We start from the raw sequence: 144,179 nt of genomic DNA, 5'->3' as shown, positions 1-144,179 counted from the left end.
GAGGATGTCATTGGATTTTGTGTTGACTTCATTCCTGACCTTAAGAAGATTAGTCTCCCTCAATAGCGGTATGAGGGGAGATTGACTGGAAAAGGCACACTAGGAGCAGAGTCAATAATGTGTACAGACGGGCATTCTTGATCTCAAGCACACTACACAGTACTATAGAATTCTACCTTGGTGGCCCCGTATGTGGATGAAAACAAGAATATTCTGAGCTCCATACACCCGGAACAGTGTGACGACTGGATTACATTTGAACACATCAGGACTTTCAACAGTTGGTTGCAAAAACATCTCATGTGTGACAACACTGTTTCTGATGAGCTATACTCATTGGCCAGGGGACCATCTTCGACTGTATTGACTTACCAATGGTACGAGATAAATGGGAATACATTTTACACGCTCACCCAAGATCAAAAGAGCACCAACCAAAACAGTGGTGTCTGCTTTGATGCAGCAACCGAGAGGGGAAATGACACATATTATGGTTACATAGTGGACATATGGGAACTTGACTATGGACATGATTTGAAGGTCCCTTTGTTTCATTGTAAATGGGTCAATCTGTCAGGAGGCGGGGTACAGATAGACCCATTGTACGGAATGACAACAGGGATCTGAACAATCTTGCACACGTAGAGGAAACATTCATCCTAGACAATGATGTGGCGCAGGTTTTCTATATGAAGGACATGTCTACCAAACCGAGAAAAAGAATATATAAGGAAGTGAATACATCATACGATGAGCCAAAGCGCCACATAGTTCTTTCAGGAAAAAGAGACATCGTGGGATTGGAGGGCAAGACACACATGTCTGATGATTATGAAAAGTTTCATGAAATTCCTCCCTTTAAAGTCAAGGCTGACCCAAGTACCCTGTTAAACAATGAATATTATCCATGGTTATGGTGCAATAAGCAAGGAACACAAGCGAAGAAAAAGTGAAGAAATAAAATGCCCTTTGTAACAAATGAGTTTTCGTATGAAATCCTCATACTTCGAAAGAGATTGTCCATTTTGTACACGAAGTGCATCCTGTTTGCCGCAACCCTCTCAACTTTTTAGCACATGTTATGTGGGTGAAATGATGATACCATGCCAACTTTGAACCTTTTCATAGTTCATTTGTAGTGTTTTTCAATTTAAGGGTCATTTAGCTCCAAAAATCACTAAATGCATGAAAAATACCAAATGAATTCAGAAATAATAAAAAATGATGATGTGTCTTTGAATGGTGCATTTTGAACACACAAAAAGTCTCGAGTTCAAATAAGTTCAAAAAAATGAAATCCCTTTGTAAGAGATGAGTTTTCGTATGAAACCTTGATACTTCGAAAGAGATTGTCCGTTTTGTACACGAAGTGCATCCAGTTTTTGCCGCAATCCTCTCAACTTTTTAGTACATGCTATGTGTGTGAAATTATGATACCATGCCAACTTTGATCCTTTTCAGAGTTCATTTGTAGTGCTTTTCAATATAAGGGTCATTTAGCTAAAAACAATCAGTAAATGCATGAAAAATACCAAATGAAGTCATAAATAGTTAATTTTTTTATGATCTGTCTTTGAATGGTGCATTTTGAACACACAAAAAGTCTGGAGTTCAAATAATTTCAAAAAACTAAAATCCCTTTGTAACAGATGAATTTTCATATGAAACCCTAATACTTCGAAAGAGATAGTCTGTTTTGTACACGACGTGCATCCAGTTTTTGCCGCAACCCTCTCAACTTTTTAGCACATGCTTTGTGCGTGAAATGATTATAGCATGCCAACTTTCAACATTTTCAGAGTTCATTTGTAGTGCTTTCCAATTTAAGGTTCATTTATCTCAAAACAAAAATTAGTAAATGCATGAAAAATATCAAATTGGCCGACGAACCTTTTGTCCCGGTTTTAGCCACCAACCGGTTGGTGCCAGAAACCGAAACCAAAGGTTTCACATATAGTGCGGGAGTTGTCAAAATTGACCTTTATTCCTGGTTGGTGTAACAACCCGGTACTAAAGGTGTGCTTTGGTCCTGGTTTCAGCCACCAATAGGAACAAAGGTGTTCGTATATTGCAGGAGTTGTCGAAATTTCCACCAACTTCCATTTCCCCCCTGTTCTCTCTTCGTCGCCATAACACCAGAGCCCGTCGCCGCCGGCCCGCGCCTCCTCCACGAGCCCGTCGTCGCCGTCGCCGTCGCTCACGAGCCCGTCGTCGCCCTGAGCCCGTCGCCGTCGCCATCACCCCCGAGCCCATCGTCATCGCCGTCATCCCTGAGACCATCGTTGTCCCCGAGCCCATCGTCGTCGCCGTCGTCCCCAAGCCCATCGTCGTTGCCGTCGCTCCCGAGCCCATCGTCGTCGTCGTCATCGCCCGTCGTCGTCGTCGTCGTTGTCGTAGCCCCTGAGCCCATCGCCGCCGTCGTCGTCGCCCGTCGCCCGTCGTCATTCCGAAGCCCGCTGTCATCGCCCGTCGACGCACCGGTAGAACATCCATCGATCTCTCCGTCTCCCTATTTGCGAATCCATGTGTGTGAGAAGACATAGTCTAACTGCGAATCCATGTGTGTGTATTATAGTCATTCTAGAATATGTTGGGTACATTTTTGAACTCCTCAATGTGACACAAGTTATAAAAAATATAAAAATATTTAGATTAGATTCAGTTTCAATATCAAATAAAGTTATAAAAATTAAAAAAATATATAGATTAGATTAAGTTACAAGTTAAGTTTTTATATTAATATTTGGGATTATGTATAAAGGAAACCCCCCACTTTGTAATATTTGTAGACACAATGGATATTCCAAGAGACATGGAAAAAGAAGAACTTTTGGGGGATATAATCCACGGCGACTGTAGTAGTGTTGAATTTTTGCTCAGCAACATCAATGACTACCGAATCCCGGAGGAAGGACATTATCAAGATGGCTTCGGTGAACGAACAATGGAGGAGGAAGGACATTATCATGATGGCTTCATGACTACGGAATCCCGGAGGAAGGAGACCATGATGACGGCTCCAGTGACCGAACGGAGGAGAGAGCTATTGAAAAGTCCGGATCAAGCCAAACTTCGGTAACGAGACGAGGCCCGATGAGAAGGCTGGGCAAGGATCAAAAGTTCACGATCACAAAACTGTCGAACAATGGCCAACCGATTGAACCCAAGCGGACCAGGGATGAATTTTTTCTCTCAGTGCAGAGCTATTGTCCGGGACAACATCCCGATCAGCATCAAGCAATGGAATAAGACTAAGGGAGACAACATCCCTGAAGGTGATTATGTCACCGATAGGCTGAAAGATGATCTGTGGACCGCGTTGAAGGTAAATTTCACCCTACCGCCAGAGAGGATCCGAATAAGCCAGTTATAGAGCCACTATTCAAGGCATGTGCTCTTAAGAAGATGGCAGAACTATTCAGGAGGTGGAAGAAAGAGTTGAAATCAAAGTATGTCGACCAAGGGAAGACTCCAGAATTCGTCAGCCGATTTGAGAAGATTAGAGATCACTGGCCCGCATTTGTGGCCTACAAGTTATCGGGCAAGAGTAAGGAAATGTCAGAGAGAAACAAGAACAATGCTGCAAAGAAGCAGTATCACCATCACACGGGGTCAGGTGGCTACCTCAAAGGCCGTCCGTTGTGGGACAAAGCTAAGAATGACATGATTGCTAAAGGTGTCCAACCACACACATTGAACTGGCCTGACCGTTCAAGGAATTGGTTCTTCGGAGTTGGGGGAACTTTCGACCCTGAAACAGGGGAGTGTCGTTGGACAGACGAGCAACTTGGAACACCCATCAAAAAGCTTCAGCAGTGTATCACCGCAGCGCAGGAAGGGGCGTTCTTTCCTGAAAGAGAGAAGGACGAGCTCACTGAGGCCCTAGGGAATGCTAAGCACCCTGGAGGAACACGAGGCACACCAGGCTCCATTCCGTGGAAGGTTGGGTTTCCCGACGCAGCCGGTTACAGAAGCCGATCGAGAAAGAGGAAAGCGGAGCTGAGCGACATGCAAAAGATCAATGCAAGACTACAAATTCTAGCAGAACTTCAGAGCCAGCGAGGTGTCTACCAACCATCTCAGCGGCACAAAACAACCCCAGAATTTACCCCGCCATCTCATTGGAGAATTAGCGTGGCTTCCACGAAGCTTGTTTAGCCTGACTTCACGGCTCCTAGCTAGCACATGGAAACTATCACAGAGTCTCAACCTTGCGAGATTTTGATGAAATGCCGGAACCTCACTTTCAAGGCTGCTATCGGCATTGTTGCACCTCGTCAATGGAACAGAACTTTTCACTACCATCCGATTCCACATGGTTATGCTCTTGTGATGGTGGATGAAGTAAAGAAGGGTTTTGAGCAGCTCGAGCTTGACCACCCTATAGGTGAAGATGAGAATAAGTTGGTTTACGCTTTGAGGAGTACATGTCTATGGCCGAAGGAGTACATCAATCTCCCAAACTAGATGCCTCCTCCTCCTCCTCCAACGAGTGATTAGGGCACTCCTCATCCTCCTCCAGTGACTGATCAGGCACTCCTCATCCTCCTCCGGCAAATGATCAGGGCACTCCAGCTCATTCGACACGTGAGGGCACTCCGCCTTCTTCTTCGGCTCCTCCTCCGGCGCGTGAGGGCACTCCGCCTCCTTCTTTGGGTCCTCCTCCGGCGCGTCCAAGCAGTCCGCCTCCTTCTTCGGCTCCTCCTCCGGCGCGTTGGAGCACCGCACCTCCTTCTTCGGCTCCTTCTCTAGTGCGTCGGAGCAGTCCTGCTCCTTCGGCTCCTCCTCCAGCGGGTCGGAGCACTCCGCCTCCTTCTTCGGCTCCTCCTCCAGCTCCTCGGAGCAGTCCGCCTCCTTCTTCGGCTCCTCCTCCGGCGTGTCAGAGCACTCCGCCTCCTTCTTCGGCTCCTCCTCTAGCGCGTCGGAGCAGTCCTCCTCCTTTGGCTCCTCCTCAGGCGCGTCGGAGAAGTCCGCCTCCTCCCCAATAGCGGAAGACAGACGTCGTCGCCGCTCCACCAAAAATTACACAAGTAAGAAAGATGCCGCCTCCTCCTCCTTCTCTCAAGCGGAAGACAGACTCCGCTGCTGCTGTGGCGGCTAGCAGTGATGCAATGTTATCAAAATGAAGAAGTGGGAAAACAATTCCCCAGCTCGGCCAACAGAAGAAGCAATCGTGCCTCCCTCTCAAGGTGTCTAGCAATATCGTCGTCGCTAATGATTCACTGTTGCTGCCCGGTACCAATCTTGGTGATTACGTGAACGATTTAGTAATTTTTGATATGGCGTAGGTAACAAAGGAAGAAAAATATAAATATGTGCTCGGGAAGCCTCTCGTCAAACCTGGTCATGCTCCTTTAACACCGAGGATGCACGAATTGCATGAGTGGTACATCAACATCTTCAGGGAGAAAACGTCTGTGTATATGAGAGTGAAAAAGAATCACGAATTCATTGGAGCTGCAGTGCCGCTTGTTGACAATAAGGAGTTATTTCAGTTATACAATGACCTGGCCCTCGACAAACAACTCCTGACTTCCTACCGTTTGTAAGTATTACTTCTATAGTTAAGTCTCTAGCTCAGCTCGTTCATTGCATGTATCTATAATTATCCTCACTATATATATTATGCAGATTGAAGATCGTTGAATTAAAAAAAGCAGGAATCTTCGACGTTGGGTTCATTAGCCCAGAATTGGGAAATGTATTGTCGGTACGAAATGAAACCAAAGGTACGGAGGTTAAGTTGCTAAATTCGTTGCTTGTATATGAAAACAAAAGGGAAATACTGTTTCCTTACAACTTCAAGTGAGTGTTGATGTCTTCTGTGTATAGTCGGTTTCGCTTACTCGAGGTTAATTAGTAAATGTAAGTGATGAGTTATATATGCGTGCACAGTTACCACTGGATTCTTCTATCCATTAAGCTTGACGGGCAAAAGTAAGTGTCTTAGACTCAAGACATAAAGATCCCGAGGATTATGCGAACATGACTGCAATGCTCAAGAAGTTATTTCACTCAATACCGGGACCATACCGGCATGCAACTTTTGTTAATTTCCTGATATCAAGTAATCATTTTCTTTGCCTGGCAGGATTTGGAAGAAGTTCACGAATAAGGTTCGAGGTATACCCAAAGAGTTGCAATTTACGCACCCCCAGTAAGTAGTACTAGCTAGTTCCGCGCATCTCCAATTGATTCAAATTTTCATCAATATATCATTACCATGCTTGCTTATCAGTTTGATTGAACTCTATATATCCTCGTAAAGTGCTTGTACCAGGTAGCTGGGAGTGAAAAATGTGCATTCTACGCATGCGAGTTCATTCGCCTCTCCTCCTCCGGGAAGGGCATCTCTGACGAAGAATTTGAAGTACATAAATAATATTCACAATTTTATTTTATATATTACCATCAATTGTGTTGAGTTTTATTCATATATATGCATGCATTGACCCCCTTCTTTAAATTAGATCTGGAAGAAGCGGGATGAACCCCTATCAGATGATGGCATATGAGCAATTAAAGAGGAATTGGCGGGATTCTTTCTTGACCACGTCTTACCTAGTGACGGAGAATACCATGTGAACTATTTGTGATTGGATCTTAGGTTGTTGATGTTAGGCATTGTAAAAGATGTTAAGTATTGTAAATGGTTTCCTTCATTTTCTTATTAGCTAGCGTCATGTTCTCTCTATATGTATAGTAGCTAGCATCGACCAAGTACGGAGAACGAGAGGAAACTTCTCTGTATTAGCTAGCAAACACAATATGAAACCAACCAGGACTAAAGATCCTCCTGCTCGGGCTCGCCGCAGCGACCACGTGGAGACCATTCGGTCCCGGTTCGTAAGCGAACCGGGACTAAAGGTTTTGGGCTTTAGTCCTGGTTCAAGAACCAGGGCTAATGTGCCTCTGGAACCCGGACAAATGGGGCATTTTCTACTTGTGACTTAACTACTACAACATGATCATCTCATACATGACATATATCATATCTTGTCCGCAAAAACAAGTTAGACATCCTCTAATTTGTTGTTGCATGTTTTACGTGGATGCTATGGGTATCTAGTATGGTCGCATCTTACTTAGGCAAAACCACAACGCTGATATGCTAGTTGCTATTTAACCATCTCCAAGGACCGCCTCGGTCAAATCCGATTCAACTAAAGTTGGAGAAACAGACACCCTCCAGTCATCTTTATGCAACAAGTTACATGTTAGTTGATGAAATAGGTCTCTCGTAAGCGTACGAGTAATGTTGGTCCGGGTCGCTTTATCCAACAGTACCGCTGAATCAAGAAAATACTAAGGAGGGTAGAAATATGAATATCAACACTCACAAACTACTTTGTGTTCTACTCAAGATGTCATCTACACATAGACCTATCTCATGATGCCACTATTGGGGAACGTCGTATGGGAAAGAAAAATTTCTACGTGCACACAAGATCTATCCATGGTGATGACCATCTATGAGAGGAGAGAGTGTATCTACATACCCTTGTAGATCTCTAAGAGGAAGCCTATATAACATGGTTGATGTAGTGGAACATCTTCATGATCCAAATCGCAGCCCGTCCCGTGATCTCATCATGAACCGTCCCGCGATCCCATCACGATCCGTCCCAATCTAGTGCCGAACAAACGACACCTCTGCGTTCAACACACGTACAACTCGATGAAGATATCCGCCTTCTTGATCCAGCAAGAGGGGCGGAGAGGTAGATGAGTTCTCCCGCATGACAGCGAGGTCGTGGTGGTGAACTAATTTAGTAGGGCTTCGCCAAGTTCTACTGAACTAATCTAGAGGAGAAAACAACCTAGAGAGGGAGAGGGCAACACATGGCTTATTAGGGTTAGGGCTGCCCTCAAAATCCTCTAGTATATATAGGAGGAAGGGAGGGGCAGAGGTAGCCAGAAGACTCCTTTGATTTGGCTGAAGTGGAGAGGAGGTGGAGGAGTCCACCTCCAATCCTACTCCTAGTAGGAATCCACCTTGTCTCCTCCTTCCCTTTTTCCCTTTTCCCTTTTTTTCCTCCTTGGCCGAAATAGGCCCTCTTGGTCTGGCCACACCAGCCCACTAAGGGCTGGTGCACCACCTTTAGGCCTATTAGGTTCTCTTCCGGGTGGGTGGCCCCTCCCGGTAAAACCTCAGAACCCATTCGTCAGTCCCGGTACTTTACTGGTAATGCGCGAAAACTTTCCAAAAGCCAAATGCAACTTTCCTATATATCAATCTTTACCTCCGGACCATTACGGAGCTCCTCTTGATGTCTGAGATCTCATCCGGGACCCAGAACAACTTTCAGTGACCAACATACATAACTCAATAATACTAAAACTTCAGCGAACCTTAAGTGTATAGACCATGCGGTTTCAAGAACTATGTAGACATGACCTGAGACACTCTCTGGACAATAACCATTAGCGGGACCTTGACGCCCATATTGGCTTCTACATATTCTATGAAGATATTTATTGATTGAACCACTATGTAAAGGATTTAGTTAATCCCGTATGATGTTCCCTATCTCCTTCGTTATGTTACTTGCCTGAGATTCGATCGTCGGTATCTCCATACCTAGTTCAATGTCGTTAGCGGCAATTCACTTTACTCGTTCCGTAATACAAGATCCCTTGACTAACTCCTTAGTCACATTGCTTGCAAGGCTTATTGTGATGTTGTATTACCGAGTGGGCCCTGAGATACCTCCCCATCATACGGAGTGACAAATCCCATTCTTGATCAATGCCAACCCAACAGACACCTTCGGAGATACTTGTAGAGCACCTTTATAGTCACCCAGTTACGTTGTGACATTTGATACACACAATACATTCCTCCGGTGTCCAGGAGTTGCATGATCTCTTGGTCATAGGAACAGATACTTTGACATGCAGAAAGTAGTAGCAATAAACTGACACAATCATGTGCTACGTTCATAGTTTGGGTCTTGTCCATGAAATCATTCTCCTAATGATGTGATCCCGTTATCAAACGACATCTCATGTCTATTGCCAGGAAACCTTGACCATCTTTGATCAACAATCTAGTCCTTCAAAGGCTCACTAGGGATAGTATGTTGTCTACGTATCCACACATGTATTTGAGTTTCCAATCAATACAATTTTAGCATGGATAATAAATGATTATCATGAACTAGGAAATGTAATAATAACTAATTTATTATTGCCTCTAGGGCATATTTCCAATAGGTGCCGGGGTAGGACCAAGTCTCTCACCATATGAGGAGGGAACCCACAGTGTGGAGGCCTCGCCCTGTTCGAAGTTGAAGGAGCGCATTCTCATCGATATCCCAGACGATGAGGTATAGCTTGTTTTTCTTTGCTTCATCACTAAGGACCTATGTTCAGCTAGCTATGCCGGTTAAGCATGTTTAGTTTACCTGTTGCATGTGCTGCTCCTCTCTTTCATTTAGAAATTCTAGTGAAATTTCCAATGTAAAGCTACTTGCAATCTGACCTTCTAGTATGTTCTATTGTGCAATGTGGTGCTCAATTAACTATTTGGTTCATTTGTTGTGGTGATCAATTAAATGTTTAGTTCATTTGTTGTGGTGATACTATTTAGTTTAGTTCCGCAATGTGATATTCGATTGTTGTTAGTACAATTTTGATGTACTAAATAAATCAAATCTAGATGTACTAAATACATGTTAACCATATACAATTGCTATATTTCCTTGTTCTCAGCACACTTGGTTTAGACAACTGGCTTTTCCATGTGGGTTGATTTAATATGTTAGATCTGTAGTGTTTTTTTCATTAACATATTTCACTCATAGTATGCCAATTATCAATTATAACCTTACCAAGATCTATCTTTAATATGTTGCAGGGGAAACGATGGGAGATACTGAAGTTTACCATCGAGGTTTTCACATCCATGATCCATTGGATAAAAACACATTATTGTGCAATTACAGGAACCATTATGATATTAAGGTTTTTAATAATTTAGTCTTGCACATGAAGGTCTATTGTCAAAGGTTTAGACCTGCTGTTCGACCCTTTTTTCTTGTGGGGAACTGAGGTGTCCTTGAATACCAGTTAAATCCAGGAACTAAGATAGATTGTTCGTATGAAGAAACTAGCAATGGAAAACAACGAGATGTTTGTTTACACAATGAAGAAGACATCAGTCAACCATAGGACTGTAGTTTCTCTTTCACCTTGTCCTTTTCCTTTTGCGCCATTTCAAATTTTAGAAAAGATATTTTAGAAAACACATCTCTCTATTTACCATCTATGATGCTACTTTCCAAAGGTTTTAGATGTTGCATTTGAAACTTTGTCATATTGTGCAATTGGGTAGCTAGGTACTATATGCCTATATGATGTTGTACTCTCATGTAATTCAATTATGAAATCCTGGTTGCCGTAAAACGGATAAGAAATATTGTCACATCCCTGACCCCTTAAGCAAGTTAGCTTGTGCTCATGTTTTTCTTTGCATTTGCATCTAAGAATTTTTCCAACAAGAACAAGAAAGTGGTAAAGGAAAAACTCAAAACCCTAGCCACTACTTTAAATAAAGGAAATCTCAAACTAGTTAAAATCAATGAACCCAAAATGGCCTCAAGAAAAGTTCAAACTTTCTGATAAATCATGAAAGTAAATGAGCAATGAAGAAAACAATTTTCTTGACACTATAAGCATTTTTAATAAGTGCAAAAAGCTACTGGCTTCAAGTTTTAAATTTGAAATCAGAAACTTTAAACTTTCAGAAATGTTGAAAACTTTATGAATGGTTGGAAATATTCCAACAAATATTCTAGGGTGCTTAACATAGTTTTTACAATTTATTTGGGAACTGAAATAAATAGTAAATCAATGTCAGAAATTAAAACAGAAATAAAACAGAAAGAAAATGGGAAAGAAGTTACGTGTCGCCTAGCCGGCCGGCCCAGCTTCCCTCTCGTCTTCCTCCTCGCCAGTAGGAGCAGGAGGTGGCCGCCGCGTCGCCGCGCGCCTCCACGCAGCTCCCTGGCTGCCTGGCCGCCGTTTCGCGCTGGAAAGCACGGGGATAAGCTCCCCGTGGCCGACCCTATCCATTCCCAGCGCCAGATCCCCCCTCCTCTCGGATCTCTCCTCCCTCCTTCTGCCGCCATTGGAGCCCGAGCAAAGCTCGAGCTGCCCGTGCCCCTAGCCATAGGATCCTCTTGCTGAGCACGCCGTTAGCTCTGCCTCGTCGATCTGGTCCTCCCTGCAGAAGCCGAAGCCACCCCGAGCCCTGCAACACCCACGACACCGTTGTCTTCAACCTTCGGCCGCCGGCGAGCTCTGCTCGATTCGTCGCCCTCAGCCCGTCCCCGAGCAAACTAACGCCACCACTGCACTCCCCGTGAGCATGCGGTCATTTCCCCTTAGCTCTCCCCGTCGATCCCCTCCTCTAGGCTTAGTTCCATCGGAGCCCGACGAGGACCGCCGCTGCAGCTCGTCGCTGGCAGCCCTCCGGTGATGGGTTGGTTAGTCTGAGGCCACCAACAGCCTCAGGACATCATGTAGATGCGTTCAGTGCCCAGCCCCGCGCGTTTTGCCCCTGTATTCGATGGCTTCGACGATGGCCGAATGTGGTCGCCGCCGAGCTCGTCGCCGACGTTGATCTCGGCCACCCCAGCCCCTGGGGCTTGTCCCATCATGCGCGCCATCGAGTGGTCGTTCCTCCCATGGTCTCAGCCGTGCGTTTGGCCCTCTGTGCGTCATTTCCGAGCCCCCCCCCCCCCGACGTTCTGGTGCTCGCCGGAGGCTCCCCGCCGGCGAGGACGACCTCGCCGCCGGTGGATCTCGGCTGGCCTGAGCCACTGACTGGTGGGGCCGGCCTCTGGCAAGATTAGAGATAATAAAAATAAATCAGTTAAATTGATAAGACAATGACATGTGGGTCCAGCGAGTTTAATTAACTAAATAAGATTAATCCTAATCTAAAATTGACCAGAGACACTGACCAGTGGGTCCCACTGGTCAGGTTTGACTTTCAACGACCAGATGGACCTGCTGATGTCATGCTAATGCAGTAAAAGTATTTTCCAGTATAAAAATAATTCCAGAAATGTTTAAAACTTCAAAAATTCATAGAAACTAATCTGTAACTCCAATGAAAATAATTTATATATGAAAAAGTATCAGAAAAATTCAAGGAATCTGAATAAACTATTTTATTTCATGTTTGAAGAATTTACAGAACCCAAACATGTAGATTAATGAATAAGTCAATTCTTATAATTATTTTATAAATGGAATTTGGAAAATATTCAAATTTCATTATGTTTGACATGATCAAACACTGCTCTAACAACAAACCAGCAACTTAACATGACATCCCATGCATGTTAACATCAAGTTGATCTGAGGATCAGGTCGAATCAATTAAATCGGTATCTGAGAATACCTCGTTCGAAGTGATATTTGAATTTGATTCAAATCAACTTCAAACCTAATACATGTTGACTATATTAGTTTATCACCTTGCATTCTCATGCCATGCTCATGCATCATCTTGTTTGCATAATGATTGTTATTGATTGTTGCCATTCATTTCGGTAGGCTCCACTCCCCCGGATTCCATCGAATATCCGTCTGACGGATATTGTCCCTCCTCTGAGCAACAAGGCAAGCAACCATTTTGATCATCCCGATAAATCCTATATTCTTGCTCCTGCACTTATTTATTGCATTAGGATCAATTGCTTGAACTGCTTTTGCCACGTTAGTTGAACCCACTTCCTTTGCATGACCTATTCTTGTCACAGTAAATAGCCGAACCTTGCAACCTAGCATACCTGGTAGTTGCTTGAGCTATGTTGTGCCTTATCCTGCTATGCATGCTATGCTTAGAGTTGTGTATGGTCTGTCATCTGGGATATGAACATAATTGTGAGAATGTGTTCGGTAAGCAAAGGATGTGTGTTGAACCTGATTTGTTAAAGGTACCGGTGAAAGGCTGTGTAGGAGTACATGGCGGGTTGTTTCATTGGAACCGTCCTTATGAACTGAGTTCCATGTATGTAGTCCAAGACTAGATACTACCACACGTTGGGATTCTTAATTGACCCTCTCGACTTATTAATCGCTTAGTACTCGGTCCAGGAGTTGCAAGTAGTTTCTGGTGTTTATAGTAATGCTGGAGGCCGTGCATGGTTCTGACCTGAGAGGTGGGCCGTGATGCGGTAGGCAGTGGCACGGTGTACCAAGTGGCACCCGAATGGTGGGCTTGGGAACCCTGCGCACATCGTTTGGGGCCGTGGCGGAAACCTCGGCCGGACTTCCGTACGGGTTACTCTCAGATAGGCGATAAACCTGGACTAGGTACTAATGTGGTTAACGGTCGTGGCCGACTCCCTCGCTAGGCTTCCGCTTGAAGGTTGCCGAGGTGCATGACGTGCACATGGCGATAAGTGGTCAGAGCGTGTGTGACGAAGTACACCCCTGCAGGGTTATGATCTATTCGAATAGCCGCGTCCGCGGATATGGACTACTTGGAGACATATGTTGTTCATAGATAACTTCAATGGCTACTCATAAAATTGTCAAGATAAGCGTGAGTGTCGTGGACGGCAATTCCGTATGGAGACGGAATGATTCCACGATAGTGTATTGTTGTGGTGTTAGTGGACTCGTGTGCGAGAAATCAAGTTGTCAAAATTATTTAAAAATGCAAGTTGTTTAGCCACGAGTCAGATGACCCCACAATACTCTTTTGATACCTTGCATGAGTAGTTAGATATCCTAAAGTCTTGCTGAGTACCTTTGTACTCATGTTTGCTTAATAAATGTTGCAGAGGTTGCTAATGACCCTAATGGAGGGTTCTTCGTAGACATCGACGACGACGAGTAGTTGGTGTCCCAGCTACGATCTGGCCCTACGTTGGATCTGTAGCATAGTCAGGCCATGTGCCTTCTAGTTGCCCTGTGTGTATTCAGACAGTTTTAAACTCTTTCGCTGGCTTGTAACTGAATGACTGCTATTATGGGTCATGAGACCCTTAATGTGTAATATTACGTGTGTGGCCCTTCCGTGCCTCTTAAATAAAGCTTGTATGTTTATGGTTATGTTGTGATGCCATCAATGTATCTATACATATCGGTATGCCATGCGTACGTGTGTCGTACTTGATATGTATGGGGTTCGATTACCTAGTCGTGAACTTTAGTAGCATTCCTTACAAGGAAATGCCCCTTTGTGATCCAATGAGCCATGGTAGTTCGCTACTGCTCCGGACACATTGGTTGACCGGCATGTGTCCTTCTTAGCTGCTGTGTCTTTCCCCTTTGGGGAAATGTCACGCGATGTAATGGGGTCCTTGTAGCTTCCTATGACTTGTCTACACTCGCTGGTGACCGATACCTGCTTTGTTGGGTCATGTATGCCTGTCCTTGTGCGGCACTGCCACTTTGGTTTATGACTAGACATGTCGATTCGGGTCCTTTGACATTGGAATGCTAGCGACACTATTGCATACGTGAGTCAAAAGACGCAAACGGTCCCGGCTAAGGTAAGGCTGCAGCCGTGGAGTTAACCGTGCGTGAGACCATAAAGGGATGCGATGTGTTACAGGATGGATTCCTATGGCTTAGGATCGGGGTCCCGACAAATATATTGTGTTCTTCATATGAAATGTTAATTTGTTTACTAAATGGATTATAAATAATAGATTAATTAGTCTGATTATTGGGGTTCCTGTTACAGGCAGTTTCTAAGCCAACACTGTGGGTGTTGACCTCGACAAACCCACACGGTTTCTAGAAAGTTGGCAAGTTGGATGTTCGGACAATCACACATGACTTATGGTCAACATCTGTGTGCATTAGGCGACCCTATCACAAACGTTTTCACATAACAAGTGTGTGTGATGGAAAAACCCTATGCCAAATAGTTTTTTCTAGGCACCGTGAGTGATGTATTGAATAACATAATCGACAAAATTATAACAATCGTGTGTGATGGCCACCCCTATCACACATGATGTTATGCAAAAAATTATATGTGATGTACAATGCGAATAGAGACGTATGTTTGGGATTTCCTGTGTGGGGGTGCTAGGCACCTATCACATGTTTCTACAATATGTATGTTTGTGATGGTCCTCCCAATCACACACGCTCTATTTTTGCCTAGCGTGTGTGACCGGACGGAGGCATCACCGACGATTTATGTGTGGCATGTGGGATAGGCCCCCTATCACCCACACGTGCAAGCTGACGGTTATAACTACGTCGTGTAAAGGTTGTTAGGTCGCAGAAAGGTTGTAAAACCGTTTGTATAGGATGCGACACCATTGGTTCCCCCACTAGCCCTAGTACACACATGCCATGGGGGGAGGGGCGCCGAACCCACTAGGGGATCATGCTACAAAGACTAATTTTGCATACTAGATCATACCTCAACCTAGAACTGGACCAACCACTCAACATAAACGGATAACACAAAGAGGAATGATTCATTGATGTCATCAACATGTTCAATCTTACAAATTATAGGTGAGGATTGAGATGGAGATGGAGATGGTGACAGATATGGGCACCAGTGATGGTCACCGTAGCAGACGACCTAGCGAGGACCGATGACGGTGGTGGTGATGAGGGTGGCGCCTTCGCCACCTTGCGAGTGTGGTTTTGGAGGGAGAGGCCTCCCCAATGGGGTGAGACTCCCGACGGTTGCCCGGAGTAGTGGTGGACGATAATTTTTGAAGATGACAACTTGAGTTGGAGGTCTCCTTCATTGATGTGGATCCTCCTCCTCCATCAAAGGGCTCAAAATGAGCCTTATCCTCTCCCAAAGCCTTCATTATGAGCAAATGATGTCATGTGAACAATTGGGGACGAAATCAATGAAGAAACCCATTTGGAGAGGCAACTTTCAAAGATGTCTGCACATCAAACAACGGGTGAAACGACTACATGCACTCGTCTGGAACACCGTCTTTTGCTGTGACCTCCTCCGCTAAGTCAACTGTTGTTTCTTCACACGAACTCGGAAATTCACGTTCCTAAGCTCGTTGGATTCATATGAACGACGCTTATTTGTTCCTTGCATTAGATCTTCATTAGGAGCACTTTGGAATAATCACTTTGTTGAGCTCCAGAATGACTAAGTCTGGCCCCTTGGTGTCTCCTTATTGAACCGATCTTTGGTCCTTTCATCGTGCTTGTTCCTAGGTTGCTCCATTACTTGTAGACACAAAATAAAAGTGAAACAAATAAAAAAATACTAAATATGCAATTCTCAAAATGATAAGTGTAAAACTCGGTAATAATGCATAATGGACACATATTTGGTTCAATGGGACATATTATATAGAAAGAACATGCAACAGATGAGCTCTAAAAATGCATAAATATAGAGCCATGAACCTCCCCATGCTTAAATCTTGCTCCTCCTCGAGTAACAAGGTTGACTACCAAAATCTCATTGCTACCAACGTTATGGATTACAATGAACCAAACCCCAAAAGTGATATCCATGATCATCATGCAAGCCTGCAGAAGTTTACCAACAAGGGAGTAATACAAGCACTAGTACCATTAGGTCATATGAAAACAGTTTTAACCTCTTCCCGTGAAGGAGTTCCAAACTATCGACTTGCCATTGGGGGCGACAGGGGGATCCATCCCACACGACACTGAAACATCGTCTGCGATGGGGTGAGCTCATGCTTATGATTCCCCTAAAGTAAGTGTATGCGAAGACGTAGCCTATCCCACACGTCACACTTTGACGTTATGTTTGTGCTCGACCACACACCCAAGACAATGGCGCAGATATATTTGTGCGCGAAATATGGACAACACAAACATTTAATCCCACGACCTGTTTGCGATAGGTACATTATGACACACAACCCGAAACTTTTAAGTGTGTGCGGCGGCTCTACTATTGCCAATGTGCCAAATTAATAATCGCGTGCAATAGTTATTCCGATCACACACGCGGTTCATATGTCAACCGTCTTCTTATCGTCCAACATTATAGACACACACAAGTTTGCAACCATTTGTGGTATTGCCGGCAACCGCACACGCTTACAGTGTGCTAACACGTGTGTGACATTGCGCACATCCCACACTCACAAAATATGTGACCATGTGCTGTAAAGCTGATAATCACACAAGTTATTCTACAAACAGTCAATTGTAATATATGACACCATCGCACACGGTTTATCCATCCTAACTGTGTGCATTGTAATTTATTACTTAATAGCTTATTTTCATTAATTTATTATTTGAATTGGAAACTTCAAAATTTAAATTATGAAATGTAGATTTCACATCCAACAATACATACCTTAACTACAATGGTTCAACAACCAATGCATAAATCAAAATCTTAGTACATGTTCGATGGTTACATAGTTCGACAGAAGATGAAATATGATGAACCACAATATATAGTACTAGAGGCGGTAAAGGTGAAGACAGAATTATAAATCCTTTTGGGTGCCGATGGTGTTGAAGAAGCGGGATACCCATAATGTGCCATCCTTCCTGTCAAAGGTGCACACAACTTTTGTCCAACCCTTTGTAATGATCGTCCGTCCATCCTTCACCGCCTTCAAGAAGACTTCTAGATCATTATAATGGTAGCATGAATTATATACTGTAACCTTCGTTGCCTCCACTCTAGTAAGGTAGTTTGCAAGGTAATCCTGAGTAAATTCCTGCGAAAACCACTGAAAAGAGACAACTTTCAGGTATTCTTGTCTAATAGAGCAACTTATTCTGGGCAGCAAAAGAGGACAACATGTTACTTACCATCCTTAAGTTCATTGATGTCTTGGATAAAATGTAAAAATATCTTAATTCCAATCATGAGTCTCTTTTGCCTAACAATATTTCTTAGTTTCCTCACCTGTTGCTTCTTCATGTGTATCTCATTGCCCCATATTTAAACGGGGCCTAAGCATGGATCAACACCACTAGCATATGTACCTACAACAAACAAATACATTTGAGAACCTAAGATGCGATTGCGGAAATGATGTAAAATACTATAAGACATTGGGATGTGACTAACCTCAATGGTAAACAACACCATCACACATTGTAGCCCCATATAAGTACATAGAAAGGCATGTTAAATACAACAGGGTTAGCGTCCACAAAAAATAGCAAATGTTAATTAAACGACATTATCTCTAGTGATATTTTCATTGCAAGGAGTAGCACGGTATCAAACGGACAGTGGAAAAGTACTGGATATAGCTGTTTATTACCACATGCTTAACTTCAATCTAGCGTAGGCACTGTCAGATTGTAAATGGTATTTGTGAAATTAAAATGTACAATTCATACTTGAACAACAATGCACATTACTGAAATAAGCAACGGACATGTTAATTACAGAGTATAGATGAAAGTGTGTTATATCGAGTAGAGGGGCGAATAGGTGATTTTTACAAATTCTTCAGTGAGGAATTATTTCTTGAGGAATTTGCTAAGTGATGAAATACTTGCAACGGATAAAATACTCAGGTGAATGCATAACATTCTAGTAGGATAGTCATCATGATGAAATAAAACATACACTGAGCACTAGTAGCATGTAAACATGATAAGAAGGCGGAAGATAAGGTGAGCGATGAATTTGGGTTGAGGAAATTGAGAAAGTCTTCAGTTAAAGTCTTAAAACAATAACGATCAATTTCGTCAACAAGTAATCGGGTAATTGAAAGGGTTGAGGAAATAGAGCCATTTGCTCGGTGAAGACTATCATTTGGTAACCCAGTTCAAACTGTTGTGAGAGTCATCCATCTGGTTTGGAGAGGCTTGGTATTTAAAGCAAAGGACACGCAGTCCTAGGGCACATAGTCCTTACTATATTCTCCTTGAGGTAAGGTCACATAGACCTTCCCCAATCACTCGTGGCAAGTCTTTAAGGTAAACTTCCAAACCGTCACAAACTCTGTCACCCGACAATCCACAATTTCCTCTTGGACGCTCTAGATCATCATGCCTAACCGTCTAGAAGATAAACAGTCTTCAAAGGTACAACCATTGATTCCACACGAGAACTATCTCTTCAGTGATGCTCAATTACTTTGGGTTTTAGGTGTTTGGGTTTTTGGTTTTTCCTCATTGATGATTTATCTCAAAGTCCTCGAAGGATGGGTTGCTCTCAAATGACACTTGTCAATTTCTTTCTTAGCACAACCAACGAGCTAGTGGTTGTGGGGGCGGTAATTTCTAGCCAGGGTGCAACCCAACATCATAATACATAAATGCCCCTCATGATATGACCGTTGTAAGGATAAGATCCGTTGGGACAGCTGGTGCTAAGCACAACAATGAACGAAATTCGAACTTTCAAATTCCTCACGATAGGCAATTTGCACTTGCGAAATAGTAACTCCTCTGCGAGACCAATTTCCTCAGAGACTTGAAGAACTTCATCTCTGTCACCGAAGAATTTGACTAAACTGTATGAGATTTCCAAAGGCTTCACTCGAAGGATTGGGTATATGTAGGTTTTGAGATGAGCATCACTTGGATTTTTTTTCCTTAGTAGTACTTCGAGCCCCTTTAACATTATGGTGTTTCCTATGACTCAAAAAGAGGCAAATAAGGTACAAAAACATAAGTATTCACGCTTCATAGTCATGGTATCAATATCTTCAAGGTCCCGCCAATTTCTACATTTTCAAAGTCTTCAAGATATCATGAAAGTCTTTAATTGATTTCATTCATTTTTAGGTGTCGACATCTGTCAGATATATTAAACTTCTCTGAGACTTATAGAACATGTGTACACTCAAATGCACATTAGTCCCTTAACCTATAAGTTCTCAATACACCAAAATCACTAAGGGGCACTAGGTGCACTTACAACAGATAATCTAACATAGTCATTAAAACTTGTATCGGTGAAACTAAAATTGACATAGTTAAACATCACAACCAGGTGTTGCTAGAGCAGAAAATGGTCATGTTTTCTAGAAAAAGGAAGGTAAAATAACTAAGGCGTGTTTACTAAAATAGGCTTAGCACATCAACCGTACGAAACTTACCCATTGCAATTGGTATTGGTAAAATTGAATTAGATAGTTAATACTTGTTAAATACCGAGGGGTAGTTGCTGGGGCACCTCATCTCATATGGAGCCCGCCGAAAGTGAGCGGCGAGGTGTTCCTGAGGGTCAAAGCATGGATCAGTACCGCTAACATATGTACCTACAAGCAACAAGTAAATGTTAGAAGCTAAACTACGAGGTGATGTATATACTTGTCGCCCCTCATTGGTTACCCCAAGTGGAAGGTGGCGATGTAGTCAGCAGCAAATTTTCCACAAACAGAGACTGTAAGTTTTATCGAACCAGGAGGACTCCTAGGCTCAACAAGTAGGTGTATTCCACCCTGGCGCTAGCAGAAGACGTGGAACTGCACACACACAACAAATAACTATGCTCCCAACGAGTATAGAGAGGTTGTTAATCTCTTCGGCCTTGTAGTTTGCAAAGGTTCAAAACACAAGCAAGAAGGTAATTGTGATTGCAACGGAAAAGTAAATAAAGCGGTAAATGATGGAGGTGTAATCAATGGTGGTGACATGGACCGGAGTCACATGATGTTCACTAGTGATGTCTCTCTCCCAAAAGATGATAAAACAACTATACTAGGGCAAACAAATCAAAGTTGGGCAATTGACAGAATTATGATCGCACCGCAATGCTAATTATGCTCCTTGATAGTTAGAGGTTCAATAGTAATGGGCAATACACCAAGACAAGTAGACCGTTTATTCAGTAGCATGTACTTACTAATCATCCACCCTGAGATATCTATCCAGAACATCTCTCCCGTATTAAGTTGCGAGCCCCACCCAAAGTGTAAACTCAAAGCAATGGACAACTGCATTAACGAACTATGCGTAAGGTAACCAATCCTTGCAACCTTGGTCACAAGCACCGTTTTTTTCTATCTGGTGGCAACAAGCACATCCCCTAGTCTCATGTTTCTGTCACTCAAGCTAGACATCTAGGGGCCCGAACCCACAATCATGCATGATGCTCCCTGTTGGAGCCAATGGTCTACTACTTGGCCGAAGTAATAAAAAGCAACGGAGAAGATGCAGGAATCACTAAGAACCGTAATATAAAAGGATAATCAAATATATAACTCATAACAATCTGAACATAATCTCATAATCCATCGGATCCCAACAAACCGAGCATAGCAATAGCAAGAGAATTACATAGATGCCTTGATCATGTAGGGCAGCTCACAAGGACTAACCATTGACTCGCAAGATTGGAGAGAAGACATCACATAGCTACTGGTCCTGGACTCATGGTCCAAGGGAAACTACTCACGACAAATCCGGGAGGCATTCATGGTGGTGGAGAAGCTCCCAGAGGACAATCCTCCCTCCGGCAGGGTGCTAGGAAGAGGTCTCCTAACGCTCCCGATCTTGGAAGCGTTGTGGCAGTGGAACGATGGAGAAATTCACGATTCCAGAAAATCTGCGAGGGTTTCCTCACGAAACACTAAATATAGGCCAAAGGAGGGCACCGAAGGAGGTGGGGAATACCCAAGCGACCTCCTGGCGTGGCATGGGCCCTGGCCGCGCCAGGCGGCCTTGGAGGCCCCTGGACCCCCTCTGGCCCTCCTTCGGTGATCCCGAAGCTTCTATTTCGCTGATTTTTTAATATATTTTTCTGGATTTTTTCAAGCTTCGGAAAATTGGGTAAGCCACTGCAAAAAAGACAACAGCACAGAGAGACTATGAGTGGGTGCACTCAGTTAGTAGGTTAGTCCAAATATTTGTAAAATGATATAAAAGTGTAGCAAAACATATAACAATGTCACCCAAAATATCATGGAACAAGCATTAATTATAGATACGTTTGGGACGTATCAACATCCCCAAGCTTAATTTTTGCTCGTACTCGAGTAGATAAATGATAACACAATAATTTCTTTGGTGACATGCTAACACACATATAAGAACTTCAAAGTAAAGATAGTGAGATATGCAATTGAAGTCAAGACAATAACAAGTAAGAGTCTATATCTAGTATTGAATTTAGCAAAGTAAGAACATAAGGGTGCAAGAGCTCTCGTTGTGTGTGACTCGAATGTCTGCAAATGGTGTTTGCGCGCAAGAAGTGGGAGATGGCTTCAGAGATAAAACATTTTTTTAATTGAGAACTCAATTTATTAAGCCTCACACTTAGTGTCCTTTGGAATCTTATTTTGACTCATCCCAGATCACTTGTCAGGCACAAGTCAAAATGATCATGTCCCTTTCGACTTTGAGCACTCATGCAACGGATGAGCGGAAGCAAGATATGTTGGCACTTAGGATGGCAAATAGAATAATGATGGGGAAGGAAGACAAAAAGGTGTGAAAGGCTCACATCAATGAGGACAACCGTATGCGAGAGAAAGCCAAATGATAGATATGATGTGAGGAGTAGGGATTGCCATGTAACGGATACACATATGAGCTAAGGTAAGCTCTCCAATGGAACTAGTGGGGGTGCATCCAACTTGTTTGCTCATGAAGACCTAGAGCTCATTTGAGGAGGCTCATCATTGGAATATGCAAACCAAGTTCTATAGTGTAAGGATCCCCACATAGTTATGCATGAATGCTAATCTCTATGTAGTACCAATATAGCAATGGAGTACGAGTGTGGATTTTTCAAAAGGAATAGTAGTGTTGCCCCTTCTCTCTTTTTTATTTCTTTTTCTTTTTCTCTTTTTCTTTTTATTTTTTGTGGCCTCTTTGGCTCTTTCTTTTATCTCTCATTTGTCCTCTTTGGGATCTTTTGTTTGTCCTCTTTGGGATCTTTTCCTCACTTAAGGGCAACACTCTATATTTTACATGAATAGAAAGAAAAATCATCACACTTTACAAGAAGTACTCAACATAAAGACAAGTGAAAAATATCATGATGTATGCAAATGTATGCCTCTGCTAGTGTAGCAGGATGTGCAATGATACTACCGCGTCATGTAGCGGTAATAAGGGGAAGGCCGAACTATCATGCGGCTCTATGATCAAGCAAAAGAATGTATGACATGAAGATCAAGTCATGAGATGATGGATGTTACATGGCAATGTATCTCGGAAAGGCTACGAAAATACCTTAATAGGTAGGTATGGTGGCTGTGTTAAGGAAAGATATAATGAGGCTTATGTATGACAGAGCGTATCATGTCATGGGTTTGGATGCACCGGCGGAGTTTGCACCAACTCTCAATGTGAATAAGGGCCATGCACGGTCCCGAAGAGGCTAGCAAAATATGGATGGTGGAAGTGCCAACAATCTAATACTCACATTAGTCTGAAGAACTCATACACTTATTATCGGTAACTGTCTATCTAGTTAGGAAATTCACAAAGAGACAAGTACCCCGAGGAGGAATGTTTGCGGGTTTGGTTATCCTTGCGCATCCTCGACTCATGGTAACGTGAGGGCACTCTATATATTCCAATCCCTCCAGAGGTTAGCGATCAATTTAGTAGCTAGAGTTCTCAATTAATTTTTAGTTTTTGAAAAACAGACGGATTTCCCAAAATACGACACCTATCACTTATAGGCTCAAGCTCTTGGAACCAATAGTCCAAACATTACTCAAATCAATACCTCAAAACTATTGCAAGTTACTACTATACTTAAATAGCAACCTCAGTTACCTACTTATGCAAGACACACAACTCAGTGCAACAAGCCAACTCTCTAAACAAGATAAACATGATAACTCAAGAGAGTTCCAAAATCAACCTAAATAAAATCTCTTAAGAAGATAAGCATGAAAGCTAAGAGCTAAGCTTGACAATAGCTACGAAAAGATGAAGAACACACAAAGAGAATAAGCAAGAAAATCTATGTTGTGTTGTAGAGTGGAATGGAGCGTGTTTATCTCCCAAAAAAGGTAGGCCAGGTTCCGACTTGTTATGAACATCAAGAAAAACTAAATGTCACACCCCAATTTTTGGCTTTCCTAACTAACTAATTATTTCAAAATTTAGGACCAATTAAAATTTTTGTGCATGCTTGTGATGCTTGGAGTGACTATTGTTTGCCTGTTTTCTTGAATGCATGTGATTGCTCCCCATTAATTCTTGCCATCCTCCTAATCACCTCCTCACTCCATGATTTCCTGCCTAATGATCATACCATGTGTTTAGGACAAATATCTATTTTTACCAAATATTATTTTCACCAAAAAGCTTTACTTTGAATTAAACTTTCAAACCCCTGAGATGAGGTTTGTACTACAAGTCCTCAAATTAGGGAGTTTCTCTTTGCACCAATTGTTTTATTTAAAACCATTATCAAAATGACTTTCAAAAACCACCATCTTATTATTTTAAAAGTTATTTTATTATTTTATTTAAAAGCCTTTCTGTGAGGATAGAATTGGTCTCCTACGAAGGAAAGTTATTTTTATTGCTTTCAAAATATTTAAGAAAATTTAGGGAAACTCAGTGGATATATTTATTCCATATTTATGAGTTTCAACACATGGTCATGTTCAAAATATTGGGCAAACCCCTTCAAAACCATTCCTGCCTATTTCAAGCTTTTGGAATATTTCTATAAGAAATATTCGCAATAAATTCCAGTAAAATTCAAGCATGTCATCTATGATATTCTTGATGATCTTGCCAAGTTTCATTTCAATCCAAGTTGATTTGACTCCCCTAATCACTCTAAAACCCTATATGTCCAGAATCAAATTTGAGCAACTCTACATTGTGAAGTGTCTCCAATTGTGCTCAAAATTGGTGGACACGTTCCAGTACTCCAATGAGGCATCCACACCAAGTGGTACACCAAGGAGAATAGCGGAACTTGTCCTAAAACCCTCAAAACCCACTCTGTTGATTTCTCACTTTGACAAACTTTACATTATAAAGTTTGTCCAATTGACCTCAAACTTTTTGTGAATGCCTTAATACTCAAATAATGCCCCTAACCCAAATATTGGATTTGTGGGAATTTATTTGAATAGGGGTCTATGCAGAAACCCATTTCTGCCCATTTTTGGGGTTTTCCAAGTCTACATTGGAAAACTTATCCAGCAAATCCCACATTTGGTGTGCAAGCCTATTTTCATCTATTATTTGATCGTGTTAAGTTCCATAGACATTGGAATTCATATGATAGCCTAACCACATATCAAACACCTTGTGTGCACTCACTAAATTGGCTTCTATTGCCCCTTCTACTTTTACCCTTGAGCTCAACTTTCTACCACAGCCTCACATAGTTACATTTCACCTCCAGTAACATTCCCATGGCCACTGGTCAATTATTGGAGAAGGTCCCTTTGTAACTCTCTCTCATTTTTACCCTTGGCAGCACTGTTTTACCCTTCTTCCCATTCTTCTGCTCAAGCTATCACCCCAACTCTTTTCAGAGCATCTATTATATGCGAAGGCTTCATTTAGAGCAAAGATATGGCATGCTCATGTGGAGAAAATGAGCAGCACCTCCTCAAGTTCATTTTTGGCTGATGAATAGCTTTGTACACCAAGTGTTAGCTACACATCTTTTCTTAAGCTAAATTTTTGCAGACGTGTAGTCCCTCCATACCAGATGCTCCAGGAGATGGTTTCACCTCCCCTCTCTGCCTATGAAAACCATTTGCATCAGCCCCTAGTTTCCTGTTGAAATGTTCACAGCAGTCAAACCCCATTCAAACCTTCTTCTCTTGGCTCCAAACATCACTAGTGCATCGTGGCAAGCATGCCTTGCACGGTTGACACCTTGGCCTGGCCAAGGGGTGCCCCAGGACACCAGGTGGTGTGGTGACCACCTCCCTGGCATGCTGAAACGGTGCTCTGCACCATTGGACTCTAGCTGCAGCTTGGGTCCAGCAAGGGGAGCGTGTCCCAGAGCGCCGCAGAGCATCCTTGACCCCCTCCACGACGCTTGCAAGCGTCCAAGACCCCTCTGGGACGTGTGGCGCCCATGCCCACGTGAGCTCCAGAGAGCTCTCGAGCCTTCTCGGCTCCCTTCCCCCACTTAGAGCGTTCCTCGAGCTCCCTAAGCCTCCAGAACCTCTCCCCCTATTCCTTGGGCTCCTCCTGAGCTCCCCCTAGAGCCCCTTCTTCTCCTAAGCCCTCCTCTTCCTCCCTCCACGGCCATGGCGCCGCCTCGGCCTCCCTTGCGTCCGAGCCAGCCTCAAGTCTCCCCTTCTGCGAGCCCCCGCAGCTTCTCCATCCTGATGGACATGTTATGGCTCCTCCCGGAGGTCAGCACCGTGCCCCTCCGTGGTGGCCGAAGCCATCAGCCGTCCCTCTCGGCGGGCCTTTCGCCCGGGAACCCTCTCGGCCTCGAGTATGCTTCCCAGGCTTGGTAGGGAGCATGGCACTACCCCCCACCCGCGGCTCGGTTGCTGGGCCAGCAGGTGGCTAGAGCCCCAGCGGCCGACGCCTCCCATCTCCCTCGGTGCAAGGTTGAAGAAGACCAGGGAGAGAGAAGGAGGCAGGTGGACCCCAGGTGTCGGCGACACAAGGTCTGGGCCAGCACGTAAGTGGAGGCGCCCCGGCATTTTGCGCCTTTCCCAAGTGGAAGGCGTATTCCGTGGTATGCGCCTCCTGCATGGCCAATCTGCCGGTGGGCAAGGCATTTGGGCCGGCCCATTGCCTATCTAGCGCCCTGGGCGCTAGTTGGTCCGAGAAGCTGAGCCCTTTTATCCCTTTCCCATATTTCTTAAACTTCAAAAATCTATATTAAATTCATTCTGACTCCTATTTCGTTGATTCAAATTTCTGCAGGTTCCTAAATTCAAACTCTATCCACCCATGTGCTTTGCACATTTTTCCAAGACATGTTTCTGTGGTGTTTTATTTAAAGTCCAACTCTGAATAGTACTAGCCCCATCTTTCAAAAATCCCATAGGCCTCAAATCAACTCCAATTGGAGTGATTCAAACTCCCAGAGCCTTCTAAAATCATCCTCTACTTTTAGAGACTTGGTCAACATTTTTATCAAGCTTCATTCTGTTGCAATTAATAAATAGCTCCTATTGCTATTTAACCCCCATTGTAAAATCTCCAGAATATTCATTACAACTCCAAATCCAGTGAAACCACTTCCTAAATATTTCTAAAATCATCCTCTATTAAATGGGTGCCTCCACTCATTTTTAACACAAATATTTCTGTTGGCTTATTCAATGGCCACCTATTGCTCCTTTCACCTATTCAAAAATCCTTGATGATTCAAATCTCCTGTGAGAAGCTTCACGTATTTTTCTTATGACCAGAGAGGTCCAAGAAAAATATAACTTCTATTTATAAGACACTTTTATTCTGCTGGATATATGGCTTACTATAGTTGTTTTCGACGATAGTTAACGGTACACGGTGTATTCGGGGACAGAGCGGAAGACCTCGAAGACCCCGAGGTATTATGTGAGCAAGGCAAGCAACCCTTTTTGCCATGACTTAAGCATATGAAATGATGCACGCTAGTATAGCAAGTACTTTCGTTGCATGAGATCACAGTGTCGGTTCATCATTGATGTGATGGTACCGAAGGCTTCATCGAAGCACTTGCATGATAGTAATGATATTCACATGGCTCCTCGGAGCACAAACATGATGAGATGACCCTACTGTCTACGAGGATCATGCTACTGTCAGTTGACTAGTAAAGTAAGATCATTGCATTGAGCTTGACCCTACCCCGTGAGGGTCATGTTATACCATGTTGGCAAGTAAAGATAGAGCATATTATAACAAGCATGATGATGAGTTAAATAAATAGTTTACGAAAACCCCGTCGGGTGCCACTAATGCCCGAGGGTGATGATGAGTTGGTGATCACTTTTGGTGAAGTGATGCACTGGTGATTTTGTGTGAGTATGGTTTCCGAAATGGGATTAGATTTATGATGTGTCGACCGTCCCAACCTTACCAGTACGATTACGGTACCCCTTTATGGGACGGGGCTTTGTTGATTACTCTGGTCCGTACTAGCAAAGAGCCACATTACTAGTGGCAGGAGTGATCGGTGTCACTCTCGTGATGGGGTCGTGCCAAGTAGGACGACTATGCCATTATTATGAGTTCCAGGCACACCGTTGGTCCCTGCATGGTTGATACAGTGCAGAGTCGGTGCTCGTAAGATGTACAACATGTGGGCTGGGTACCAATCGAGTGGACCTCTTTGTCTAGTATCGTCAGGGGAAAGATGATGATCGGGTACTTACCTCGGGTATATGTGATATACCGTGAGTCGTGGATGACACGGAAGTTTCCCGTTTCTCGTGGGTCCAGCGTACTACCTCTGCAGAGTGTAAACTATTCGAATAGTCGTGTCCACGGTCAAGGACAGTTGGGTGGTGCTTCTTAAACTACGTCCATCGTTTCCGCATAAACCAAGTGTGTGTGTGGTGTTAAAAAGGTGTTGTTACAATCACAATAATATGACCAAGTTCGGTGACTTGGCATATGGGGTAAACCCGGATGGTTTAGCCCTCATTAATACATTGAGGTGATGACAAGTCTGATGACTTGGCATATGGGGTAAACCCGGATGGTTTAGCCCTCATTAATACATTGAGGTTATGACAAGGCCGATGGCTTGGCATATAGGGTAAACCCGGATGGTTTAGCCCTCATTAATACATTGAGGTTATGACAAGTCCGATGACTTGGCATATAGGGTGAACCCGGTGTGTTCAACCCTTAGCAGATATGTTGATATCTGTAACCTGTTCTTTAACCTGATGCATATATATGATCATTCCACCGAGATGGGTTACACTAAAGATGCATGATATTGTTATCCATCATTTTCAATGTTCATATCATGGGGTGTTTGCGAGTACATTAAAAGTACTCATTGGCTTGCCACTGGTTATTTCATTGACCAGGTATGAAACTCAGGATATGGTGAAGATTAACTCGGTGACGTTCTTGCAAGCTAGGACGCTTCCCAGTCAGAATTCCTGTAGGTTAAGGTTGATGGCATGGGTTCACGCTTTCGACCAATAATTCCGCTATTGGTCTAGTTTGGTGCTTTGGCCTTTAAGGCCCTATGTATGTAAGACTCGACCGAAGTGGTCATTTATTGTATCAAACGGTATGTATGGATGTAAGACTCTATTATTCAATATCTGTGTTCAGTGAGCATTGATCCTTGGGATCACTGGGCACGGCGATCTCGGCTTACCAGTCGGGGTCCCCACAGAACTGGTATCAGAGCCATCGTGACTGTAGGAAGCCATTAGTTAGCATGGACGTTAGTTAGGATAAAACTGCTTTCCGGACCCTTCAAAATACTTACAAAACTTATATATTTTCTCAACTCTCCTAAAACTTCAAAGAAATTGAAGGTTATGCTATAGCCTTCCACTCTTATTTTTGCGACACTCCTCGTCTACTTTTTCAAAACTTGCTAATTTTCGCTAGAACCTTATGCCCTTCTGACCACGGGATAAATTGAAATCCTCGTGGGCAGCCCGGAAGGAAGTAACCTTTCGAGGCCAACACCTGTGCTGAAGGACAGAGAAGACAACTCTACGACCAGACGACACCAACAGAAGTACCTCTAAGAGGAACGAGGACATCGAGGCTTAGAAGATGGTGAAACCCTGGGCACTGTTCTAGAGTGATGCCACTTTCACCTACGATAATATGGACATAATATAAGCAAACCTTGATCTGCATCACTAGTAGAGCGACCTTGTCAATTATAAGTAATTGTGTCGACCACCACCGGTGGATGAGAACCTTGCCATTTGGTCCGCCTCACCTTAGTGAGCAGGAAAGCGGTTTTCTTCATGCCCCGCTCTAGGTGTCGATATCGCAATTAGTATGATTGACAGATCAGAACTCTATCATGTCATGCAAATATCGGTGCATGAAGGTGTCCACCTGAGACTCTCGAAGCCTCTGAAGACAAGAAGACGATGACAAGATCATGAAGAAAAGGAAGACCCTGTCAGTGACAGATATGAAGAACCACCTTCGTCAGCAACTTCCCAGACGAGAAGACAACCAGAGTTCCTTACAACTCAAGCGAATTGCTTCAGCAAGCGACAACAAGAGGCGTGACAACACCCTGAGAAGGTCCAGAAGACTTAGCAGACTCCTCTCCGGAGCAAGAAGCAAGCACGACTGTCGACTTCCTGAACCTAGGATAGGATGAGTCGTGAATCCCCTATGCGAAGTCGAGTCTGTGAAATGGTTCGGATGAACCATGTTGTGTGTTGTTTGTTTTTGTTGTTTGTGCTTTGATGTGAGTCGCGCTTTTGCTTAGGCAACAAGCATGCGGTTATATCACTTGTCTTATTTTGATGTTCAAAATAATTTTAGCACTTGTTTGAGTTGATTTTTCAATGCTTGTTTGATTGCGCTGAGACCCTTAGACACTCCCCTCTGTGCTCTCTCTCTTTCTCTCACCTCTCTCGACAACTGAAGACAGCAAGACAAGACGCACCAAGGATCCACTTCGAAGGACGACTAACGCTGAAGACACTGACTGTGCTACGCTTAACCACACGCAACCCGTAGGAGTGTGTTTTCCCCTCGAGATTGGAAAACCACACTAGACCAGACTAACCTCCACAAACCTTTCCGGCTCAAATTTTTTGGTCACGTGTCTAGTACACGGACTTGCCAGAACTCGTGTAAGTCCCCGATAAACCCCACTTAGCACCGGGTTCCTTATGGAACGAGTGATCACCGTGAACAAGTATCCTCCCATCTCAAGCTAGCACTGTAACCTTGATGCCATAAGAGGACCGATCTCCGATATGAGAGCATTAGAGTAAGATTGTTGTGATGATAATGGATGTTTTGAGGATATAGCTAGACTATTTTGGTGGATCATGAGACCCTTATAAAGGTAAGTAAACTTGGTGGAACGAGTCTATACAGTAGTATAACCTGCATAATCTGGAGTAAGATTGGCTTTAGTAGAATCATTATGATCGCAAGCATTATTCTTGGTGGTATACATGACTTTAGCTAGTAGTTGGCATGATTTGATGCGTTTGCCAAGATAACTTGGAGTATCAAGTAGACTTCTTATTGGATTTGAGTCCTGGATTTAAATAGGTAATCTTAATAGAGTATTGAGGATGACAAGGACCACATGGTTCGGAGTAAATTGAATTTAGCTCGTTAATCTCGATCATGATACCATGTTTTCTCGGTGGATATAGAGTGCGTATACTTGGAGTTGTCAATTGATTTACAACCTATGTGGTTTGGCCTTGGAGATTAGATGGCCATGATTATTGAAGTTGGTGGATATACTATGACGTAATTCTTGCAGTAATATGTGAGTTATGAGGACTCTAAGAGGCTATGTAGAACCTCGTCAATGTTGGATTTGTAGGAGTGGTGAGTCTAGTCATGGTTGGTCGGATTGATGGATTACTTGATCGGATTCATAAGAAGGAAACAAAATATTGGATTGGTCTACTACGTGTTTCCTTAATATAGTAGTGTAGTACGCTGTCCATTGGATGACTTAGGTGGACAATTGGATTTGTTGTGCCTCAGATTCAATCGTGGTAGCTGTATGTCTCCCCAAGGTCCTTGCATAGTAATGCATGTGCATCGTAGCTATGCCATACTTGTAAGTGTTTGGGTTTAGTTCTTCCCTCAACCCGGAGTTGACTAGATTGAGCAATGAGGAGTTGACCGTGTAGGATGGTATCTTTAATGAGATGAGGTGATATCGTCCCGAGATTAGAGGCCGAACTACTGGCATCTAAGGAATGTGCTTAGAGATAAGATGATAACTGTTCGCCACATCCTAAGTTCCTTGAGACCCTGAAGCTTCGTTGAGCCACAAGATGGACGGACTACGACCAGATAAGACGACTCCAAGTCGTTAAAATGTGGCCAGTACCCGCCGATAGCAAGTCCCCATTCTCCTCTCCTAACCCATAAGCATTGTGCTTATGTCGTGTTTGGGGAAGGTATGATGTCATCCTCACTGATGACATACTTACTCACCCAGTAAGAGGAAGAACACCTTAGTCGTGATTGGTCGAACCCAGGAACGCTGATTGTTATACCTCTCGAGGGTACCGTGATATCTCGAGAAGGTGGACTTCTCGAAGCAATCCCAAGACGAGGAAGTCTATCCTACTCAAGTCAAGACGAAGAACCGCCCTGACGAGGAAGCCACGACAACGACGATGAAGCAACTGAAGTGAACCTCCGACCGCGCACCGACTACATCAACGACGTCAAGAAGCCTTGACGATTCAAGATGATGAAGCCCTTCGACAAGCGAAAGGATCAGACGATCTCTCCTTGGTCCATATTAAGGACGCAAGTACTAGTAGGTCGTGGTGGAAACCTGCTAAAGGTGATTCCCGCTTGCCGAGTCGCAGACCTTGGGAATGGATGACTGGTCTATACTTTTGGGTAGCCAGCTTATCCAGAAACCCTCGCAAACTCCCAAGATGGCGGGACCTGTTCGGGACCTGAGCCTCCGAGATTAGACTCATAGGTGAGACCCAGCCCGGACCTTCCACGAGAAGCCTACGAAAACTATTGCGACCATAGCTTGACTACCGAAAGGAAGTCAAGGACCTTCCCCGTAAGCCTACGAAAACTATTGCGACCATAGCTCATGATGCCACTGTTGGGGAACGTCGCATGGGAAACAAAAAATTTCCTACGCGCACGAAGACCTATCATGGTGATGTCCATCTACGAGAGGGCATGAGTGATCTACGTACCCTTGTAGATCGTACAACAGAAGCGTTAGAGAACGCGATTGATGTAGTGGAACATCCTCACGTCCCTCGATCCGCCCCGCGAACAATCCCGCGATCAGTCCCACGATCTAGTACCGAACGGACGGCACCTCCGCGTTCAGCACACGTACAGCTCGACGATGATCTCGGCCTTCTTGATCCAGCAAGAGAGACGGAGAGGTAGAAGCGTTCTCCGGCAGCGTGACGGCGCTCCCGAGGTTGGTGATGATCTTGTCTCAGCAGGGCTCCGCCCGAGCTCCGCAGAAACGCGATCTAGAGGAAAAACCGTGGAGGTATGTCAAGGGGGAGGACTGTCCCCCCCCCCAAACCGAGTTGGACTAGGTTTGGTGGGAGGGAGTCCCCCTCCCTTCCCACCTCCTCCCTTTTTTTTTCCTTTTTCCTTTGATTTCTTATCCTTGGCGCATAGGGCCCTTTAGGGCTGTCCCACCAGCCCACTAAGGGCTGGTGCGCCACCCTTATGGCCTATGGGCTTCCCCGGGGTGGGTTGCCCCCCCGGTGAACTCCCGGAACCCATTCGTCATTCCCGGTACATTCCCGGTAACTCCGAAAACCTTCCGGTAATCAAATGAGGTCATCCTATATATCAATCTTCGTTTCTGGACCATTCCGGAAACCCTCGTGACGTTCGTGATCTCATCCGGGACTCCGAACAACATTCGGTAACCAACCATATAACTCAAATACGCATAAAACAACGTCGAACCTTAAGTGTGCAGACCCTGCGGGTTCGAGAACTATGTAGACATGACCCGAGAGACTCCTCGGTCAATATCCAATAGCGGGACATGGATGCCCATATTGGATCCTACATATTCTACGAAGATCTTTATCGTTTGAACCTCAGTGCCAAGGATTCGTATAATCCCGTATGTCATGCCCTTTGTCCTTCGGTATGTTACTTGCCCGAGATTCGATCGTCAGTATCCGCATACCTATTTCAATCTCGTTTACCGGCAAGTCTCTTTACTCGTTCCGTAATACAAGATCCTGCAACTTACACTAAGTTACATTGCTTGCAAGGCTTGTGTGTGATGTTGTATCATCGAGTGGGCCCCGAGATACCTCTCCGTCACACGGAGTGACAAATCCCAGTCTTGATCCATACTAACTCAACTAACACCTTCGGAGATACCTGTAGAGCATCTTTATAGTCACCCAGTTACGTTGCGACGTTTGATACACACAAAGCATTCCTCCGGTGTCAGTGAGTTATATGATCTCATGGTCATAGGAATAAATACTTGACACGCAGAAAACAGTAGCAACAAAATGACACGATCAACATGCTATGTCTATTAGTTTGGGTCTAGTCCATCACGTGATTCTCCCAATGACGTGATCCAGTTATCAAGTAACAACACCTTGTTCATAATCAGAAGACACTGACTATCATTGACCAACTGGCTAGCCAACTAGAGGCATGCTAGGGACGGTGTTTTGTCTATGTATCCACACATGTAAATGAGTCTTCATTCAATACAATTATAGCATGGATAATAAACTATTATCTTGATACAGGAATTATAATAATAACCATATTTATTATTGCCTCTAGGGCATAATTCCAACAGCAGGAAGCTATACGTAGACTTGACCGTGCGCTCTAACACGAGACATCTCGATGTCACTAACCGGCATGCGAAACCCCAGGACCAGATCCTAGACACACCATCTTGCCACGTATTCTCACTTGGAATACACTCGCAAGCCAGAACCTTGCACGGACTTAGCTTACCAAGCCCTTGACCTCGGTCAAGCCTAACTTATTGCTAGAGCCTGCTCACGATCAGTCAAGGATGTGCGGACAATCGAAGTTGTATCATCAAGCACCTCAAGACCACGACAACAACATGGGGACATGAAGACTACCTCCGACTCAAGATTTTGCATCTCACCAACCCCTAGCCCAGAAATCTCGGGGACGAGATTTTCTTAAGAGGGTAAGGTCTGTCACACCCCAATTTTTGGCTTTCGTGACTAACTAACTTATTTCAAAATTTAGGACCAATTAAAATTTTTGTGAATGCTTGTGATGCTTGGAGTGACTATTGTTTGCATGTTTGCTTTAATGCATGTGATTGCTCCCCATTCATTCTTGCCATCCTCCTAATCACGTCCTCACTCTATGATTTCCTGCCTAATGATCATACCATGTGTTTAGGACAAATATCTATTTTTACCAAATATTATTTTCACCAAAAAGCTTTACTTTGAATTAAACTTTCAAACCCCTGAGATCAGGTTTGTACTACAAGTCCTCAAATTAGGGAGTTTCTTTTTGCACCAATTGTTTTATTTAAAACCATTATCAAAATGACTTTCAAAACCACCATATTATTATTTTAAAAGTTATTTTATTATTTTATTTAAAAGCCTTTCTGTGAGGCCAGAAATGGTCTCCTATGAAGGAAAGTTATTTTTATTGCTTTCAAAATATTTAAGAAAATTTAGGGAAACTCAGTGGATATATTTATTCCATATTTATGAGTTTCAACACATGGTCATGTTCGAAATATTGGGCAAACCCCTTCAAAACCATTCCTGCCTATTTCCAGATTTTGGAACATTTCTATAAGAAATATTCTCAATAAATTCTAGTAAAATTCAACCATGTCGTCTATGATATTCTTGATGATCTTGCCAAGTTTCATTTCAATCCAAGTTGATTTGACTCCCCTAATCACTCTAAAACCCTATTTGTCCAGAATCAAATTTAAGCAACTCTAGATTGTGAAGTGTCTCCAATTGTGCTCAAATTTTCCGGACATGTTCTAGTAATCCAATGAGGCATCCACACCAAGCGGTACACCAAGGAGAGTAGAGGAACTTGTCCTAAAACCCTCAAAACCCTCTGTGTTGATTTCTGACTTTGACAAACTTTACATTATAAAGTTTGTCCAATTGACCTCAAAAATTTTGTGCATGCCTTAATACTCAAATAATGCCCCTACACCAAATATTGGATTTTTGGGAATTTATTTGAATAGGGTTCTATGCAGAAACCCATTTCTGCCCATTTCTGGGGTTTTCCAAGTCTACATTGGAAAACTTATCCAGCAAATCCCAAATTTGGTGTGCAAGCCTATTTTCATCTATTATTTGATCCTGTTAAGTTTCATAGCCATTGGAATTCATATGATAGCCTAACCACAGATCTAACACCTTGTGTGCACTCACTAAATTGGCTTCTATTGCCCCTTCTACTTTTACCCTTGAGCTCAACTTTCTACCACAGCCTCACATAGTTACATTTCACCTCCAGTAACATTCCCATGGCCACTGGTCAATTATTGGAGAAGGTCCCTTTGTAACTCTCTCTCATTTTTACCCTTGGTAGTACTGTTTTAACCTTCTTCCCATTCTTCTGCTTAAGCTATCACCCCCAACTCTTTTCTTAGCATCTATTATATGCCAAGGCTTCATTTAGAGCAAAGATATGGCATGCTCATGTGGAGAAAATGAGCAGCACCTCCTCAAGTTCATTTCTGGCTGATGAATAGCTTTGTACAGCAAGTGTTAGCTACACATCTTTTCTTGAGCTGAATTTTTGCAGACGTGTAGTCCCTCCATACCAGATGCTCCAGGACATGGTTTCACCTCCCCTCTCTGCTTGTGAAAACCATTTGCATCAGCCCCTAGTTTCCTGCTGAAATGTTCACAGCAGTCAAACCCCATTCAAACCTTCTTCTCTTGGCTCCAAACTTCACCAGTGCATCGTGGAAAGCATGCCTTGCACGGTTGACACCTTGGCCTGGCCAAGGTGTGCCCCAGGACACCAGGTGGGGTGGTGACCACCTCCCTGCCATGCTGAAACGGTGCTCTGCACCATTGGACTCTAGCTGCAGCTTGGGTCCAGCAAGGGGAGCGTGTCCCAGAGCGTTGCAGAGCATCCTTGACCCCCTCCACGACGCTAGCAAGCTTCCAAGACCCCTCTGGCACGTGTGGCGCCCATGCCCACGTGAGCAGCAGAGAGCTCTCGAGCCTTCTCGGCTCCCTTCCCCCACTTAGAGCGTTCCTCGAGCTCCCTAAGCCTCCAGAACCTCTCCCCCTATTCCTTGGGCTCCTCCTGAGCTCCCCCTAGAGCCCCTTCTTCTCCTAAGACCTCCTCTTCCTCCCTCCACGTCCATGGCGCCGCCTCGGCCTCCCTTGCGTCCGAGCCAGCTGGCTCCTCTCCGGCCTTAAGTCTCCCCTTCCGCGAGCCCCTGCAACTTCCCCATCTTGATGGACATGTTATGGCTCCTCCCGGAGGTCAGCACCGTGCCCCTCCGCGGTGGCCGGAGCCATCAGCCGTCCCTCTCGGCGGGCCTCTCGCCCGGGTACCCTCTCGGCCTCGAGGTCGCCTCCCAGGCTCGGTAGGGAATAGGGCACCGCCCCCTACCCGCGACTCGGTGGCTGGGCGAGCAGGCGGCTAGATCCCGAGCGGCCGGCTCCTCCCATCTTCCTCGGCACAAGGTTGAAGAAGACCCGGGAGAGAGAAGGAGGCAGGTGGACCCCAGGTGTCGGCGACACAAGGTCTGGGCCAGCGGGTAAGTGGAGGCGCCCCGGCATTTTGCGCCTTTCCCAAGTGGAAGGCGTATTCCGTGATATGCGCCTCCGGCGTGGCCAGTCTGCCGGTGGGCAAGGCATTTGGGCCGGCCCATTGCCTATCCAGCGCCCTGGGCGCTAGTTGGTCCGAGAAGCTGAGCCCTTTTTATCATTTTCCCATATTTCTTAAACTTCAAAAATCTATATTAAATTCATTCTGGCTTCTATTTCATTGATTCAAATTTCTGCAGGTTCCTAAATTCAAACTCTATCCACCCATGTGCTTTGCACATTTTTCTAAGACATGTTTTTGTGGTGTTTTATTTAAAGTCCAACTCTGAATAGTACTAGCCCCATCTTTCAAAAATCCCATAGGCCTCAAATCAACTCCAATTGGAGTGATTCAAACTCCCAGAGCCTTCTAAAATCATCCTCTATTTTTAGAGACTTGGCCAACATTTTTATCAAGCTTCATTCTGTTGCAATAAATAAATAGCTCCTATTGCTATTTAATCCCCATTGTAAAATCTCCATAATATTCATTACAACTCCAAATCCAGTGAAACCACTTCCTAAATATTTCTAAAATCATCCTCTGTTAAATGGGTGCCTCCACTCATTTTTACAAAAATATTTCTATTGGCTTATTCAAGGGCCACCTATTGCTCCTTTCACCTATTCAAAAATCCTTGATGATTCAAATCTCCTGTGAGCAGCTTCAGGTATTTTTCTTATGACCAGAGAGGTGAAAGAAAAATATAACTTCTATTTATAAGACACTTTTATTCTGCTGGATATATGGCTTACTATAGTTGTTTTCGATGATAGTTGACGGTACACGGAGTATTCGGGGACAGAGCAGAAGACCTCAAAGACCCCGAGGACTTACGTGAGCAAGGCAAGCATCCCTTTTTGCCATGACTTAAGCATATGAAATGATGCACGCTAGTATAGCAAGTACTTTCGTTGCATGAGATCACAGTGCCGGTTCATCATTGATGTGATGGTACCGAAGGTTTCATCGAAGCACTTGCGTGATAGTAATGATATTCACATGGCTCCTCGGAGCACAAACATGATGAGCTGACCCTACTATCTACGAGGATCATGCTACTGTCATGTTGACTAGTAAAGCAAGATCATTGCATTGAGCTTGACCCTACCCCGTGAGGGTCATGTTATACCATGTTGACAAGTAAAGATAGAGCATATTATCACAAGCATGATGATGAGTTAAATAAAGAGTTTATGAAAACCCCGTCGGGTGCGACTAATGCCCGAGGGTGATGATGAGTTGGTGATCACTTTGGGTGAAGTGATGCACCGGTGATTTTGTGTGAGTATGGTTTCGGAAATGGGATTAGATTTATGATGTGTCGACCGTCCCAACCTTACCAGTATGACCACGATACCCCTTTATGGGACGGGGCTTTGTTGATTACTCTGGTCGGTACTAGCAAAGATCCACATTACTAGTGGCGGGAGTGATCGGTGTCACTCTCGTGATGGGGTCGTGCCAGGTAGGACGACTATGCCATTATTATGAGTTCCAGGCACACCGTTGGTCCCTGCATGGTTGATACAGTCCAGAGTTGGTGCTCGTAAGACTTACAACATGTGGGATGGGTACCAATCGAGTGGACCTCTTTGTCTAGTATCGTCAGGGGAAAGATGATGATCGGGTACTTACCTCGGGTATATGTGATATACCGCGAGTCGTGGATGACTTCTCGTGGGTCCAGCGTACTACCTCTGCAGAGTGTAAGCTATTCGAATAGTCGTGTCCACGGTCAAGGACAGTTGGGTGCTGCTGCTTAAACTATGTCCAGCGTTTCCGCATAAACCAAGTGTGTGTGTGCTGTTAAAAAGGTGTTGTTACAATCACAATAATATGACCAAGTTCAGTGACTTGGCATATGGGGTAAACCCGGATGGTTTAGCCCTCATTAATACATTGAAGTTATGACAAGTCCGATGACTTGGCATATGGGGTAAACCCGGATGGTTTAGCCCTCATTAATACATTGAGGTTATGACATGTATGATGACTTGTCATATAGGGTAAACCCGGATGGTTTAGCCCTCATTAATACATTGAGGTTATGACAAGTCCGATGACTTGGCATATAGGGTGAACCCGGTGTGTTCAACCCTTAGCAGATATGTTGATATCTGTAACCTGTTCTTCAAAAGTAATTCTTTAACCTGATGCATATACATGATCATTCCACCCAGATGGGTTACACTAAAGATGCATGATATTGTTATCCATCATTTTCAATGTTCATATCATGGGCTGTTTGCGAGTACATTCAAAGTACTCATTGGCTTGCCACTAGTTATTTCATTGACCAGGTATGAAAGTCAGGATATGGTGAACATTAACTCGGTGACGTTCTTGCAAGCTAGGACGCTTCCCAGTCAGAATGCCTATAGGTTAAGGCTGATGGCATGGGTCCACGCTTTCGACCAATAATTCCGCTATTGCTCTAGTTTGGTGCTTTGGCCTTTAAGGCCCTATGTATTTAAGACTCGACCGAAGTGGTCATTTATTGTATCAAACGGTATGTATGGATGTAAGACTCTATTATTCAGTATCTGTGTTCAATGAGCATTGATCCTTGGGATCACTGGGCACGGCGATCTCGGCTTACCAGTCGGGGTCCCCACACTAAAACAAACTAACAAGAAAATAGCGGGACGCTCCAAGCATAGCACATATCATATGAAGTGATAAAAATATAGTATGGGGATGGACGACCTGATGATTGTTGATAGATAAGGGGATGCACGGGGGCATCCCCAAGCTTAGATGCTTGAGTCTCCTTTGAATATTTCTTGGGATGCATGGGGGCATCCCCACGCTTGAGTGTTTGACACTCCTTTATCTTCTTTCATCATCTCTCCCATCACAATACTTGAAAACTCCCTTCATACAAAACTTATCATAAGCTGATTAGAGTAGTTAGTTCCCTTATTAAAATAATTCAATACCTGCTGGAAAATAAAGATTTTAATGAAAAGCTAATGCTTCTCATGAATGCCAAAAGATTTTTGCAAATAAAATGCAAGCTTTGGATTCGCAGGATGTGTGAAAACACAAAACATGGCAGAATCTGTGAAAAACAGAACAACTGGTAGTAAATAATTTATTCGGGGCACTTCTGCAACTCAAATAAAAAAACTCAGAACCGATGCGAGAAATACAATTATATAGATCATGCTGTCAAAAAACTTCAGATAAAAAAAGATGATCTTGTGAGTTTTGGCGATTTTTTCCGTCAAGCAGATAAAATCTGTTTCTGGACAGAATGTCACAATTTTTGAACTTTCTTGCAATCGGAGGCTATAACTTGGCACAAAGCTTAAAAATAAAGATACAATGATGTTGCTATAGTAGTAACACACATCAAGACCACTAAAACAGAAAGTAAAAATATATTGGGTTGCCTCCCAACAATCTCTTTCTTTTATGCCTTTGAGTTAGGCATAATAAAAGAAGACCAAGTTGTATCAATTGAACCATCATCAAGATCATCAAAGAGCTCTTCAATAATACAACTAGTCTTAAGAGGGCTCTCAAGAGAGGCTTAGTGCCAACACTTCTAGGAGCAAAAGCAAAGGTACTAAGACCAATTGGAATTTAATTTCTAATTCTATTTAAGAGAGGTATCTCTTCCAAAGTCTTCACAGTTTCAACACCCTTAGCAATAGGTATACTTGTTTTGGGTACAAGAACCTTGGGTATGTTTATGAACCTAGGTCCCTTCCTTGCGGGGGTTTCTACCTATTCAGTCTTGATGGAGGATAGAATAGTTCCTAAAGTTTCAAAAATATCCTCGATCTTATCAATCCTAGAAGGATCCACATCATGGGATTTAAGGGTCTCCAAAATTTTATAAATTTTGTTCATGGAGCTATCAAGTCTATTTAAGTTCCCTTGAATCCTACGATCTACTTCATTAATCTTACTCATGATTGACATCTCTAGCTCTATTTTCTCAAGTTTACTCATAGCATGAGATAAAGTGATATCATCCTTTATGTCAACAATAGGTGGGATTCCGACAAGATTTTCCACAACGTTAAGATCCTCCCCAACGAAAGCTTCCAAGAAATTCCCTCCTATTGTTGTGTCTAGAACAAACCTATGCCAAGAAGTAATACCAACATAAAAATTTCTAAGCAAAATAGTGGTGGATTGCTTCTTGGTGGCTCTATCTTGAGAATTTTTAATTCTGTACCAAGCATCTTTCAAACTTTCTCCAACCCTTTGTTTGAAGGTGAGAATCTCTCCTTCGGGTGCAACACTAGAGGCAAAGGATTTAGGCATACTGACTAAACAAAGCAAAGTAACTAATTTTTTGTCGTTTTTGGTATAGGACTCTAAAGCAAAAACTAGAAAGCAAACTAACAAGACTAAAAAGCAAAGGTAAAAGATAGTGTGCAACTCCCCTATCTTGAAGAGTGGAGTCCCTGGCAACGGCGCCAAAAATTCGTTTGATGACGAGGTGATGTATATACTTATCACCCCTCGTTGGTTACCCCAAGTAGAAGGTGGAGATGTAGTGATGAGCAAAGTTCCCCCGCACAAAGACTGTAAGGTTTATCGAACCAGGAGGACTCCTAGGCTCAACAAGTAGGTGTCTTCCACCCTGGCGTTAGCAGAAGACGTGGACCTGCACACACAACAAATAAGTTTGCTCCCAACAACTACAAAGAGGTTGTCAATCTCTTCGGCCTTGTAGTTTGCAACGGATCAAAACACAAGCGGCAAGGTAATAGTGATTGCAACGGAAAAGTAAATAAAGCAGTAAATGATGGAGGTGTAAGTAATGGTGGTGATATGGACCGGAGTCACATGATGTTCACTAGTGATGCCTCTCTCCCAAAAGATGATAAACAACTATGCTAGGATAAACAAATCACAGTTGGGAAATTGACATAATTATGATCTCACCGCAATGCTAATTATGCTCCTTGATAGTTAGAGGTTCAATAGTAATGGGTAGTACGCCAAGACAAGTAGACCGTTTATTCATCAGCACCTACTTACTAAGCATCCACCTTGATATATCTATCCAGAACATCTCTCCGGTATTAAATTGCGAGCCCCACCCAAAGTGTAAACTCAAAGCAACGGACAACTACATTAATGAACTATGCGTAAGGTAAACAATCCTTGCAACCTTGGTCACAAGCACCATTGTTTTCTCCCTGGTGGCAACAGGCACATCGCCTAGTCTCATGTTTCCGCCATTCAAGCTAGACATCGATGGGCCCGAACCGACAATCATCCATAATGCTCCCTCTTGGAGCTACGATCTACTACTTGGCCAAAGCAATAAAAAGCAACGAAGAACATGCAAGAATCACTAAGGAACATAATATAAAAGTATAATCAAATATATAACTCATAACAATCTGAACATAATCTCATAATCCATCGGATCCCAACAAACCGAGCATACCAATAGCAAGAGAGTTACATAGATGCCTTGATCATGTAGGGAAGCTCACAAGGACTAACCATTGAATCACAAGATTGGAGAGAAGTCATCAAATAGCTAGTGGTCATGGACTCATGGTCCAAGGGAAACTACTCATGGCACATCCGGGAGGCATCCATGGTGGTGGAGAAGCTCCCGGAGGTCAATCCTCCCTCCGACAGGGTGCCGGGAAGATGCCTCCTGACGCTCCCGATCTCGGAAGTGCTGCCGCGGCGGAACGATGGATAAATTCGCGATTCTAGAAACTCTGTGAGGGTTTCCTGATGGAACACTAAATATAGGCCAAAGGAGGGCACCGGAGGAGGTGGGGCCCACCCAGGTGACCTCCTGGCGCGGCCTAGGCCTTGGCCGTGCCAGCAGGCCCCCCTTTGGCCCTCCTTCGGTGATCCCGAAACTTCTGTTTCGCTGATTTTTTATATATTTTTCTGAATTTTTTCGGGCTTCAGAAAATTGGGTAAAAGCCCCTGCAAAAAAGACGTCAGCAGACGGAAACTGGCACTGGGTGAACTGAGTTAGTAGGTTAGCACAAATATGTGTAAAATGATATAAAAGTGTAGCAAAACATATAACAATGTCACCCAAAAGATCATGAAACAATCAGAAATTATAGATACGTTTGGGACCTATCAAACTTCAATTGCACAAATGAGGTAAAATACTAGAAGATATTGCGATGTGATTAACCTAGAGGGTAAACAACATCATCGTGCATTGTGACCATGCGTAAGTACATGGAAATGCATGTTACTTACAACAAGGTTAACATCCACCAAAAATATCTAATGGTAATTAAAGGACAACATCTCCACTGATATCTTCATTGTGAAGAGTAGCATGTTATCGAATGGACAGTGTAAAAAATGGATATAGCTGTTCACTACAGCACTCTTAAGAGCAACCTAGCATAGGCATTATAAGTTTGTAACTGGTATTGGTGAAATTCAAGACAATTCATACTTGAACAACAGAGTACGCAGAACTTAAATAAATAACAAATGTGTTACTGGGCATTTCATCTCAGCTAGGGCCCGTCCGAAGTCGGTGGCGAGGTGTTCCTGTCGGTTGAAGCATTGCTACTGCAACAAAAGACCTTCCAACGGCGCCAGAAACAAGCGTGCTGACGGGAGACTATTCTTGTCTTGATACTCCTCAGCAACGGCACCAGGAATCTTTCTCCTACGGCTACGCCTTTAGGGACTTCCTTGGCAAATATGTAATGGATTCCCCCGTGGCCTTGGAGCCTTGCGTTGGAGTTCCCTCGAAGCGGAAAGGGTGATGTAGCACTGCGGCGGTAAGTATTTCCTTTAGTTTTGAGAACCAAGGTATCGATCCAATCAAGGAGTGTCACAAGTACCTGCACAAACACAAAGAGCTTGCACCCAACGCTATGAAGGGGTTGTCAATCCCTTATAGATTGTTTGCCAAGTGAGAACTGAAAGCAACAAGAAACAAAGCAAAGTAAAAGCGAAAGTGGAAACAATAGGTGTGAATAGACCCGGGGGCCGTAGTGTTCAGTAGTGGCTTCTCTCATGAAAGCAAGTAGACGGTGGGTGAACGAATTACTGTCGAGCAATTGATAGAACCGCGCAAAGTCGTGACGTTATCTAAGGCAATGATTATATCTATAGGCATCACGTCCAAAACAAGTAGACCGATACATTCTGCATCTACTACTAATACTCCACACGTCGACCGCTATCCAACATGCATCTAGTGTATTAAGTTCATGAAAACAGAGTAACGCCTTAAGCAAGATGACATGATGTAGATGGACAATCACATATCTACGATAAAAGCCCATCTTGTTACCCTTGATGGAAACAACACGATGCGTGCCTTATGCCCCTTCTGTCACTGGGAAAGGTCACCACACGGTATGAACCCAAAACCAAGCACTTCTCCCATTGCAAGAGTCATAGATCTAGTTGGCCAAACAAAACCCAAGACTCGGAGAGACTTACAAGGATATCAAATCATGCATATAAGAAATCAGCAAAGACTCAAATATATAACATAGATAATCTAATCACGAATCCACAAGTCATCGGATCTCAACAAACACACCGCCAAAGAGGATTACATCGGATAGATCTTCATGAAGATCATGGAGAACTTTGTATTGAAGATCCAAGAGAGAGAAGAATCCATCTAGCTACTAACTACGGACCCGTAGGTCTGAAGTGAACTACTCACGAGTCCCCACCGGAGGGGCGATGATATTGATTAGAAGCCCTCCAACTCCAAAGTCCCCACCGGCAGGGCACTGGGAAGGGTCTCCAGATGAGATCTTGCGGAAACGGAAGCTTCCGGCGGCGGAAAAGTGTTTTTGCGGATTCCCCTATTTTTTCTGTATTTTAGGGAATATATAGGCGAAGGAGCTAGGTCAGGGGGGCGCCAGGGAGGCCACAAGCCTGGTAGACGCCGCCCCCTGGTGGCGGCTACCAGGCTTGTGGGCCCCCTGTGGCTCTCCTTCCTTGGCCCACAAGTCCCCTAATCTTCTTCCGTTCGGGAAAACTTTATTTCGGGGATTTTATTCCGTTTGGACTCCGTTCCAAAATCAGATCTGAAAAGAGTCAAAAACACAGAAAAAACAGGAACTGGCACTTGGCACTGAATTAATAAGTTAGTCCCAAAAAAGATATAAAAGGTACATAAAACATCCAAAGATGACAAGATAAGAGCATAAAACCATCAAAAATTATAGATATGTTTTAGACGTATCAAGCATCCCCAAGCTTAACTCCTGCTCGTCCTCGAGTAGGGAAGTGATAAAGAATGAATTTTTGATTCTTTCATGATACCTAGCATACATGTCCTTTGTAACTCCTCTTATGTGACTTGAATGTTGAGATCCATTAGATTCAAAACACTAGTTTGCTATTGACGTGGAAACAATAATACTTCAAGCAAACTAGCAAGGTAATCATGAACTTTCAAAATAACAAGGCCAAAAGGAAGTTATCCCTACAAAAGCATATAGTCTGGCTATGCTCTATCATCCTTGCACAATGAATTTAAATCATGCACAACCCCGGTATCGGCCAAGTAATTGTTTTCACACCTTTACTTTCACAAACCTTTTCAACTCTCACGCAATACATGAGCGTGAGCCATGGTTTTAGCCCTATAAGTGGTGTGGAGTGTAGTGGAGGTTGTAAGACAAACAAGGAGAAGATGGTCACATTAACTAGGCATATCAATTAGCTGTGGAGATGCGCATCAATAGATATCAATGTGAATGAGTAGGGATTGCCATCCAAATGATGCACTAGAGCTAAGAGTATGTGAAAGCTCTTAAAGAAAACTAGTGGGTGTGCATCCAACGTGCTTGCTCACGAAGACCTAAGGCAAATTTGAGGAAGCCTATCATTGGAATATACAGGCCAAGTTATATGATGAAAATTTCCCACTAGCTATATGGTGGTGACAAAACGAGAGACTCTCAATCATGAAGATCATGGTGCTTAATAAGCACAAGTGTGGAAGGATAGTAGCATTGTCCCTTCTCTCTTTTTCTCTCATTTTTTAATGGGCTCTTTGGCCTCTCTTTTTTATTTTTGTGGGCATCTTTGGCCTCTTTTTGTATATGGGCTTAGTTGGCTTGTTTGATTTCCTCACATGGGACAATGCTCCATCAATGATGATCATCACACTTACAACTCAAAACTTAGAACAATGATGACTCTATATGGAATGCCTTCGGTAGCGTACCGTGACAATGATCTAGCATGGCATGGACATTAATGGAAACTTCATGCTAGCTATCTTACGATCATGCAATGGAAATGTAGATGTGGTGGCACATGTCATGGTGGTAGTTGCATGGCAATATATCACGGAATGACTTTGAAAAAGCCATAGTAGGTAGGTATGGTGGCTGTTTTGAGGGAGGCTAATGGTGGGTTTTGTGCACCGGCAAAAGTTGCACGACACTAAGAAGATAGTAATGGTGGAAGGTGAAAGTGCATCTAAACCATGGACACAACATTAGTCATGAAGAACTCATATACTTGTTGCAAAAGTTTTAGTAGTAATCGAAACAAAGCATTCAACGCATACTCCTAGGGGAAGGGTTGGTACGTATAAACCATCGCACGATCCCGACCGCCACACAAAGGATGACAATCAATAGACTAATCATGCTCAGACTTCATCACATAGCGGTTCACCATACGTGCATGCTACGGGAATCACTAACTTCAACACGAGTATTTCTTGATCCACAACACCTTATTAGCATAACTTCAATATTACCACAACCACAACTCAAAACTAATTGAGATGAACCAAACTTCTCTCATTATTCAATGCACATGAAGGTGGAAGTTTTCATATCCCTTTGGATAACTACCCCCTTTTGAGACTACTTTCAAAGCATAGATCAACTACCATGCCACGCGCTTCCGTGCTCTAAAATATATAAGTTAAGCACATAGAGCAAAATCAACTAGCTCCAAAAGATATAAGTGAAGCACAAGTGAGCTGAATTGTCTACCAAAGGATATAAGTGAAGCTCGACAAAATCACGGTGAGTGCATGAAACTCTCTCTAGGTGTGCAGCAAGGATGATTGTGACACAAAAAAAATAAAAGACTCCTACGATACAAGTGTTGGAATTATGCCCTAGAGGCAATAATAAATATGGTTATTATTATAATTCCTGTATCAAGATAATAGTTTATTATCCATGCTATAATTGTATTGAATGAAGACTCATTTACATGTGTGGATACGTAGACAAAACACCGTCCCTAGCATGCCTCTAGTTGGCTAGCCAGTTGGTCAATGATAGTCAGTGTCTTCTGATTATGAACAAGGTGTTGTTGCTTGATAACTGGATCACGTCATTGGGAGAATCACGTGATGGACTAGACCCAAACTAATAGACGTAGCATGTTGATCGTGTCATTTTGTTGCTACTGTTTTCTGCGTGTCAAGTATTTATTCCTATGACCATGAGATCGTATAACTCACTGACACCGGAGGAATGCTTTGTGTGTATCAAACATCGCAACGTAACTGGGTGACTATAAAGATACTCTACAGGTATCTCCGAAGGTGTTAGTTGAGTTAGTATGGATCAAGACTGGGATTTGTCACTCCGTGTGACGGAGAGGTATCTCGGGGCCCACTCGGTAATACAACATCACACACAAGCCTTGCAAGCAATGTAACTTAGTGTAAGTTGCGGGATCTTGTATTACGGAACGAGTAAAGAGACTTGCAGGTAAACGAGATTGAAATAGGTATGCGGATACTGACGATCGAATCTCGGGCAAGTAACATACCGAAGGACAAAGGGAATGACATACGGGATTATACGAATCCTTGGCACTGAGGTTCAAACGATAAGATCTTCGTAGAATATGTAGGATCCAATATGGTCATCCAGGTCCCGCTATTGGATATTGACCGAGGAGTCTCTCGTGTCATGTCTACATAGTTCTCGAACCCGCAGGGTCTGCACACTTAAGGTTCGACGTTGTTTTATACGTATATGAGTTATATGGTTGGTTACCGAATGTTGTTCGGAGTCCCGGATGAGATCACGGACGTCAAGAGGGTTTCCGGAATGGTCCAGAAACGAAGATTGATATATAGGATGACCTCATTTGATTACCGGAAGGTTTTCGGAGTTACCGGGAATGTACCGGGAATGACGAATGGGTTCCGGGAGTTCACCGGGAGGGGGGGGGGCAACCCACCCCGGGGAAGCCCATAGGCCTTGGGGGAGACACACCAGCCATTAGTGGGCTGGTGGGACAGCCCACAAGTGCCCTATGCGCCAAGGAGAAGAAAATCAAGAGAGAAAGAAAAAAAAGGAGGAGGTGGGAAGGAAGGGGGACTCCCTCCCACCAAACCTAGTCCAACTCGGTTTGGGGGGGGGGGAGAGTCCTCCCCCTTGGACTCGGCCGACCCCCTTGGGGCTCCTTGAGCCCCAAGGCAAGGCCCCCTCCCTCCCACCTATATATACGGAGGTTTTAGGGCTGATTTGAGACGACTTTTCCACGGCAGCCCGACCACATACCTCCACGGTTTTTCCTCTAGTTCGCGTTTCTGCGGAGCTCGGGCGGAGCCCTGCTGAGACAAGGTCATCACCAACCTTCGAAGCACCGTCACGCTGCCGGAGAACTCTTCTACCTCTCCGTCTCTCTTGCTGGATCAAGAAGGCCGAGATCATCGTCAAGTTGTACGTGTGCTGAACGCGGAGGTGCCGTCCGTTCGGTACTAGATCGTGGGACTGATCGCGGGATTGTTCGCGGGGTGGATCGAGGGACGTGAGGACGTTCCACTACATCAACCGCGTTCTCTAACGCTTCTGCTGTACGGTCTACAAGGGTACGTAGATAACTCATCCCCTCTCGTAGATGGACATCACCATGATAGGTCTTCGTGCGCGTAGGAAAATTTTTGTTTCCCATGCGACGTTCCCCAACAGTGGCATCATGAGCTAGGTTCATGCGTAGATGTCTTCTCGAGTAGAACACAAAAGTTTTTGTGGGCGGTGATGTGCGTTTTGCTGCCCTCCTTAGTCTTTTCTTGATTCCACGGTATTGTTGGATTGAAGCGGCTTGGACCGGCATTACTCGTATGCTTACGAGAGACTGGTTTCATCGTTACGAGTAACCCCCTTTGCTCAAAGATGACTGGCAAGTGTCGGTTTCTCCAACTTTAGTTGAATCGGATTTGACCGAGGAGGTCCTTGGATGAGGTTAAATAGCAACTCATATATCTCCGTTGTGGTGTTTGCGTAAGTAAGATGCGATCCTACTAGATACCCTTGGTCACCACGTAAAACATGCAACAACAAAATTAGAGGACGTCTAACTTGTTTTTGCAGGGTATGATTGTGATGTGATATGGCCAACGATGTGATGTGATATATTGGATGTATGAGATGATCAAGTTGTAATAGAAATATCGACTTGCACATCGATGGTACGGCAACCGGCAGGAGCCATAGGGTTGTCTTTATACTAACGTTTGTGCTTGCAGATGCGTTTACTATTTTGCTAGGATGTAGCTTTAGTAGTAATAGCATAAGTAGCACGACAACCCCGATGGCAACACGTTGATGGATGATCATGGTGTGGCGCCAGTGACAAGAAGATCGTGCCGGTGCTTTGGTGATGGAGATCAAGAAGCACGTGATGATGGCCATATCATGTCACTTATGAATTGCATGTGATGTTAATCCTTTTATGCACCTTATTTTGCTTAGAACGACGGTAGCATTATGAGGTGATCTCTCACTAAAATTTCAAGACGAAATTGTGTTCTCCCCGACTGTGCACCGTTGCTACAGTTCGTCGTTTCGAGACACCACGTGATGATCGGGTGTGATAGACTCAACGTTCACATACAACGGGTGCAAAACAGTTGCGCACGCGGAACACTCGGGTTAAGCTTGACGAGCCTAGCATGTGCAGACATGGCCTCGGAACACATGAGACCGAAAGGTCGATCATGAATCATATAGATGATATGATTAGCATAGGGATGCTTACCACTAAAACTATACTCAACTCACGTGATGATCGGACTTGGGATAGTGTAAGTGGATCATGAACCACTCAAATGACTAGAGAGATGTACTTTTTGAGTGGGAGTTTAGCACATAATTTGATTAAGTTGAACTCTAATTATCTTGAACATAGTCTAAGTCCACTTTGAATATATTTGTGTTGTAGATCATGGCTCACGCGACAGTCATCCTGAATTTTAATACGTTCCTAGAGAAAGCTAAGTTGAAAGATGATGGAAGCAACTTTGTAGACTGGGCTCGTAATCTTAAGCTAATCTTACAAGCTGGGAAGAAGGATTATGTCCTTAATGCTGCGCTAGGAGATGAACCACCCGCTACGGCTGATCAAGATGTTAAGAACGCTTGGCTAGCACGTAAGGAGGACTACTCAATAGTTCAATGTGCAGTCTTGTATGGCTTAGAATCGGGACTTCAACGTCGCTTTGAGCGTCATGGAGCATTTGAGATGTTCCAGGAGTTGGAGTTTATCTTTCAGAAGAACGCCCGGATTGAGAGGTATGAGACCTCCGATAAATTCTATGCTTGCAAGATGGAGGAAAACTCGTCTGTCAGTGAACATGTGCTCAAAATGTCTGGGTACTCAAACCGTCTAGCTGAACTGGGGATTGAACTCCCGCAAGAAGCTATCACTGACAGAATCCTTCAATCACTGCCGCCAAGCTACAAAGGCTTTGTGTTGAACTACAACATGCAAGGGATGAACAAGTCTCCCGGCGAGTTGTTTGCGATGTTGAAGGTCGCAGAGTCTTAACTCCGTAAAGAGCACCAAGTGTTGATGGTAAATAAGACCACTAGTTTCAAGAGAAACGGCAAAGGCAAGAAGGGCAATTCGAATAAGAGCGGCAAGCCTGTTGCCAATCCGCCGAAGAAACCCAAAGCAGGACCTAAGCCTGAAACGGAGTGTTTCTATTGCAAGGGTATGGGTCACTGGAAGCGCAATTGCCCCAAGTATCTGGCAGATAAGAAGGCGGGAAAAGAAAAATCAGGTATATTTGATATACATGTTATTGATGTGTACTTAACCGGCTCTCGTAGTAGTGCCTGGGTATTCGATACCGGTTCTGTTGCTCATATTTGCAACTCGAAGCAGGAACTGCGGAATAGACGAAGGCTGGCAAAAGACGAAGTGACGATGCGCGTAGGAAATGGTTCCAAGGTTGATGCAATCGCCGTCGGCACAGTGTCACTTCAGCTACCATCGGGATTAGTGATGAACTTAAATCATTGTTATTTGGTGCCTGCGTTGAGCATGAACATTATATCTGGATCTTGTTTATTGCGAGACGGTTACTCTTTTAAGTCTGAGAATAATGATTGTTCTATTTCTATGAGTAACATCTTTTATGGTCATGCACCGAATGTAAGAGGATTGTTCATATTGAATCTTGATAGCGATACGCATATACATAACATTGAGACCAAAAGAGTTAGAGTAAACAATGATAGCGCCATATGTTTGTGGCACTGCCGCTTGGGCCATATTGGTGTAAAGCACATGAAGAAACTCCATGCTGATGGACTTTTGGAGTCACTTGACTTTGATTCACTTGACACGTGCGAACCATGCCTCATGGGCAAGATGACTAAGACTCCGTTCTCCGGAACAATGGAGCATGCAAGTGACTTATTGGAAATCATACATACCGATGTGTGTGGTCCAATGAGCGTGGAGGCACGCGGCGGATATCGTTATTTTCTCACCTTCACTGACGATTTAAGTAGATATGGTTATGTCTACTTGATGAAGCACAAGTCTGAAACATTTGAAAAGTTCAAGCAATTTCAGAGTGAAGTGGAAAATCATCGTAACAAGAAGATCAAGTTCTTACGGTCTGATCGTGGGGGTGAATATCTGAGTTTCGAGTTTGGTGCTCACTTAAGACAATGTGGAATTGTTTCATAGTTAACACCGCCTGGAACACCACAGCGTAATGGTGTGTCCGAACGTCGTAATCGTACTTTGTTAGAGATGGTGCGATCTATGATGTCTCTTACTGATTTGCCGTTATCATTTTGGGGTTATGCATTAGAAACAACTGCATTCACTTTAAATAGGGCACCATCAAAATCCGTTGGACGACACCATACGAACTGTGGTATAGCAAGAGGCCAAAGTTGTCGTTTCTTAAAGTTTGGGGATGTGATGCTTATGTCAAAAAGCTTCAGCCTGAAAAGCTGGAACCCAAAGCGGAAAAGTGCGTCTTCATAGGTTACCCAAAAGAGACAGTTGGGTACACCTTCTATATCACATCCGAGGGCAAAGTGTTTGTTGCTAAGAACGGAGCTTTTTTCGAGAAGGAGTTTCTCTCGAGAGAATTGAGTGGGAGGAAGATAGAACTTGACAAGGTTGTCGAACCTTTCATCCCTCTGGATGGTGGCGCAGGGCAAGGGGAAACCTCTGTCGTTGCGACGCCGGTTGAGGAGGAAGTTAATGATGATGATCATGAAACTCCAGTTCAAGTTTCTGTTGAACCACGCAGGTCGACGAGATCACGCGCTGCTCCAGAGTGGTACGGTAATCCCGTCTTATCAATCATGTTGTTGGACAAAATGAACCTGCAAGTTATGAAGAAGCAATGGTGGGCCCCGATTCCAACAAATGGCTAGAAGCTATGAAATCCGAGATAGGATCCATGTACGAGAACAAAGTGTGGACTTTGGAGATACTACCTGAGGGCCGCAAGGCTATTCAGAATAAATGGATGTTTAAGAAGAAGACGGACGCTGACGGTAATGTGACCGTTTATAAAGCTCGACTTGTGGCAAAGGGTTTTTCACAAGTTCTAGGAGTTGACTACGATGAGACTTTCTCACCCGTAGCGATGCTTAAGTCCGTCAGAATCATGTTAGCAATAGCTGCATTTTTCGATTTTGAAATCTGGCAGATGGATGTCAAAACGGCGTTCCTTAACAGTTTCCTTAAGGAAGAGTTGTATATGATGCGACTCGAAGGTTTTGTCGATCCTAAGAATGCTAACAAGGTCTGCAAGCTCCAGCGATCCATTTATGGACTGGTGCAAGTATCTCGGAGTTGGAACAAACGCTTTGATGAGGTGATCAAAGCATTTGGGTTTATACAAATGGTTGGAGAATCTTGTATTTACAAGAAAGTGAGTGGGAGCTCTGTGGCGTTTCTAATATTATATGTGGATGACATATTACTGATTGGAAACAACGTAGAGTTTTTGGAGAGCATAAAAGGTTACTTGAATAAAAGTTTCTCTATGAAGGACCTAGGAGAAGCTGCTTACATTCTAGGGATTAAGATCTATAGGGATAGATCAAAACGCCTGATAGGACTTTCACAAAGCACATACCTTGATAAAGTTTTGAAGAGGTTCAAAATGGAACAGTCCAAGAAAGGGTTCTTCCCAGTTTTACAAGGTACGAGATTGAGTAAGACTCAGTGCCCAGCAACTGATGAAGATAGAGAGCATATGCGCTCCGTCCCCTATGCTTCAGCCATAGGTTCTATCATGTATGCGATGCTGTGCACTAGACCGGATGTTAGCCTGGCCATAAGTATGGCAGGTAGGTTCCAGAGTAATCCAGGAGTGGATCACTGGACAGCGGTCAAGAATATCCTGAAGTACCTGAAAAGGACTAAGGAGATGTTTCTCGTGTATGGAGGTGACGAAGAGCTCGCCGTAAAAGGTTACGTCGATGCAAGCTTTGACACAGATCTGGACGACTCTAAGTCGCAAAACAGATACGTATTTATTCTTAATGGGGGTGCAGTAAGCTCGTGCAGTTCCAAGCAAAGCGTTGTAGCAGATTCTACATGTGAAGCGGAGTACATGGCTGCCTCGGAGGCGGCTAAGGAGGGTGTCTGGATGAAGCAGTTCATGACGGATCTTGGAGTGGTGCCAAGTGCACTGGATCCAATAACCTTGTTCTGTGACAACACGGGTGCCATTGCCTTAGCAAAGGAACCACGGTTTCACAAGAAGACAAGACACATCAAACGACGCTTCAACCTCATCCGCGACTACGTCGAGGAAGACGACGTAAATATATGCAAAGTGCACACGGATCTGAATGTAGCAGACCCGCTGACTAAACCTCTTCCACGGCCAAAACATGATCGACACCAGAACTGTATGGGTGTTAGATTTATTACAGTGTAATTCACATGGTGATGTGAGGGCTGGATTATTGACTCTAGTGCAAGTGGGAGACTGTTGGAATTATGCCCTAGAGGCAATAATAAATATGGTTATTATCATAATTCCTGTATCAAGATAATAGTTTATTATCCATGCTATAATTGTATTGAATGAAGACTCATTTACATGTGTGGATACATAGACAAAACACCGTCCCTAGCATGCCCTAGTTGGCTAGCCAGTTGGTCAATGATAGTCAGTGTCTTCTGATTATGAACAAGGTGTTGTTGCTTGATAACTGGATCACGTCATTAGGAGAATCACGTGATGGACTAGACCCAAACTAATAGACGTAGCATGTTGATCGTGTCATTTTGTTGCTACTGTTTTCTGCGTGTCAAGTGTTTATTCCTATGACCATGAGATCATATAACTCACTGACACCGGAGGAATGCTTTGTGTGTATCAAACATCGCAACGTAACTGGGTGACTATAAAGATGCTCTACAGGTATCTCCGAAGGTGTTAGTTATGGATCAAGACTGGGATTTGTCACTCCGTGTGACGGAGAGGTATCTCGGGGCCCACTCGGTAATACAACATCACACACAAGCCTTGCAAGCAATGTAACTTAGTGTAAGTTGCGGGATCTTGTATTACGGAACGAGTAAAGAGACTTGCCGGTAAACGAGATTGAAATAGGTATGCGGATACTGACGATCGAATCTCGGGCAAGTAACATACCGAAGGACAAAGGGAATGACATACGGGATTATACGAATCCTTGGCACTGAGGTTCAAACGATAAGATCTTCGTAGAATATGTAGGATCCAATATGGGCATCCAGGTCCCGCTATTGGATATTGACCGAGGAGTCTCTCGGGTCATGTCTACATAGTTCTCGAACCCGCAGGGTCTGCACACTTAAGGTTCGACGTTGTTTTATACGTATTTGAGTTATATGGTTGGTTACCGAATGTTGTTCGGAGTCCCGGATGAGATCACGGACGTCACGAGGGTTTCCGGAATGGTCCGGAAACGATGATTGATATATAGGATGACCTCATTTGATTACCGGAAGGTTTTCGGAGTTACCGGGAATGTACCGTGAATGACGAATGGGTTCCGGGAGTTCACCGGGGGGGGGGGTCAACCCACCCCGGGGAAGCCCATAGGCCTTGGGGGAGACACACCAGCCCTTAGTGGGCTGGTGGGACAGCCCACAAGTGCCCTATGCGCCAAGGAGAAGAAAATCAAGAGAGAAAGAAAAAAAAAAGGAGGAGGTGGGAAGGAAGGGGGACTCCCTCCCACCAAACATAGTCCAACTCGGTTTGGGGGGGGGAGTCCTCCCCCTTGGACTCGGCCGACCCCCTTGGGGCTCCTTGAGCCCCAATGCAAGGCCCCCTCCCTCCCACCTATATATACGGAGGTTTTAGGGCTGATTTGAGACGACTTTTCCACGGCAGCCCGACCACATACCTCCACGGTTTTTCCTCTAGATCGCGTTTCTGCGGAGCTCGGGCGGAGCCCTGCTGAGACAAGGTCATCACCAACCTCCGGAGTGCCGTCACGCTGCCGGAGAACTCTTCTACCTCTCCGTCTCTCTTGCTGGATCAAGAAGGCCGAGATCATCGTCAAGCTGTACGTGTGCTGAACGCGGAGGTGCCGTCCGTTCGGTACTAGATCGTGGGACTGATCGCGGGATTGTTCGCGGGGTGGATCGAGGGACGTGAGGACGTTCCACTACATCAACCGCGTTCTCTAACGCTTCTGCTATACGGTCTACAAGGGTACGTAGATCACTCATCCCCTTTCGTAGATGGACATCACCATGATAGGTCTTCGTGCGCGTCGGAATTTTTTTGTTTGCCATGCGACGTTCCCCAACAACAAGACGCTCCAAGCAAAACACATAACATGTGGTGAATAAAAATATAGCCCAAAGTAACGTTACCGATGGATTGAAGACGAAAGAGGGGATGCCTTCCCAGGGCATCCCCAAGGTTAGGCTTTCACGGCATCCTTGAATCATCTTGGGGTGCCTTGGGCATCCCCAAGCTTGACCTCTTGCCACTCTTTATCTCTTTGTCCATAAGATCTTCACCCAGAACTTGAAAACTTCACAACACGAAACTTAAACAGAAACTCGTGATGTCATTAGTATAAGAAAGCAAACCACCACTTCCTTAGGTACTGTAGCAAACTTAAATTCTACTTATGTTGATGTTGGCTTACAGTATTTTCAATCTTCCATGGCTAATACCCCCCCGATACTATCCATAGTTTCATCAAAATAAGCAACCAACTCAACAAAAACAGAATCTGTTAACAGCAGACCAGTCTGTAGCAATATGTATACTTCGTATACTTCTGGTACTTCAAAAATTCTGGCAAATTACGACAGTCTGAAGAATTTGCGTAGCAATCAGCAGCAAAACGAATCAACTCAAAAGCTCTTACAGAAAAAAAGAAAATTCTTTTCGTGAGCAGAAAGTTTCTGTCTTTTCCAGCATGGCCAAACAATCATCCCCAAGACTAATCATAACGGTTTTGCTTGGCACAAACGCAAAAAGAAACACAAAAAACACAATCATAACATAATTATGAAAGTGAGGAAAACACAAAATAGAAAGAAAAAGGATAGATTCGTTGGGTTGCCTCCCAACAAGCGCTATTGTTTAACGCCCTTAGCTAGGCAAAAGGTGATGGAATCACATATAGTCATCTTTGGTGCTCAAACCATAAGTAGCCCTCATCATAGATTCATAAGGCAATCTTATTTTCTTTCTAGGAAAGTGCTCCATGCCCTTCTTTAGAGGAAATTGAAATCTAATATTCCCTTCCTTCATATTGATGATAGCACCAATAGTCCTTAGGAAAGGTCTACCAAGAATAATGGGACATGAAGGATTGCAATCTATGTCAAGTACAATGAAATCCACAGGTAGATAGTTGTTATTTGCAACAATAAGAACATCATCGATCCTTCCCATGGGTTTCTTGACAGTAGAATCCGCAAGATGCAAATTAAGAGAACACTCTTCAATCTCATGAAAACCAAGAATATCACATAAAGACTTGGGAATCACGGAAACACTAGCACCCAAATCACACAAAGCATTGCACTCATAGTTTTTTATTTTGATTTTGATAGTATATTCCCACTCATCATGAAGTTTTCTAGGTATAGAGACTTCTAATTCGAGCTTCTCTTCAAGAGATTTCATCATAGCATCTACGATATGCCTGGTAAAGGCTTTGCTTTGGCTATAAGCATGTGGAGAGTTTGCAATGGATTGCATCAAAGAAATGCATTCAAACAAGGAGCAATTATCGTAATTGAATTCCTTGAAATCCAAAGTGGGAGTTTCATTACTACCCAAAATTTTGATTTCTTCTACTCCACTCTCCACACCTTTATCATCAAGATAGGTGGAGTGCGAATCATTGGGGCATTTTTCAACCAAAGTGGATTCATATCCAGCCCCTTCATCAATAGGTTTGACACGCGAAAACAAATATTCAAGAGGAGTCACACCAAGCACATTAAGATCTTCGTGATTTACATCACTAGAACGCACCCTTTTAAACCATTCATGCCTAGCGCGAATTTGGGCGGTTCTTTCTTTGCTCTCATTCATGGAGACACGCATAGCTTTAAAATTTTAATCCAAGTTGACCTTGGGAGGAGCACATCTAACTTTCAAAGCATCAATATCACAAGACATCCTATCAACGATGTTAGCCAAATCGTCAATTTTTAATAGTTTTTCCTCAATGGATGCATTAAAAATCTTTTGAGAGTTGATTAACTCTTTGATATTACTCTCTAAATCAGAGGGTAATTTGTTGTGATTTCCAGAAGTGTTGTTGAAGGAATTGCCATAATTGTTAGAGGAGTTACTAGGAAAAGGCCTAGGAACATAGTTTCCTCTAAAAGCATTGTTGTTGCCAAAATTGTTCCTACCAACAAAATTAACGTCCAAACTAGCGTTGCTACTCTCAATCAAGGAAGATAGTGGCATGTAATTAGGATATAAAGGAGCATTTCTATTAGCAACCAAATTCATCAACTCGTCCATCTTAGCACTAAGCGAGTTAATTTCTTCTATAGCGTGCACCTTTTTGCTAGCAGGTGACCTTTCAGTGTGCCACTGAGAGTAGTTGGTCATGATATTATCTAGGAGTTTTGTAGCGTCTCCTAACGTGATTTCCATGAACGTTCCACCTGAGGCGGAGTCCAAGATATTGCGAGAACCAAAATTCAAGCCAGCGTAAAAGATTTGTATAATCATCCACAAACTAAAGCCATGAGCGGGACAATTTGTAATCATTAACTTCATACTCTTTCAAGATTGTGCAACGTGTTCATGATCAAGTTGCTTGGAATTCATGATATCGTTACGTAAGGAGATAATCTTATCCGGCAGAAAATACTTGGATATGTAAGCATCTTTGCACTTATCCTAGGAATCGATACTATTTTTAGGCAAAGAAGAAAACCAAGTTTTTGTGCGATCTCGGAACAAGAAAGGAAAAAAGCTTCAACTTCATCATGCCATTATCCACATCTCTTTTCTTTTGCATATCGCAAAGCTCAATGAAGGTATTGAGATGGGATGCATCATCTTCACTAGGAAGGCGAGAGAATTGCTCTTTCATAACAAGATTCAGCAAAGCTGCATTGATTTCATACGATTCCACACTAGTGGCGGGAGCAATTGGAGTACTAATAAAATCATTATTATTGGTACTCGAGAAGTCGTAAAGTTTGGTGTTTTCAGCCATGATGACTTCAACAAACAAACAAGCACACAAGCAAGCAAGAAAACCGGCAAAGGAATACGGCAAAAAGGCAAATGAAAACGGCAAAGGAGAAAGGAAAATGAAAACGACAAATGTGAAGTGGGGGAGAGGAAAACGAGAGGCAACTGGCAAAAAAACTAAATGCAAGAGATGAGTTTGTGATACCTACTTGGATAGATCTCTCCTTCCCCGGCAACGGCGCCAGAAATACTTCTGCTACTACAACAAAAGACCTTCCAACGGCGCCAGAAACAAGCATGCTGATGGGAGACTATTATTGTCTTGATACTCCTCAGCAACGGCAGCAGGAATCTTTCTGCTACGGCTACGCCTTTAGGGACTTCCTTGGCAAATATGCAAAGGATTCCCCCGTGGACTTGGAGCCTTGCTTTTGTGTTCCCTCGAAGCGGAAAGGGTGATGTAGCACAGCGGCGGTAAGTATTGCCCTCAGTTTTGAGAACCAAGGTATCGATCCAGTGAAGGAGTGTCACAAGTACCTGCACAAACACAAAGAGCATGCACCCAACGCTATTAAGGGGTTGTCAATCCCTTATAGATTGTTTGCCAAGTGAGAACTGAAAGCAACAAGAAACAAAGCAAAGTAAAAGCGAAAGTGGAAACGATAGGTGCGAATAGACCCGGGGGCCGTAGTGTTCACTAGTGGCTTCTCCCATGAAAGCAAGTAGACGGTGGGTGAACGAATTACTGTCGAGCAATTCATAGAACCGCGCAAAGTCGTGACGTTATCTAAGGCAATGATTATATCTATAGGCATCACGTCCAAAACAAGTAGACCGATACTTTCTGCATCTATTACTATTACTCCACACGTCGACTGCTATCCAGCATGCATCTAGTGTATTAAGTTCATGAGAACAGAGTACCGCCTTAAGCAAGATGACATGATGTAGATGGACAATCTCATATCTACGATAAAAGCCCATCTTGTTACCCTTGATGGCAACAACACGATGCGTGCCTTGCTGCCCCTTCTATCAGTGGGAAAGGTCACCACACGGTATGAACCTGAAACCAAGCACTTCTCCCATCGCAAGAATCATAGATCTAGTTGGCCAAACAAAAACCAAGATTCAGAGAGACTTACAAGGATATCAAATCATGCATATAATAAATCAGCAAAGACTCAAATATATAACATAGATAATCTGATCAGAAAAGCACAATTCATCGGATCTCGACAAACACACCGCCAAAGAGGATTACATCGGATAGATCTCCTTGAAGATCATGGAGAACTTTGTATTGAAGATCCAAGAGAGAGAAGAAGCCATCTAGCTACTAACTACGGACCCGTAGGTCTGAAGTGAACTACTCACGAGTCATTGGAGGGGCGGTGATGTTGATGTTGAAGCCCTCAAACTCCAAAGTCCCCTCCGGCAGGGCACTGGGAAGGGTCTCCAGATGAGATCTTGCGAAAACGGAAGCTTGCAGTGGCGGAAAAGTGTTTTTGTGGATTCCCTATTTTTTCTGTATTTTAGGGAATATATAGGCGAAGGAGCTAGGTCAGGGGGGCGCCAGGGAGGCCACAAGCCTGGTAGCCGCCGCCCCCTGGTGGCGGCTATAGGGCTTGTGGGCCACCTGTGGCTCTCCTGCCTTGGCCCACAAGTCCCCTGATCTTCTTCCGTTCAGGAAAAATTTATTTCGGGGATTTTATTCCGTTTGGACTCCGTTCCAAAATCAGATCTGAAAAGAGTCAAAAACACAGAAAAAAGAGGAACTGGCACTTGGCACTGAATTAGTAAGTTAGTCCCAAAAAAGATATAAAAGGAACATAAAACATCCAAAGATGACAAGATAACAGCATGAAACCAGCAAAAATTATAGATACGTTTGAGACGTATCAAGCATGGATCAACACCGCTAACATATGTACGTGTACAAGCAACAAGTAAATGTTAGAAGTGTGCGACGTATCATCTCGGCCAGAGCCCGCAACAAGTTGGCAGCGTTGGCGGCTAGGTGTTCCTCCGGGTCGACACGCACAACAGCCATCGCACCGTCGACCGCCAAGAGCTCCTCGATCTCCATTTGATATGTGGTTGGGCTTTCATGGGGATGCTCGGTGATATGGGGTGGGGATCTGGAGGCATGATGGTGGTTCTCAGGTTCCATCTGAACAACCAGGATGAGGCGGTGACGTAGATCGGTGGTTACTCACTAGATCAACGAGGTTGGGTAGAACATAGATGTTGTTGCCGCGACAGTGGAGGTTTGGGCTGCGGGGATAGGGGTGATAGGGGGAAATGTGATGGGTGGGTATGTTGTGGGAGGAATAACTTTTGAAATCGCACGCATACTGAAAATTTCGCTGAAAAACTCAAACCTTATGCGGGGGAAACACGCAATGCAGACGAAGCGCATCAAGTACCTATGTGCGAGAAAAGAGAAAATAGGTGATCTCGCGTCGAAAAAATTGTACAGTCGATGAATGTACATAAATTTGCACATCATAATTTTCTCTAAAAACTTCTACTAGGGGTAAGTACTAGTACTTGGATGCTCATAATTAATTAAACAAATGTTCAGGAAACACACACACAAACTACTTATGAGATGCTGGCTAGACACCCTCGCTCCCGACCTTATCAGTGGCACCCCACACCATGCTTGGATATCCAGCCAACTCTCGTCAATGGATTTGGTAGCTACCACCACGATGCTGATGGTAGGTGGAGGAATCGAGCCATGCTGGCCAGAGGCTTTTGTTCTCCTTCTCGTCCATGCCGGCGGCAACTCACCATGGTTGGATCTTTGCCCAGCTCTCCTCAGCATCGCATGTGGCCTCTTATTTCTTGTCACACATAGACTCTCTTTTCTTGCGTACAATTTTCTTTTTCTACTCAACATGTGCGACTTTGGGCTTCGCTTCATCCTTCGCTCATTCTATGTAGGCAGATTCATAATCCGCCCAGATTAGTGTGCGGTCTTGGGCGGTGAAGAACTTTTCACAACGGGATGCAATCGTCTACTTACCAGTTGGTGTGCGATCGCGGGCTGCGATGAACTTGGCATAGTGGGATGCCATCGCTTCCTTACCAGTTAGTGTGCAGCGCTCTGGGTCCTGGCCGAAAAGCCGTATAACGCAGTTGTTTTTTTATAGTACTCGATATGAACATATACGATGTCGCAGTCCACGCTCTGGCTAGTTAATTTGCCACGATGCGCCCTAGCTATGCTTGCAAGCATGCACGATCATAGTGAACTTGCCCGGTCATCGAGAACCTGAGCCGTCATCATTATATGCTACCAGCCGCGCGGTCTCATCGACAGACCACTCACGGTCGCGTGGCCAATGCACTTAAGTAGCCATGCAACTACCACTTCAAATAATTGTGGGGTGGCAAAGCACTAAAATGCACAGCTCGACATTAAAAGCAAGCTCACACACATACAAGCCTTCTCTCTCTCTCTCTCTCTCATGCCGTTGAACGTTTTGCAAAAGGTTCAATGTACAAAACCGTTTGCAATTGAAATTGTATTTGTGGAAAACTGATAGTATCAGAAAGTGCATGATACTTTCCTTGGTGTTCTAATATTTACCAAAGCATAGTGGTGTCGTATAACGACACCATGCAAGGTATAATGTTTTTCTGGCACGTTTTCCTTTTTTAGAGTTTAAAAACCAGTAAACTATACATATATGTGGTTACCTCTTCCCACACATATCCTTTAAATTTCTATTAATTTCTTATAGAATACATGAGAAGTTATTCTATGACACAGTTATGATTTTTCGAACCATTTTTGACCACCTTTTCATGTACAAAATGTTCGTACTTGAATTATAAGTGGTAAATGCCTAGAAAATGCACATAAAAGCCTAAATATTGTAACGGTCCTGGAAAATGTCAAATTCGAACACGGTGCATTGTAGTGGGTATGTTGGTCGCAGAAAATAAGTCAAGGAGAAACGGCCAAGGAAATATGCCCCCCTTCGAAACATGGCAACTTCCCTCCCAAAACCACGAAACTACCTAGGTGATAGTTTGATATATGAAGAGTGTGCATGACGACATTAGCCAAACCTTCTCAAATATTTGACACATCATATTGAGGTCATGCCAAGGCAGCACACAAGGTATCAAGTTTTTCAATCAAGTTTTCCATTTTTTCTAGAGTTAAAAACCCAATAAATGACCATATGTGACTGCCTCTTCCCATACCTATCTTTTAAATTTTTATTGATTTTCCTGTAGAATACATGGAAAGTTGTTCAATACCATGATTATGATTTTCGAACCGTCTTTTCTTCTTATTTTAATATACTGGATGTTCAAACTTGAATTACGAGCTGTAAATGTCTAGAGAGTGGACATAAAAGCCTAAATATAGTAAACGAGCCCGGAAAAGTGTCAATTTTGAACACGGTACATTGTAGTGGGTATGATGGTCGTAAAATATAAATCAAGGAGAAAGGACAAAGGAAATATGGGTTTCTCTTCAAAACATGGTAATCTCTCTCCTAAAACCATGAAACCTCATAGGTGATGGTTCGATATATGGAGAGTGTGTATGATGACATTAGCCAAAACTTCTCAAATATATGACACACCATATTCAGGTCGTGACACAACACCACAGAATGTATCATGTTTTTCAGACATGTTTTCCAATTCTAGAGTTAAAAAACTAATAAACAACACATCTGTGGTTGCCTCTGCCCACACATATGATTTCAATTTCGATTATGTTCTTGTAAAATAGATGAAATGTTATTTAATACCACAATTATGATTTTTAGAACATTTTTTTACATTTTTCAAGTAGAGATTGTCCGAAATTAAATTATATGCAGTAAATGCCTAGAAAATTGCATACAAAAGGGTAAATATAGTAATCGAGCCCGAAAAAATGTCAAATTTGAACACGGTTCATTCTGGTTGGTATGATGATCATAGAAAATAAATCAAGGAGAAATGACACATCCATGGTTGCCTCTTCTGAGACATATACTTTTAAAATTCTATTAATTTCCTGTAAAATACATAAAAAGTTATTGAATGACACAATCATGAATTTTGTACCGTTTTTGAACTTCTTTTCATGTACAGAATGTGCATACTTGAATTATAAGTAGTAAATACCTAGAAAGTGCATATAAAAGCCTAAATAGAGTAAACAGGCCCGAAAAATGTAACATTTCAACATGGTTCATTCTAGTGGGTATATTGATCGTATAAAATAAATCATGGAGAAACGACCAAGGAAATATTGGTTTCCCTTCAAACTTTGTGATTTGTTTGGAAAACGGTTACTTTGTGAAGGTCGTGTGCCTTCTGGAACCGTGTGCATTCACCCTATTGTGCGTTGCTTTCTGATTGGCCAGATCCCTAGTCAAACGGTTTGCACATGCGCACCGGATGCACCGCAATCAAACGACAATCCACATCTCTCCGATCACGCATGTATACTATAGCTGGGATTTTAGTTCATAGATGCACTAAATTAATGACGAAGGAATTTTGGATTCTGGTACACTTTGATCGAGCTATATATATCACAATGACATTAATTACACACGGTTCCTGTTTATCAACCGCTTCCTACGTAGACGCTCACCCCTGGCCCTCTCCCCCTTTATCCTCATTTGCACTATTGTATAGTTTTCGTTCTCGACCCCGACCCATCCAAATCTCCAAGCTCAACAACGCTTGTCGCAGCCAACTAACATCAACACACGCAATCGCATTTTGTTTCATCCCCTCGACGACCCCTGTCGACACCGACTTTCTCGATGCTGCTCGATTGTAGATTTCTACGTGATTTTCGGCGGGATTAGGCCGAGTTTTTTTTCTAATGGGGAACTAGATAATTAGTTTTGTGAAATATTTGAGCATCCATTATCTATGTTCGTATGTCCCTGTCAATTACCCGAGGGAATAGCCATCGATGAATTTTTCTTGTAGCTCATTCGAGGGTTTTCATTCGTAGTGTCCACACTGCAAGCAAAAATTAGACAAGTGAGGTGGCAGCGTCCGGATGGACAAGAAGTTCTATCTCACCATACAAGATGACTCCTGGGGATGAACGGTATGTTCAATATCACCCTACCATGGTTGGCATTGCCTAATATTATGATCATGTACTATACATCACTAAATTTGGGTAAAAGGTGTCACATGCACCATCAACGTCAAAGATGATTTTTTCTTTTAGGGAAATTTAGGTTGTCCTGTTCTTTCAATTACCCTCCTATGTGCATGTCATCTTGGTTATATTGTATGTTTAATTACATATTTTTGTACTTTGATTTCAACTATTGTTATGTTCTCTCTGTTTCTCCCATATTTGCCTTGTTGCTCTATTATATGTAACGATCTTATCATTTCCGGCAGTTCATCCCCTGCTTTGCAAGAACACGTCTACATGGCAATTTTGGCATTTACTTAGTTTATGACTCCATTAATGTCATATTGACCACGGACCATGGATGTACAATGAAAGTGCGGGTAAAAAAGGATAATGTTGGTTGCCCCTGGTTTGATGCGTGCCTTTGGAGAAAATTATCTTTATGAGCTTCAAGTTGATAGTAAATTTCTAGTGCGTACACCAAAGTATGGTTTTAACATGGATGTTTACTTCCTCACGGACATCATCCGACCATATTCTGATCCAGGTTAGTGTTCTTTCAACTCTGTTTCCTAGCCAACAACCAATTGGGATTTCCTTTTCGGACTCTAGTTCCTAGCCATCAACAACTTCTAATTACCAATGTATGCCCACTATTCTTCGGCATTGTCCTGCATAAACAAGCACTTTTAATTTTTTGCGCATGATATGTTCGATGCATAGCTAAAAATCTACATATTCCTCACCATGCCAAATTTTAGTGGAAAGACTTTGAGCATGTCATAAAATTTGTTCATAAACTACCAGTAGAACGTTTGAATGTTGTCTTTGGGATGGGAGCAAATCTGCCACTAGTGCACACATTGAACAAGATCAATTGTATCAACAAAATCTAGTAGAAATATATTATTTTTATGTTGTAGTTCATAAACTATAGATAGATCCAATGGTAGGTTACAATTTGTTCTTGTTCTTCATTGCAAAAGAAATTGCCCACTGTTTTTGTTCCTCAACATATTCCCCGACATGGTCCTATCAAACTTGTGCATATTAGGAGCGCCAAAATGATTGCAAGGTGCTGCATTTCCCGCACAAATGGAACCATTTAAATTCATAGGTTCTTCGTTGTCCTGGCAATGACTCCACATTTGAAAATTGGAGACACGGTTATACTCATGCTCTACAAAGGCAGTGAAGGGATCTTCCTTTTCATTCAGGAGATGCCAAAATGTTGTGATCAAACTGCTTCTAGAGTATAGTTGTTGTTGCTTGGCATGTGCTTCATATAGTGCGTTCCTTCTTACTATCTTAAGTATGTAGATATGTATCATACGGTTGTCAAGATTGTTAAGTTCAGATTTGTTAAGTACAGTGTTAACCCACGTACACTAGAATGATGTTTGTTAAGTTCTTAAATTTCCATGAAAAATAGTAGTATAGCACACAATCCATTCAGTTTAAGTGCACGCTAGTTAGAGTATATGATATCCATATGTTTCCAAGTGCTAATCAATGCAGATTTCCAGAAGGCATATTTCATATTAATTGTTCACATTCCAAAATGAGATAATATATGGGTAGCCCAACACATACAATTGACACATTTGTCATGCATGAACAATCCATTCAAGCATTTACATTCTCAAATTTCTCCAGTGCCTAGTTGTTGCAGTAATTTACCAAACATTAGCTAGATAATTTACATCAATATAATATATATGAACTGGACGCGCACGATAGTGCCACTACCCCTAACGTTGACCCAACATGCAGAAATGCCATCGTCCATCGTGTCGTTCCTTGGATCAGGAGGACAGGAGTTCGCTAAGTCGATGAACTACACCTTGATCGACCGGGGTCGGGTCAACATCGATATTGGTGATTGCCAATACTACCTCGGGCGTAGCTCTCACTAGGACTGCCGTGTTTGATAGGTCTTTCTTACATTGCCCTGGCGATCGACGAGACCTTGTCTATTGCGAGTGCTACAGTCATGGCTGGCAGGCCTCCCCTAGTGTCTGGAGCTGTGTCCTCCTACATCGAGGACATCATCCTGCACCTTGTGCGATGACCACTTCCACAATTGTCCTTGCAGCATCACGGTTCCTGCTCCGCCACCCACACCAGTTGGTGCACTCTACACCGAGCCGCAATATTTCCCGTAGACGATCCCTAGCTTCTTTCAAGACGACCCCGACTAACCTGCTAGCTTGCTCGTGTCATGATTCCTGCCTCCTCTCGCTATCGTCAGAATATGTGGCAGCATGGCCGTCGACCCTCAAGCCAACCATCATGCTGGTATTCTCGATTATGTGGTCACCCAACTCCATCTAGTTGTCGGCCGTTGGGGGTTTAACGGTATGTGTGTCAAATAGCTAGGGGATTAGTAACTCGTTGCCGCCGACCATCTCTATAGTTACTTATAGCTAGCTATTTCCAAGGGGATTGGGGATTTGACAATTTTTCATTGTGGTTGGAGCTTGCATGGGAAGCATTGGCTAGAGGGCAGGAAGACTAAATGGAGACCATGAGCGGCGACCAACCACCATTGGTGAGGGTATCGGAAATGATGGGCAGCAAGTCATGCCACACAATTATTACTTTACACCTGTGTGTGGTTGTGTGACTCATCGGAGGCGCTTCATATTTTACACCCGAGTGTGATATACCTACTATGTATGGCACACGGTTTGCAAGATATGTGTATAACATCATTAATATATGCACTGGGGCATTTCGGACGGTTTTATGGGTAGCACACGTCTTGTTGCATCAACCATGCGTGCTTTTTTATTACTATGCCCACCCTTCTTTACATACATCGTTTGCCCGTTAGATCACACAATACTATATAGTTTCACAGTTTTAAATTCTTTTCGGGGCACACATAATGGTACACGGGAAAATGTAGAAACTGTCTGCAATCGTGCATATGGACATAGATAAATGTCACCACTCTTCGCTCTCCATCATCTCTTTACCCTCTCGTATCCCGAAATTCTAGCCTTCTTCTCCTCACTTTCTTCACCTCCACAAAATCTTCAACATTACACATGTCACCAAAATCTGGAACCCACCTCTCCATCACGGAAGGCGCGGGATTGATGCATCTCATACGCGCGCAGGAGCCCATGGCGGCGGCAACGCTACACGCTGATGAGAGAGCAGAGGCCTTGGCGTCAAGTGCGGAAAAGAAATAGGTTGCATCGGATTTGTTGCTGGAAAGTGTTATTCTATATGCGGCACACGCGATTTTGGCCTTCGCAAGGACAACACGTGCCGATGAGGTCGCCATTGCCTTGGCGGCTCGCGCGGATTATACCGCGGTATGGGAAGCAACCTCGGTAGAGTATTCTACTGCTCTAGCAGTGTGCACAACTTATGGCTATGCTGGTTACGACCGCTTGGAAAATATACGTCTCGGGAGCGTAGCGCGTCGGCCTTTGGCCGTGGACGGGATTTTCCATGAGAGCGGAGCTACTATGATGGAGCAGGATGAGAAGAATGGTCGGGCCTACGAAGTATTCAAGAACATGGTCCTCACCGACCTGAATGTGGATCCTTCCTCTCGAGAGGGGATGTTGCTTAAGTGCAGACAATATTTCAACATCGTCGAACCAACAAGCCAGCCTCACAACAACAACGACGAGTAGATGTTTCTATTTGTTGTTTTTCTGAAACTTCCTGATATGTAATGTCACTATTATGTTCTTTAGTTGATTATGTAGGAGTACGAATGGTAATTTGTGCAATCATTTTCTGAATAGGTGCTTAATACCAGGAATCGTGTGTGTTATTTTCAGTCTTTCCACACAATTTTGATTACTGAATTGTTTGCTGGGTATCACACACATCTTGTTACCCCGAATTGTTTGTGTTATTTTGGCTCATCACATATAGTTCATCCGAGCGCATGATATGTTGTGTGTCGCACACATCTTGATTTATGCAACCGTTTCTGTTATTTTGGTCATCACTAATTGTTCACCGGAGTGACGCGTATGCAATCGATCGCACACACTGGGTAACCGTTTGTGTTAATTTTTATCATCGCAAACAGTTCATCAGGGTGATATGTATGTAGTCTATTGCACACATCTTGAATTGGGTAACGATTTGTGTTATTTTATCTCATAAAAAACAGTTCATTTGAGTGACATATATGCCTTATATCGCACACATAATGATCTATGTAATCTTTTGTGCTATTTTGAATCATTGCAAACAGTTTATCCGAGTTAACTGTATGCCATAAATCGCACACACATGTATTTTGTTAACCGTTTATGTTATCTTGGGCCATCTCAAGCGGCTTATCTGGGTCAACTATTTACCTCAGATCACACACACAACTATTTTCTGGATCGTATTTGATGGATCTGCCATCGCACGTAGTTCGTGTTATTGACGACGAGGCTTGAACTATATTGTTTGCAATTGATGGATCACACACAGATTGGTCGTACGGTCTCTAATTGATGTGTCATATTAGGACCTTCCTACAGTAGTGCACTTATGACCTTAGTTCCATTGCCATGGAGGTCAAGCAAGAGGAAAATATTTTTGTGGAGCCCAAATTACCATTGCCAAAGGTTTAGAAAGATGGTAAATATTATGTTAGGTACACAATAATTACTATCATAGACAACAAATATCAAGCATCACCAATCGCCTCAAAAACACTAACCCGAGGCATAACAGGTACAATAGGAAGATTGTCTATCTGTGTTATTTAACAGCATGATAACCCACAAGTATAGGGGATCGCAACAGTCTTCACGGGTTGTATTTCACACTAATCTATTGCTCCAAGACAACGGGAGCCAAAGAATATTTATTGGCCTTGACTGTTTAGTTTTCAATTCAACTGCACGTGGGATATCCTTCTGCAGCAAAGGTTTAGTAGCACAACAAACTGTAATAGTAGAAGTAACAGTGATAGCAGCAACTTTGTAATAGTAGTGACAATGACATCAACAATAGTAACTTGGCAAGATTCAATATATGTAAAACGCAGGCACATGGATCAGCGATGGATAGACATGGATGACATCAATCATGTAACAATTACACACTAGAGCGACACAAAACTAGCTCCAATTCATCAATATAATTTAGGGATGTATTCATATATAGTCATACGTGCTTGATATAAGAACTTGCAAGACATCTTTTGTCCTAACCTCCCATGGTTGAGGGGTCCTAATGGTAACTAAGGTATATTAAGGCATGCTTTTAATAGATAACCACAACAAAGCGTTAACGCATGGTGAATATATGAACTGAAAGAATCCCAGTTATTGTCACCTTTGGGGATGCAGATCATAACACGTAATAGGTGCATACAACTTTCAAGATAGGATCTAAAAACATTCATATTTATAGAGAACATAATTAGTTTAGGTCTCAAATCATGGCACTCGGGACCTAGTGACAACCATTAAGCATAGCAAAGTCATAGCAATATCATTACGTGATCATAATGGATACTAGGGGTCAAGCCCTATCAACTTAAATTGATTACGTGATCAATCTCATCCAAACTCCATCACCGTCCAATGAGAGTACAAATGAATTACTCACTCCCGATGGTGAGAATCATGGAATTGTTGATGGGTAAGGGTTGATGATGATGATGGCGACAAATCCCCCTCTACAGAGCCTAAAACCGACTTCGGATCATCCCTCTGGAGGAAGAAAAGAAGGAAATGTAAACTAGTGGCCCATAGCCTTTGACACGCCCCTCATTTCTCCCATGGTCAAGGTGAGGAGAAATTCCTCAACCTGCTCGGTTCTAGGCTCGCGAGTTCCTCCATCATATGGAATCATGCATATTTCACATAATTCAGAGAGTGGTATGTCATGATGTTCAACATATAAATCAAAAAGAACCGTGGGAGAATCAGGCGTATTGTTGAAGTAATTTTCATGCACAAAGCAATTTTAAAGGAGGTAGTATTGGTCACACTCATATGTGAGGAAGTTGGTCAACCCAACATTTTCAATGAATTTCATGAACTCTTGATGAAACTCTGCCTCACTCATGAAAGGTGTATGTGGCCATTTACACGGCCTAACCTCCGTATTTTGTGGGATGTTGATATCTTGGTCTGGGGTCCTCACAACAACACCTTTGGAGATCCGCCTTGAAGAACCTCTCCTAAAGAAATTGATCCTATGAACAAATTTCTGAAATTTTTGGACCACAAAATTATGTGAGTGAAACTTTGCAAGATTGATAGAAATTTCTCATATGGATGCATAGAGGGCATATCAGGCATTCTCACTACTTGGAACTCAAAGAATTGGACATGCAAGCTCATTTCCGTAGCACCAAGTGCAGCAAAATATATACCACTAATGCGAAAAGGAATTGGAGGAATAGGGGAGTCACATACCAAGGAGAAATTCCTCAAAACTGTTTCAGAAACGGAGTTCCGAGCAAAGAGATCAAAATTTCAGTTTCAGGAGGAAGAACACGAGAGAGAGAGAGAGAGAGAGAGAGATCTAGGGAATTTTTGCTGGACGTAATTGATGACATGGGCTGAAGTGATAAAGCATGCCCCCTATGGGACCCACCACACAGCACGACACGCCCTAGGGGGGTGGCCGCGACCTATTGCCTCGTGGCCCACGGGTGCCCCTTCCTCGTGTGTTTTCAGCACCAAAAGTTCTTAAATATTCCAAAAAATTAGATAAAAATTTGTGGCATTCTGAGACTTCATATTTTTGGGTCATTTTTTTATCGCACTGAAAATTCAGAAAATAAGATAATCATGGCATTTTATTTATTTAACTAAAAATAACAAAGAAGAAAACTAATAATACAAAGAGTTGTGCCTACTAAATTCATCGCTCACATGTCTTTCAAAAAGGATCCATTAATAAGGTTGATCAAGTCTTATTAATAACCGTTTCGGATTGATATGAAACCGATTTTTTCATATGACACTAAGTTAGCTCAATAGGGATTTGCATGGCACCAACAATAAGAGTATAATATTTCTTGTTACCAGTAGGAAGAGGAATTTTGAAACCTCCAATGGTGAGTGTAGCAATTTGCTCAATGACATTAATATTATTGACCAAAGTTTGCTTGTTTGGAAAATGCATGGTATGTTGTTTGCCATTGACATGAAAAATGACCTTGCTTTTGTTGCAATCAATAATAGCCCCTGGGCAGTATTTTAAAAAGGGTCTACTAAGGATGATCGACATGTTATCGTCCTTGGGTATATCAAGAATCACAAAGTCTGTAAAGATAGTAACATCCGCAACCACAACAGGAACATCCTCGCAAATTCCAATAGGTAAAGCGATGGATTTATCAGCCATTAGTAAAGATATCTGAGTAGGTGTAAGCTTATTCGAATCAAGTCTCTTATAAAGAGATAAACACATAACACTAACACCACCTCCTAAATCACGTAAATCAGTTTTAACATAATTTCTATTAATGGAGCAAGGTATTATGGTTATACTCAGATCTCCCAACTTCTTATGCACTCCACCATCAAAAGAATAATTAGCAAGCATAGTAGCAATTTTAGTTTCGGGTATTTTTCTTTTGTTGCTAATAATATGTTTCATATACTTAGCATCCAAAGGCATTTTCAAAATGTCAATCAACTGAGTGCGCAAAAGACATGCCTAATCATTTCAGCAAAGCGCTCAAAATCTTCCTCGTCCCTACTCTTAGAAGGCTTACGAGGGAATGACATAGGTTTTTGAACCCATGGCTCTCTTTATTTCCCATGCTTTCTAGAAACAAAATGTTTGTTCTCATAACATTTATTTTAGGAGGTGGGTTATCATGATCTTCAGCGGGTTCTGTTTCCATATCATTATCAGGTTCTTTAGTACTATCTAGTGAAGCATCTACATGAACATTATTATTCTCATCATCACTATGTGAATGTTCATTACCACAATGTGTCTCAGCATCAGAAATAGAAACATCATTATGATTATCAGTAGGTTTTTCCATAACACGTTCATTAGAAGCATGTAAAGTCCTATCATTTTTCTTTTTATTTTTTGATCTTAGAAGAACTACGTGAATTATCATTAGTTCTTTGAGAATCCCCTTCTAATATTTTAGGATGACCTTATGGATAAAGAGGTTCCTGGGTCATGCGACCACATCTAGTCATTACTCTAACATCATAGTCATTCATATTATCATTTATATCAACAAGAAAATCATTTTATGACTTAGCAACTTGGTGTAGTTGGTCGTGAACCATAGAAGCATGTTTCCTAGACGCCTAACATCATTATCAATTCTGAACATCAAGTCACTCAAACGATCTACCATCATAGCATTACGTCTTAATTGAGATTTGTCATAACTATTGACATGTTCTTGCGTCACAATACGATTATCAAATTCATCCATGCATTGACTAGGAGTCTTAGTGTAAGGTATATCACTATCGTTAGGGGTACGGAAAGAATTTACCTATACTACCTGTGTTGGGGTGTCAAGTCCATGTATTTCTTCAATAGGTGGTAATCTATTGACATCTTAAGGTTTAATATCCTTCTCTTTAATAAATCTTTTGGTTTCTTGCATATGTTCAGGACTGAGGAATATAATACCTCTATTCCTTTGAATGGGGTTCCTATGAATGGTTTCATTTTCTCCATCATAGGTTTTTCTTTCAGTTTGCATAGTAGTTTTTTAGGTCATCTCTATTTTCACAAGCAAGAAAGCCCCTAGCTACTTCCCCATCCATAACATAACCTTGAGGTACGTAAGGCAATTCATATTTTCATCAGTTTCAGTATTTTCAAGTTCTTTAGCTTTAGCAATATGAGCATCAAGTAATTCATTGAGTTGCACAATCTTAGTCTCATCAAATATAGTAGTAGTATCATCATTAATTTCATAAGTAGCATCATTAAGTTCAACCGATATATCAGAACGAGCAATAGGCGGTGGTGTAATAGCTGATTCAAAACAGTAGGTGAATCAAATGCAAAGCTAGATGGCTGTTCCTTACCTCCTCCCGTACGAGAGGGGGTGATATTAGTTCGTGTATCATTCAGATTCTTCATAATAGGAATTGGATATCCTCAAGTTAACACAATAAATACAGCTAAGTTCTCCGGCAAGGGCGCCAGAAAAAGGTCTTGATAACCCACAAGTATAGGGGATCGCGTCAGTCTTCACGGGTAGTATTTCACCCTAATTTGTTGATTCGACACAACACTACTTGAAAACGGCTATAGCTAATATGGACATTAATGGTGCACCATGTATGTGGTGCGCCACAGCTATATAGCAGTGCCGCACCAGATATAGGTGCGCCATTAATGGCCATATTACTAATGGCGCACCTGGTGTGTGGTGCGCCATTACTAGTTTTGTCCTGGCCCCACACCCTTCCCATACTTAGAAGTGGCACACTAGGGAAAAGTGCACCGTTACTAGTTTTAACTAGTAATGGCGCACCACACCCACGGTGCGCCACTACTAACAATTTTTTTTTTCAAAACTAGTAATGGCGCACCACACACGAGGTGCGCCATTAGTAACCCTCGTTACCAATGGCGTGTTCTTAGGAGGTGCGCCATTGGTAACCTGAGAGCAGCTAGATATTTTTGACAGCCACCTACCACACTCACTTTCCCCACTTTATTCTCTCCACCTCTACCAAGCTTGGTCTCGGGTGCCTCCTCCTCCTCACCTCATTTGCACCATAGATTCACCCAAATTAAGTGGTTAAATTTCCTTTTTTTGATAGTTAAGTAAGGGGAAAGCTTTCTTTATGTTCTAGATCTACTTTTTTCTCCCTCCAACGTACACACTTTTTATGGCCTAGATCTACGTATGTTTGTGGTGTTGCATATGTTTGTGTTTGCAGGTACCGGTATTTGAAATGCGATAGTTCCCAATATTTTGCCGGAAGGTTGATTCATTTCCGTTCCGGCGAGAATTTGGCACTATGCATTCTATTTGGCCCTATTTTTAGGCAAAGTCATGCCAATTTTTTTTGGTTCTAAAATATCGTTTTGCTCTACCCTACAGGTGACCATGGTCTGCACGATGACCGAAGGCATCGTGAATAGGTTTTTGAGCTCCGCCAAGCCTGACATGCTTCAAAAGAACGAGACGGTGATAAGATGTCTGTGTCGAAGATGCAAGCTGAAGAGCCTTATGGACCTGGATTCTAGACAGGTGCGGGACCACCTGCTCGTGCGTGGTTTCATGGATGGCTATCGGTGGCAAGGTGATGAGGATGATTATGAAGTCGTCCATGGGGTCCGGGCAAGAAATAACAAAGGGCAGCAAGACAATAGCGGCGAGGGCGGGCAAGAAGACGAAGAATCTCCAGGACATGATCACGAAGTAGATGCAGGACAAAGTCATCATGTAGAAGATGCCGGACATGATGATGAGGAAGATCAAGATGAAGGGCATGATCATGATGATGAATATGCCGGAGCAGACGACGATGGACCATCAATGGGCTGGGTGCAGGACCCTCATATTCAAGAGCTGCTTCTCAAGCAGACGGGTAACGCAAGAGCTTCTGCCCGAGAGAAAGCCAAGCTCGATCAACTGGAGATAGACGCGGTTACTCCATTGTATGAAGGATGCATCCCCGAGGATACCCGCCTGAAAGTAATGCTCATGGCTCTAGAGATGAAGGTAAAACACAAAATGACCGATGCATGCTTCGACGAGAACATGTCATTCTGGCACGAACGTCTTCCCAAGGGGAACAAGTGCCCGACCAGTTTCGAGGAGGCGAAGAAAATCGTGTGTGCTATGGATTTACCGCACGTGAAATACCATGTGTGCATGAACGATTGCATCATTTATCGGGACGAGCACGCGGAGTCTACCATATGTCCGGTGTGCGGCGTCTCTCGATACAAGAAGAGGAAGAAAGCTCCTCGAAAAGTGGTGTGGTACTTTCCGATCACTCCTTGTCTGCAGCGGTATTTCATGGACCCTAAGCAAGCAGAGCTCCTGCGTTGGCACGCGAATAGGGAGGAGAACAAGCGAGAAGATGACGGAAATGATCCGGAGATAAATTAAAAAGACAAGATGCTGAGTCACCCTAAGGATGCGAGCCAGTGGCAAGCGTTGAACTTCGAACACCCAGAATTTGGGGACAATCCAAGGAACATCATGATGGGCACGAGCACCGATGGAGTCAATCCGTTTGCCAGCCAGAGAAGCACACATAGCACCTAGCTTGTGTTTGTCTAGATGTACAACCTTCCCCCCTGGATGTGCATGAAGAGGAAGTACATTCACATGAGTATGCTAATTGAAGGGTCCAAACAACCAGGGAACAACATCAATCTGTATCTGGGGCTGCTAAAAGAGGAGCTAGACACGCTGTGGAAAACGCCAACCAATACGTGGGACGCTGCAGTGAAACAATATTTCCCTATGAGAGCCGCACTGCTCACGACGGTGCACGACTATCTCGGTTACGGATATGTCGCGGGGAGGTGGTCCACAGATTTTGTGCATGCGTCAGGTGCATGGATGTTACAACGTACCGCCAGCTAGATAGAGATCTTGGGTCTTTGAAAACCATGTTCATGGGGACATCGAAGGTGGCTTCGCGGTGATGACGCATGGAGAAAATGCAAGGATGTGTTCGATGGTGAAACCGAACCCCAATGACCCCCACTTACGAGGAGCGGCGAGGAAATAGACGAGTTGTTGAAAAATTGGAAAGAGCGCCCACCGTCGGGAAAGAAGCGAAAGGCGCCAGAGCCGCTGCTGAAGGTATGGAAAACAAGGTCTGTTTTCTGGGACCTGCCATACTGGAAGATCTTCCGTGTGCCTCACAGCCTTGGTGTCATGCATATCACGAAGAACGTGTGCGAGAGTCTGCTTGGTACCCTGCTCAACATGCCAGAGAGGACCAAAGATGGGCCGAAAGCAAGGGTAGACTTGCAATGAATGGGCATCAGGGAGGAGCTTCATGCAAAACGCCCTAATGATGATGATGAGCCGAAGGACACGGAAAGTCATCGCAAAGGCAAAAAGGCCAAGAAGATCGAATATGACTGCCCTCCCGCGTGCTTCACTCTAAGTCAGAAGGAGATCGAGCAGTTTTTCATCTATCTCGTAGGAGTAAAACTTCCTTACGGTTACGCGGGGAAGATAAGAAAATACCTAGACTCAGGGAAGAAGAAGTTCAGCGGGATGAAGTCTCACGACAGTCACGTGCTGATGATGCAGATACTTCCAGTTGCAATCCGTGGGATCATGGACGCGCACATCCGTGAAATGCTATTTGGCCTATGCAACTTTTTCGACATCATCTCTCGGAAGTCGGTTGGCGTGAGGCAACTTAGAAGGCTACAGGAAGAGATTGTGGTGATACTATGCGAGCTTGAGATGTAGTTCCCACCCACATTCTTCGACGTCATGGTGCATCTGCTGGTCCATATCGTGCAGGATATCATCCAACTCGGGCCGACGTTCTTGCACAACATTGCGCCGTTCGAGAGGATGAATGGTGTCATCAAAGGATACATTTGCAACAGGGCACGTCTAGATGGAAGCATAGCCAAGGGCTTTCTGACCGAAGAGTGCATCTCCTTCTGCAAGAATTATCTAGGCATCGAGAACCCCGTTGGTTTGCCCGTCAACAAGCACCTCGGCAGGCTCGCTAGATGGGGTCACCGCGAGGGTCATCGCGAAATGCATGTCGACTTCAAGTGTCGACTCACCGACTTTGAAGGAGCGAACCTAGTTGCACTACAACACATAGACGTGGTCGATCCTTGGGTGGTAGAGCACAAAACCTCCATTGAGAAGACGTACAATGACCGAGGCCAACAGAGGATGGACGGAGATATAATCAAAGAGCACAACTCATGTTTCACGCATTGGTTCAAGGACAAGATCCTGTCGTACCCTTTACATGAGGATTCTTCCGCGGAAGAAAAACTCGTATTCGCCTTTTCATAGGGCGCCGAGCACAACCTGATGACCTATGAGGCGTACGATATCAACGGCTACACATTCTACACCGAGGAAGAGGACATGAAGAGCGATTATCAGAACTCCGGGGTAACGATGGAATCCTACACCGGTAACGACAAGGACAGATACTACGGAAGGATCGAGGAGATCTGGGAGCTTAGCTACGCTAGAGAGAAGGTCTCGATGTTCCGTGTCAGATGGTCCAAGAGCGTCCTAAAAGAAGACCAGTATTTCACCACCATGGTTATACCCGAAGCCAAATCTAAGACCGCGGGCGCAAACGTCACCGCGAAAAATGAGCCATGGGTACTGGCTTGCCAAGTGGACCAATGCTTCTTCATTACCAACCCGTCAAAGCCCAGTCGTGTTGTCGTGAGGAGAGGCAAAAGGAACATCATCGGAATGGATGGAATCACCAATGAGCAAGACTTTGACAAGTACGGCGACCCGAAGATGGAAGATGACGATGACGATGAAGTACCATACACCACAAGAAGAAGCAGGACCAGCCTACCTAAAGGACATCCGTTCAAGAGAAGAATTCAAGGGGTTCCGGGGCTAAATTATTCAACCGCGAGAGATAATGGCAAGTAGATTGTGAAAAGATAGCTAAGATCGAATCACGACGTGTCGGCCGCGTGTGTGTGTGAGTGGCAAGCTCAATCTTTGATGACTGTTATTTCATGTCACTTGATTTCAACCATGTCATCTAATTCTAAATCTTTGCACAATGGTTTTATCACTCCATTTGCATTTTCCTTTTCTTTTATCTCAAATCTTAAATTATTACATGCAACTAAAAATACAAAAAAATAAAAAAAAATTAGTAATGGCGCAGCAGGAGAAGGTGAGGTGCGCCATTGCTAACCCTCCCCCTACTACGGCATTATCCTACTCCTTCCCCTTCTTTCATTCCTTCCTCTCACTTGTCTCTCCTTTGCGAGCCACAGCCGCCACCCGGCTAGTCCCGCCTCGCCGCCACCCACCTCACCGCCACCCAGATCGAACTCCGCCGACGATCCCAACCGCCTCCGCCTCCGTGTCTGCCTCCAGATCGACTCCGCTGTCCCCATCAGCGCCTTCATCGCGCAGCGAGGCTCACCGACGACCCCATGATCCTCCGCCTCCAGGGTTGGAAGGATAGAAGGGAAGGGCGCGAAGGGGAGAAGGGAGGGCGCGAATCGGGGGAAGGGCCAAACCAGAGGAGAAGGCGGCGTGAAACGTCCCCAGCCTGCCGTTGACGCTGTCGTGCCAGATCTCAGGCATGAACGAGAGGAGAAGGCGGCGCACCCTTGTCCTTAGCCTGCCGTCGGCGTCATCCTGCCCGATCTGAGGCGCGAACGAGAGGTGAAGGCAGCACACCCTCATCCTCACCCCCTGTCGGCGTGGTCCTATCTGATGTGAGGCGCGAACGAGAGGAGAAGGCGGCACACCCTCGTCCTCAGCCCTCCGTAGGCGTCGTCCTGTCCGATCTGATTAGTTCTTCCGTGTAGGTATGTGATTACTTCTTCCTGTGTCTCTTTCTATTCTATTTTTCTGTTCTGTTGGTCAACTGAATCTGGTTCTGATTCAGTAAACTAAGCTAGGGTTTGCTGGATTATTGAGATTTATGGTTGTTTAGTCAATAGATTTGTTACAAGAACAATAGATGCGATTCAGGTTCAACCTATTTGGGTCAGGTTGTCATGCTTGTGGGAGTTCCCATGTATTTTCTCTTAGGCAATGTTTCTGGATGCGTGCAAAAACTCCCAACTATTCATCCACATTGAAGGAAATATTTACAAATCTTGAGTAAATTGATTCAGATATGCTAGCATGAAACAGGTTGACTCACTTCCCACATTGTTAAAGTTAGTAGAAGTATCTATTGTGTCTATACAGGAGGAAAGGAGTCTTCCAGTTCAGAATAGACTGTATAAGCTGTTAGTCAAGCAGCGCTACAGTTTGTTAGCTACCATTAGATTGGATCTTGGTTCTCTGTGTCAACGGATGTGTAGAGTAAAATTGGCGTGATTGATCTTGCTCTATGAGGCTTCGATGGTCAATTAGTATGGTATGCGAACTATATCTATCTCTAATGTATTCTCAAATTGATTTCCCTGGCACTACACACTGGATATATGTAGGCCTTTTTTTTTGAGGGACAAATAGTTACCCCTTTCTCATGAAATGTTGATTAATTTCTGTTTCGATTGAGAATGGGGCACTCCTAGATCAAGAAAATTAGCAAAGGTCATGCCCAATTTTCTTGACCTAGAAGGTGCCCGATTCTCAACCGAAACAAAAACTAATCAACATTTAGAGACAATGTAATTTCTACAAAGCAAATATTTCTAAGTGGCTTTTATAGTTTTCCCTTAAGTTGAAATGCAAACTATTTTTCTTCCATACATATGCCATGCTAACGAAAGCTCAACCATGAGGCTCTAGCAATAACTCATTTTTATTTGTTTATTTGTTTGATATATATATTGGTTGCCTTGGTTGTTTATCATGAAAAATGCTTTGTTTGTATGCTTGGTAATCAGAATGCAGGGATAGCAAGTTTTTCTAAGGACTTGTATGAATCACATGCAAAGTAAAATAAACCAAGAAAAGGAGATCTTACCTATGGGTGTGCATCAATTTGCATGTTTTATTCTCAGTTTTCCTCTAAATCTGAGAAGAATAGATACTACCCTGATCTCATCCAATAACTCTAGTAGCCTTTTTCATATTTAGAGCGAACATGGCCGACAACGATGAGGCCGGCGGTTCGGGCAAGCCATTCTGGGAGCTGTCCCAGGAGATGGAGGAAGAACCTCACCGCTAAAGGACGCCGCCGAATACACCGATCCCGACTACACAACCCCTATTGGCGTCGGGGATGACACCACTGAAGGTGCCGTCGAGGATGCCACCACTGATGATGGCAGCGAACGCACAGATGGAAGCCAACTGAAGAGGCAACGGAAGGACCGGCGCCCGAACGTGCTCGACACTGTCAATGAGGAATTTACTAAAGTGTTCTCCAGTGGGCATCCAACGGCGCCCAAAGAATTAGTCGGTGGGTACGCGGGACAACTCGGGTGCATTCTACGCAGCACCGTCTCGATCAACACCGAGAACCTAAGGCATCGTGACCAAGGAAATTTGCGCAACCTCCTCTTCATGAAGCTACACGAACGATACAAGTTCCCCAGTGACTTCGCAAACACACGCCTCTCAGGGAATAAAGTGAACAGTGCCACCCTCACGAAGATGAGCACGGCCCTGGATACTTGGAGAGCCGGGGTGAAGAGAAGGATTCTAAGAGGTGATAATTATGAGAAGATCAAGGAGACAAATCCTTCGATCAACGAAGCTGACTACCTGTAATTCAAGATCAAGTGCGAGAGCAACGCATCCGCGGAATCAAGTCACTGGGGGGAAGATATGCGGGACTTCAACTTAGGGGTCCACAAACTCTGTCCCGGCGGTTACAGAGTGGCGGAACCTAAATGGGACAAGGAGGACGCGGAGCATGCCGAGCAAGGCCTACCGCCCCTCTTTGATAAATACCATGAAAAGCATACCAAGAACTATGTCAGGGCACGGTACAAGGTGGACCCGGTAACTAAGGAGCTTACCACGGATCCGGAGGTGAAGGAGCTTGAGCATGTTCTGGTAAGGAATACACCCCCGCATAATTAGCTCCATATGGTTGCATTCTAATTAATGAAGCCAAATTTCTAAATGGTTCACGTTCCTTCTGCAGGAAACTGAAAGCAGTAGCGCGGGGTCTCAGAGCTCCCCGTCTGCCCCTTGGGACACCACTTTAAATAGGGCGTTGAACGTAATGAAACACAAGGATAAGTTCATTAAGCCGTTGTCAGCTGGTCGTGTGTCCGGCGAAGGCTTGTCCACGAAATGGTCGGAATACTATAAGGCTGGGTGAAAGGAGAGAAAGACCAGCTCGGAAAGCGAGGAGTGCGAGGTTAAAGAACTCAAGGCACAAGTGGCACGCATTCCGGAGATAGTCCAAGAGCAAGTGCGAGACCAACTGGGAGCGACGATCACCGCCATTATGCCTTCCTTGCTTGAGGGGCTGCGGGGGTGGATTGCGGGCGGCCAACTGGGGCCACCCCCGATTCCCAGCTTCACGGGCAGCAACTCGCACAACGCGCCGACATTGGTGTCTCTGGAGGAGGCGGCATTGGTGTCTCCAACGTCGGCACCGGTATTGGAGCTTAATGCACCCGGGTGTGGGAAGAATACGCCTGCCGGCACCTGGGCAACAAGCGGCCCCTCCGTCACTTGCACGCCCGCTGTTGGCGGAGCCTCGACATTAGCAGAGCTCGACGCCATCACGGTAACTAAGCCTCGGTCGATGACTTCATCTCCTTGCCTTTGACTGGGCATCCCTGACGCCCTACATGTTTTCGCAGGGCGCCGCCAACGTTCCATGCACTCTCTTGCACTTCGTGGACGGCGAGTTGATCGATGTTGGCAAGGCCAAAATCGTTGAACCGGGCAACCGCGTGTTCCACGGTAATCCGATGCCACCCACCGTATATAGGGTTCAACTAGTTCGGGTGCTGCGGGGCTGTGACGACTTGTTACCTCAGTATCGACCCCCTGGGGTGACAAAGATGATGTGATGACCCTCAGCACCTGCTTAAACTGGTCCATGCTTTGGCCGAAGAGCCAGATTCGTTTTGGGGCGGGGGACACCACCCCACAGACAACACCGCCAGTTGTGCCGGCGCCAAGCCATGGCAAGACCGCCGCTACGCTACCACCGTGAGCTGATCCGGACATGCATATGGCACAGGATCCGGACGATGATGACAGTACATTTTCCAACGTTGATAAGTACATCAACGAACATGGGTACGGTGACGAATTCTTGGGGCCTCCTTCTCAAGAACCCAACCCTGCAAAAGACGATCGCGATCTAGCTGGTACCGCGGAGAAACCCAATTGCAACAGGCGTCGTCTGTTGAGTTCTCAGGAGACGCCTCCAGCTGCCGCCTTCACCGAGACTCAAATAGCTGAGGTGTGAAATATTAGGAGCCCCAACACACTCAAGAAGGTGGTCTCTGAGCAGAACTCGATCCCATTACAGAAAACGAAGCACAAGGGACGGAAAAGAAAAAAATAACAAGGGTGCGAGCCAGCCGGCACCGAGTACGACCCGTGCTCAGGACGGGCCACCAATACCTAAGGATATCTCGAGGAGGGTGCATGTGGCGGGTAGGCCGATGCTACCGACTAATCTACTCAATGCTGCAACCGGTGCTATGCGGAGTCTGCATGACGGTGTTCTTTCTATGGAGAAGCGGCGTCTCTCCGAGAATGATGTGGCATACCCGGCTTTCGTGGCCAAGGTGCCAGAGGGAAACGGCTTTGTCGATACCACCATCGGGCGTATGATCGTCCTCGGTTTGATGACATCTTCGCCATGTTTAACCTTTATCCACTGCACTACACCTTCATTCGGCTATTTTCGCTCAGTATGGAGATGTGGATCGTTAGAGACAAGACCCCGGACATCGTGATAGTTGACCCCTTCTACATGCATGCCAATATCTTGGGCAACGCTAGGGACCGGCAAGTCGCGAGTTCATACCTCGATGGCGTCATTCTGGCGAACCCAGATATGGATAACTTCATCGTGCCTTACTTTTCCAAGTAAGTCATCCCCTCACCGCCCTGTAACATATGATTTCTTAGATTTCGACGTTCTTTTTTTCTAACATTCCGTGTTTTGTGCAGTGACACACATTGCACACTCATCCTCTTAAGCCCGAAATATTCCATGGCCACGTATTTCGACTCGGACCGTCAGTCGAAGAAAGACTACACAAATATCAAGAAAGTTCTTGATGATGCTCTCCCCGGCTACGCCAAATCTGGAGGCCCCTTCAGGAGGCCAATTTGTAGGTACGGCAAGCACGTGTTCACCCACGTAACGACGTTCCCCTGCATCAAGCAGCCGCCTGGCAGTCAGAAGGATACCTACTACGCCCTCCATCACATGCAGGCGATTGTACGAAACCATCATCACCTTATGCTACCAAATAATCTCAAAGAATGGGCCACACACTTGTAGGCAATCCAGGATGAGGACATCAGACAAGAATTCTTTCGCATCCAGTCGGAGTTTGCGGAAATCATCTATTAATATGTCCTTCATACCTCGGGGCAGTTCTACCTCAACTATCAACCGTCCATTCATGACCATCACGAAAGAGGGCGGCTTCATCCATGCTCTGGTCCCTGAGTCAAGTCGAAAGTATTGATGCTATGTAGTTCTAAAATATCGATTAGCTCATGTTGTAATTAAACTTTAATGAACTTGTATGTCTCTTTAGTTTGGACAGTCGTTCAACTTATATGTAATCGATGCTATTTATTAGTAGGACCATGAATCGTGCTATTAATGTGTTGCTTTTCTCTTCCAATCCTTTTGTTGCATACTTATATATTGCTTATATATTATCTGTGAATTGCTACTAACGTTTTGTTTGTCTAGTGCATAGAGATCTCGTCGTATGTCGTGTACAAGGGTGAGGTTCCCATAGTCTACGACGACTGGGAGGAGTGTCGGAGACAGGTTCACCGTTTCAGCGGTAACAGTTACAAAGGGTACACCACTAGGGCGGAGGCGGAAGCGAGATACGTGCGCTATCTAGCGGGAGAGAGGAGGGAGCAGAGGAGGAACCGGATGAAGATCAGTGTCATCGCGATGATGGTCATCGTGACCGCAACCCTCTTCTATGTGATGGTAGTTTAGATATCGACTTGTAATGTGAAGACAAACTCGCTACTCGCGGTCCTGAGACTTGTAATGTTCTAACTTTGTTCGGTATTTTGAATTCGGAGGCTAATATGATGAATTGTATTCGGAGACTAATCTTCTATCGTATTCGATAAATCTGTTGTTTATATGTTGTGCTGTTTATATTCTGTGTTGTAATGTATTTTGTAACCTATGCAAATATCAAAAAAGCAAAAAATAGTAATTCCTAATATTCATAGTAGTGGCGCACCATATTGCACTTTAGTGGCGCACATAAATAAACACCCCAGTGGCGCATTATCTAAAAGTGCGCCATTAGTAACTCCGAGCACAAGGTACACATGGGCCCTTGGAGTAACAGTAGTGGCGCACTTCTGGGCCTAGTAATGGTGCACTTTAGCTGCACCATTAGTGTCTGGGATAGTAATGGCGCACCAGGTGGTGCGCCACTCTTATGTAGATTAATAGTGGCGCACTAGGCGTGCGCCATTACTATTTATTAGTAGTGGCGTGATAATAGTGGCGCACCTATAGTGCGCCATTAATAGCAAAAATAGGTGCAAGGGGAGCCAAAGAATATTTATTAGGCTTGAAGGTTGAGTTGCCAATTAAAACACACGTGGGATATCTCTCTACAACAAAGGTTTAGTAGCACGACAAATAGTAATAGTATTTGTAAGAGTGATAGCAGCAACTTTGTAATAGTTGTGACAGGGACATTGGCAATAGTAACTTAACAAGATTCAGTATATGTAAAGTGTAGGCGCATGGATCAGTGATGGATAGATATGGATCGCATCAGTCATGTAAGAGTTACACAATAGATAGACATATAACTATCTCCAATTTATCAATATAGCTCCAACTTAGTATATGGACCCTGTTTCCACGGGAGGGTAGGACAAAAGATGTCATGTGAGTTCTTATTATAAGCACACATGACTATATATCGAATACATGCCTACATTACATTAATGAATTAGAGCTAGTTCGGTGTTGCCCTAGTATGTAAAAATTACATGGTTAATGTCATCCAATAAATATTATTATCCTTCACTGTTGGGGATATTACCCCATCATATAACCCGTCCAATGGGAGCCGGGTTAAGACTATGGTGGCTTGACAATATTCAAAGATGGGCCTTGACATGCAAGATTGGAGGTGCAAGGCGGGTCACAAAGGTGAGCCCATTGGCGGCCTATGACACAAAGGCGGTGACTCAAGGCTCACAAGATAGAAGGTCGCCATGAGTTTCCTTGCTTGAGGAGAAAGGCGGGTTAGAGACATACCGGGTCACGAACCATAAAACGTGACCCGGACTCTTGTAAGCCTAGGGTCCTTACATGTATATAAAGGCGGGTCCTTCAGAATAGTAGGGTTAAGTTATAATCAATTGAGAGCTTGGTCAGGCGAATCCACAACCTTGTAATCGATTTCACCATTAATACACACAAAGTAGGACGTAGGCTTTTACCTCCATCAGAGGGGCCGAACCTGGGTAAACTCGACCCTTGTCTCCGATCAACACCATTGAGTCGCCACATAGTTGCAATGGACTCATCACTAAGTCCTTTCACGAGGACATTTGTCGTGGTTAAACCACAATAGTTGGTGCCCATCGTGGGGCCTGCGCACGATGGAGTTGAGTTGTCAAAGGGATCCCTTCCAGGGTTCGGGAGCTACGTGGTTGGTTTGATGACCAAGAGCCGTCGCAAAAAGCGCTACATCGACAATTCGAGCTGGGGCCCCAAGGCCGATTCGATCGAATTTGGTTACCGGGTCCCCTTCGGCAAAATCCACATCTTCATCGGCAAGATCGACACGTTCATCCCCAAGATGGACATCTACACCGACATCGTCGAGCCGTCTCGGCTCGCACAACCCTCTCATCGTCAGATCGGGCGGCGCCGCGCCTTCGTTGGCTTCATGCAGGGGATCAGCCTCCCGGATGAGCCGGCAGCTGTGGGAGACACCCCTGTTAACTCTGATAGCGAGTCGTCTATGGGAGACACTGAGTCGATTGATACGTCTCTGTCGTATCTACTTTTCCGAACTCTTTTGCCCTTGTTTTAGACTCTAATTTGCATGATTTGAATGGTACTAACCCGGACAGACGCTTTTTTCAGCATAATTGCCATGGTGTTGTTTTTGTGCAGAAATAAAAGTTCTCGGAACGTCCTGAAATTGACGAAGATTTTTTCTAGATTAAAAGAAAAATACCTGCGCAAAGATCCACGTGAGGGTGTGCCAGTGGGCCAGAAGCCCACACGCCGCGACCACCCCCCTAGGCCGCGCCGTGGAGGATTATGGGGCCCACGTGGGACCACCTCCCCCAATCTCAGCTCTATATCTTCCGTTTCGCCTGGAAAAAAATTAGAGAGAAAGTTTCATCGTGTTTTGCGATACGGAGGCGCCGCCACATCCTGTTCTTCATCTGGAGGGCAGATTTGGAGTGTGTTTCGGGCTCCGGAGAGGGGAAATTGTTGCCATCGTCATCATCAACCTTTCTCCATCGATAATTCCATGATGCTCTTCATCGTACGTGAGTAATCTCATCGTAGGCTTGCTGGACGGTGATGAGTTGGATGAGATCTATCATGTAATCGAGTTAGTTCTTGACGGGGATTGATCCCTAGTATCCACTATGTTCTAGATTGATGTTGCTACTACTTGGCTATGCTTAATGCTTGTCACTAGGGCCCGAGTGCCATGATTTCAGATATGAACCTATTATGTTGTGGCTAGTATATGTGTGTTTTAGATCCTATCTTGCAAGTTGTAGTCACCTACTATGTGTTATGACCCGGCAACCCCGGAGTGACAATAGCCGGAACCATTCCCGGAGATGACCATAGTATGAGGACTTCATGTATTCACCGCGTGTTAATGCGTTGGTCCGGTTCTTTATTAAAAGGAGAACATTAATATCACGTAGTTTCCATTTGGACCCCACTGCCACGAGAGGGATGGACAATAGATGTCATGCGGAATACATGAGCACTTACGACTACATACGGAATACATGCCTACATTAGATTGATGAACGTGAGCTAGTTACATATCACTCCGTGTTATAGCTGTTACATGATGAATCACATCCATCACTGATCCACTTCCTATGAGTCTTTTTCTACTTGTCCTCACTATGTTACTTTGCCTAGGCTTGTCCCTCGCTACAAGAGGGATTGGGCCACTTTGCTGCTACTGTTGCTACTGCTGTCACTTTGTTGCTGCTGTCACTACAGTTGTTAGTTGTTACTTTGCCGCTGCTGCTACTATTGTTCCTTACTACTCCGTTGTTACTTGTTGCAAGACTTTGCTGGCGCCGTTGCCGGTCTAGGTAAGCGGCACGAACATCCTGTCAGTAAGGCTTTTACTGGCGCCATTGATACAACAGTTAGGAATAGTGTGCCTTGTCAACAGATCGTTTCTGGCACCGTTGTTATCATACTACCTTGCTACTGATACTTTGCTGACAGACACTAATCTTTCAGGTGTGGTTGAATCTGACACGTTCAGCTGCTAATACTTGAGAATATTCTTTCGCTTCCCGTCGTGCGAACCAACAAATTTGGGTTGAATACTCTACCCTCGAAAACTGCTGCGATCCCATACGCTTGTGGGGCATCAAGGCTTTTTTTGGCGCCGTTGCCGGGGAGGCACAACTATATTCTCTGAGTCACTTGGGATTGACGTCTGCTGATCACTATGAGGAATCCGAAAGATCCAAGAACTAAAATCTTGCCTTCCACTACGAAGAGAGGTAAGGAATTGCCATCTAGCTCTGCACTTGATTCACCTTCAATTTTGAGTAAGTTTGCGACTTCGCCTCCTGCTAGAAATCTTGATATGTCGCCTATGCTTGATGATGCTACTTCTGCTGCCCATGATGCTATGCTTGATACTATGTCTGATGATGCTATGCTAGATACTATGCCTGATGATGCTATGCTTGATACTATGCCTCATGATGCTATGCTTGATACTATGTCTGATGATGCTTTGCTACTAAGTGCATTCCTTGATGCACAACTTGCTAGAGTTTCTGCTAGACGTGATGATACTTCTGAAAGTGTTGATACTATTGAAGTAGAACCTGCTACTATGCCTGAATTGCCTGTTATGCGTGATACACGCTATGTTATGGAGGGAGAGATAGCTGAGGATTTTCTTGCGTGTAAGGATAGCTATGATGTTGAGAAACTTCTGCACAAGTGGAAAAAAAAATCTCTGAACGCTAGGGTGAAATACGACCCGAAGTTTGCCACTTCACCTATCTTTGTGACCGATAAGGATTATGAATTCTCTATCGACCCTGAGTTAATCACTCTAGTCGAATGTGATCCTTTTCACAGTTACGAGTCTGAAACGGTTGTAGCCCATCTTACCAAACTGCATGATATAGCCACCCTATTCACTTGTGAGGAAAAGATCCGCCACTACTATATCCTCAAGTTGTTTTCTTTCCCGCTAAAGGATGATGCTAAGACCTGCTTCACTTCTCTTGCTCCTGGTTGTGTGCGTAGCCCCCAGGATATGGTCTACTACTTCTCTGAAAAATATTTCCCTGCCCATAAGAAGCAAGCTGCCTTGCAGGAAATATACAACTTTGCTCTAGCTGAGGAAGAGAGTCTCCCACAAGCTTGGGGGAGGCTCATCGAGCTACTGAATGCTTTGCCTGATCACCCTCTTGAGAAGAATGAAATACTTGATATCTTCTATAATGTACTTACCGATGCTTCCAAAGACCATCTAGATAGTTGTGTCGGTAGTGTTTTTAGGGAACGAACCGTAGAACAAGCTGAGATTCTACTAAACAACATCTTGTGCAATGAGAATGCTTGGACTATTCCCGAACCACCTCCTAAGACAACTCCGAAGAACAGAGGTATTATATTCCTCAGTCCTGAAGATATGCAAGAAGCCAAGAAATCTATGCGAGAGAAAGGCATTAAATCTGAAGATGTCAAAAATCTACCACCTATCGAAGATATCCATGGTCTCGGTAACCCGATACAGGTAGTAGAAGTAAATTCTCTGCGTAGGTTTGATGAGAGTGATATTCCTTTTGATAAACCTGCTAGCCTATGCATGGATGAATTTGATAACTTCGTTGCCAAACAACAGAGTTTCAAAGATTATGTTAGCAGACAATTGGAAAAGAATGCTCGTATGCTTAGTTATTTAAGTGCTTGTGTGGGCAGAAACGTCAACGATCTTAAACTTCTGAGTAAACATGCTTCTGTGGTTACTACTCAGGTAGAACAAGTACTTAAAGCTCAGAATGACTTGCTCAATAAATTAAATGACAATTCCATCAGAGTCGTTACTAGAGGTGGTAGAATGACCCAGGAACCTCTGTATCCCGAGGGTCAAACGAAGAGAATTGAACAAGATTCTCAAGGAGTTAGCACTGATGCACCTAGTCATCCTAGAAAGAAGAAGAAAGATGATAGGAACCTACACGCTAGCAACCCTGTTGCTGCTACACCTGAGAGTCCAAATGATACCTGTGTCTCTGATGCTGAAACACAATCTGGTAATGAACATGAGCCTAATGATAATATCAATAGTGATGTTCATGAAGATGCTCAACCTAGCAATGAAAAGGATGTGGAGATTGAACCTAGTGTCGATCTTGATAACCCACAGCCTAAGAATAGAAGATACGATAAGAATGACTTCGTTGCTAGGAAGCACGGTAAAGAAAGGGAGTCGTGGGTTCAGAAACCTATGCCCTTTCCTCCCAAACCATCCAAGAAAAACGATGATGAGGATTTTGAGCGATTTGTTGAAATGACCAGACCTGTCTTTCTGCAAATGCGTTTGACTGATATGCTCAAGATGTCTCCGTATGCTAAGTACAGGAAAGATATTGTGAATAATAAGAGGAGGACACCTGAGGTTGAGATTTCCACCATGCTCGCTAACTATACCTTCAAGGGTGGAACTCCTAAGAATCTAGGTGATCCCGGTGTGCCCACTATACCTTGCTCCATTAAAGGCAACTACGTTAGAACTGCGTTATGTGATCTTGGAGCCGGTGTTAGTGTCATGCATCTCTCTCTTTATCGTAGGCTTGAAGTGGATAAGTTGACACCCACTGAAATCTCTCTACAAATGGCCGACAAATCAACTGCTTTCCCTATCGGCATTTTCGAGGATGTGCCTGTTGTGGTTGCTAACACCACTATCTTAACAGACTTTGTTATCTTGGATATTCCCGAGGACGATGCCATGGCTGTCATCCTCGGAATACCCTTTTTAAACACTGCAGGGGCTGTTATAGATTGCAACAAAGGCAATGTCACTTTGCATGTCAACGGCAATGAGCATACAATGCACTTTCCGAAGAAACAATATCGAGTACATTGCATCAACGCTATCGAAAAAACTTCATCGATTCTTATTGGGAGCTTTGAATGCCCTATCCCTCGTGTCAAGATGAAGTATGATTTGCTTGTTGGGGAGATACACATCCCCATTGAGGTGAGCTAGTGACTATTCAGAAATTCTCCGTCTTCTTTTGTGATTCGAGAAAGTTTTGTCGAGGGGATTTGATCAACCCCATTGACGGACTTCTTTTGATGACCATGAGATGGATGAATCGAGGAGTCACAAACCTCTGTTCCAAGATTTCACCTTCCGTTGCTTAGAAAAAAAATGATAGGTTTAGTTTAGTTTTCCCTTTTTCTGTTTTAGCGTCCTGTGGAAAATACCCTGAAAATAAAATTTCTCCGAACGCTGTGAAAATCACGTATGATTTTTTCTGGATTTTTTGAAAAATACTGGGACAAAGAGTCTCTCTGGGGGCCACACCAGTGGGCCACAAGCCCTAGGGGCACGGGCACCCCCTAGCCACGCCTCCCAGGCTTGTGGGGCCCACAGGCACCCCCTCCACTCATTCTTGCTCTCATCCAGTTCTCCTACCTCCATAAAAAATCGTTTTGCAGCTCAAACCCGTGTTCTTGCTCCTCTTGCTGGGATTTTCGATCTCTTTGCTCAAATCACCGTTCTCCGAACTGTTTTGGGGAAATTACTCCTTGGTAAGTGACTCCTCCATTGGTTCAATTAGTTTTTGCTCTAGTGCCTTATACTCCGCGTATTTTTGCTGCCTTGGTGACCATGTTCTTGAGCTTTGAATGCTGATTCTAGCTGGTCCCAAGTAGTTTCGATGCATAATATGGTCTCTAGGCACTTGTTGGAGTAGTTGCTACTAGTTTAGTTGAGCCTTGTTCACCTTTCCTTTGGGTCACTGAAAATTTCAGAAAAGGAAGATGTTCAGGAGAAAATTTCATGGTGGTTCCTCAAGCAAGAGAGGTCCTCGTCTCGCGATTAGGGAGCCTGACCCTTACCAACCTAGAGACGCGCAAGTACAACCATGTGAATGGCCTTCTGATGACTTTATGATTGAGGCAGGCTTCAAAGATGAGTTTGATGCACTTGTTCACAACGTCGGACTCGAAGAATTCATCTCCGATAAATGTGAACAGTATGTTTCTTTCACTTCCTCTTTTGTTCATAGATACAAATTTCCAGCTGGCCGTGAGCCATCGTTATTGTTTGATCTCTGTGATAAATCGTATACCATGGATTTAGAGGATTTCAGTAGAATTTGCAAAATACCTATTTGGGGTAACCTCAATGATCCTCCTAAATCTTCGGTTAGAGATTTTTGTGCTGGTATTACGGTTGGAGAAACTAGAGACATTACGCAAGCTACCATGGGGAGTATTCATTTTCCTGCCTTGCATTACTTTGCCCTCTTCATAGGCAGATGCATTAATGGCAAGATTGAGCATTGTCACCTCTGCGCACCCGACCTTAATATCCTTAAGAGCGCAGTGACGGGTGACAAAAGCTTCAACATGGGAGCTATTATAGCAAGGAGGCTGAGTAAGAATGCTATTGAAGGGGATTTCTTTGGTGGGATCTATGCCACTCGCATAGCAAATTTTCTTGGAGTACCCATCCGCGAAGGAGATCCCCCACTCCATACAGCTTTCCTTGACCGCGTCGCTTTGACACGCTACCAGTTCCTTGAGAGGGATGATGAATCCCTCCTATACCGATTGATATTTAACCGGCTATGTGTTTTCCATATTACCCTTCCCGCTCCTCCTCTCTTTGACTTTCAGGTAAAACAGAGATATTATATAACCAGAGGAGAGGCATAGGAGTATGAGAGGGAGGCAAAGGTTGCTCGTCTCTGTGAGGCAGCTATTCAGGCAGTGGCTGCAGCACTCCCATATAACTCTCATTATGATTTTGGGTTTTGCCACGACCATCCTTGGGAGTAGACCAAGTTAGGCCAAAAGCCTAAGCTTGGGGGAGTACGTGTTCTCACCGACTTTACATTCATGCTTATGCTTTCACTTTGTAAGTCGGTGTTCACACTTTGCCACTTTATCATCCATGCTAGTTTATTTTCTTTTTCTCGTTTTCTTTTCGTTTGTCTGTCTAGTTTGAGAAAACCCAAAAAGATTTTCTTTTCTTCTTTTGCTTGTTGGGAGTTTTCCCATGTAGATAGTTTTCTTTTTCTTTGGGTCAAGGTAGAAGATATTGGTTACAATGTTTAGTGGCTCTTGCATGCATAACTATTTAGCTTTCAAAGATCCATATTACTTTGTCTTCTCCTTTATGTTTGCCTGCAGATTCCAGCTTTAGTCCAATGCACGAGCACTCTTATTATTGTTCACATCGTTCGGTCATGCAAGTGAAAGGCAATAATCATGATATATGGTGAAGTGACCGGGCCTGGAAAAGCTGGGATGAACTCGATCTATTTTGTTTTTGTAAATATGACTAGCTCATCATGCCTGATTCAGTTTTGTTGTGAGAAAAACATGTTTGCAATGACAACTTAAAGATCATAGTTGCTTATGCCATGCTTACTTAGCTAGGATCTTATAATGGTTTCTCTTGGTTGCCAACATGAATGTTGAGATGACTATGATGTAGTATGATAGGATGGTATCCTCCTTTGAATATTTCAAGTGGCTTGACTTGGCGCATGTTCACGCATGAAGTTGAAACAAAATCAACATAGCCTCTATGATGTTCATGTTCATGGTGATTTATGTCCTACTCATGCTTGCACTCAATGTTAGTTACTCTCAATGCATTTTGATGACTGTTGTCTCTCTCTAGTTGGTCGGTTCCCAGTCTTTTGCTAGCCTTCACTTGTACTAAGCGGGAATACTGCCTGTGCATCCACCTCCATAAAGCCAAAGTTGTTCCATATGAGTCCACCATATATACCTACCTATGTGCGGTATCTACATGCCGTTCCAAGTAAATTTGCATCTGCCACTCTCTAAATCTTCAAGAAGTAATCTGTTTTGCATGCCCAAACCGCTCATGTGGTGACAAGGGGCTATTGGTATCCTCCATGCTAGGCATGTTATCCTCGATATGTGTTTATTCACTATCATTCACAAGAAAGGGGCCGGTAATTGGAATTCCCAGTTCCATACTCAAATCGAAAAGATAATTGCAAACAAAACTCCCCCAGGATTGATGTTGGTATGGACGGTACCCGAGGATTCGGCTAGCCGTGGAGTGTGACTGATCGGTGGTGGGGGGGGGGGTCAAAACTTTACGTTTCTGTTTGGGAACCGCCTATACCCGAGGCTTATTATTATTTGCTCGCTAGTTGATTATGCCATTGATATGAGTTTACCGTGAGACCTAGATGTCGTTTGCTTATGTGGTTTGCTTGTGATCTTGTTGAAACTCTGGATATGAGTTAGACATAGTTGCAACAACAAGATCAAACAGAGTTCGTCAAAGTTTTTCTTTTGTCTCTTTTAGTTTCTCAACTGAATTGCTTGAGGACAAGCAAGGCTTTAAGCTTGGGGGAGTTGATACGTATCCGTCGTATCTACTTTTCTAAACTCTTTTGCCCTTGTTTTGGACTCTAATTTGCATGATTTGAATGGAACTAACCCGGACTGACGCTGTTTTCAGCAGAATTGCCATGGTGTTGTTTTTCTGCAGAAATAGAAGTTCTCGGAATGCCTGAAAATTTACGAAGATTTTTTCTGGAATAAAAGAAAAATACATGCGCAAAGATCCACGTGAGGGGGCGTGCCAGTGGGCCACAAGCCCACAGGTCGCGGCCACCCCCCTAGGCCGCGCCGTGCAAGCTTGTGGGGCCCACATGGCACCACCGGCCCCAATCTCAGCTCTATATCTTCCGTTTCGCCTGGAGAAAAATCAGAGAAAAAGTTTCATCACGTTTTACGATACGGAGGCGCCGCCACATCCTGTTCTTCATCTCGAGGGCAGATCTGGAGTCCGTTTCAGGCTCCGGAGAGGAGAAATCGTCGCCATCGTCATCATCAATCTTTCTCCATCGACAATTCCATGATGCTCTTCATTATTCGTGAGTAATCTCATCGTAGGCTTGTTGGATGGTGAAGAGTAGGATGAGATCTATCATGTAATCGAGTTAGTTCTTTACGGGGATTGATCCCTAGTATCCACTATGTTGTAGATTGATGTTGCTACTACTTGGCTATGCTTAATGCTTGTCACTAGGGCCCAAGTGCCATGATTTCAGATCTGAACCTATTATGTTGTCGCCAATATATGTGTGTTTTAGATCCGATCTTGCAAGTTGTAGTCACCTACTATGTGTTATGTCCCGGCAACCCCGGAGTGACAATAGCAAGAACCACTCCCGGAGATGACCATAGTATGAGGAGTTCATGTATTCACCGTGTGTTAATGCACTGGTCCGGTTCTTTATTGAAAGGAGAACCTTAATATCCCGTAGTTTCCGTTAGGACCCTGCTGCCACGGGAGGGATGGACAATAGATGTCATGCAAGTTCTTTTCCCTAAGCACGTATGACTACATACAGAATACATGCCTACAATATATTGATGAACGGGAGCTAGTTACATATCTCTCCGTGTTATAGCTGTTACATGATGAATCACATCCGTCACACTCATCCATCACCGACCCACTGCCTACAAGTCTTTTACTACTGGTCCTCGCTACGTTACTTTGCCTAGGCTTGTCCCTTGCTACAAGAGGGATTGGGCCACTTTGCTGCTACTGTTGCTACTATTGTCACTTTGCTGCTGCTGTCACTACTGCTGTTACTTGTTACTTTGCTGCTACTGCTACTACTGTTCCTTACTACCCCGTTGTTACTTGTTGCAAGACTTTGTTTGCACCGTTGCCGGTCTAGGTAAGCGGCACTAACATCCTGTCAGCAAGGCTTTTACTAGCGCCATTGATACAACAGTTAGGAATAGTCTGCCTTGTGAACAGATCGTTTCTGGCACCGTTGTTATCATACTACCTTGCTATTGATACTTTGCTTGCAGACACGAACCTTTCAGGTGTGCTTGAATCTAACATGTTCAAATGCTAATACTTGAGAATATTCTTTCGCTTCCCGTCGTTCGAACCAACAAATTTGGGTTGAATACTCTACCCTCGAAAACTGTTGCGATCCCATACGCTTGTGGGACATCATCGATCTTCCCTCTCAATGATGGGCGGCTTGGGGCCTTCCCCGAGGCGGAGGCGGCATTCTCTGAAGGAACTCAAGAGCCGCCTCGCCAGGTCAGCATCTACACGACACGCGCCATGCCGGATCAGGATCAGGTGAGGGCAGGATCCGCCAATGGGGCGAGCGGGTTTGGAAAGACACTGGGCCAAGCCATGATGTATTTTATGAGGGAGATGTCGAAACTTGTAACAACCGCGGTCACTGCTGAGAATCAGGAGGTAATCAACGCGGAGTTGGTAAAGCTTTGTGAGGAGATGGCCAAGACACAACGCGAGATTAATGTTGAAAACGCCCGGATGCTAGAACAATAGGCTAGAATCAATGATGAGATGGAGCATTTGAAGGCTGAGGCTTGGCAAATTGAGCGATGTTTAGATGCCTCCGATGCGGTGTACCAGAGGAGGCATCAGAGTCGCATTCCGGCCAACCTTAACCCGATTCGTTTGTTTGATAGCCCGCGCACGCCGGGCGTGGCGCAGAACCCCAACCGTGAGACTGATGTACAAATTGAGGCGGCTCAGCCTCCACTGACCCAGCAGCCGACTCAACGTTTCCACACGCCGCAGGGTCACTTCTCCAACCCCGTGGATAACATGTTGGCTGCTACACGTAAATTGGAGTATCTCCCCTTCCATGGAAACACCCCGATCGAAGTAGATCCCAGGAACGTCGTCGAGATGCTAAAAACTGTTGTGGTTCAACACGCGCAATTCTCTTACATTCATGGTCGTATACATTGTACACCGCATGCCAGCCGCACTAAGAGTCGCCATGAGGAGTCTCAACCGGTGTCCAGTAGCACTTGTCGGCAACACCCTCTAGCCAACCCGCCTGTACCACCGATGTCAAATTCCCACGCGCTTGTGAATGCAACCCGAGCAGCCCGACAGGTGGAAGCAGATGCGATGGCAGCACTGGCGACTTAGGTGGTTCTGACTTATGCCCTGCCAGCACCCGCATACAGTGGATACGGCAAAAAGACCGTTGGGGTCCCCTATTTGTCTTTCGCTTTAGGCAATGAGCACATGCCTAAAGATTTCAAAGGACATTGCAAGGTGCCTAATTATACAACAGATCTTGAGCCAGCTGCATGCATTGAGAATTATGAGCTTGCAATGGACATGCTCGACGTCAGCGCTGTTGTATGTGCCAAATATCTCACGATGATGTTGGAAGGCCCGACTCGGATAGGGTTGAACAACCTACCACCCAATTCCATCAACACTTGGGAAGAGCTGAAGGAATGGTTTATAAAGAACTTTAGAGGAACCTGCAAACACCCAATGACGATTGTGGATCTATGATGACCCACAAGTATAGGGGATCAATCGTAGTCCTTTCGATAAGTAAGAGTGTCGAACCCAACGAGGAGCAGAAGGCTGTGATAAACGGATTTCAGCAAGGTAATAACTGCAAGCACTGAAAGTAGCGGTAACAAGTGATGGTGTAGTGAGGTGAAACGTAGCGAGCGAAAGTAACAAGAAACAAGTAGTAGCAACGGTGCAGCAAGTGGACCAATCCCTTTTGTAGCAAGGGACAAGCCTAAACGAAGTCTTATAGGAGGAAAAACACTCCCGAGGACACACGGGAATTTCTATCATGCTAGTTTCATCATGTTCATATGATTCGCGTTGGTTACTTTGATAGTTTGATATGTGGGTGGACCGGCGCTTGGGTACTGCCCTTACTTGGACAAGCATCCCACTTATGATTAACCTCTCTCGCAAGCATCCACAACTACAAAAGAAGAATTAAGACAAAGTCTAACCATAGCATTAATCTAGTGGATCCAAATCAGCCCCTCACGAAGCAACGCATAGACTGGTGTTTAAGCTTCTGTCACTCCAGCAACCCATCATCTATTTACTACTTCCTAATGCCTTCCTCTAGGCCCAAATATGGTGAAGTGTTATGTAGTCGACGTTCACATAACACCACTAGCGGAAAAGACAACATACAGCATATCAAAATACTGAACGAATATCAAATTCACATAACTATTATTAACATGACTTATCCCATGTCCTCAGGAACAAAAGTAACTATTCACAAAGCATAATCATAATCATAATCATGATCAGAGGTGTAATGAATAGCATCAAGGATCTGAATATAAACTCTTCCACCAAGTAATCCAACTAGCATCAACTACAAAGAGTTATCAACACTACTAGCAACCTTACAAGTACCAATCGGAGTTGCGAGACGAAGATTGGTTACAATAGATGAACTACGGATTGGAGAGGAGATGGTGCTGATGAAGATGTTGATGAAGAAGCCTCCCCTCCGACGAGATGAGTGCTGGTGATGACGATGGCGAAGATTTCCCCCTCCGGGGGGGAAGTTTCCTCGGTAGGATCGACCTGCCGGAGCTCTAGATTTGATCTGCTCAAGTTCCGCCTCGAGGCGGCGGCGAAACCACGAAAAAGCTCCCTCTTGATTTTTTCTGGACCAGGACGCTTCATATAGCAAAAGAGGGGGGCTAGTGGGCCATCAGGGAGCCCACAAGCCCCCACTCTGCCACCAGGGGGTGGCGGTGTCAGGGCTTGTGGCGCCCTGGCAGCCCCCCTCCGGTAGTTCTTTCGCCCAGTATATTTTATATAATCCCAAAAAAATCCACGTAACTTTTCAGGGCATTTGGAGATGTGCAGAATAGTGGACTAGGATTTGCTCCTTTTCTAGTCCAGAATTCCAGTTGCCTGAATTCTCCCTCTTCGAATATACCTTGCAAAATAAGAGAGAAAAGGCCTAAATATGGTACCACAAGTAATATAACAGCGGAAAAAGCAATAAATATCAACATGAAAGCGTGATGCAAAATGGACGTATCAACTCCCCCAAGTTTAGACCTCGCTTGTCCTGAAGCAAAAACCAAGTTCCATAAACATGTCCACATGTTTGGGGATGAAGGTGTCGATAAAACATAATACGGACATGAGGGCATCATGATCACACATAGAAAATCAATACATCATAAAGATTCTTATGGGAAAGTAACAATTCCTTCACAAAGCAAAGCATGAAGGAAAAACCTTACCGAGAAGTAACCAACAATAGTCCATAGGCATTGAAGCAATTGCAATTTATCACAACATCAGAAAGAGTCAAATAAGAGCTTGTAAGGCAAATCCACATACTCAATCATCTCTTTTTTTCCAAAATTGTTATAACTCACGTGGTACTCATGGTGTCAAAGTTTTAGCTGGACACAGAGGAAGATAGGGGCTTATAGTTTTGCCTCCCAACCATTTACCTCAAGGGTAAAGTCAACAACAATAAAGCATTAGTACTCTAGTCCAAGTTGATATATGAATATAGATCTTTCCCAAGCATGTGACGGTAGCCAAGACAAAGGCAAAAAGGGAATTGGTGAAGATCACCATGACTCTTATAAGGGTAAAAAGTAAAGGTACAAGATAGGCCCTTTGCAGAGGGAAGCAGAGGTTGTCATGCGCTTTTGAGGTTTGAATGCGTGTCCTCTTTGTGCGGAGGAACGTCACTTTATATTGCCTCCTGTGATAAAGAACATTATTATGCAGTCTGTCGCTTTTATGTCTTCCTCATCACCGGTTCGTACAAAGCTTATTTTCCACACACTAATAGATCATACATATTAGAGAGCAATTTTTATTGCTTGCACCTATGACAACTTACTTGAAGGATCTTATTCAATCCATAGGTAGGTATGGTGGACTCTCATGGAAAAACTGGGTTGGAGGTTTATGGATGCACAAGTAGTATCTCTACTTGGTGCGGGAGTTTTGGCTAAAATGAGGTGGAAGCAATCGTCACATGCTAAGGGATCCCTGATCATATAACATTGTTTGGAACCAAGCAAACACAATTCATTATGTTGTCTTCCTTGTCCAACATCTACTCCTAAGCATGTAATAGTTTGGTGAGTGCTCACAATTGTAAAAAGTGTCTAAGATGATATATTTATATGTGAACCTCTCTTTCCTTATTACTTCTTATTAATTGCAACAACGAATGGGGACTATGTTGATTTATTCTCAACATGTTTCAATCATCATACTTGTCATAAGTGAAGTTATCACTTTCCATAAGATCGTCTCATGATCTTTCATGCTATCGTTCTTTTCATACTATTGATCATGGCACAAAGCAAAGCCCTTGACTAAGATACTCTTTATTATATAGCTCGTAAGCTCGAATACATCGGGGGAGAGACAAAAGCAAAAGAGTCAAACTAAAAACTAAAGACTTATTCCTCTAAGAGAAGAAATAAAAACTGAAAAGGAAAGAACTAAAACAAAGGTAAAAGCAAAAGATATAAAGGTGATACGATACCGGGGCAACTCCCCCAAGCTTGGCAGAAGCCAAGGGGATTGCCCATACCAATGCTTAGTTGTTTTCCTTTGGTGGTGTTGTTGGAGCGGTCTGATCCTCCGTCTTCCAAGGCATAGGTGCTCCATCATGGCAGGATCAACGAGTCGCCGGAATCCTCAAATCTGCAGCCAACGTTATTGATTTAAATCTGCATTCATACTCACAGTTTTGGTTCTGCAAATCATAGATCTGGCCCTGAAGTTGATCAACCCTATCATAGAGCCTGGAGAGGTGTTTCCCAATATCAATGGCACCCATCTTGTGATTGCTAGTGAACTCTGTGATCATCGTGTGGTTGGCGTTGAGTCCATGCTCCACCATCCCTTGGCACTTGAAGACTTATTGCTCCATTGCTTCGAGACTCGTCTCCACGCTTCTGGTCTTCTTAGGCCCCTCAACATCACGGATGTGCAACATCCCCTCGCTCATCTTGATAGATTGAGGGTGTTTCAGCACTTCCGTGAGGTAGGGATTGATGACCTTCTCGAAGATCTTGTCCTTAGGAGCGTTTGGGGAAGTCATGATGACCTAGATCTGCGGCAGAAACAAGCTCGAAACGAAAATAGAGGAAAACTGCGCGATATGGAGATCAAAACCTTCGGGAAACTACATGTTGATTTTTTCTGGGCCACAAGGAGTCCTCCGCAAGAAAACGGAGTCCGGGAGGCACACGAGGTGCCCACAAGCTTGCCCTCCGCCAACAGGGGGTAGGGGGCGGTGGTAGGGCTTCTGGCCGCCTCGTTTGCTCTCCGGACTGCTTTTTGTTTTTCTAATTTTCCAAAAATTCCAAAACGGAAGAAATTTCCTATTGGAAAAGTATCGGAGTCCAATTTCTTACCGAAACAGATACATCTTCTTTTTCAAGGTCTGAAACAGGCTGATAAACATCCCTTATGTACTCCTCTGGAGTTATGACATTGATGATATTGGTCTCAACATTTATGGGAGTACCAGAGATGTAATGCTTGATTCTTTGCCCATTTACCACTCTAGGAAAATTTCCTTCCGTGTTATTGATTTTGATGGCACCGGAACGAAATACTTCCTCGACAACATAGGGACCTTCGCAGTTAGAGAGAAGCTTGCCTGCAAAGAATCTCAAACGAGAATTGTATAGCAAGACATAATCACCTACATTGAGCCCTCGTTTGTGTATTCATTTGTCGTGCCATCTCTTAACCTTTTCCTTGAACAACCTGGCATTCTCGTATGCCTGGGCTCTCCATTCATCTAACGAGTTGATATCAAACAACGGCTTCTCACCGGCAAGTTTGAAATCAAAGTTGAGCTCTTTGATTTCCCAATAAGCTTTGTGTTCCAGCTCAAGAGTTAAATGACAGGCCTTACCGTAAACCATTTTATACGGTGACATGCCCATGGGATTCTTACAAGCAGTCCTATAAGCCCATAGTGCATCGTCAAGTTTGCTAGACCAGTTCTTTCGAGATCTACCGACGGTATTTTGTAGGATCAACTTGATCTCCCTAGTACTCAACTCCACTTGACCACTAGACTGAGGATGATAAGGAGATGCAACTTATGGTTGACATCATACTTAGCTAGCATCTTGCGGAAAACACCATGAATGAAGTGTGAACCGCCATTAGTCATCAAGTATCTAGGGACTCCAAATCTTGGGAATATGACTTCTTTAAGCATCTTAATAGAGGTGTGGTGATTAGCATTTTTAGTGGGGATAGCTTCTACCCACTTAGTAACGTAATCCATAGCAACTAAGATGTGAGTGTACCCATTGGAACTCGGGAAGGGTCCCATACAATCAAAGCCCCAGACATCAAATGTTTCAATGACAAGTGAATAGTTCATAGGCATTTCCTGATGCTTACTGATGTTCCCTATTCTTTGGCATTCGTCACAAGACAAGAAAAACTTACGAGCATCCTTGAAGAGAGTGGGCCAATAGAAACCTGATTGCAATACCTTATGGGCAGTTCTATCTTCATCATGGTGTCCCCCGTAGGCTTCGGAATGACACTTCTGCAGGATCTGTCCCTGTTCATGTTCAGGCACACAACGTCTACTAACACCATCTACTCCTTCCTTATAAAGGTGAGGATCATCCCAAAAGTAGTGTCTCAAATCAAAGAAGAATTTCTTCTTTTGCTGATAGGTGAAACTGGGTTGTATGTATTTGGCTACGATATAGTTTGCATAATCAGCATACCACGGTGCACTATGTGAAGTGCGGATGACATTTATTTGCTCATCAGTAAAGCTATCATCAATAGGTAGTGGGTCATCAAGGACATTCTCTAGTCTAGACAAGTTATTTGCTACAAGGTTATTTGCACCCTTTCGGTCAACGACGTGCAAATCAAATTCCTGTAGCAGGAGAACCCATCTGATCAGCCTAGGCTTAGCGTCCTTCTTCTCCATGAGGTACTTAATAGCAGCATGATCAGAGTGAATAGTGACTTTGGATTCAACTATGTAAGATATGAACTTTTCACATGCAAAGTAGACTGCTAAAAATTCCTTCTTTGTAGTGGCATAGTTTCTTTGGGCACTGTCTAGAGTTTTACCATCATAGTCAATGACATTCAACTTCTTGTCAACTCTTTGTCCTAGAAAAGCACCAACAACATAATCACTAGCGTCGCACATGATTTCAAAGGGAAAGTTCCAGTCAGGTGGTTGAACAATAGGTGCGGTTATCAAAGCCTTCTTAAGTATTTCGAAAGCTTCCTCACAATCCTCATAAAAAACAAAAGGACCATCCTTCTACAAGAGGTTGGTAAGAGGCCTGGAAATCTTAGAGAAGTCTTTAATGAACTTTCTATAGAAACCAGCATGACCTAGGAAACTTCGTATACCTCTGGTATCTATGGGGCAAGGCATTTTCTCAATTGCATCAACCTTAGCCTTATCAACTTCAATGCCTCTTTCAGAGATTTTGTGTCCTAAGACGATACCTTCATTAACCATAAAGTGGCACTTCTCCCAATTCAAGACGAGGTTGGTTTCTTCGCATCTGTGTAAGACTCGATCAAGGTTGTTGAGGCAATCATCAAAGGAAGACCCGTAAACAGAGAAGTGATCCATGAAAACCTCGACGATCTTTTCACAAAAGTCAGAGAATATAGCCATCATACATCTTTGGAAGGTGGCAGGTGCATTACATAAGCCAAAAGGCATACGTCTATAGGCAAAGGTACCGAAAGGGCAGGTGAAAGTGGTTTTCTCTTGATCAGATTGTGCAACATGTATCTGCGAGAAACCTGAAGAACCGTCTAGATAGCAGAAGTGTGTGTGCTTTGATAGCCTTTCTAGCATTTGGTCAATAAATGGCAAAGGATAATGATCTTTCCTGGTTGCCTTATTCAGTTTCCGGAAGTCTATCACCATTCTATAGCCGGTAATAATCCTTTGTGGGATTAGTTCATCCTTATCATTAGGAACGACAGTGATACCTCCCTTCTTAGGTACGCAATGTACTAGACCTACCCAATCACTATGAGAAACAGGATAAATGATTCATGTTTCCAGAAGCTTTAATATTTCTTTTCTAACGACCTCTTTCATCTTAGGATTTAATCTCCTTTGATGATCAGCAACTGGTTCAGAGTGAGGATCGGTTTTAGTCTTGTGCTGACATAGAGTAGGACTAATACCCTTAAGATCATCAAGAGTATATCCAATAGCAGCGCGGTGCTTCCTCAGAGTTTTTAGTAACTTCTTCTCTTCGCCCTCTGAGAGGAGAGCACTAATAATGACAAGATATATCTCCTTCTCATCAAGATAGGCATACTTAAGAGTATCAGGCAACTGTTTAAGCTCGAACACAGGATCACCCTTTGGTGGGGGAGGATCCCCAAGCAGTTCAACAAGCAGATTATTCTTGAGAATAAGATATTATTCTAAGACAATTTTATCTATCTCATCTCTCTCCTCCATATGCATATCATTTTCATGCTCAAGCAGATATTGCTCTAAAGTATCCGTAGCAGGTACGACAATAGAGGCAAGAGCAATGATTTCATCTCTACCAGACGACTCTCTTTCATGGGTTTGTCTTCCAAACTTGGAGAAGTTAAATTCATGAGACACACCCTCGAAACTTACTGTGACAGTCTGCTTAATGCAATCAATGTGAGCATTGACAGTGTTGAGAAAGGGTCTACCGAATATGATGGGACAAAAGCTATCTTGTGTAGTACCAAGGACGAGGAAATCAGTAGGATACTTCGTCTTACCACACAGGACTTCTACGTCTCCCACAATTCCCAAAGGGAAGATAGTGTCTCTATTAGCTAGCGTAATAGTGACATCAATGGGTTCTAACTCAGCAGGTGCAATCTCATCTTTGATTTCATCATATAGAGAACGGGTTATTGCACTAACACTAGCTCCCATATCACATAAACCATGGTAACAGTGATCTCCTATCTTGACAGAAACAACGGGCAGGCCAACTACAGGTCCGTGTTTGTCTTTCGCGTGAGGTTTAGCAATTCTAGCGGAGTCCTCACAGAATTTGATAACATGCCCATCTATGTCTTATGCTAAGATATCTTTGATAATAGCAACACTAGGTTCAACTCTAATCTCCTCAGGGGGTGCAAGTGGTCTAATGTAACCCCTACGTATCACAGTTGGAGCTTTAGAATAATCCTTTATCCTACCAGGATATGGTGGTTTCTCAGTGTAAGCACAAGGAAAAACAGGATCACTAAAAGCAATGATTTTCTCCTCAACTAGATTGGTTTTGGCTATATTGCTTTCTACAGGAGGATGATATTTAAACCACTTCTCTTTGGAAAGATCAACATGAGCAGCAAAAGATTCACATAGAGAAGCTACTATCTCAGAGTCAAGTCCATACTTAGCGCTAAAATCTCTAGAAGTGTTTGCCTCAACAAAAGATTTAATGCAATCAAACTGGAAATTCATACCCGACTCCTTACCTTCCTCCAGCTCCTAATCTTCAGAGTTGCGTTTGATTCTCTCCAATAAATTCCACTTGTGATCAATATCCTTCTTCATAAAAGAACCAGTACAAGAAGTGTCATGCATGGTACGATCTTCATGAGAAAGCCGAGCATAAAAGTTTTGAGTGATGATTTCTCTCGAGAGCTCATGATTGGGGCATGAATATAGCATTGACTGATAAATGGAGCCCAACGAGGAGCAGAAGGCTCTGATAAATGGATTTCAGCAAGGTAATGACTGCAAGCACTGAAAGTAGCGGTAACAAGTGATGGTGTAGTGAGGTGAAACGTAGCGAGCGAAAAGTAACAAGAAACAAGTAGTAGAAACGGTGCAGCAAGTGGCCCAATCCCTTTTTTAGCAAGGGACAAGCCTGAACAAAGTCTTATAGGAGGAAAAACGCTCCCGAGGACACACGGGAATTTCCGTCATGCTAGTTTCATCATGTTCATATGATTCACGTTCCTTACTTTGATAGTTTGATATGTGGGTGGACCGGCGCTTGGGTACTGCCCTTACTTGGACAAGCATCCCACTTATGATTAACCTCTCTTGCAAGCATCCGCAACTACAAAAGAAGAATTACGACAAAGTCTAACCATAGCATTAATCTAGTGGATCCAAACCAGCCCCTCACAAAGCCTTCCTCTAGGCCCAAATATGGTGAAGTGTTATGTAGTCGGTGTTCACATAACACCACTAGAGGAAAAGACAACATACAGCATATCAAAATACTGAACGAATATCAAATTCACATGACTATTATTAACATGACTTATCCCATGTCCTCAGGAACAAAAGTAACTACTCACAAAGCATAATCATAATCATGATCAGAGGTGTAATGAATAGCATCAAGGATCTGAACATAAACTCTTCCACCAAGTAATCCAACTAGCATCAACTACAAGGAGTAATCACCACTACTAGCAACCTTACAAGTACTAATCGGAGTTGCGAGACGAAGATTGGTTACAAGAGATGAACTAGGTCTTGGAGAGGAGATGGTGCTAATGAAGATGTTGATGAAGATGCCTCCCCTCCAACGAGAGGAGTGTTGGTGATGACGATGGCGACGATTTACCCCTCCGGGAGGGAAGTTTCCTCGGCAGGATCGTCCTGCCAGAGCTCTAGATTGTATCTTCTCAAGTTCCGCCTCGTGGCGGCGGCGAAACCACGAAAAAGCTCCCTGTTGATTTTTTCTGGACCAAGACGCTTCATATAGCAAAAGAGGGGGGCTAGTGGGCCATCAGGGAGCCCACAAGACCCCACTCCGCCACCAGGGGGTGGCGGTGTCATGGCTTGTGGCGCCCTGGCAGCCCCCCTCCGGTAGTTCTTTCGGCCAGTATTTTTTATATAATCCCCAAAAAATCCACGTAGCTTTTCACGACATTTGGAGATGTGCAGAATAGTGGACTAGGATTTGCTCCTTTTCTAGTCCAGAATTACAACTGCCTGAATTCTCCCTCTTCAAATAAACCTTGCAAAATAAGAGAGAAAAGGCATAAATATGGTACCACAAGTAATATAACAGCCCAAAAAGCAATAAATATCAACATCAAAGCATGATGCAAAATGGACGTATCAATCTACATCATTGCGTTTGGCGTTGTGATGAATCTGCTCACCGCTGCATGCACCGAGTTGCGGAGATCATCCATTTGTCGGATAGCATCACGGCGGCTCAAGCCGTGCTAATATTGGAGTAAAATTGCCATTTTCAACCTCTGTTTTGGAAGCTCGGCCGTTTAAAATGCAAGGTGCAAGATATGGGCGAGTTGATGGACACCCTCACCAGATATGCTGAGGCGGATGGCATGAAGGATGCCGGCTCAGATGAGGATATGCCGAGCTAGAATAAAAAGGGAGATGATACCAAAGGCCATTCCCAAACTCCGGGACATAATGCTAACCTGGGTAGTCAAGGACAAAGACGGCAACAAGACGGCGGGTCAGTTTTTGTTGCTAACACTGATAAGGGGTTCAGAAATTAGCGCCGGAACACTGGTCCTGCTCGAGGTTTCAACAGAAAGAAGTCGCGTATTACGCGGAGAAGCTCAACGGACTTTTCCCTGAGCATAGCACCCCGGATGTCCCATGTGCTCATTCTTGGGAAAATTGTTATGTGATGCAGGAGTTTCGTCTAAAGGATTCCAGAGATTACCAAGGAGGCAATTGTGGAGGACACCCGGGTGAGTTCGGTTCTGGCGGGTCACTTGGGGGCTCGTTTGGCGGGTTCCCAGGATCCGGCCCTCATGGGCAGGGCGGCTCGGGCAGCGGCTATGGACAACGCTCTAGCCAAAATAATCCGCAGCATAAAAACCAAGGCGGTTTCTAGAGAAACCCTAAGCAGCTGAGCAGTGGTCAGTACGACGTGTTCACCCCCAACATATGCAGGCGGGACAGAAAGCTCAATCAACGAACTGCCAATATGGCTAAGCCGGCGGTCCCCAGATCTCTCAATTGGTTAGAGCAGCCCATCACTTGAAGTAGGGCCGATCACCCGCCTTAGGTCAATAATCCTGGTGACTTATCTTTGGTGGTGGCACCTCAGGTAGGAGGATATACCGTTTTGAAGGTCCTCATGGATGGGGGAAGCAGCATCAACATCCTCTATTATGTAACTTTCCGGCAGATGATTTTTTCTGAGGATAACCTGATGCGTTCGACGATGGTTTTTCATGGCATAGTGCCAGACAAGTCGGGCATCCATTCGAGCGAATCAAGTTACATGTTGCTTTCGGGGACGAGTCCAACTATCGAAGTGAGGCTCTGATGTCTGAGGTGGTCAAAATCAAGAGTCCCTATCATGCTGTGTTTGGGCGGCCGGCTTATGCCCACTTCATGGCCAGACCCTGCTATGTATACCTCAAGCTCAAAATGTCGGGTCTAAAGGGTACTATCACAATGAATGGGGATCGAAGAATCACTCAGGAGTGCGAGGAAGGAGATGCAGCATATGTCGAGTCGGCGTGCACGGTTGAGGAGTTGAAATTCCACAAGGGCAATGTCGACCCGACTGACATGAGGCAACTTAAGAAGCCAACTGTTGATCCTGAGCGTCCTCTAAAATTCAAGCCGGCAGATGATACCAAGCAAGTTGATTTCACACTAGGAGACTCTTTGAAGCAATTCACTATTGGGACAGACATAGATCCCAAACAGGAAAACACGCTCATCGAATTCATCCATGAGAATCAAGACATCTTCACATGGAAGCTGTCTGACATGCCTGGAGGACCGAGGGAATTCTCCGAGCTCCACCTTAATGTGGATCCAAAAATTAAACCCGTACGACAATAACTCCGTTGTTTTAATAAGGAGAGACAAAAGGCCATTGGAGAAGAAGTCGCCCGACTCCTAGCTGTCGTGTTTATCATTGATATTTTCACCCCGAATGGTTGGCTAACCCGATGCTCGTTTTGAAGAAGAATGTCACCTTTTGCATGTCTATCGATTACACCAATCTCAACAGAGCCTGCCCGAAGGATCCTTTCGCTCTCCCCCGTATTGATCAAATCATTGACTCTACAGCGGGTTGTGAGCGTTTATGCTTTCTAGATGCGTACTCCGGTTACCATCAAATCAAGAAAAGACGGCTCCTTTGGGCGCTTTTTGCTATATCTCTATGCCCTTTATACTTAAGAGTGTGGGGGCGACTTATCAACGCTGTATCCTAAATTGTTTACACACTCAAATTGGGCGCAACATTCATGCCTTTGTTGATGACATCGTGGTAAAATCCCAGAAGAGGGAGACGCTCTTGGAGGATCTCAAGGAGACGTTTCATAATCTTCGAGTGTACCAGATGAAGATTAACCCGACCAAGTGTGTATTTGGTGTTCTTGCAGGCAAGTTGTTAGGTTTCCTCGTGTCTGAGCGATGCATCGAGGCTAACTAGGACAAGATCTAGGTGATAACTTCGCTGGGCAAGCCGGCCAATAATAACCTGGTCCAGCGTATGGCAGATCGCATTATAGTGTTAAGCCGATTCATAAGTTTCCTCGGTGAAAATATTGTACCTCTTTACCAATTGCTCAAGAAGACGAACAATTTTATCTGGACAGATGCAACTAACGAAGCTTTGGAAGCCCTCAAGAAGCAGCTTGTCGAGCCGCCCGTTTTAGCCGCCCCGACTGATAAAGATCCTATGCTCCTCTACATTGTTGCTAATTCTAAAGTAGTGAGTGTGGTAGTGGTCGTTGAGCGCAAGGAAGAAGAGAAAGAGTATCCGGTGAAGCGGTCGGTCTACTTTGTGAACGAGGTGCTAACCTTGTCCAAACAACGATACCCACATTGGCAGAAGTTAGCCTTTGGGATCTTCATGGCGAGCCGGAAGGTCAAGCACTACTTTCAGGAGCACCCAATCACTATGGTTAGTTTGGCACTAATTGGGGAGATTATGGAGAACCGCGAGACCACTGGTCGGATTGCTAAGTGGGAGACTGAGCTTGGCCCTCATCATGTGAAGTATATGCCTCGCACGGCTATCAAGTCTCAAGCATTGGCGGATTTCATCAATGTTTGGGCTGAGTTGCAAGTTCCATAAGATAAGCCCGATAACACGTAGTGGACTATACACTTTGACGGTTCTAGGCAGCTGGAAGGCTCGGGGGCTGGCATGGTGTTATCCTCTCCATGAGGTGACAAGTTCTGTTATGTCTAACGACTCATGTTTCCTTGCACTAATAATGCGGCTGAGTACGAGGCTCTCTTTGCATGGTCTCAAAATAGCTAAGGAGGTGAATCTTAGCCAGGTCAGATGCTTGGGCGACACAAATTTGGTGGCTCAACAAGTTTCTGGAGCCTTGGGATTCCAGGGATCCCTTAATGGCGGCTTATAGGCGTGCAATAACCGAAGTGGCGGGTCATTTCCATGGCTACCAGGTTGATCATACTGATCGTCGACATAATGAGGCGGCTGTTGCTTTGTCTCGACTTGGATCTCAATGTAGGCCTGTCCATCCCAATTTTTTCTTGGATGTCTTACACAATCCCTGTGGGAAGTTATCCTCTGAGGAGGATATAGCTATCCCTGACCCCGAATCACAGCTGGTGGCGGCTCTTCGGGCGATTCCTGATTGGACAATTCCATATATGGCTTACCTGGCTAGAGGCGAGTTGCCGGCTGAAGAAGTTACCCCCCGATAGATAATACGGTGGTGCAAGTCTATGACTATCCACCGAGGCGAGTTACACAAGCGATGCACTTGCGGAATTTTTTAGCGATCTGTTACCCCTGAAGAAAGGCGGGAAATTCTCAATGGGATACATGCTCACGACTGTGGGCATCATGTCGAGTCACGATCTTTGGTGTCCATCATGGGTTCTAGCTAAGGGATATTCACATGCTTTAGGACGCTCTCGTTGTGCTTCAATTCTTGTCTTTTGTGAGAGCATCCTTGAATGCCTAGCTAAGGGCGTTAAACAAAAGCGCTTGTTGGGAGGCACCCCAACGAATCTATCCTTTTTCTTTCTGTTTTGTGTTTTCCACACTTTCATAATTCTGTTATGATTGTGTTTTTTGTGTGTTTCGTTTTGCGTTTCTGCCAAGCAAAACCGTTATGATTAGTCTTGGGGATGATCGTTTGGCCATGCTGGAAAAGACAGAAACTTTCTGCTCACGAAAAGAATTCTCCTTTTTTTGTAAGACCTTTTGAGTTGATTCTTTTTGCTTCTGATTGCTATGCAAATTCTTCAGACTTTCGTAATTGTTCCGAATTTTTGGAGTACCAGAGGTATATGAAATATAAAAATTGCTACAGACTAGTCTGCTGTTAACAAATTCTGTTTTTGTTGTGTTGGTTGCTTATTTTGATGAAACTATGGATAGTATCAGGGGGTATTAGCCATGGAAGATTGAAATTACAGTAACCCAACATCAGCACAAGTAGAATTTAAGGTTGCTACAGTACCTAAGGAAGTTTTGGTTTGCTTTCTTGTACTAATGTTATCACGAGTTTCTGTTTAAGTTTCTTGTTGTGAAGTTTTCAAGTTTTGTGTAAAGTTCTTATGGACAAGGAGATAATGAAGTGCAAGAGCTCAAGCTTGGGGATGCCCAAGGCACCCCAAGAGATTCAAGGATGCCGTAAAAGCCTAAGCTTGGGGATGCCCCGGGAAGGCATCCCCTCTCTCGTCTTCAATCCATCGGTAACTTTACTTGGAGCTATATTTTTATTCACAACATGTTATGTGTTTTTGCTTGGAGCGTCTTGTATCGTAGGAGTCTTTTATTTTTGTTGTGTCACAAACATCCTTGCTGCACACCTAGAGAGAGAGACATGCACGCACCTTGATTTTGTCGAGCTTCACTTTTATCTTTTGGTAGACAATTCAGCTCACATGTGCTTCACTTATATCTTTTGAGCTAGATACTTTTGCTCTATGTGCTTCACTTATATCTTTTAGAGAACAGCGGTGCGTGGCTTGGTAGTTGATCTATGATTTGAAAGTAGTCTCAAAAGGGGTAGTTATCCAAAGGGATACGAAAACTTCCACCTTCATGTGCATTGAATAGTTAGAGAAGTTTGATTCATCTCAATTAGTTTTGAGTTGTGGTTATGGTAATATTGAAGTCATGCTAGTAAGGTGTTGTGGATCTAGAAATACTTGTGTTGAAGTTAGTGATTCCCGTAGCATGCACGTATGGTGAACCGCTATGTGATGAAATCTAAGCATGATTAGTATATTGATTGTCATCCTTTGCGTGGCGGTCGGGATCACGCGATGGTTTATACCTACCAACCCTTCCCCTAGGAGTATGTGTTGAATCCTTTGTTTTGATTACTAATAAAACTTCTGCAACAAGTATATGAGTTCTTCATGACTAATGTTGAGTCCATGGTTTAGATGCACTTTCACCTTCGACCATCACTATCCTCTTAGTGTCGTGCAACTTTCGCCGGTGCACAAAACTCACCATTAGCCTCCCTCAAAACAACCACCATACCTACCTACTATGGCTTTTTACAAGTCATTCCGAGATATATTTCCATGCAACTACCACCTTGACATGTGCCACCACCTCTACATTGCCATTGCATGATCGTAAGATAGTTAGCATGATGTTTCCATTGATGTCTATGTCATGCTAGATCATTGCCACGGTTAACTACCGAAGGCATTCCATATAGAATCATAGTTGCTCTAAGTTTTGAGTTGAAAGTGTGATGATCATTATTAATTGAGCATTGTCCCATGTGAGGAAATAAAAGAGGCCAAAGAAGCCCACCAAAATAAACAAAAGAGGCCAAAGAGCCCACCAAAACAAATGAGAGAAAAAAAGAGAAGGGACAATGCTACCACTTTTTCCACACTTGTGCATATTAAGCACCATGATCTTCATGATTCAGAGTCTCTCGTTTTGTCACCACCATATAGCCAGTGGGAAATTTTCATTATATAACTTGGCTTGTATATTCCGATGATAGGCTTCCTGAAAATTGCCTTAGGTCTTCGTGAGCAAGCAAGTTGGATGCACACCCACTAGTTTTATTTAAGAGCTTTCACATACTCGTAGCTCTAGTGCATCATTTGTATGGCAGTCCCTACTCATTCACATTGATATCTATTGATGAGCATCTCCACAGCTCATTGATATGCCTAGTTAATGTGACTATCTTCTCCTTTTTGTCTTGCAACCTCCACCACATTCCACACCATCTATAGTGCTATAACCATGGCTCACGCTCATGTATTGCGTTAGAGTTGAAAAGGTTTGAGAAAGTAAAGGTGTGAAACAATTACTTGGCCAATACCGGGGTTGTGCATGATTTAAATTCGTTGTGCAATGATGATAGAGCATAGCGAGACTATATGCTTTTGTAGGGATAACTTTCTTTTGGCCTTGTTATTTTGAAAGTTCATGATTACCTTGCTAGTGTGCTTGAATTATTATTGTTTCCACGTCAATAGAAAACTATTGTTTTGAATCTAATGGATCTGAACATTCACATCACATAAGAGAATTACAAATGACACCTATGCTAGGTAGCATGAAAGCATCAAAAATTCATTCTTTATCACTTCTCTACTCGAGGACGAGCAGGAATTAAGCTTGGGGATGCTTGATACGTCTCAAACATATCTATAATTTTTGATGGTTTCACGCTGTTATCTTGTCTTCCTTGGATGTTTTATGTACCTTTTATATCTTTTTTGGGACTAACTTATTAATTCAGTGCCAAGTGCCAGTTCCTGTTTTTCTGTGTTTTTGACTCTTTTCAGATCTGATTTTGGACCAGAGTCCAAACGGAAGAAAAACCCCGAAATGATTTTTCCCGAACGTAAGAAGATCAGGGGGCCTTTGGGCCAAGCCAGGTGGGCTCCAGGTAGCCCACAAGCCCCCACTCCGCCACCAGGGGGAGGTAGCGGTGGCAGGGATTGTAGCCTCCCTGGCCGCCCCCTGACCTAGATCCTTGGCCTATATATTCCCAAATATTCAGCAAAAAATCTGGGGAGCCTCGAAAATACTTTTGCACCGCCGCAAGCTTCCGTTTCCGCGAGATCTCATCTGGAGACCCTTCCCAGCGCCCGACCGGACGGGACTTTGGAGTTGGAGGGCTTCTCCATCATCATCATCACCCCTCCAATGACTCGTGAGTAGTTCACTTCAGACCTACGGGTCCATAGTTAGTAGCTAGATGGCTTCTTCTCCCTCTTGGATCTTCAATACAAAGTTCTCCATGATCTTCATGGAGATCTATCCGATGTAATCTTCTTTTGCGGTGTGTTAGTCGAGATCCGATGAATTGTGGATTTGTGATCAGATTATCTATGATATATATTTGAGTCTTTGTTGATTTCTTATATGCATGATTTGATATCCTTGTAAGTCTCTCCGAGTCTTGGGTTTTGTTTGGCCAACTATATCTATGATTCTTGCAATGGGAGAAGTGCTTGGTTTTGGGTTCTACCATGTGGTGACCTTTCCCAGTGACAGTAGGGGCAGCAAGGCAGACATCAAGTAGTTGCCATCAAGGGTAAAAAGATGGGGTTTTTATCATTGGTTTGAGATTATCCCTCTACATCATGTCATCTTGCTTAAGGCGTTACTCTGTTCTTATGGACTTAATACACTAGATGCATGCTGGATAGCGGTCGACGTGTGGAGTAATAGTAGTAGATGCAGAAAGTATCGGTCTACTTGTTTTGGACGTGATGCCTATAGATATAATCATTGCATAGATGTCGTCACGACTTTGCGCGGTTCTATCAATTGCTCGACAGTAATTTGTTCACCCACCGTCTACTTGCTTTCATTAGAGAAGCCACTAGTAAACACTACGGCCCCCGGGTCTATCCACATCCATCGTTTACACCTCCGCTTTTACTTTGCTTTGTTACTTTGTTGCTTTAAGTTCTCACTTGGCAAACAATCTATAAGGGATTGACAACCCCTTCATAGCGTTGGGAGCAAGCTTTTGTGTTTGTGCAGGATCTTGTGATACTCATCCACTGGATTGATATCTTGGTTCTCAAACTAAGGGAAATACTTACCACCGCTGTGCTACATCACCCTTTCCGCTTCGAGGGAACACCAATTCAAGGCTCCAAGGCCACGGGGGAAATCCTTTGCATACTTGCCTAGGAAGTCCCTTAAGGCGTAGCCACAGCTGAAGGATTCCTGGTGCCGTCGTTGCAAGGGAAGCACAACTGACATCAGAAGTATTTCTGGCGCCGTTGCCGGGGAAGCACAGCTGACATCACTCATCTTCAAGAAAATGACCCGGCCCTTGGGGGCTACAGGTTGGTTTTTGTATAAACTCATTAAGATCCGGCTCATCTTCAAGAAGATGACCCGGCCCTTTGGGGCTATAGGTTATTTTTCTATAATTTCATCAAGGTCCGGCTCATCTTCCAGAAGATGAGCCATCCCTTGGGGGGGCTAATGGAAGGATATATGGAGTGCATGATTGAAGTAGAACATACCTCATATCTCTTCTTCATCATATTGACCAGGCTGGCTTCCATATACCGGCTGATGGAGAGGCGACACATATATCCATAATGAAGCTCTTCGAAATTAAGTTTTTCAATGTTGGGAAGCTCAAGCTTGGCTTTACTTTTTCTACTTCAGGTGTTTCACCTTTGGCAGTGTGTTTAGCTAACAAAGTAGAGACAACTATTCTATAACTCGTCCAGGTAATGATAACCGTCTCCTCATCGGATGTAGGGACTTTGGTTATTTTTGGAGGACTGGGCGGGTCAACATTGGCCTTCGGACTTGTTTTCATAGATGTATCATCAGCGTTCCCTGTCTCAACTTGAATATAAGGAAGATCACTAACAGCTTCTTGACGAGTTTCAAAAAGATAAACATGTGTGTCAGTATTTTCAACATGAATCTCATGAATAGAAAAATCTAGTTCTTCATGCTCAGATGCTCCAGGATTACTAGATGATTCGCCGGTTTTCCTCTTCTTGTTATTAGCCCTACCCCTTAATAGTAGAAGTTAAGACATATATATAACAGATCAAAGGTACTAAGAAAAGTATTAGACATGAAAGCAGAAGCTACCCTGGAAGGATGACAAGGGGTGGCAGCTTCGAAGCAGTTGAGTTGCCCGATGAATGTGGTGATGCCTGATAAGGGTGAACCAGAAAAATTGAATGAGAGACAAATAAGGTTAACCATTGGGAAAGAAAAAGTTGCGTTGAGAGATGCCTCATTTTGACGCTTACAAGTGGCTATCTTCTCAGGCAAGCCTGCCATGAGATGACTAGAGGAACTGCGGGTTTGTGCCTTGGTGTGTAGATAGTCTTCTTGAAAAGGAAATCAGGATCCAAATAAGCGTCCGGGTGAGTCATATGAACTTTCCTACAAATCCACCTTGGTGGCCTTGGGATGGATAAATTTGAGTCGGAAGAGATTGAAATTACCTCAACATCTTCATTTTCGCTCCCAGCATCATCATCCTAAGAGAACAAGAAGTAATTAGTAACCACAAAGTTAAAAATAGGGTGAAGATAAGAATTTACCTCAGATTGGTCTTCAATGTTTTGTGACTCGCCCATGACTGATGACTCATCAACAACCATTTGGTTTTTCCTCTCTGGGGTGGCTTTGGTTTTCTTGACAACTATTTTTTGCGGTTTAAGTTTCCAGAAGGGCGTGTTCTTCTGTAAGGGTATTGGCAAAAGGAAGGAGAGTTTCAAACACTAAAATAATGCATGAGCACGGTAGGAAGTTTTAGGATTAAATTACCTCGAGATCCAGATTTTGAGTACAGAATGTGTTGGGGATATTAGCCAGCCATACGACCCGCTCTAAGAGGTCAGGTCAAGATGGTGACCGCTCAACGTTCATACTCAAGATGTGCCCTGGCCTACAAAGCAGGAGGCGAAAGGCGGTCTACCAACGAGAGCCGGCAGCGGCCCAAGACACAAAGATGGAAGGTCATGGCCCACAAGGGATAAGGCCTCCTCAGTTTCCTTGCTCAAGGAGAAAGGCGAGTTAGAGACATAGCAGGTCACGGATCATAATGTGGCTCGGACTCTTATAAACCTAAGGGTCTCGACCTGTATATAAAGGCGAGTCTCTAGGGCTGGTAGACTTAAGTTACAATCAATTGAAAGCTAGGTCCGGCGAAATCGCACCCTTGTAATCGATTTCATCATCAATACACACAAAGCATGACATAGGCTTTTACCTCCATCGGAGGGGCTGAACCTGGGTAAACTCGTCTCTCGTTCCCGATCAACCCCTTTGAGTCACCACATTGTTGCGATGGCTTCAGCACTAAGTCCTTTCACGAGTACATCTGCCGTGACAAAACCACGGTACTTGGCACCCACCGTGGGGCTAGCGCATAGTGTAGTTGAGTTATCAAAGGGAGACCTTCGAGGGTTCGGGAGCTACACAGTTAGTCTCATGAACAAGAGCCGCCACGAGAAGTGCTACATCGACAATTCGAACTGGGGTCCCGAGGCCGGTTCAATCAAATCTGGTTACCGTGTCCCCTTCGGCAATATTCACGTGTTCATCAGCAAGATTGGCGCGCCCGTTCCCTATCCGGCTCAGTTCGCCCAACCCGCCAAGCATCAGATTAGGCAGCATCACGTCTCTGTTGGCTTTACGCAGGGGGTCATCCTAGCAGATGAACCAGCTACTGATGGAGACACCCCTGCCAACTCAGATGGCGATTCACTTATGGGAAGACATACTCGATCTGCCCTCTAAATGAGGGAAGGCTTGGGGGATTTCCTGAGGTGGCGATCTCTGTAGGTCCGCAAGAGGCACCTCGCCAGGTCACCCTCTACATGGCTGGGGCAATGCTGGCTCAAAATCAGCTAGATGCGGCAGCCGCCAATGGAGCCAGCGGGTCTGGAAAAACATCGGCCTAGGCCATGGCGGATCTGATGGTCGAGATGTCAACACTCATGGCGGTCGTCGTTACCGCTGACAATTAGGAGGAAATCAATGCCGAGGCTGGCAAAACTGCGTAAAGAGATGGAAAATATACAACATGAGATCGATGCTGAGAACACCTGGATGGCGAATCAGCAGGTTCAAATTACCGAAGAGGTGGAACGCTTGAAGGCTAAGGCATGGCGACTCGAGCGTCGGTGAGTCGCCTCCAATGTGGTGCATCAGAGGAGGTATCAGAGTCGTTTCCCGACCAATCTTAACCCCACGCGTTTATTTGACAGCCCACATATGCGTGGTGTGGAGCATAACCCGCCTCGACGGGTTAATCAACTGGTGGAGCCGACTCAGCCGCCAGCGACTCACGAGCCGACGCAACTTCCGGTGGACCACCCGTTGGCTCAGCATTTTCAAACACCGCAGGGTCACTTTTCTAATCATGTGGACAACGTGCTGGCTGCAACCCGCAATTTGGAGTCTCTCCCCATTCATGGAAACACCCTGATCGAGGTGGAAGCAACGAACGCCATCGAGAGGCTGAAGACGGCGGTGGTTCAACAAATGCTATTTTCTTACAGTCGTGATGGCTGCATTCCACGCCCCATGCTAGTCATACAAAGAGCCACAATGACGATCCTTCATCAATCTCTAGTAGCGGTCACCGATAGCAGCCTCAAGCCAGCCTTCCCAAACTGCCAATGTCGAATGCTCAAGCGCTTGTGAATGCGGCCCGAGCCGCCCGTCAGGCAGAGTTAGAGACAGTGCAGTGATGGCAGGTCAGGTGGTTCCGACTTATGTCCAACTGGCGCCTACGTACAGTGAGTTGGGAGGAAGGAACATCGACATTCCCTACTTATCGTTTGCTCTTCGCAACGAGCGCATGCCCAGATATTTCAAAGGCCCTCGTAAGGTGCCCAATTACACACCCGATCTTGAGCCAGGTGCGTGGATTGAGAGTTACGAGCTTGCTATGGATATGCTCGATGCCATCGATGTAGTATGCGCCAAATATTTCACAATGATGTTGGAAGGACCGGCTCCGACATGGCTGAAAAATCTACCGCCCAATTCCATCAACACTTGGGCAGAATTGAAGGAGTGATTCATTAAAAAATTTCGTGGAACTTGCAAACGCCCAATGACGATCGTAGATCTGCAACATTGCGTTCAGCGGGCAGATGAGTCGGCCCATCATTGGACGCGGCGAGTTGCGGAAATTATACACTCATCAGATGGCATCACAGCGGCTCAAGCTGTGCTGATCTTGGAGAAGAACTGTCACTTTCAACCTCTGGTATTGAAGCTTGGTCGTCTTAAGTGGAAGGTGCATGATATGGGCGAGTTGAAGGACACCCTCACCAGATATGCTAAGTCAGACAGCACGAAGGATGCCGACTCAAATGATGATAAAGCCAGTGAAGTGAAGAAAGGAGATGGGGCCAAGAGTCATCTCCAAGCTCAGGGATGTAATGGCAACCAGGGAGGTCAAGGAAAGAGAAGCCAACAAGATAACCTGTCTGATTTTGTTGCCAATACCAGCGTCGGGCCAAGAAACCAGCGTTCGAATACTGGTCAGAATCGGGGCTATAGTGGGAATAAACCGCATAATTACGAGAAAATTGTCAAGGGACCCTGTCCTAACTACAGTACGCGCGATGCCCCGTCTAACCACTCTTGGGAAAATGCTTTATGATTCAGGAATTTCGTCTTCAAGCGTCCAGAGATCACCAAGGGGGGAACGGTGTTGGACCTTTAGGTCAGTTTGGTCTTGGCGGATCACAAGGGGGCTGATTTGGCGGGTTCTCTGGTTTCAGACCTCATCGGCAAGGTGGCTCGAATAACAGCGGCGGACCGCATTCTGGCCAGGGTTACCAGCATTACAATAATCAGGGCGTCTTTCAGCAGCAGAACAACCATGGCGGTTTTCAGCAGCCGAATAACTAGGGCGGCTTTCAGAGATACCCTAAGCAACTGAACGGTGGTCAGTGTCATGTTGATCACATGGAGTAGAGCTCACCACCCTCCCCAGGTTGATAACCCTGGTGACTCAGCGTTGGTGGTGGCACCACAGGTTGGGAGGACACCCTCTCTAAAGTCCTCATGGATGGAGGCAGCAACATCAAATCTTATAATATGATACCTTCCGACGGATATACTTTTCTAAGAGCGACTTGATGGCTTCGACCACAGTCTTTCACGGCATTGTCCCCAACAAGTCGGCGTATCCAGTTGGGCCGACGAAGTTAGATGTGGCTTTTGGCGATTGCTACTTCTTGAGCTTGCGTTGGTTTTTCCCTTGAAGAGGAAAGGGTGATGCAGCAAAGTAGAGATAAGTATTTCCCTCAGTTTGAGAACCAACGTACCAATCCAGTAGGAGTATCAAGATGAGGCACCAAGTCACCCGCGCAAAGACAAACAAACTTGCACCCAACGCGATAAAGGGGTTTTCAATCCCTTTAAGATTACTTGCAAAGTGAGATCTGATAGTGATAATAGGTAAATATAAATAAGTAAATAAAAGTGCAGCAATGTATTGTTGGTATTTTTGTATGTAGATCTGAATATATAATGTGTAAAATAGACCCGGGGGGCATAGTGTTAACTAGAGGCTCCTCTCATGATAGCAAGTATTACGGTGGGTGAACGAATTACTGTCGAGTAATTGATAGAATCGCGCAAGGTCATGACGATATCTAAGGCAATGATCATACTTATAGGCATCATGTCCGATACAACTAGACCAATACTTTCTGCATCTACTACTATTACTCCACACATCAACCGCTATCCAGCATGCATCTAGTGTATTAAGTTCATAACAACAGAGTAACGCGTTAAGCAAGCTGACATGATGTAGAGGGATAAATTCATGCAATATGATATAAACCCCATCTTTTTACCCTTGATGGCAACAACGCGATGCGTGCCTCGCTACCCCTTCTGTCACTAGGTGAGGACACCGCACGGTATGAACCCAAAACCAAGCACTTCTCCCATTGCAAGAATAATAGATCAAGTTGGCCAAACGAAACCCATAAATCGAAGAGAATTACAAGGATACGAAATCATGCATATAAGAAATCAGAGGAGACTCAAATAATATTTATAGAAAATCTGATCATAAATCCACAATTCATCCAATCTCGAAAAACACACCGCAAAAGAAAGTTACATCGGATAGATCTCCATGAAGATCATGGAGAAATTTGTATTGAAGATCCAAGAGAGAGAAGAATCCATCTAGTTACTTGCTATGGACCCGATAGTTTGTGGTGAACTACTCACGCATCATCGGAGAGGCAATGATGTTGATGAAGAAGCCCTCCGTGTCCAAATCCCCCTCCAGCAGGGCACCAGAACGGTCCCCATATGGGATCTCGCGGAAACAGAAGCTTGCGGCGGCGGAAAAGTATTTTCGTGGCTCTCTCTGTTGGTCTAGGGATTTTAGGGAATTTATAGGCGAAAGAGGTAGGGCAAACAAGGCACAGGGGGCCCACGAGCCTGCTAAACGCTCCCCCCTAGGGCGTGCCTAGGGGGTTCGCGCCTCCTCCATGGCCCTCTGCCTTGGTTCTCAAGTCTTCTGGATCCCTTCTATTATGGAAAAACTCATCCCAAAGGTTTTATTCCTTTTGGACTCCGTTTAATATTCTTATGTGAAAAAGGTCAAAAACACGGAAAAAACAAAAACTGGCACTAGGCACTGAGTTAATAGGTTAGTCCCAAAAATGATAATAAATAGCATATAAATGCATATAAAACATCCCAAGTTGATAATATAGTAGCATGGAACAATCAAAAATTATAGATACGTTGGAGACGTATCAACGATGAATCCAATTATAGGAGCGAGGCTGTGATGTTTGAGGTGGTCAAGATCAAGAGCCCTTACCATGCTCTGTTTGGGCGGCTGGCTTATGCCCGCTTCATGGCCCGACCCTCCTATGTGTACCTCAAGCTCAAAATGTCGGGTCTTAAATGTACCAATATAGTCAATGGGATCGGAAGATAGCACGAAATTGCGAGGAAGGAGACGTCGCTTACGCCGAGTCGGCATGCTGCGCTGAAGAGTTGAAATTCCACAAGGCCAACGTGGACCAAGGCGACATGAGTCCGCTCAAAAAACCAACTCTTGATTCTGAGCCACCCCTGGAGATCAAGCCGGCAAATGACACCAAGCAAGTTGATTTCACCCAAGGCGACTCTTCTAAGCAGTTTACTATTGGGACATGCCTGGATCCCAAAAAGGAAAGCGCGCTCATCGAATTCATTCGTGACAATAGGGAAATCTTCGCATGGAAGCCTTCTGACATGCGAGGAGCACCGAGAGAATTGACTGAGCATCACCTTAATGTGGATCCCAAGATGAAGCCGATCCGACAGTACCTCTGTAGTTTTAACGAGGAGAGACGTAAAGCAATTGGGGAAGAAGTCGCCCGGCTCTTGGACGTCGGGTTCATCATCGAAGTTTTCATCCTGAGTTGTTGGCTAACCCGGTCTTAGTTCTCAAGAATAACGACACTTTTCACATGTGCATCGATTATACAGATCTCAACAAAGCTTGTCCGAAGGATCCTTTAACCCTCCCTCGTATCGATCAAATCATTGACTCTACGTTGCGAGCATTTGTGCTTTCTGGATGCATACTCTCGTTACCGCCAGAACAAGATGGCCAAGGAGGATCAGGAGAAGACGGCTTTCATAACTCCCTTCGGCACTTTCTGCCATGTCTCCATGCCTTTTGGGCTTAAGAGCGTGGGGGCGACTTATCAACGCTGCATTCAGAACTGTTTGCATAGTCAGATTGGGTGCAATGTTCATGCCTACGTTGATGATATCGTGGTGAAATCCCAGAAGAAGGAGACGCTTTTAGACGATCTCAAGGAGACGTTTGACAACCTTCACATATACCAGATGAAGATTAACCCAGCCAAATGTGTTTTTGGTGTTCCTGCATGCAAGTTATTGGGCTTCCTGGTGTCAGGGCGAGGTATTGAAGCTAACCCGGATAAAATGAAGGCGATAACCTCGCTTGGTAAGCAGGCCAACATCAACTAGGTCCAGCGCATGGCGGATCATATTGCGACGTTGAGACGTTTCATAAGTCACCTCGGTGAGAAGGCCATCCCCCTTTACCAGTTGCTCAAGAAAAAATATCATTTTGTTTGGACGGATGCAGCCAACGAAGCTTTTGAAGCCCTCAAGAAACAACTTGTTGAGCCGCCTGTGTTAGCCTCCCCGATTGATAAGGAACCAATGCTACTTTACATTGCTTCTAATTCAAAAGAAGTAAGTGTGGTGATGGTTGTTGAGTGCAAGGAAGAAGGAAAAGAATATTTGGTTCAGTGTCCGATGTATTTTGTTTGCGAGGTGTTGACTTTGTCTAAGAAATGGTACTCACATTGGTAGAAGCTGGTATTTGGGATTTTTATGGCAAGCCGGAAGCTGAAGCATTACTTTCAGGAGCACCCAATCAATGTGGTCAGTTCAATGCCAATTGGGGTCATTATACAGAACTGCGAAGCTACTAGGCGGATTGCTAAGTGGGCAATTGAGCTTGGCCCCCACCATGTGAAGTATATGCCTCGCACAACTATCAAGTCTTCCGCTTTGGTGGATTTCATAAACGATTGGACCGAGTTGCAGATTCCAGAAGAGAGACCTGACAACACGTACCCGACTATCCACTTTGACGGTTCGAGTTAGTTGCAAGGCTTGGGAGCTGGCGTAGTGTTATCTTCCCCATGAGTTGAGAAGTTTTGCTATGTCTTGCGCCTGATGTTTCCTTGCATCAACACCACGGCTGAGTATGAGGCTCTAATATACTGGCTCAGAATATCTAAGCAGATGAACCTCATCCGGGTGAGATGTTTGGGCGACTTACATTTAGTGGCTCAACAAGTCTGTGGAACTTGGGACTCCAAAGATCCGCCGATGACGGCTTATAGGCGAGCAGTAATCGAGGTGGCGAGTCATTTTAACGGCTACCAGGTTGATCATATTGATCGTCAACAGAACGAGGCGGCTGATGCTTTATCACGTCTCAAATCTCAACGCAAGCCTGTTCCCCCAATGTGTTCCTGGGTGTCTTGCATAACCCTTCTGTGAAGTTTCCTTCTGAAGAGGACATAGCAGTTCCTGACCGGAATCACAATTGGTGGCGACTCTCCGGGCGATTCCTAACTGGACAGTTCCTTATATGGCTGATCTGGCTCGAAGCGAGTTACCAACTGATCAAATCTCCGCTCGACAAATAATATGGCGGTTCAAGTCTATGGTTATCCATAAGGGAGAGTTACACAAATGAAGCACCCACGAGGTCTTTCAACGACGTGTTTCCTGCAAGGAAGGACGTGATATTCTCAATGAGATACATGCTGGCGACTGTGAGAATCACGCCGGGTCACGGTCCTTGGTATCAAAAGCTTTTCAACATCGGTTCTATTGGTTGATAGCTCATGCTGACGCGGAGGATATAGTGCGCAAGTGTGATGGGTGTCAGAAGTTTGGCTGCCAAGTACACGTGCCATTTCAGGAATTTCGCGTGATTCCAATCACATGGCCTTTTGCACTCTGGGTGTTTGATATGGTCGGCCCGTTCAAGATGTCTTATGAAAAAAAACTCATCTATTGGTGGCGGTTGACAAGGTTACCAAGTGGGTTGAAGCGGAGCCGGACAACAATTGTGAGGAAGAGGCAACAGCAAAGTTCCTCAAAAAGCTTATTTTTAATTTTGGTTACCCTCACTGTATCATCATTTATAATGGTAGCAACCTATCCAAAGGATCCATGAAGGAGTTCTGCTAGCGGGATCACATCCAACTTGACGTATCTACGGTAGCACATCCACAGTCCAATGGTCAAGTTGAGGGTGGTAATTATGAAATCTTGCATGGGATCAAGCCCCGTATGGTTCCATTGTAGCGCACTCCGGGTTGTTGGGTCGAGGAGCTCCCCGCGGTGCTTTGGAGCATCAGGACTATGCCTAACAGATCCACCGGTTACACCTCCTTTTTCCTCCTCTACGGGGCTGAGGCGGTTTTTTCAAGCGATATAAGGCATGATTCTCCCCGAGTCGGTGCTTATTTGGAAGCAGATAATGAGAAGGCGTGTTAGGATTCTTTGGATGCTTTAAAGGAAGAACGTGATTTGGCTACAGCACAGTCAACTATATATCAACAAGACCCGCGTCGCTATCATAGTCGTCGAGTTAAGAGCTGGATCTTCCAAGAAGGCGAATTGGTCCTTCGGTTGATTCAACATCACACGAGCATGCACAAGCTATCACCTCAATGGGAAGGACCTTTCATTATCAGCAAAAGTCTTCATAACGGCTCCTATTATCTGATCGACCTTCGTCGAGACAAACCAACCTTGGAAGAGGAGACGACCCGCCCGTGGAACATCGCCCACCTTCGGCCTTACTACTCTTAGAGCCATCGGCTCCTTACCCATGTACATAGTTTAGTACTTTGTACTATCTTTGTTAAGACGATAAAGCCAGCGCCTACAAAATTCGGGGTCTATGCCATTTCATCCTACATATTGAGCAAGAGGATGAGCCTCCGCCAAGGAAGTCATTCAAACGTGGGTGCTATTAGTATCAAAGAGGATGAGCCGCCCTCTTGCGATCTCTCAACCATGGATACCGGTAAGCCAAAGAGGACCAGTTGGCAGGACGCATGGTTCAAACATAGGTGCCAATTTATGATCTTGAAGAATCAAGTCGTCTTACTTGGGGGCTATTAGTCCCCAGATTATTTAGGAGTAATAGCATTGTCTTTTGCAATCCTATGCTTGGATTTTCCCTGATCATAGGTCACTTGGGGTCTTCCAACTCACTGAGTTTAGCTTTCTCACCCTCTTGGCTTGCGAAAAATTAAGGCTATACAATGGTTATAATGTATTGTATGTCTTTGGAACTCACCCTATTGGCCCATGTACTCTTGGTGAGTCAATCCATTTTGGACCCTCACTTTCCAATGTTAAAACATCAAGGAGTCCAGCGAGAGCCAACATATGAAAATAGACAAACCATGGGTTTATAGAACCTGCTTCATCGAAGCCTGAGTTGAGCGTGATCCGCCAGTCTAAATGATAAAGGTTATTGCACAAACCACTTAGGGTACGACTAGAGCCTTGCAAGCCCATCTACCCACCGTGACTCATTGAGCCGGCCTATTCATAACAATTCAATACCCTATATGGTGTTATCTTTTTCAAGCAAGGATTCAATATTCTTATCAGCTCACGCAAAGCATGGTGACTATGAAGTCCTTTTCTCATAAAGGGAAAATCAAATTTTCAAGGCAATAAAATCTCAGAAAGGCAGCTTATATTAGAAGGTAATGCCAAAAGTTTCATTTTGTGCAATCATAGCCGTGTTTTACACCTACAAAATATATTACATGGCTTGAGAAGGCCAAAGTATTCTTTGCTATATTAACCCGGTGGCCAGTTCCTTCGGGTTAATATCCTCAGGGTTAATCTTGGCGAGAAGTCTTGGTTAAGCCGCCTCCAGGTTACCCTATGCTGAGCCTTCAAGGTCTTGGATCTGGAAGTTGCCCATAACCTAGTTGCAATTTCTTAAAGCATGGAACTTAGCTTCTTCTGTCAAGATGGTCGACGGATCGGCATTAGGGGCAAAAATGTGCTTACGGCACTGAGGAGTAAGGTCCACTAGTGCAAATGTGGGAGGTGGCACACGCTTGTGGCTTTCATCATAGGTCGCCTGGTACTTAGTCAAATCAAGACCTTTAGCAAGCTGACTCACAGCTGGACGAACCGCCCTCACGCCATGGGCATAGTCCTCCTGAGTGAATTCTGAGCCATCGTCCTTATATTCAGGACACCCACCTGCTATATCCTCCGACTTGAGTTCTGGTGCATAAGCCAAAGACCGGCTCAGAGCAGTAATTAGCCCTTTTCGTGCAGCTGATTTCTTCAATTCTTCGATCTTCTTAGGCATGGTCGAGAGGCGCCTCAACATGTCAGTGATAAACTTCACCGACTCTTTATCACCCGATGCAGCTTTGATGGTGAATAAGCCGCCAGTTTAAAGTTGCTCTGTCAAGGTATATAAAGCTTTTAGTTTCAGCACACGGTCATCTTGAAGATTGGCTGATTGACGGCCTACAAAAAAATTATGGAGTGTGAGTCGCTTGGCGGGCTTCTGTTCTTTACAATGGTTGCAATTCACAATCTTACATACAAAGTGCTTACCAAACATAACACTGGTCATCCTGGAGATATGTCGTTTTAGACCAGTTAACTCTTCAGTAGCTAGTTTCAGCTGACCCTTGGTGACTTCAATACGTTTTAATAAGGAGGCTTTGTCAGATCCGACCGTCTCTTTATATAATGTTTGCTCAGTCTTGATTTTTTCAATTTCTCCCAAGGAAATCCGAAGTTTTTCCTCACCTTCTGCTCTGGATTCTTGTTGCTGTACCAGGTTTTTCTTCATATTGTTCAAGTATGAGTCATCTTGGGCTATAGATTCCTACAGAATCAAAACAAGATGGGTAATTAGCTCAAAGCTCCAATATGGACTATAAAAGACCTTTCTACTTGCATAGAAGACTGGTATCAAGTATTAAGCAGATTGCAAGCAATATACTTGATACTTGGGGCTAATGCATGGTAGTTTTCTTGCACATTCTTTATACAGACTCAGTTCATCTTCAAGAAGATGACCCGATGCTTGGGGGCTACGGGTTAAAGTTTCAAGTTAAATACCGACAAGACCTGGTTCATTTTCAAGAAGATGAATGTCGGTGCACTAGAGATTGGGGTCTAGCATGCCCCTGACTTGTGCACGGGCACCAGCAACACACCTGGCGGAAACACGCTAAGACAGCCGATAGGAAGAGAAACCCCAGGCTCGCCAAGATCGTGTGAAGAGCCAACCCAAGTCACAAGGCCCCGACGAGCCCTCCTTGCCGGGAAGACCCACAAGGCCCCGACGGGCCCTCCTTGCTGGGAAGACTCACAAGGCCCGGGCAGGCCCTCCTTGCCGGGAAGACTTGCAAGGCCCTGGCAAGCCCTCCTTGCCGGTAAGATGTCCAAGACCCCGGCAAGACATCCTTGCCGGGAAGATGGTCGAGGCCATGGGCAAGGACCCCAGGCCAGCAGGCTCTCTTCGCCTGCCAGGTGTCCCTCCTGCCATAGTGCCACCGACCTCCACCGCTCCATCGCATCCCTCATGCTCCAGCACAAAGCCCAGGTGTCAACACACATGGGAACGTGTCGAAGCCACCTTGATACAGGTTAGGGCCAGACGAGGCATTTACTGCCCCTGACACCACAGTAGAAAGATAAGCGGTGAACCCTGTTCACTATGCCACCGTGAGCACACTATTGGTCACCCCTTTGCCTATTAAAGGAGGTCCAAGGCTCGTTTCTAGGGGTTGGACCTTTTGGGTTTTAGAATCCATAATCGCCAGCTAATATACTGTAGAAAATATCCCTACGGTAAGCACCCAATACAAACTAAGCAGGAGTTGGTTTTTACGCGCCAAGCGGCCAGAACCTGGGAAAACGATCTTGCCGGTGCTCATCGCTAGTTCCGCTCTTGGAGCCACCTCTCTCCCTCCACCGAATGATCAAGGGACCCTTAATGCTTCCCATAGGTGTCGATTTCCCTGACATCTTTGGCGCGTCAGGCAGCGGGTGGATGCTATGAGCTTTTTCACGGATTCGAGCAAGTTCTGCACCAGATCTTGGGAAGTTGAGCGCACCGCCGCGGTCCCCAGAGGTGGAACGCAGCGGTGGTCGCTCCACTTCGCTATGGCCTCCTAACACCTGCGCGAGCGCTTGCCAAGGAGGCGGAGATCCCGAGCTTGATGGCATCAAGTTGATGAGCCACTCGAGGACAGTGCGTTGCTGTCGAGGGTGTGCCTGGGAGCTTGGGCGAGGACTCCGACGTATACTCCGGCTGACGCACCTTTGCGGAGTGATGCATAGCCGTTGAGGATGGGCCAACAGGCCCTGAATCCCAGGCACGCAGTCCAGCGGAAATGATTTCCCCCCTTGGAAGCATCGCGTCACCGCCGAAGGTGCGCTCGGGGGCTGCGCCAGCACAGACTAGCAAAAGAAGAAAAGGAGTTATACTCCGGCAACCCCTTTCCTATACGATAGTCAAGGACTATCGGCAAAAACCTTGCGAGATGGGAAGTTGCCGGGAGAGTGTAACATCCTGCTTGTTGGGATCTGAGGCCCCGGCAAAAGACCTAAACGCCGCGAGAAGAAGTGCCGCGGCATAACAGATAAGTGATACAGATTCTAGATGAAATTTCAGAGTAGATAAGTTGTTAGCTTTCTAAAAATCCCGAACTTTGTTTGAGAAACTTGCACAGATGAAACCTTGTCACGATCAGTGCACCTTGGCTCTGTTTTGAACTCGTTCAATGACCTGAATGGCCATAGAGCACCTTCACACTATTTCGAACTGGTTCAATGGACCAAGCGGCTACGCAGCGCCTTATTTCGCCTTGAGCCGCAGTCGACGATCTAATGGTTGCACTGAGTGCGGCCAGGAGCCTTGCCGGTAACGACCCCTCCGATGAACTGCTAAGGATTTGTTCCTCAAATCACTAGCGGCAGGACCAGTCACGCCGGCAAGCTTCCAGAAAACACAAAGGGTGTATCATACAAAGAGAAGGATCAAACACAAAGGAAACAATATTTCATTCATCTGTTTGAGGCGAAGTCAGACATATTACATGGATGATTCTTACTACTCTAACCTATCATACTGCCTTTGGCGAGGGACATGCTTGCCGGACAGAAGTTCAAGAAGGAAAAAAGCGGGAAGGCCCCCGGCGCAACCGAGGCTGGCTCCTCCTGGACTAGCATTGCGCACAGGAGAACGGGGCCAGAAGGGACGGCGGAGATGTGAACCAAGCGCTTCCCGTAATATGCGACAGCGTCGGTTCTTCTGGCTCGTCGGTCCCAACTTGGGAGGAAGTGGACTGTGGACTGACGGTGATGGTGCGACCGGCGGTTAGTCCGAGGTCAGATCCTCATACCCAGGCTTAGCCTACGAGTGTCTGACCCGTACCACTTTCGCTACCGTCTGTCCTGTCCTCGTCGCCCTCGTGCGAGGACGGGCTTTCAGTCCCGCTCGAACTCTCTTCGCAGCAGCTAAGGCGCACACCCGAGCTCCCATATATTTTGACGGAGAGCAGGTTGTCCTCCATCATCTTGAAGCGAAGAATGTGCCCATCCCAGAGATTATGGGCACGAGGGAAGCTCTTCCACCTGCGGACGAGGAATTGGAGCTGAGGCCCCGGTTGCTCCACGGCCAGCGATACAGCGCCATTGCCTCAACCATGCACCCTAAGCCACAACATCGCGAGCTTCTCTTCGCTCATCACCTTCGCGAAGGTGATGGGGAATTGAAACTGGGTCATGATGCGGCCTTTTAGTTTGACGAGAAACTCCAACGGAGTCCTTTCAACATGAGTCCCCGCGGGAACGAGCGGGGGAGAAGACGGGGGTGCTGGAGTATCACTCTGCCTTCCCCAGCCACGGCCTCGACAGCCACCGTGGCCCCTCGCCCCTCCGCCACCTCGAGCGCTCGGGCCGCCCTCCGTAGCTGCGGCCCCTGAAGCTGTGGCATGATCCAAATGGGATCCTCTTGACATCCTGGTGGCCGATGGTGAACGCCCTCATCCCCTAGCCTTGGTTAGGGGCAAGCGCCACCTGATGCTGAAGAGGACACCGCAGACACAAGCCGGGGATGCTGAGTATTTCAGGAGTTGGATGGATGAGCAAAACCCCCTCGCAAACCTCCTTATTTATAGGGCAAGGCGTGGGGGCTAGCTCTCCTCACTCTAGGAACCGCCGCCCCTCTCGCCCAATCACTCATGATCAAGGGCGAACAGGGAACTGCTCTGCTGCACCAATGCATGCAGGGGCGGACCTACGACGACTATGTCCTTTAGGGCCACGAATGCCACTTGCCTAACCGTTACTGCGCATGCCTCACACGTGGCAGCAATGGTTCGGGAGGTGGGGAGGCCACTACGTGCACACCTCTCCACCTCGCCTGCTCGATGCGCTCCAAGCTGCCAAGCAGAAGCCCGTGCACCACCTTGGGTCTATCCCAACGACGCCTCACATGAATTTGTGGCCAAGGCCTAGGGGCTTTTGTCGATGCACAAGAGACTGGGGTCTCCCATGCCCCTGACTTGTCCACAGGCACCAGCAACACACTTGGAGGCAACATGCCAAGACAGCCGAGGAGAAGAGAAACCTCAGGCTCGCCAAGACCACACCACGCCAAAGGTGTGAAGAGCCAACCCGAGTTACAAGGCCCCGGTGAGCGCTCCTCGCCGGGAAGACCCACAAGGCCCCGGCGAGCCCTCCTCACTTGGAAGACTAACAAGGCCCCAACAGGCCCTCCTTGCGGGGAAGACATGCAAGGCCGTCGCAAGCACTCCTTGCCGGGAAGATGTCCAAGACCTCGGCAAGCCATCCTTCCCGGGAAGATGGGAAAGGACGTGGGCAAGGACGACAGGCCGACAGTGTGACAGCCCAAGACCGACGCCTCAGAAGATTCCCCTTTTATTCCGTTCTCGTCGTGTGGTTTGTTTTTTTCGCATTCATCATTGCATCATGCGCATCATCTGCATTGCATCGGCACTTTGTTGCCGCCAGTTTTCAAAACTTGCATCCGTTATTAGTTGCTGGTTCTCTCCATGTTCATCGTTGACCGTTTTGAGACCAAACACACACGCCCGTGCCCGCGGCATCGTTAAAATAATTGTTTTTAAAAGTGCATATAAAACATAATCGGATTGAGTTGAAACTTTACGTGCGGTCTTAATATAGTTTAGGTAGGCAGCCTTCCAAATTACGTCGCAATCGGAGTCCGTTTGATACTCGAACGGTCGACCGTAGCGGCACCGTCATCGGTTTATCGTCGGACATTTTTTTGGTGTTTTAAAATAGTATGACGGGCCACAAATCTCCCTCTCCTCCTAGGCCAACCTATTCTACATGGCCCAACACCACCCACCTAGCCTACCCCTCCGCTTCGGACCGTCCGATCGAGATCCGACGGCGCGAAACCGGTGCAAAACCCCCCTAACCAAGCCCACTTCCATATTTATACACCACCCTACGTAATTAGGGACAAAACCCTAACTTCTAGGTCTTGTCCCGCAGCCGCCGCCAGCCAACATCTCACTCGGGATCTTCCTCGCTGATGGTGTTGGTCCCAAACGGACAGACTGCGGGGCCACCGCGAGGAAACTCAAGGTTTGGTTTTAATCGTATGCTTTTTCCATCCATCGTGTCCTGAGAATGAGATACGTGGCTCCTATCGGGATCGTCGACACGCCGGGCGGCCTTGCTGGACTTGTTTTACTTTTATCGAGCGTCTTGTGCGAGGGATTCCGAGGATGCTTTGACCTAACTCGAGGTTGAGGTTTTCCAATAGGGATCCGAGGAGATCATGGGTTTCCCTGATCGAGGTCATTCCGTCGCAGTGTGTGGTAGTTTGTGATGTACTAGTTGGAGCACCCATGCAGGGTTAAATCTTTAGGAAAGCCGTGCCCGCGGTTATGTTGCAACGTGGAAACTTTGTTTAACATCCGGTTCTAGATAACTTGAAGTTAACTTAATTAAAACTTGCCGACTGAGTGCGTAACCGTGACTATCTCTTTTGTTAGTTCCTTCTCCGATCGAGGACATGGTGGGGTTATGTCTGACGTAAGTAGGTGTTCATGATCATTCATTTGATCACCAGTAGTTCAGGTCCGCTATGCGTAGATCATCTCCCTCTTATTCTGGTACTCGTAAGTTAGCCACCTCAAATAAATTCTTAGTCTCTTGGTGCAACCTCACCACTTAACCATACCTCACCCATTAAGCTTTGCTAGTCTTGATACCTTTGGAAATGAGATTGCTGAGTCCCCTGTGGCTCACAGATTACTACAACACCAGTTGCAGGTACAAGTAAAGTGATATTAAGACGTGAGCGCGATGGTTGTTTATTTGGAGCTTCTTCTTCTTCATCATCGATCTAGGATGGGTTCCAGGTCGGCAGCCTGGGATAGCACGGATGGACGTTATTCTTTTATCGTTTGTTTTCGTCCGTAGACGAACCCTGCTCTTCTACATGATGTTTATGTATTGTACCGATGTGAATCAGATGTAGCCTGTGGCGAGTGTAAGCCAATTCCATATATCTCTTCTTTTCAGTACTTGTACTTGTAACGATATCCATTCTTGCGAAACGACGAGATGCGCTTCTATCCCTGTTGAGGTCGTCATACCAAAATAAGGATAGGGTCACATCTTGGGCATTACAAGCAGACTCTCTTCGCCCGTGAGGTGTCCCTCCTGCCACAGTGCCACCGACCGCCACCGCTCTAGCGCATCCCGCATGCGCCAGCACAAAGCCGAGGTGTCAACACACCTGGGCACGTGTCGAAGCCACCTTGATGCAGGTCAGGGGCCAGACAAGGCATTTACTTCCCCTCGCACCATAGTATATAGATAAGCGGTGAACCCTATTCACTATGCAACCAGTGAGCACACTGTTGGTGACCCCTTTGCCTATAAAAGGAGGCCCAAGGATCATTTCTAGTGGTTGGACCTTTTTGGTTGTAGACTCCATAATCACCAGCTAAATTACTGTAACAAATAGCCCTCCTGTAAGCACCTAATACAAACTAAGCAAGGGTAGGGTTTTACGTGCCAAGCGGCCCGAACCTGGGTAAACGACCTTGCCGGTGCTGATCGCTAGTTCCTCTCTTGGCGCCACCTCTCTCCCTCTGCCGAATGATCAAGGGACCCTTATAGCTTCCCATAGGTGTCGATTTCCCCGACAATGACCCGACCCTTGAGGGCTACAGGTTGAAGTTTTAAGATAAATAGTTACTAGACCCAGCTCATCTCCAAGAAGATGACCCGGCCCTTGGGGGCTACAGGTTGAAGTTTCACACAAATATTAACAAGACGCGACGCACATTCAAGAAGATGACCCGGTCCTTGGGGGCTATATAAGGATATATGTAATGACTTATTGAAAGTTATTGAAGAACAACATACCTCATATCTTTTCTTCATCATATTCGCCAAACTGGCTTCCATATCATGGCTCATGGAGAGGCGGCTCAGATATCCAGCATGCAGTTCTTTAAAATCAAGTTTCTCTATATTGGGAACCTGAAGTTTAGCTTTCCCTTTCTCCACTTCGGTTGTCACACCCTTGGTAGTATGCTTAGTCAGCACGGTGAAGACGGGCGCGGTGTGACCCGTCCTAGTAATGAAAATTGTCTCTTCATCAGACACAACATCTTTGGTTGTCTTTGGAGGACTTGTTGGATTACGATCGTTTTTCTGACTCGCCTCCATGGTTGTATTGTCAACTTATGCTGGGTTAACTTGGACATCAGGAAGATCGTCAATAACATATGTATAAGTTTCAGGAAGCTTTGTACGAGTGCTAGTCGGTTCGATCGGAGCTTCAGGGATGGTAACATCCACTGCCTCTTCTCCAGACACTTCAGGATTGTGAAGTGACCCGCCAGTTATTCTTTTCTTGGCCTGAGTCGTGAAAGATAAAGGTTGAGACATACATAATGAAGTACAAGTACTGAGGCAAGTGCTGGATATACAAATAATAATTTAGCTTGGGAGACGAACAAGAGTCGCAATTTTGAAGATGCCGAGTCGCCCGATGAAGGTGGTGATACCTATTAAGACGAAACCAGGAAAGTTTGAGCAATCGAAAAATGTAATTTATTGATAAGAAAAGATGAGTAAGGATGAAAAGCACCTCATCTCGGAGTTTATGACTCGCTGTTTTCTCGGGCATACCCGCTATAAGCTCACTTGAGGAACTACGGGTGTGTCGCTTTGGAGTATAAATAGCCTTCTTCAAAAGGAAGTCCGGATCCAAATAAGCATCCGTATGAGGCATAGGAACTTTCCAACAAACCCGCCTTGGAGGCCTTGTGAAGGAAATATCTGAGTCAGAAGAGATTGAAATTACCTCGACATCCTCAACATCGCTCTCACTGTCATCCCTTTGAGATTGAACAAAATGTTTAGTACAACACACATCAAAATAAAGGTATAGATGAAAAATTTACCTCAGATTGGTCTTCGTCCGTCTGTGACTTGCCCATAATAGATGACTCACCAATAGTTGCTTTGTTCTTCCTTTTCTTCTTCGGGGCGGCTTTGACCTTCTTGACAGTCGTTTTCGCTGGTTTCGGCTTCCAGAAGGGCGAGATTTTCTATAGCAATATTGATAAGAAATCAAGTTCTCAAAGGTGTAAAGGAAATAATAAGCAAGGCGATTAATGGATAAATATATCTACCTCGGGAGACGGGTTCTAGATACAGAATGGCTTCAGTCCAGTTTTGGGACATATTCTTTCGGCTTGCCACATAGCTTCTTCATAATGTTATTGACTTCATAAGAGTCAAGCATAACATTGGTGGAACGTTGTGCATTGTTCAAATCGCCATCATATTTGCACATCAATCCATCCCGGCGGCTCAAGGGCATAATTCTCCACTCCACCCAACACGGGATCAAGTCAATTCCAGTTAAACCATTTGCGTTTAAGGCCCTAAGTTTTGGCCAGACAAAAGCAAGGGTGGCATGTTCTTTTGTAGTTAGTGAGCCGAGAAGTTTAAAGTCCATTGGAAGGCGCTCCTCTCTAAACCCTGGCAGGGGATTCTCGTTGGCACATGCAGTATTCTTACAATAAAACCAAGTTTTTCCCCAACCCTTGGGGTGACTGGGCAGGGTAACAGCATGAAAGCCACATTCTCGCCGCCTTTGGATTGTGACTCCGCCAAGTTCTAAGTTGGGACCATTGGCCCATTCCGTCTGGAGTTCAAGTAGAAGAATTCCCTATACAAGGGGACAATGGGCTCTATCTCCAAGTACGCTTCACCGAAAACTAGAAATTGGCATAAAGTGTTGATTGAGTTGGGGCCCAGGTCTTAAGGGTGAAGATTGTAGAAGTGCAGGGTGTCTCGAAATAATTTCGATCCAGGGGAGAAAAGCCTCGTTCAAGATGATCGGTGAAGACAACAACTTCTCCTCTAGCGGGTTGCACACGTACTTCTCCAGCGGAGGCTCGCCATCCGATTTCTTCCTTAGGTGACAAGACTCATACGGTTACGCATTGCTGAAGGGAGACGTCAGGAATTTCTAACGACATATAGTCACATTTGGAAGGCTTTGGCATACTGAAAGGTTCAGGAAGGAAAATAGCTGCAGAAATATGTTGACGGGTTATCTCGATGGACTGGATTTGTTTTGAAAAAGCAAGGGAATCGAGAAAGTAAGTAGCCTACAATCTTCAAGTCGCCGTAACATAAAGACAGTTTACCTAGATGGCTAGTTACGATCATATCAAAGGAGCCGGTGTGAGCATAAAGGTGTCTTAAAGGAGAATAATGACTTTAGTTTCTGCTAAGTATGGGACAAACAAATTCCTATTGAAGGCCATAAAATATGGATCTACCAATGGTTCCATAAAAAGGAAAATTTCAGTGGCGCTAGGATGATAGTATAGTATGGAGCAACAACAATTCATTATTTGAGTCCAGATTCCACAAGGCATTTCAAACAAATTACAGGAAATGGATCCCTACATCCACCGCAACGCAAACAGTTGGGAAAGGTTTCATCGAAGAACTAAGCAAATATGTAATGGCGATTAACACAGCTGAACTCCGACAAACCATACTAAACTGTGGTGAACTCACAAATGAATCTGGGGAAAGAGAGAACTTACAGATGACATCGCTGATGGAGGCGGAGAAGACCTGCGAATCAAAGAAGAAGTCACACGGCAAAAAACTAATGGAGCAGATCAACTGATGACGGGGGTTCTCGAGTGGCGGCGCGGTGAAGGTATGGGCTCGAGCAGAAAGAAGAAGATTGGAGCAAGATAAAACTAAAAGATGAAGATGGGAGCAAGGTAAAACTAAAAGATGCCCTCGTGAGTATTTAAAGGCCAGACCTGAAGTGGAGACATTAGGCGCAAGGTGTAACACCCCGAACACACCCGCCCGTAGTCATTACTCCTAGCGGGATCTAGACTGGCCCCACATATCAATACTAGTATTTTCTGCGCACTTTGTCCTCACTCATGTGCACCTGGGAACAAGTTCCCAGTCGGTCACCCATCGTAGAACTACTCCAAGCCGAGCACGCTTAACCTGGGACTTCTGTTCGAATGGGATCCCGGAAAAGAAGGAATTCCTTATTGATATGAGTAGTCTATCATCCCTAATAAGCCAGGCTATCACATACACCACCACTTAGAGGATCCGACGTCCTCGTCGGACCACAGGAGCGTTCCCTCTTGGCACAAACGTCTGTGCATCCAATCCAGTACATGTGCCATGCTGTGTGCCACGACGGGTCACAAACGTCATGAACAACATGAGCGCACACCTGTCCGCAAACATCCGTGTAACCGCGATGTTCGGCTCTGATACCAACTTGTAACGCCCCGGACACACCCGCCAGCGGTCGTTACTCTTCGCAGGATCTTGATTGGACCCACATATCAATACTAATCTTTTCTACACACTTTGTCCTCACTCATGCGCACCTGGGATCAACTTCCTAGTCGGTCACCCATCCTAGAACAACTCCAAGCCGAGCATGCTTAACCTGGGAGTTCTGTTCGAATGGGCTCCTGGAAAAGAAGGAATTCCTTATTGATATGAGTAGTATATCATCCCTAATAAGCCAGGCTATCACAGCGGGAATCCAGGAGGCACAATAAATTTCGGAACTGATGGCGCCTTGATTTTCAGGCTAAGTACATAAGCCAAGAGATCCGTTGGAATGATGTCATTAAGATCCCTAAAATCTTGGGGCGGGTGACATCGCTGACGAAACAGGGCAAGGGCTTCAGGGAACATTAGAAGTCGGCATTTCTACCTTGGAAGGTAAGACCCAGGTTGTATATGAGCCGTCAAGATTACAGTAAATTCTGTTGACGTGAATAAATTCATGTCAATCTAGGGCCTAATGTTGAGGATATTATCCCGCCATATGACCCGCCAAAGAGGCCGGGTCAAGATGGTGACGCCTCAATGTTCATACTCAAGATGGGCCCTAACCTACAAAGCGGGGGGGCGCATGGTGGTCTACCAACAGGATCCGGCAGCGGCCCAAGACACAAAGATCGCGGGTCATGGCCCACAAGGGAGAAGGTCGCCTTAGTTTCCTTGCTCAAGGAGGAAGGCGAGTTAGAGACATAACAGGTCACAGATCATAATGTGACCCGAACTCTTGTAAACCTAAGGGGCTCGTTCTGTATATAAAGGCGAGTCTCTAGGGCTGGTAGACTTAACTTATAATTAATCGAGAGCTAGGTCAGGCGAAACCGCATCCTTGTAATCGATTTCATCATCAATACACACAAAGCAGGACGTAAGCTTTTACCTCCATCCGAGGGGCCGAACCTGGGTAAATTTGTCTCTGGTTCACGATCAACCCCTTTGAGTTGCCACATAGTTGCGATGGCTTCACCACTAAGTCCTTTCACGAGGACATCTACCGTGAAAAAACCACGACATAATGGGTTCAGTACGGTTTTGCAACAAACCACCTTTAGCTCGCCTGATAATTTCTATACAATTCTACTGACTTTGTCTGAATCGAGCATAATGTTGGTGAAGCGTTGCGCATTATTTAAGTCGCCGTCATACTCGCACATAGGACTGGGCATTCGGTCTAACCGAACCGATCGGTTCGGTTCTACAGGTTAATAAGAATTTTGGTTTTTTAGAAAACACAAACCGATCGGTTCCTTCACATTTAAGAAACCGAATTATTTTAGAACCGGAAATTCGGTTCGGTCCTCGGTTACAACCAAACAAGACGGAAGAGCTTTTTTTATCCTACCACGATTTGTTGTGACAGCAAGTTGCATTGAGTAGGCGGATGGCTAGCTACTAGTAGTATTTGTAGTGTTACCCACACGTTCTTTCTCAATACATATTCGAGGTGGTACTAAACATAAAATTGACCAGTGCAAGTGTGCAACCAAGTACTACTTTTAGGCCATAACAATGAGCGTGTACTTTTTAAGAAACATTAATCTATACTTTTCAGCTAAACAAGGAAAGGCCAACACAGGCTAGGTAGCTTTTTTGTAGCGGTACAGAGGGTAGCTAGCTAGCTGGACTAGGGCGCTTTAGAAAAAAAGTTTCGCTAGGTACTAACGATACGAAACACAAGGAGAAGCAAGGTTTGTTGCATGTTTTCGGTTTTCTTAGTCTATTCGGTTAATGAGGTATAAAAACCGAATTTAATGAGATAATTTCGGTTTTGCATATTTGACAACCGAACTAAAAACCTATTTCTTTGGGTTCGGATCATTCGGTTTCGGTCCCGGTTCTTTCGGTTCGGTACATCGGTCCTCGGTTAATATGCCCACCCCTACTCGCACATCAAGGTGCCACAGTGACTCAAGGGCATGATTCGGCAATCCACCCAGTATCGGGTCAGGTCAATCCCGGTTAAACCATTAGTTTTCAAGGTTGTGAGCTTCGACCATACAGAGGCAATGGTGGCGCGCTCTTCTGAAGTTAGTGAGCCAGGAAATTCAAAATTCATCGGAAGACGTTCTTCTCTAAAACCCGGCAGGGGGTTCTCATCAGTCGGTGCAGTGTTCTTGCAGTAAAACCAAGTTTTCCCCCAGCCTTTGGGGTGGCTAGGCAAGGCGGTAGCAAGAAACCCATGATCTGTCCGCTTGTGAATTGTAACCCCGCCAAGTTCCAAGCTGGGTCCATCAGCGAATTCTATCTGGCGGTTCAGGTAGAAGAATTCCCTGACTAGAAGAATTTTGGGTTCTATCCCCAAGTATACCTTGAAAAAGACTTGGAATTGGCATAAGTTGCTGACCGAATTGGGGCTCAGACACTTAGGATATAGATTGTATAAGTGCACGGGGTCTCGAAATAGTTTTGAATCGGGGGTGTGAAACCTCGTTCAAGGTTATTAGTGAAAACTACCACTTCTCCATCGCCGGGTCTTGGACATATTTCCCCAACAACGACTTGCCATCCAATATCTTCCTTGGGTGACAAGACCTCAAAAGCAACACACTGCTAGAGTGCGACCTCAGAAATTTCTGAAGGCGGCCAGTCGCATGTGGAAGCTTTTGACATGGTAGTAGAGTTGGGAGGAAAAAGAGCTGCAACAGTATATTTGGCTGGTTATCCAAATGATGAATAGACTTTTTAAAGAGTGAAAGACTAAAGAAAGAACCAGTATGGGTGATTCTAGTTTATAGTAATGCAACAATCTATAAGGTTTAAGCCGTCGCGACATGATTTACCATTTATAAGCGAGGTTATTTACAAAACGGGCAGGTTATAGACCTATCAAAGAGACCATCATAAAGTAAAGGCGACTTTATAAATGGGTGATGACTTCAAATTTTTTGCTAAGTGTGGAACAAATAGGTTTCTACTGAAGTGCCTAAATTTACGGATCTATGGCTAATTTAAATTAGGAAATATTTGTAAACCCTAGAATAGCGAATTACGAAGGGAATGGAGATTTTGCTAACAGATTCAACAAGGCGTCTAGGGAACATTATGCATATGTAAACTATTGCATCTACCATTTTATCGGTGGAAAAGGTTCACCAAGGAGTTATATAAAACAAGTGCGGGTGATGAACACATGGGGAATTCTGAAGAACTTCATGAACTACGACAAAATAGTAGGCACATCAATGGAGAAGAAATAGTCTAACCTGTTGGTACTCATGATGGCGGAGAAGGTTCGTTGCGGTAAGAAGAAATCGCGCGATGTCGCGGTTCTGGATGCGGCCGAGAAGTGACGAAGGAGCGATGGCGATGCTGCGGTGAAAGACTTGAGCTCTAGGAAGACGAAGAAGTGAGGAAGCGATGTAAAAAATAAAGGGGGGCCATCGCGAGTATTTAAAGGCTCATGGCTGGAATGGAAACGGCAGGCGCGGGAATCAAGGAGGATCAATAAACTTCGGAGCCAAGGGCGCCTCGATTTTCTGGCTAAGCGGATAAGTACAAGGAATCGTTACAAAGAGCCATTACAAAGGGAAGTTGCGATGACATCATTAAATCCCTAAAATTTGGGGGTGGATGACGTCATTTGAAAAAGGAGCAAGGAAAAATCTTTGAAGCCGACATTTCTGCCTCACAGATAAAACGTACATTATAGATGAGCCGCCAAGATTAAAGTAAAGGATATTGACATGAATAAATTCGAAACAATCTGGGGCCTAATGTTGGGGATATTACCCCGTCATATAACCGGCCCAATGGGAGTCGGGTTAAGATTATGGTGGCTTGACAATATTCGAAGATGGGCCTTGACATGCAAGATTGGAGGTGCCACGTAGGTCACTAGGGTGCACTCGTTGGCGGCCCAAGACATGAAGGCGGAGACTCAAGGCTCCACGAGATATAAGGTCGCTAGGAGTTTCCTTGCTTGAGGAGCAAGGCGGGTTAGAGACATACGAGGTTACGAATCATAAAACATGACCCAGACTCTTGTAAGCCTAGGGTCCTCACATGTATATAAAGGCGGGTCCTTAGGGCTAGTAGGGTTAACTTACAATCAATCGAGAGCTAGGTCAGGCGAATCCGCACCCTTGTAATCGATTTCACCATCAATACACACAAAGCAGGAGGTAGGCTTTTACCAACATCGGAGGGGGAGAATCTGGGTAAACTCGATACTGGTTACCTATCAACCCCTTTGAGTCGCCACATAGTTGCGAGGGCCTCATCACTACGTCCTTTCACGATGAAATCTACCGTGACTAAACCACGACAATCAGCGATCCAAATGCCTATGCTTTTGATACAATGATCTTGTTAAGTCACTATTTCTGCTACTATGGTTACATCACTACAAAATTGTTGTTGTTACTATTACCGTTACAACTACTATTTTGTTGTGCTACGAAAACTCTTGCTTCTGAGAGATATCCAGTCATGGTTGAATTGAAAACTCAACTGCTAAGACCAATAAATATTCTTTGGAACCCCTTGTGTCTAATCAAAAAATTAGGGTGAAACACTACCCGCAAAGACTATTGTGATCCCCTACACTGGTAGGTTATCAAGCCCTTTTCTGACGCTTTTGCTGGGGAGCATAGCTCTATTTTTTGTATTCACTTAAGGATATCTAATTTTCACCATGAAGAATTTGAAAGATACTAGAACCAAGACTATAGCATCTAAGACGAGGGGAGGTAAGGAACTTGGATCTAGCTCTGCTTTTGATTCACCTACTATTTTGAATCAGTTTATGACACCACCACTTGCTGCTCATTGTAATGTGCCGCAAGTACTTGATGATGCTATTTCTAAATTTCATGAAACTTGTGATGATGCTACTTCTATGCTTGATAAAACTTAAACTATGCCACTTGGTGAATTACTTGATTCCCACATTGCTAGAACTATAGACATTGAAAATGTTGAAACTTATGAAAACTACGATTCACCTGTTATGCCTAGCTCTCCTAATAGATATGATATGCCTGAAGTACATGAGGGTTATGTTATGGTTGGGGAGATAACTAGAGACTTTGTTACTTGCAATGATAGGGATGATTTGAGAAAAATGCTATGTAAATGAAAGAAAATTCTATGACGGAGAAAATGGAACATGATCCTGAATTTCCTACATCTCCTATATGTGTTACTGATAAGGATTATGAATTCTCTATTGATCGTGAGTTAATTACCTTGTTAGAATCTGATCCTTTTCAAGGCTATGAAACTGAAACTGTTGTGACACACCTTACCATTTTACATGATATTGCTACTCTATTTTCTCTTGAGGAAAAGATGCGCTACTACTATATACTCAAACATTTTTGCTTTCTCACTAAAATGTGATGCTAAGAATTGGTTTCTTACTCTTCCTCCAACCTGTTGCTACGGCAACAAAAGTCCTTCCCCGACAATGCCAGTAATTCTTCTTGCTACTTTTCTTGCTTGCGTCGGTTTTTCCCTTGAAGAGGAAAGGGTGATGCAGCACACGAGCAGTAAGTATTTCCCTTAGTTTGAGAACCAAGGTATCAATCCAGTAGGAGAATCTTGTCAAGTCCAGAGTACCTGCACAAACACAAAGAGCTTGCACCCAACGCTATAAAGGGGTTGTCAATCCCTTCAAGATTGATTGCAAAGTGAGATCTGAAGGCGGAAAGTGCAACAAAGAAAAAGTGTAAGGCTGAAAATATGGTGTGGAGTAGACCCGGGGGCCATAGAGTTCACTAGAGGCTTCTCTCAAAATAGCAAATATTACGGTGGGTGAACAAATTACTATCGAGCAATTGATAGAACCGCGCAAAGTCATGACGATATCTAAGGCAATGATCATACATATAGGCATCACGTCCGAGACAAGTAGACCGATACTTTCTGCATCTACTACTATTACTCCACACATCGACCGCTATCCAGCATGCATCTAGTGTATTGAGTTCATGACGAACAGGGTAACGCCTTAAGCAAGATGACATGATGTAGAAGGATAATCTCATACCAATGATGAAAACCCCATCTTTTCACCCTTGATGGAAACAACACGATACGTGCCTCGCTACCCCTTCTCTCACTGGGTGAGGTCACCGCACGGTATGAACCCAAAACAAAGCACTTCTCCCATTGCAAGAATCATAGATCTAGTTGTCCAAACAAAACCCACAACTCGAAGAGAATTACAAGGATATGAAATCAAGCATAAGAGAGATCAGAAGAAACTCAAATAAGATTCATAGATAATCTGATCATAAATCCACAATTCATCGGATCTCGACAAACACACCACAAAATAAGATTACATCAGATAGATCTCCATGAAGATCATGGAGAACTTTGTATTGAAGATCCAAGAGAGAGAATAAGCCATCTAGCTACTAGCTATGGACCCGTAGGTCTATGGTGA

Source organism: Hordeum vulgare, chromosome 4H, assembly GCF_904849725.1.
Source record: "Hordeum vulgare subsp. vulgare chromosome 4H, MorexV3_pseudomolecules_assembly, whole genome shotgun sequence".
In the NCBI taxonomy this organism is placed as follows: Eukaryota; Viridiplantae; Streptophyta; class Magnoliopsida; order Poales; family Poaceae; genus Hordeum; species Hordeum vulgare.
Note: the sequence above shows the minus strand (reverse complement) of the source record.